We start from the raw sequence: 128,747 nt of genomic DNA on the forward strand, positions 1-128,747 counted from the left end.
AACCAGCCGCAGGCGTCCTGTCGGAGGGTCCTGCAGAACTCCCCGCTCCGTTCTCAGCCACGACAACATCATGCCGAGGGTCCCAGCAAGTCCCCTTCCCTCCCACGTCTCCCTGCCACCGACCCCCTCCTCCGACCCCTGCGGAGACCGCAGGGCGGAGAGCTGTGAGGCCAAAGAGGTACCGGAGACGAGCATCCCTCTGGTGAGCACGGCGACAGCAGAAGGGACGCTACGGACGCGCAGGAATCCCCTGAAGCCTGCGTGTCCGCGTGTTTTCATCTCCTCACAAACAGCTGTGGGACACTCACTGCGATATCGCGGGAGTGTAATTGAAACCATGACATTTAGCCCGGACTTTGGGAAGAGAAGCAGTGAGAGTGCCCAGGCGAAGCGCAGCTGGAGCCGGGATAACCAAGCTCAGGCACCTTCCCTGTCCCCCTGCTCCCATTAAAGCATTCTCGACCTCCGCTCGCAAAATAACAACTCCCTCCAAAACCACTCGGCAAAACCGCCCCCCTCCCGCTAAGTACCCCCGGCCCAGGGCAGTCACCGAGCTCCGCTACCGGACTGTCTCGAGGCGCCTTCTCCACCCCGAGCTCCGCACCCCTGGGGCCGCCCACAGGCCCCGCCAAGCCCCGTGTCCTCGCAGCAGTTCCCGCTCTCCGCCGCGGAGAGGGGCGCGGCGAGACCCCCCGATGCGGTCACCCGAGCCGAGGCCAGGCACGGAGGGGACCGCTAGCAAGGGGCGGTCGCGGGGCGGGGGGAAAGAAACAGTCGGAAGGGGGGTGGGGGTCGCTTTTTCCCCGGCCTCCGGTGCACCCGCGGCTGCCCGCTTGTCGTCCGGCAGAGTTGGGCTCCGAAAATAGTGAGAAACACGCAGCAATCTCCCGCACGCTGGGTTTGATCTTCCTACTCTCGTTTTATGAACTTCTGCTACACGCCGACAACCGCTGCAGGGAGGGCACAGTTCGGGCTGCCCCTGTATCCGCCGCGGTGTTTCCAGAGAGCAGAGCTATGTGCCCACGGAAGGGAGCTGTGTGACCACGATCTGACCCGCCGCCAGCCGCGCACCGACCCGCCGGACAGCGCAGAAAAAGGACCGACGAGCGAAAAAACCGACGTTGGTCCCATCCGGGCAACGGTCCGGCCGCAACCGGGCTTACCGAGTGCTCTGCGGTGGACAGGCCTGCCCCGTTCCCCCGTGGCACGGCTCTTCAGAGAGCCTCCATCAGGTGCTCGTTTTCTGAATGTCGCCCAGGATAGGCAACAGCTGCCATGGTGCGCCCTTGATAAGCACGACCGTGGAGATGCGCGCAGTAGAGGGAGTCCCGGTGGGCTCCGTGCTGGATGCGGCTCGGCGCCGAGCTCCCCGTTAGACGGAGACGCGCGCTCCCGCCGTCGCAGCCGGCGGAGCCGCGGCGGCACGGCCCGAGAGCCGACCGGTGGCACCCCCAGCGCAGTGGGGAGTGGGAACCCGGGGGCAACTCCGGTGGCCACCCCGGGGCGCAGCACCATCACCTCCCGGGGCGGGTGGTCGCGACGGGTCCATAGTCAGCGGGACCACCGCTCCGCGGGGCTGTCTCGGCCGCGCTCCGGCGAGGCCATCGAGGGAGTCGGCCCAGACCGCGCCGCGGGGACACTCGAAAACCCGCTCCGGGCCGGGAGAACAGAGGGACGGGGCGTCCCGGGGCAAGGGGTGTCCCGTGTCCACCCGCCACCGCTCGGTGCTCCGGTCCGCCCTGCCCGCCGAGCCATGCCGTGCTGGGGAGGGCTGTCGGCCGCGTTACCCTGAGCCTCGTCGCGGACAGAAAATAAACCAAACCACTACTTGCCTCACTGTGGCAGCGGCTGTCAAAGACGTGAGGACTACATCTAAGCCGTGTTGTGTCCAGGGTTAGATCTGTTTTAGCGCTGGACAAACGAGTGACTGAGGGCTTCTCGGCATTACCGGGGCTCGGTACCATCACTCGTTCTGTTACAGTCCTGCAGAATCAGGTCCTGGGATGGGAAACAGTGATCATAATTTTTAGGGGGTGAAGAATAAGGAGCTTCCTCGTACAGCTTCACAACAGCAACATTTTCTTTTGCCCAAACTCACGTACCAGAGCTGCTAAATGCAGGGGCGATTCTCTTGCTTTGCTTTACTCATAGAGTCTGCAACGCGGCTCGCAGCTATCGTCAGGCGGAGCTGAAACCAAGGGTGGGGGCAAGATGGGGACACAACGACAGGTTTAATTGCAAACACCTGCCCGTTAAATATGTGCAGAGGCGCAGGCGCCCCGTTATTCACCTCACCTGCGGTGGACAGGCTGTGGTTCTACTTTCCTGTTCTGAGCACCAGCAATATTTGGGTGGAGGGAACTCTGCAGGCAAGGTCAGTAACCGTGGAAGTGTGCCAGCAGTCTACGGGCCTCTCTGCTGAAAGAACCGTTCTGGCTTCTCGCGGGCTGCGACCAGCAGCTCCTCGCACCCGATGTCCACGGCGCCACCGAGACACCCGGGGTGATGAGCAGCGTCCGCGGTCTTTCGGGTTTGGTTTCAGAGTTGGACTAGCAGCACGGCCCTTGGACAGCTCAGATGCTCCTTTTTAAGCTTAAGGAGAAAGGTTTTATGGCGCGCTGGCGGCGGCGGGAGCTGAAGCCGCGGCGGGGCAGGGGAAACTGCTCAGGCTTTGAGGCTCAGCAGCGGGGAAAAACCTTTCCGGGCCACACGTTGCCTCGCTTTCCTCCCGTTTGCCTCCTCTGCTAAGGCAGAGATGTAACTCGAATCTTTGTTTAGACGGGAGCGGCGGGTGCACGCTGTGGTGAATTGTGAAGACAAACGGAGACGGGGGGGAGGATGGGGGGCTGGGAGGATGCGGGGGGGGGGGGAAACCTCTGGGTTTTTTCGTTGCTGTGTTTTTTTCTATTATTATTATTATTGTTGTTGTTATTGCTGGATTTCCCCCCCGCCCCGAGCCCGGCGCGGAGATAACGACCCCGCCATGCTCAGAAGGCGGGTTCAGCGCAGGAGGTGAGGCCAGCGAGGCAGGTCCACCCCCTCCAAAACAAAACTTTTTTCCTGCAGGCGCAGAGAGCAGAGACCCGGCGCGGGGTGCCCGCAGCCGCCGCCGCCCCGAGCCGCCCGCCGGGCGGGCATGCGGTAGGGCCGGGCCATGTATTGGAAGAGCGAGCCGATGTTCGTCTGCAGGCTGGAAGACAAGGACCTGCCCGCGCTCGGCGGCCCCGCGGAGAAGGTGCGCGCGGGGGGAGGGGGCGCGGTGCAGGTGCCCGGTGTTGGGCGGCGACCGCTCCGGTGGCCTTGTGATTCTGCCGCTTCCCGCTCGACTCCAGCGGCCCCGCGGAGAAACGACGGCTCCCGCCGCCGTCCTCGGTGGGGCCCCACAGGTGCCGGCGGAACCGGGCGCTGACCGTGCTCTGCCGTGCGCTCCCCGCAGGCCAGCCCCGCCGCGGCCGACGAGGACTCCTGCCCTTCCTCCGCCGCCCTCTCGCCCTCTTCCTCGCCGCGGTCCATGGCCTCGGGCTCCGGCTGCGCCCCCGGCAAGTGCGTGTGCAGCAGCTGCGGCCTGGAGATCGTGGATAAGTACCTCCTGAAGGTAAGAGCTGCCTTCGGGGTGGCTGAGAAGCTGTGAAGAGCTGGGTTGCGCGGCTCCGAGGTGACTCACCTCTTGCACCCTCACCTCCGGCGCCTCTCCTGCCGCGGACCCTCGCTGGCCGCAGAGCGGGAGCATGTGGTGGGGTGCAGGAGGTTGCTTCTGAGACCTGGGCCTTGGGGGAAACCCGAAACGCGCCTTCGGGTTCTGTCTGTGCTGGGATTTATTTTTGTTCCCTGCCCCGCTGGAGAGAGCAGGGAAGAAAACGGGTGGTCCGGAGTATGGGTAACGGCTGTGCCGTGCTTTGCACTCCCGGTGTGACCCGTTTGTTGTTGGCTAAAATACATCCGATAGTGTGATGTCGGGGGTCTCGAAGCAAAAGGTGCCTCCTGGGAAACAAGAAAATAAGCAATTTTTGTAAAAGGTGGGCTAGCAGCGGCTGTGGAGGGAGCGAGCTGTGGCTGCGGAGAGGGTTTGCTGGCCTTAGCCTGCAGGAAGCCGTGAGAGCATTCAAAAACAAACAAACCCGTGTGACTTCAAATAGGAAGCATTAGTGTGCTTGGAAGGGGGGCTATTTTCGTCCTGTATTTCAGCTGTTGAAATTCTCCCGGATCAGGCTTTTCTCCTCTCTCCTCCCAAAAGTGAGACTAGACAAGAGTGCTGGAAGTAGCTCACTTCCATTAGATGAGGCCTTAAAGGAAGCCCTTTTACGTCCTGCAAAGTGCAGGTCGGTAACGCTGCTGAGGACAGCTCGGTGCTGTAGTTGAATCGTTTGCTTAGAGCTCGTTTGGAGCGAGGAGCTCCAAGGAAGGCGTGAGCTTGGGTTGTCATTATTTAGAGTAGGTGCAGGTGTGGGGAACTGCTGCAGACCTTTTGTTCTGATGAGTCCCAAGGCACCTTTGCACCAGGGCTTGCACATGAACGGCACAGTCGGGCTGGGAGCAGAGCTTGCTCGAGCTCAGCTCCACTCCTGTTACCTCTCTTTGCATTTTGGTACCTGTCTCCTGTCTGAACAACTGAGATTACGTGGCTTGGAGCACAGACCTCAAAATGATTTAATCTTAAGCTTAAATTCTCTTCTACTTCTTTTTACACGAGCAAAGAGAATGTGAATTCCTGCTGGTGAACTGGAATCTGGCTGGTCAGCAATGGTTGTCTTCCAGCTTCAGCCCTGTAAATAAGTAAGAATGTAGGCAGGTGACATCAAATGGGATGACTGTCATTGGTGCCCTGTTGTGTGGAAGAGCGTTAGCCTTCCAAGGGAAGCAGAACTCTGTGTGGCTGGGACATCAGCTTATGCTGTGCAGAGCTGGGTGCCAGCAGCCTGGCTGGGTGCTGTCTCCTCTGGCCTTCACTGGGGCTCCCAGCCGGGCCCTGGCACGGGCTGGGACTGTGGAGCAGGCTTGGGCTGGCCCATGGGCCCCTGCCCTGCATCTGCTAGCAGCACAGTTTGGAGAAGTGCTTGGAAGGATCAGTTTGGTGACAGCTGCTATCAACAGTTTCACATTATATTGTGGTGTAAACGTGTCAGGGTAGAGGAGGATGGCTGCCAACAAGGGTGAGCGCTGGGAGAGTGTTGGGCAGCTGCAGACAGCAGCATTATAACCTGAAGAGTGACTGGAACGGGCAATTCCAGCAGGAGCATTGGATTCAATACCTTGCTTTCATCAGAACGCTGCCAGACAAGCCACGGAGCAAGCCACATCCTGGATTATCTCAAATCTGCTGCTTTGCCATCGGCAATGCATGAGCTCTTTTGGGGGGAGATGAGAAATGTGAAAAGCCAAACACCGAAGGAAAAAGAAACCCAAACAAACAACCCCGGAAAACCAACCAAACACCACCACCACCTCCAACGATAAAAAAAACCCCAAACAAAACCCCCAAAGGGGAATTTAAACTTAGTGATTGTTCATTTTACAGGATTCCTCCTATGCAGCATGAGATTATCCCAAAGGCTATCACTTAAATTTTTATGGTCACTTAGGAGTTTACAGATTAAGTTGTTTTTTTAGCTGGTGCACGATGTCTGCACAACCAAAAAAGCTCTAGGAAAGAAGCAATTACATTAATTGCACTCATTTTATTTGCCCCCAAAATCTGTGAGTTTCCAAGCTGGCCGGTTGCTGCTTTCCCTGACTGCAGTTTTCGTCATGGCAGCTTCAAGAGCCGATGAATTTCCTGTTAAAAGAGCTGCTGGTGTTTTGAAACTCCCAATCCCTTCGCTGACTTCGCTTGTGCAGAAACCTGGCCAGCTGAGGTGTGCTCCATGGTGTCCTCCTATCTAAAAGAGAAAATTTTTTTACATGGTTTTGTTGTTTTTTTTTTTTTCCCCCCTTCCAGTACTGGAGTTCTAAAATTTCAAATCACTTTGCAAAGTTTGTCCTTTGTTAGGCAGGGCTTTTTACAGACTAGGAAATAAGTCAGTGAGCTGCCTTCCAAGGTCATGCGAGGCCAAAACTCGCTCTGTTACTCTGAGGCTGTGAGAACGGAGCTGGGCACAAAATATCGACGCGGAACTTGAATCTCTTGCTTCCTCTTCTGGTGCTTTTAATTAGGAAACCATGAAAGCTTATTCTGAAGGCTTCCATCAAATTAACTAACCCTTGCTATGCATGCAGTTCTGCAGGAAAAAAAAAATGTTTTGCCTGGGAGGTAAACTTTCTGTGATTCGTGGTGCGTGTAGTTTTTAGCCTTGTCTGCGTGGATGGAAGGAAGAGGGACTGTGGATGTGGGGTAGAGGGCTGGTGGCACAGGTGTTGAAGGGGTATTTGCCCCCCTGTGCTCTGCAGGTGAATGACCTCTGCTGGCACGTGCGCTGCCTGTCCTGCAGCGTTTGCAGAACCTCTCTGGGAAGGCACACCAGCTGCTACATCAAAGACAAAGACATCTTCTGCAAACTGGATTATTTCAGGTATGCCATACAAGAATATCATTTCCCTGGATAACAAGTTACGCTTGTTTGTTACTTTTTCCGCTTAAGTTTAGATACTTGGGGTTTGATTTGCTAATGTCAGTAGTTACTCTGAGAGTCAGGTTGTAAAGCTGTTGTACCTGGAGAAGATAAATCCTTGGGTAACACTGAGTGGGAACACAAGGTGGAGTCGAGGCGATGCTCTGTTTGGACCGGTGCTCCACTGGTCTGAGACGGAAGGCGTCCCATGGAACTACAAAAGCAAACTCGGGACAAACCTGTCATCTTGGAGCCATGGCTTAGTTAGTTGTGAGGTGTTGGGTGATAGGTTGGACTTGATGATCTCTGAGGTATTTCCCAATCTTACTGATTTTATCATCTTTAAAAGACGTTTTCAGCTGTTGTACATTTCTGTGGCCAGTGTCATTGAGAACAGAAACTGTTCCTCAAGGTTAAGGTTTAATCCTGCGAGGAAGAACGTTGTTTCTTCATTTGTCACTGAAAGTACTCAGGATTTGGTAATCCTCAGCCCAGAAAGCAGAAACAAATTTTGGTGTTAATTTTGATGCAATTGTTCCTCCTTCCCCAGAGCAAACTATTGATGGGATTTAATTTTGACCCATGTAGCAAATGGGTTATGTTCAGCTGGCTTGTTTTGACACTGCAAGAGAGGAGGGAGGGAAGGGGCAGGCTGAGTACTGTGGATTTCTAGCAAAATTAAGTTTTGTGGGACTTAAAAATCTTAAGAGCCTACAAACCAAAAAGATTTTCAGGACAAATTCTTATCTAAATAATGGGCAGACCTTGCTGGCTTGTTTACTCTTCAAAGAGAAATATTCTGCTGTAGTAATTTAATTACTTGCAGATACTTGAATTTCTTTTAAACTCATAATGCAGTGGTAATTAAGGAAATGATGATGAAGTTACAGGTTTTCCCCCTTCTGCTGAAGGAGACTGAATGGTTAGTGAAGGATGATGTAGCTAAATATGAGAATTCATACTGCTACTGGCACAATGTAATCTATGTTTGAATAACTGCGAGACCTCTGAATGCCAAGTCAGCTGTTTCCAGCTCCCACTCACAGCTTTTTAAAGGGTAATGATCCTTAGAAAAGGAAAGAGGCAGAGTTGTGAATTCTTGCAGTGATTAAGATGCTTCAGTTTTACTCTTTGCCTTATGATAAATACTCACTTCTGTAGTTTAGTAGTTGTCTTGCCTTAAGCTCTCGGGTATATATAAACTTGCTGATTTATTTTCTTCAGTAAAAACCCAGTTACGCTGTCCCCTCATCCCTTATGCTCTTTCTGGGGGTCTCCACCGTGCTGCCACGTTCCAGTGGCCTCATCCTCCCAGAGTCCCCACCTGCCCAGAAGCTGGCTGGTGCCCTCACCCTTGTCTTGCTCTTGTTGCAGGCGGTACGGCACCCGCTGCGCCCGCTGCGGGAGGCACATCCACTCCACCGACTGGGTCCGGAGGGCGAAGGGAAACGTCTACCACTTGGCGTGTTTTGCATGCTTCTCCTGCAAAAGACAGCTTTCCACTGGAGAGGAGTTTGCCTTGGTTGAAGAGAAAGTCCTCTGCAGAGTACACTATGACTGCATGTTGGACAACCTGAAGAGAGAGGTTGAAAACGGTAACGCGCTCGTTTTAAGAGCTCCATTTGTGGGTTGCATTTAATTAAATTGTTGGGGTTTACTGCATCTTCCTTATTAAGAGGTAATTACTCAACTGTACTAAGGCTAGAGGCACTGGTTCTTGAATTAAAATGTGCAAATTATTTGCTGTTTTAATTTTTTCTTAAGTTTGTAAAACTTGTTTTCTGTCCTAAGGAAAAGCAAGCAAGAGCATTCCTCACTTGAACGGGAGTAATTTGGAGTGTCAAGGGTGATGGTGCCAGATTGGTTTAACACTGACACAATATGGCATATTTTTACAGTTGAAATGCAGCTGGCCAAGTACTGTTGGTGGTTGTTGCAGGACAGCCTGGCTTGCCAATAACATCCTTTTGAATGTCTAGCAGACAGTTGTTTTCTTTTTAACACCCCAGGTAATGGGATTAGCGTGGAAGGAGCGTTGCTAACAGAGCAAGATGTTAATCATCCAAAACCAGCAAAAAGAGCTCGGACCAGCTTCACAGCAGACCAACTCCAGGTAGTGGCTGTGTTAAAAGCTTGCCTAGTTCAGGTTTGTGAAGGACAGAGGTGCTGAACTGGGAGGAAATTGGATGCATACGGGGGGGAAAGAGTAAGCTTGCGTGCTCTGAAGTAGTTCATAAACTATCAAGACACAGCATGTTTCGTGAATTGCTTGTTAGCTCCAGCAGTTCAACATGAGATAGTTACTCTTGAAGCTTTTTACTTCCCTGGGGGCAGCCAGTAGTTCTGCAGAGTGGAAACAAAAAGGTGGTTCTGTTTTGATTGCTGGATGAAATTTATTTAATCAGGCATTTACATCACTGTGCCTGGTGCAGACAGAATATTTCTAGGATTGTGTAATGTGAAGGGCTGCACTGGAGATGGGTGCCATGGACATGGTACTGTCTGTGACTCCAGGACATTGACAGGATGTAAATTGGAAGTTCATTGCAATGCCTGCCTCTGCTCTGCTTTCAAGGCTTCTTGTCTGCTTGTTGCCTTGGCAAGAGTTAGCTCTGGACTGCCTTAAATGTGAATTATTCCACCCTCTGCATCACCACTTTGCTTAAATTAGCTGTCTGAGGGAAAACACCGTGCCTAGGGCCAGCTCCCTGTGAAAGGGTAGTGGTGAGACTGGATCCAGAGGTTTCAACCTGCAGTGGGAAGGAAGCTTCAGCTTCCTACCTAATCCTAGCTACATATCCCTGCTTTCAGTTTATAAAATGCCTTTGAACTTCTGGTCACACATGGCCACTGCACCATTAGTGTTCTACTGTCTCAGTCTTGAGTTCTGGTTTGTTGGCCTGTGCTCATTTGTGGCGAGGGCAGTTGAGAAACTCGAGTTGAGGTGTAACATGTGAGGCATTGAAGCAGTGCTGCCTAACACGGAGTGTGGATGTTAAGGTTTGGTTTGCTATCTCTGCCATGACTAGAGACTATGTTGTTAATGCAAAACAAGCACATTAGCAACACCTGACACTAGAAGGGGGCAGGGACTCTGGTCATCAAGCCTGAACTTCTGCAACAAAATGTTTTCCAGCAGTAGCTGAGTGGGAAGATAGGCTCAGACATGAGGGTGGGGACTGTATTCAAGGCTTCTTGGTGTTTTCTGTCATTGAAAGTTCCATGTTCCCCCCTCTTCTGTTTTAAATAGAATGTAGCCTACTTCAGTAGGTGTTTGAGATCTTAGGGCCTCTTGTTCTTTAATGACATTTGCTGTCTGCTCAACACCTCTGTATCTGTCCTTAATGCTGAGAGACTTTCCTTCCAGCAAGGGAGAAGGGAAAAGGTGACTGAGTGGCAGCAGGTAATAATGCTTCTCATGAAGTACTTGTACAAAAGGGTGTCCGTGCTTTTGGATGTCATTTTATGAAACAGCGGGAAAGTAAATAGCTTCAGTGTTTCTGAGCATGGAGAGGTGTAATCTGAATCTTTGAAGGTCAGGCCAGGCAAAATTTGCAGACCAGCAAGGGTCAAAATCCAGAAATGAGAAACTGCAGTTTACAAAATGTGCTGAAGGAACCTTGCAGAAATGCATGGGGTGTTACTGCCTTAAACAAGGTTAAACTCTTACAGGCTCTAGAACTGTTTGGAATGCAGGCCAAGTTGACACCTACTTCCTCCAAAAAGGAGTAATTCATATCCTAATGACAAGTGTTTGCTCCAATTTTCTGTAGAAAGGTGAGTGTGCCCAAACAGTTGCACGGTGCTCGTCAGCCTGGGTGAAGCCTCCGTGTTCCTTGGGCTGGTTAAAGGTAAATGAAGCACAAAGGCTGTCCAGCTGCCTGCATCCTCCACACAGCTGAGCAGGGCTCAGTTGCTCCGTATAAAGGGCTATAAATACATATAAATGGAGCAACTTACACAGCAGCTGTCAAGTTCAGAGGTGGCTCAGAGCTTATTCCTTCCTTATGCCGTGCTGTGGTCTGCTGCTATGGACATTTCCTTTATCAATCATCTTTGAATTGCTCTGCAGTGAATTTTCTCCCACGGCCCTTATAAGAGAGCTGTCACGGAACACCTCCATTGTTACTACAGCCAAGCAGAATTCATTTCTTTAATTTCTGGGGAAAAGTCTCAGTTGAGTTAAGCATAATAAAAGAGGGTTGTGTTTTGGCTTTGGGGGACTTAATTTTCTTCATATTTCCTAAAACCAGGCAAGCCTCAGGGTCAGTCCGAGAGGAGTCTCTAACGCTCTCGGATGCCGCTCTGGGGACTGCACACACAACACCTGCAATCACTTCCCTTGCCTTTGCAGGTTATGCAAGCACAGTTTGCTCAGGACAACAATCCAGATGCACAAACGCTTCAGAAGCTGGCAGAAAGGACGGGCCTGAGCAGGCGTGTTATACAGGTACCTGTGCTCAGTCACTTGGCTGAGAGTCTGGTAGTCATCCTTTGGAAATGCCTAATGACAGCTTCTCCATCATGTTAATCTGAGATGGAAAACAGATCTCATCTGGCAGTTCTAACACAACCTCAGACAACATCCTTAGTCAGGGATAAGTCTAGAACAAACATGTTTAATTGGAAAACCCACCGTATTCCTCTTGCACTTTGTGTGGAGGATGAATAATGTTCCAGGAAGAAGGTTCTCATCCTGAAGAGTAACAGGCACTAAGCTCTTCTGGAGTCAGAAAGTTGTGTTTGGTAGTCTGTTACTGAGACCTGCACCCTTGGAAAAGGGCTTGTGATAGGACACATTGGGAGCACACTGAGCATCTTGTGACTCGTTCTGAAGGGCAGGCTAAACATAGCCCTGTGCCATCCAGATCTGGAACACGAACGTGGAATCTTTGCTTGAAGATGCCTCTCAGCAAGCATATGCATAAAGTATCTAAACTGTATGTCTGTGCTTATTATTATTTAACACTTCATAAAGCTTGCCATTCCCTTGGCTTGTTGGAGCCTGGAAGATTGATGGAATGTTTCTATAGAAACGAGGTATCTGGTATCTATGATCAAGCTTTTTTCTTTTAAAAGGAAAAAAACAAAACAAGGCAGCTGGCAGACTTCAGTGTGCAAGGTGAGCATCCTGGGAGAAGCCTGAGTCACTGTCAGCTTTGTTCAGGCACAGAGCTGGCTGTGAGCTGTGCCAGGGCTGCAGGCACTGCGGTTCAGCCTGGCCCTGGAGCTGGGCAACCCCTCACCACGCCTGGCCTTTGTGAGCTGCTGGGCACTGCAGGAGCTTTCCTGGCCTGAGCATGCTTGTGTGAGGCACCATGCAGATTTAGAGTGGGCATTTCTTCATTTGGACTGTCAGGGCCCTGTTAATGGCTCAATTAACTGACTGCATGCAGCTGAAGGAATTCTGAGGGGGTTCATTATGCTAATGTGGAAGCAGAATGCAGTCTGTCAACATGATGTAAATGTTTCCCTCTTTCCAGGTGTGGTTTCAAAACTGCAGAGCACGCCATAAGAAACATGTTAGCCCTAATCACTCCTCTACTGCTCCTGTCACAGCAGTTCAACCCTCCAGGCTGTCTCCACCCATGCTAGAAGAAATGGCATACTCTGCATACGTACCCCAGGACGGGACTATGCTAACTGCTCTGCACAGCTACATGGACGGTAGGTAGAGCTGCTTTGCACAGCCAAGTAACATCACTGGCACCTGTTACAGAAGCTTTACACACTTTCTAATTTCTAGTGATGTCTGAATCATGTGCTTGCCTTCCACACCTCAGTAAGTGTGCCTCTTGAAGCAGTAGCCCTTTGCTGTAGCAGCATAGCTGAAGACCTGGGTTCAAGAGCACTTCTTGTGTTTTCTCCAGACTATCAATAGTAGTAATGAGAAATCCCTTTTTAGTAAGATGCCATTTTAATGAAAGCTGTTTACCACCCCCTCCCTGGCTCTTAACTGTAGGTGTACCCAGTCCAGCAGCTTCACCAAAAACTTCAGCTTCCTCCCAGTGTAGCCCTAAGGGGAAGAGCCTGGTAGTCAGAAATGTATGGTTCAGTAGTCACTGTGTCTCTCTCTGACCCAGCAAGCGGAAGCTCTGGCCCACGTTTGTGACTGGGAGGGACTGTGAAGGTTTTGTCAAGAAGTAGGCACTGGGACATGTGTGTGACCCGAGCAACTTCTTTCTCCCAAGCAGTGGTGTGAGGTGGGAGCGGGGCTGCTGGGCTGGGGAGGGCAGTGTGCTGTGGCAGCTGGGACCACAGGCACTTGTTACTACTCGGGGTGGGGGGGATTTTATAGCTTACAATCTGTTTCTGTCTCTGCTGAAGCTGACCACTAAATCTTTCTGGTTTTGTAGCTCATTCACCTACAGCTCTCGGACTCCAGCCTTTGCTACCCCATTCAATGACACAACTGCCACTAAGTCACACCTAATTCCTTTCTGTCAGGGATATAAGCTATTGAGGATGTAACCTTAAGTCATTTATTGTGTATTAAAAAAACCAACAAACCCACACCCTATCATTGGAAAGATATTAATGTTAACTTTTTATTTAACATCCAAAGCATTTCCAAGCTCATTTTTTTTGCTGCCCAGGTATGTAAGTATATTTAGCCTGCAAGACACTTTTATGGATTCTACATAAATAACTATTCTGTTGTTTACAAGCCTTACTTTTTTTTTTTGTTGGTTGTTTTTGTTTGGGTTGGTTTTAGTTGTGGTTTTTTTGTTTTGTATTGTCTGGAAGTAGTCCACTCTAGTTCTGTGTGTTAATTTATTTGTCATCAAAAGAGCACTTTGCCCAAAAGAAAGGACTGACAATTGTGCAAAATGTTTACAATTCTGTGTGGAAATTGTAGTTTATCATTAGTTTGTATCTGTAAGTTATTGCTGGAAGTATTCCCTGTATTTGAGTTGTACACAGCCTCTATGTTAAAGCTTATTTCTGTGAGTTTACACTAAAAAAAAAAAAAGAAAAGAGGAAAAAAAAAAAAAGTTTGGGTTGCAGATATTTTCAAAAGGAACTGAATAAAGTTTGTGCTGTAGCATGCCAAGCAAAACCCCTGCTGTTTGAGCTGTGGTCATTTTGTCGAGTGCTTGCCTTGAGTCTTCAAGGTTAAGAGGAGGAGGTTCCTGGCTTACCTAAGTGCCCCACACCAGACTTTCAGGACTGTTCTTACCTGTCTCACTGAAACACACCTTGAGTCCTGTGTCCAGTTCTGGGCCCCTCAGTTTAAGAAGGACATTGAGACACTTGGAACGTGTCCAGAGAAAGGCAACAAGGCTGGGGAGAGGCCTTGAGCACAAGCCCTACGAGGAGAGGCTGAGGGAGCTGGGGTGGTTTAGCCTGCAGAAGAGGAGGCTCAGGGGAGACCTTCTTGCTCTCTACAACTACCTGAAGGGAGGTTGTAGCCAGGAGGGAGTTGGTCTCTTCTCTCAAGCAACCAGCACCAGAACAAGAGGACACAGTCTCAAGCTGCACCAGGAGAAATTTAGGGTCAAGGTGAGGAGAAAGTTCTTCACTGAGAGAGTTGTTGGCCACTGGAATGTGCTGCCTGGGGAGGTGGTGGAGTCACCATCCCTGGAGGTGTTCAAGAGGGGATTGGATGTGGCACTTGGTGCCATGGTTTTGTCATGGGGTCTGTGGTGACAGGTTGGACTTGATGATCTTTGAGGTCTCTTCCAACCTTGGTGATTCTGTGAAATGCCCCAACCAAGCACTTCTTCAAAGTAAGCATACATGAAACAGTGCTGCTCCAGAGGCTGCACTGCTGGGGAAGGAAGGGAAGGAAGGAAGGAAGGGGTGGATGTATAGGATAGGTCTTATTTTTTATAAACTCTGATTGAAGTCAGCAATTGGAGAACCTGACTTCACATCTGCTTTAGCATTTCTGCTTTTTTACTACTTCAGCTTCTGTTTTCTTAGGTGGTTCTAGCTTGTGATTTTTGTTAAGCAGGGTGGTAACTAGAAATGGAGACTCTTAAGCATTGCATATTAAAGTGAAATCTGGCTCAATGTTTTAGCTGCTTTACTAAATGGCATGTGAAGAGAGACTGGAATTCAGTCAAATGCACAAGAGTCTACTGTGTTTTAGACTTAATTGCAAAGCATGTTTTGATACTCCAATTTGATGGACAAAAACTAGTGCGCGCTGCCAGCTCAACCTGTTCTGTCTTTACAGACTCATTTCCTTCAAAGATTTAAGATGCACACCTGAACTGTACTTGCATCAGAAGGAAATCTTCTGAAGGGATGTGTGTGTCCCTGTCCTCTTTGTTGGCTGGGGGCTTTTGTTAACCTCTTGACTAAGTGTCTCTGACGTTCTTAACTGTCCTGGTCTAACCATTTCACTGAGGCAGTGTTCACCTTGCCACCATGGGGAAGGTGGTGGCTTTTGAGACTATAACCTCACTGGCAAGCTCTGAATTATCCAGCTTCATGAATTAAACATTGGCACTGTTTCAAGTGCTACTCAGATGTCAGGGCTAATCCGAGCAGCATGAGCATGCTGTTGGCACTGCTGCAGTGGTTTCTCTGGGCTGCCACGTTCTATTTCACAAAGCACTCTGAAGCCATGGGGCATTGTGGGACTTGAATGACTTGACGTTTTATTCCAGCATACCTAGCTTCTTAGTCAAAGCAGCCAGGGTGGAGTGCTGAACTCAGCATCTCATTTTCAGTACCTAAGGTAGCTCCCTCTAACTGCAAGAAGGAAACCTGCACAGGGAGCAGGAAACAAACTGGGTTTTAGTCATTTGTTGGGTGTGATATGCGAGTTCCAGGACAACCTTACTGCTGAAGTGTTATGAGTTAAATGCTAAGTAAGGCTAATTTAGACCTTGACAGGACTTGGCAGCTTAAAATACTGGTCAGTTTGCCCATTTTAAAATGTAACTTGACTTACATCACATCCCTGTAAAGAAAAGTGGGTACTCATTTGAAGGACTGGCCAGCTTTGGGTTGCCTGAAACAAAGTAAGCTTAAGCTCATTTCTGAAACACCACCACCTCAGTTCCAAAGTCAGGGCAGGACTGAAGGAAAGGGGAAGCAGTTCTCCCACTTCTCTATAAACTCTCCTGCTCCATAGCTACTTCTGCCGCTTTATTTTTTGTGTTACTGTTGTTGCTTCTTTTTAACTCCTCCTCATTCTACTTTTAATGGTCGGTACAAATCGCTAACCAGGAGTTTTTGGAACAAATTAAAACGATTTGCCATTAGTTTAAATGAAGATGGGAAGGGAAAAAAAGCCTGCCTGGCTTGGTTAATTTCTGAAAGCTACAGCCTGGTGATGGGGATAAGCCTCGAGAATGGTGACCTCTAGGGACAGAGAAAGACAGTACAAGATTAATAAGGAAACACAAACTGCCTCCAAGTTGGTAAGAAATTGATTCGTACTGATGTGTGTATTTGTACATTTTAACCCTTCTGTTTCCTTGTAAAATAAAACAAACAGTGACTGAAAACCTTCCCGATCTGCTAGCTCTGTCTTTCACGTGTTCCTTGGCAGAACACAAGAGAACAATGTGCTGCAGTGGACCCCTGCTGGGCCTTTTCCCTTGCCTTTAACGCCCAGCAACGCAACACAATTCTAACGTTAATTGGAGAGTGACATGCTGTGGTCTTGTGTAACTTACCTGGTTTCAGGCAGAAAAGTTTTTCCTCTGGGTTACGAGAGGATGTCTTTGCAGGTAGAGGGAAGGTTTGACATAATGCTCGCCCTGTTATGAAGGCCAAGTTCAGAACATTTCTGAGTAAGGTGAGGGTTAAGCATCCTCTCTGGAGGGTAAAACAAACACGGTGTGCTTTCATCAACCCCTTTCATTTGCAAAAGCAGTGATGGCTGTGATTGTGTCGATCAGAAGAACAGCAGCCCCAAGCTCCAGAGGTCTTCACTCGCTGTGAAGACACCACTTTAAAGTTGTTTACAGGCTTTTTGCAGGAAGTCTGGTAGCAATAACTGTTATATAAATGTGTGTTTGCCCTCCTGTGAGGAAGGGGACAGTTGTGAATGGATGTGCTGTGTGAACTGAAGGACTCCCTTGAGTGGTTCTTAGTTCTTCCATCTACGTTAAAACACCCCCCCCAATCAAGTATTTTCTGCGTTCTGTTTCGAAGACATTGCACATCGTGAACAGTCCCCAAGAGAAAAATAAATCCTGATTCTTACCTGCATTCATCCTCTCTCCTGGCATCCATCATTATCCCCAGCTGGCTGAGCTCTTCCCCTGGACTATGTCAGTGAATTGTCTGGTCTGCCTTTCTAAAAGGCTTGGAGAACTCAGCAAGCAAACCTGTGCAGAGAGCCTTTGGAGAGCAAATCTTGAGCACGCAGCTCAGAACAAACCCCACAAGGAAACGATACTGCCAGAAAAAGAGCCAAAAATTAAACCCCACGTTAAATCTAACTCAGCCACTGAGCTATACAGAGGCACCTTCACCTCATCCTGTTCAGTTTCTCTCTCCTAGGAACGGCAGTGTGCAGAAGGTTTTGGTGAGGTGTGTGCAAAAAAAGCAACCCCTAGTAACACACTTTGGAAGCATCCAGTGGAATAAGGGCGAAGTCTTCACTTCTTTATGTCATACTTGTCATGATGTCAGCTCAGAAAGAGATGTCACCACTTAGCACCAAGAGCCACTGAAAGCAAAACACACGAGCTCTGCTGTTTCAAGCTCCAGTGACCCAGAGCTGCTCCAGCTGAATATTGTACTGATTTATTACACCATTTTGGACTGTTGCTAGTGTCAGAATAGAATAGAATAGACCAGGTTGGAAGAGACCTTCAAGATCATCACGTCCAACCTATTATCCAACACTACCTAATCAACTAAACCATGCAACCAAGCACCCTATCAAGTCTCCTCCTAAACACCTCCAATGATGGTGACTCCACCACCTCCCCAGGCAGCCCATTCCAATGGACAATCTCTCTGTGTAGAATTTCTTCCTAACCTCCAGCCTAAACTTCCCCTGGCATGGCTTGAGACTGTGGCCTCTTGTTCTGGTGCTGGTTGACTGGGAGAAGAGACCATCCCCCACCTGGCTATAACCTCCCTTCAGGGAGTTGGAGAGAGCAGTAAGGTCTCCCCTGAGCCTCCTCTTCTCCAGGCTAAGCAACCCCAGCTCCCTCAGCCTCTCCTCACAGGGCTGTGTTCCGAACCCCTCACCAACTTTGTTGCCCTTCTCTGGGCACGTTCCAGCAAGTCAACATCCTTCCAAAACTGAGGGGCCCAGAACTTCTCCCAAAGTTCTTGTGAGCTTAATTGTGCCAATATGATGCTGCTGCTTAAGTGCTCAGCATTTCTGTGAGAAACCAGAACTGCATCCACCAAATAACAAATAAATAAAAATGGGGGGAAATTAAACAAAACCCAAACCAAACACACAAATAAATAAACACAAAACACACACACACAACAATACAAGAAAATAACCCCAAACCCACTTCTGACATATAACTTAGAGCAAATTAAGCACACAACATTCTCCTGAGACTGCTTTGATTCTTTTGCACTCCTGAGTTCTTTCAGCCTCTGAAATGAAACCAGCTCGCTCACAGAGCCCAGCCAAAGCAACAGACATGAGAACTGTAGAGCTGATGAAAGGTGATTCTCGACAGGAAATTGAGTTGGTCAGACGTATTGAGGATGATGGCAACCAGAAACTGCATTAGGAAGCTCTGCATAAAACAGTCCCTTCTTTTCCCTCTGGCAGCCCTCTGCAGATGTGTATTTCTCAGGTAGCATGCCAGCTCTTAGAAGAATGTGCTCTACCAGCAGAATCAAACTGCGACAGCATCGCAGGTGATGCACATTGATCACAGCATCAGAATAGGCCAGCACCTAGCACAGGCCAAGCCCAAGAGCAGAACCATTCTCACTCTGTGTTTATGACCAAGGTCTGCTTCGTTAGATCTGTTTTGAAATCATTTCCTCCCTCAGTAGAAACTTCAGCCAGACCACACCAAGACCACTGCTCTGTCCCAGCATAATAACTACGGCACAAGTATGACTGATGGTGCCAGAGCAGAGGGCAAGGGGGCTGCTTCTCCCCCTGCCCTCTGTAGCAGTTGCTGACCATGGTGAGGAGTCTTCCTGAAGCCAGGGGCACAGCAACCAGGCACTTCCCAAACAGAGCTGTCCACTGCAAACAAGCGGCCATGCTGCATCCTTGCGTGGTGACAGGGATACACACAGGGTGTGACAGACCCCTCAGGGAACCAGAATGAGCAAACCTTGCAAAAGAAGCAGGACCCCAGAAGAGGCTGGAGCTCAGATTGCTGGTAGGAACCCTCAGGCTAGGGTCCAGATTCATCTGGAGGGGGATTAAGGTTTCTGTGGCTCGCAGCCAGCGCCGGATTTAAATGTAATAGGAACAACAAGAAAGCCATGTGAGATATAAACCACATTGGTCTGAAAGCACATGTAAGAGGAGGCAAGAAAGCAATTCTGTTAGCAAGCCTGACATTTTCTGAAGGACAAGAGCACTTAAAGCTGTAGTCAGGCCCAACAGACCCTGTGTGTTGTTAAAAGGAGATACTGAGGTGCTTTTAAAAACAAGTAATCCAGATTTCATTCAAATAACTGTGTATATAGGAGACACATAGTAAAGGCCCTCCATGCTCCAAAGCCCCCTTACAATAGATTTCATATTACAGAGTGTCTTCCAGCAGCTGGGCACACCAGCTAGAGGCTGCAGGGCTACACATGACCATCTGAATCTCAACAATGCCATTGTGCTTTAACACACACACACACTCACACACACGCACCCACACACATACACAGTGCTCTGCTGGTGGAGTTTGTGGCCATGGTCAGAACTGAGCTCTGCAGGGATGCTCCACAAAACACAGAGCACACAGGCTTTGTTTGCCAAATTTGCCTCTGATCAAACATTCAAAAGGAAAAATCAGAAAGATTCCTAATAGAGCCATAGAATTGCTTGGGCTGGAAAAGACTTCAAAGATCGAGTCCAGCCACCAGCCCAACACTACCACAGCCATTAAACCATGTCCCCAGGTGTCATATCCACACAGTTCTTGAACATACCCAGGGATGGTGACTCCACCACCTCCCTGGGCAGCCTGTTCCAATTCCTGACCACTCCTGCAGGAAAGAAACTGTTCCTAATCTCCAAACTGAACATCCCCTGGCACAATTTCAGGCCTTTTCCTCTCACTCTATCACCTGATACTAGGGAGGAGAGGCCAACACCTACCTCGCTCCAGCCTCCTCTCTGGGAGTTGTGGAGAACCAGAAGTTCTTCCCTCAGCCTCCTTTTCTCCAGGCTGAACAACCCCAGGTCCATCAGCTGCTCTTCACCAGATCTGTTCTCCAGACCCTTCACCATCTTCATTGCCCTTCTCTGGATATGCTCCAGTCCCTGAGTGTCCTTCCTGGGGTGCGGGGCCCAAAATGAAACTCAGGATTCGAGGTGTGGCCTCACCAGTGCCATCAGCCAGTTCTTAACCCAGCAAAGGGTCCACCCATCCAAGCCATGGGCATCCAGTTTCTCCAGAAGGATGCTGTGGAAACTGGTGTCAAAGACTTTATTGAAGTCCAGATAAACAGGATCCAAAACCTTTCCATCATCCACTGAGTGAGTCAACTTGTAGAAAGATTGGGTTAGTTGAGCAAGAACTGCCCTTCATGAGCCCATCCTGACTGGGCCTGATCACCCTGTTGTTGCTCTGCATGTGCTGCATAATGGCACTCAAGACGACCTTGTACCATGACCTTCCCTGCTACAGACTAATAGGCCTGGGGTTCACTGGGTCCTCCTTCTGGCCCTTCTTGTAGATGGGCATCACACTTGCCAATCTCCAGTCAATTAAATTCTCCCCACATAGCCAGGACTGCTGGTCAGTGATGGAAAGTGGCTGGGTGAACACTTCCAGCAGCTCCCTCAGCACCTTCGGCGGTTTGCCACCTGGCCCTATATGTGTCAGAGGTGCAGCAGGTTGCTGACCACCTCCTGTTGGACTATGGGCTCTTCATTCTGCTCCCCAGCCTTATCTTCCAGCTCAGGGGGCTGGGAATTCAGTGAACAACAGAGATGGATTTGGCATCTCTGGGGAGGAGAGTTCAAAGCAGGCTCACCCAAAGCCTGGTTTAGCATTTGTGGTTCAAAACACATAAAGCTGTAAGCCTCAAGCTTTGTGAATGACACCAGGAACTTCTGTGCCTCATGAAGCAGGATTTGGTCTGGTCCTGACCAGCAAGGTCCAGCCTGGTGTCTCTGGGGCTCCCCACACCCGCAGCCACCACCCTGGCAGAACCAGGCCCACATCCCCCGCCCGGCCCCAAGCCGCCCGCAGCCCACACACAGCTCTCTCCAGCATCTTGCAGCTGCCCAGGCCCGACCCAGCCCGCTCCCCGTCCCCAGCCAAACCAGAGCCACCCGCAGCACAGACAGCCACAGCCGTTCCGTATCTAAATCTTTATTAGAACAATCCCCAAGAGCTGCAAAACAGTGGAGTAACAACAAAATTAAATATTAAACGCTTTCGTTATCAAAGATATTGAAACAATACGTTCCCATTTCTGCATAGCAGAAGCAAACAAGGTTTAGAGCTCAAACTGTCGTGCTCGTGTTAATTTGGTTTTGGCAACACAATTACATGACCTTAATAACCACATTAATGAAACAGTAACCTCCTTTCCATCCCTCAAAGCTTAAAAGAGACCATTTTGCCTTTTTCTTTCTTCTTTTTCTCTTTCTTGCTTTTTCCTTTTTCTTTCTTCTTTTTCTTTCTTTTTTTTTTTTCCCCCTCCTTTCTTTGTTTTGTGACTTTACACCTCATTTATTTGGGACAAACACATGTGGACTTCTTGTAGCATAGAGTAACAGAGACAATCTTAATATTAGTAGCACTAGTGTTAATTAAACATGAAGAAACCGTTATCTTTCTGCCTCGATTACAGCGCAGTACAAATTACATCGTACCTCAGAAAAATGACCACCGGTATCAAAAAGAGTTGTTTTCTTTTGTTTCTTAAAAAAACAGGAGAAGCATTTATAAAACACCTCAGGACAGCAAATCATCAGTCTGGAAATGGAGAATGAACTTGATGTACCACAGCAACACGCTCAGTATGTGCCAGCTCCTTCCCTCCTGGATCCCGCAGCGGGAGCTCAGTTCTCCCCAGTTACAGCTGCACCACTGACAGGCACAGTAACCAAAAGCAGACAAGGCCCTACTTGGAAATTCACAATACCATAAATTAAAGCTATATATATATATAATTAAAGAAAAAAAAATTAATCTACCACTAAAAATGGAACAGTCTTGCATTGTTTTCATTATTGGCAACACCACAATTGTCATGTGTTTCCTCCCAGACCACACAGTCCACCTTCATGATCTGACAACAGCAACAGGGAGATGCTGTGTGCTGCACCACGCAGTTCAAATGCATCTGACTTCTCTTCTACAGTTCATTTTCTAGCAGTTAATTTGAAATAAAGAGAGTACTGCTATTCCTGTCTAGCTGTTTCTGTCTTGTACTCCACATGGCACGGGTAAACTCCAAACTAGAGCCAGGTAAAGCAACAGCCAGTAAGGCACTTGGTCAGTGAGGACACGGCTGTCCAGGCTGAGCCACTGCTCGAAGGGAGACATTCTACACTACTGACGCAGTCAGACTGTTCTTCATCGTCACTTCTGACAGCCCATTGCAAGAAGAACACTTACTGACTGCCCCAGAACCACCTTGACATTTCTTCTGCCAAGATCTTTTCCTTGCTCTAGAGCAGAACACACAACAGGGAAATACTGAATGCTAACGAGCAAAAAGCCTGTTCGGCATCCCTGTAACACCCAATGGGCTGCTGAGTGTTACTTGGGGGAAAAAACCTCTCAGCATAAGAAATGATCCCATCTTTCTTGTTTCTTTGTTTTGTTTCTTGGGTCTTTTTCTTCTCTTTATTTCCCCACCCCTTTTTACTTCTTTTTTTTTTTTTAATTTTTTAATTTTTTTTTGCAAAATTTGAAGGCTTCACATTAAAACTTTGGTATAAAACATAGAAATGAAAGCCATCCACTAATAGGGCATAGGGAGACACAAAGAGTTCAACCAGAACTGAACCAAATGTGATTGCATGGACAATGATAGTGGGCATTTTCTACTGCATCCTGGTTCCTTACTCTGCCTGGTGGAGCTCTCCAAGGCTCTCTCTCTGCATGTACAAGGGTCTCTCTGCAGAGTGCTCCTGCCTTCCCAAACCTTCTTCCCAGAGAGGTGGTGTCTGGCAGCAGGCTGGGCAGGACCACAACAGGCTCCCAACAGGCTGTCAGTGCAAAAATCACAGAATCATAGTATGGCCCAGGGCGGAAGGGACCTCCAAAGGTCATCTAGTCTGACACCCCTGCAGTCAGCAGGGACATCCTCAACTAGACCAGGTTGCCCAGGGCCTCGTCAAGTCTCACCTTGAATATCTCCAGGGAAGGGGCCTCAACCACCGCCCTGGGCAGCCTGTTCCAGTGTTCCACCACCCTCATAGTGAAGAACTTCTTTCTGATATCCAATCTAAATCTGCTCCACCACACTGTAGGCACAGGACAGCCACCAGCCTCCTGAAACCTGTGTCACAGGGCAGGCCGATGCCTTGTGGAATGGGGGGGGGGGGGGCCCTCTTGCCACTGACACCCACGGGCTTGGGAGCAAAGCGTGTATGTGACCACGTCACAGGCAGCCACATGTCCCACTCTGGAGGATGGGATTTCAAATCTTACCCTAACTCAAGCAGCAAGGTGAACATCCAAACCCGTCAACACCTCTGCTAGTGCCTCCTCTGCGGTCTAAGCCTGCAGACTCTGGCCCACAGGATTAATTAGGAGTCATCATACTCAGTTAGCCTTAAGATCTTTTAAGTGATCCATTCCCAAGTAAATCCTTGCATTAATTTCTACTGAATTCACTCACAGGAGTTCATGTCTGTCAAGCCAATCTTAATATTACACCATTGTGATTTGTTCATCCAGTTCAGGGATTACAAAATCTACATGGGTATTGCTTCGTATTTTCACAGTTCTCATCACATCAGTAAGAAAATGGCTTTAAAATGTCTTCCTCAGAAATGATGATCACTTAACATTCTAAATAATTTCACAAAACAGTGAGTGGAGCAAATTTATACACATAATTATATATAGATATAGATCATTTTTTTTTTGTCTTTTCCTGTATATAAATAATAATAATAATAATAATAATACCATTTTAAACTTTCACTTTTAGAAATTCCTTTAGTAAATGCATAGGTCTGTTACAAAAGTCTTCTACTCAAACAACTGTATACTACTTGTATTATGTTCTACCCCTAGTAAACTCTATGGTTACATTCATATGATTAAAAAAGCACGCTGTGTTCAGAAATACACTCTCTCTGTTGAGCTCCCAGTAAGACACTCAAGTCCAGCGGAAATATAGGTTACTTGATGCAGTTTCTTCAGCTGCAAACTGCTCACACAGTAGTATTGAACAAGAAGACTAATTTAAAACAAAATCAAAGCAAGAAGCTTTAGCACATGAACTGTAACCAAATCAGCAGCTTTTTAAATCACAGAATGGTGACACATACGCCAAAAAAAAAAGTTGCTGACTTCCTTCTCAGAGAGGATTTTAGAATGATGGGGAGGTTGTCTATTCAACTCCATGCCAGTGATGAGAAAGGAGCAATGATGATGATGATGAAAAATTTCATCAGTCAAGAGTCTGTTTGTTTCTGAAGGTAGGTTTCTCAGCCCTTTCTGAAAGTCAGGTTTACTCTAGGGAATCTCAAGAAGAGTTATCAGAAACTGAAGGTGCTCACAATCAGTAGTTACTGTAGGTCTTTACATCCTTTGAGTCCTAAACGGAATCCCTCTGCTCCGGGGGAAAGGGCTGCCATGCCCACTGGGTCACAGAGAACATACACAAGTACCCTGCCACTGGCAGCTGAGTTCACAGATTCCAACATCCTACCATGCCTATGACTGCAAGCATGTGGGTAGTAACCACTTGTGCAACAAAAAGACCCCAGAACTGTCGCACAAAGGACAGCTCTTCTGCCTTTGGAGTGATTCTGATCACCACAAACTGAAGTCATGAGTTAGAGCAAAATTGCTTTGGGAAGCGATCATCAATAAATGTTCCCCAGAAATTTGCATTCAAATCATCTGAAAAAACAATTATCTTTCTCTGGTGACACCAAGGGACTCCTGGGCCTATAAAAGTAATTTCCAGGTGCTGAGCTTCAGTAACAGCTCTGGCAGAGATATGGCACATGTCACTCCTGGAAAGTGCACAGTAATGGGATACCTTACTCAGCATGGTGGAAGCCAGGGAAGCTCAGGGCAGGCACAGTATGGTTGGACCATGGCAGTAACAGACTTTGGGAGTACTCCAGTGCAAGACTTCTTCCACGAGCAGAGCTGTAACTAACCTCAGTGACAGTTCCACTCACGGGAGGGTCTTAAAATGGAGCTGAATGTTAACGTGCTTTGTACCAACAGATAGTACTAATGGCCAGGCAAATTTAGTAATGAAAAAGCAAACTCAATCTTTTGGAGCATCATTTAATAGCTAAATAATTCATCCTGTATCATGAGAAGACTTGAGTTAATGCCTTACTGTGTGAGCCACTGAGAGCCTGGAGAGCTGCTGAAGGAGCACTCCTGCCCCTCAGCACCCACACGGTCACTGCAAGGTCTCATTACAAAGCCCTTCTGAGCCAGGCACAGGCAATGGAATTCCTTGTGCACATTTGCAGCCAAGACTTCCTTCCAAGGGAAAAAAAAGACTGCATTTGGTTTTCCTTTCAGTGAAGCTCAACTTCCTCGTGATGCAGAGCACAACTGGGCTCATCAGATAGGGGGATATCAGCACAAGTGCATCTCTCTTAGACATCAGCTAAAAACAATACATTCACCATCTTGTACCAGATGAAACCTCATTTGTGTGAACCACAAATTGCTTCAAGTGCAGTGGGACTTCCTCTCAGTTACATCATCTTTTAAGCTCACAGAACACTTCACTTTCAGCAGTAGTAGCAACTGTAGTCTTCTCTGACTACCTTCTTCGGGACCTGCAGGGTACCACCACCTCTTAAAAGACGCAGTTGTGAACGTGATTAAAATATCACTACAATTTTTTTCAGTGTAGGGAATCATCAATGCATGTATAATCACAGTTTAAATAGCTGTGAGCCAGCTTGTACAAAAAAATACAATCATAGCACCATATTTACAAATTTAGTACCATCTCCTGGTTAACCAGAGAGTCTTGAACTATCTTTTTTCTCTTTTTATGGCTAGTTAGGTTATATGTTAGTGCTTTCAAAAAGTTGCCTGAAATTTCTTTTACAAATATACACTTACAAAAAAAAGAAACATTATCAAAACTGCTGCCAGCGAAGGCAGCAACTCGTGTTACAAAAGTTATTAAAACATCATCAGAGACTTTAAAAAAGCTTCAAATTTACATTTTCCCTTTCCATAGGCACTCAAACTAAAACGTGGCCTTGTTTTCACAGCTGTTAGCCTAAGCATTTAAACTAGTTAAATGTTTCCAATGTTGCTCTCTTTCGTTTGTTTGTTTGTTGAGATATAAGCAAAAGGAAAAAAGAATCACCCATTAACCAGAAGCATCATTTACAGTTTTTACTTTTTCCTACTTTATACATGTTTTGCTTAAAAGTGAGACTGTTTTTGATGGTGAGGTCTACTGTATGTTATCCCACTGCCTTCTTAGGGCTTAGCTCCTTCTTCCCTAGAATTCGGTGAAGGCTAGCTGACATGAAGTAGGGTTTTGCTGTAGATCCATCATTTCTTTCCAGGTCTTCACCTGAGTTCACCCAGCAAAAGCAGCCCCCCACACACAGAGAGACAGAAGTTTGAAGAAAGGAGAGAGCAAAAGACCCAACATTAAAAACAAAGTCTTAAGGTGGTTTAGTTATCACAGTATCACAGTATCACTAAGGTTGGAAGAGACCTCGAGGATCATCGAGTCCAACCTGTCTCCACAGACCTCATGACTAGACCATGGCACCAAGTGCCACATCCAATCCCCTCTTGAACACCTCCAGGGATGGTGACTCCACCACATAGAATACATAGAATAAACCAGGTTGGAAGAGACCCTCAAGATCATCACGTCCAACCCATCAACCAATCCAACACCACCTAAACAACTAACCTGCTAAAGTTGATGAAGGGCATTATAAAATCTATTTTTTCTTCTAAACCTGGCAAACAGAATGCATTTTGTAACAAGTACATCCTCTTCTCATAATCATTTCCTAATCTGAGACCATGAGATTTCTTTTGTGATTTCAGTGTTCTCTGACTGCACACACTGAACAGCAGACCCTTGGAGAGTGCCCATGACTGCTTGCCATTCAGGGGTCCAAGGGACTTATTTTACACACATTTCAAGGTAATTCAGGAAAATACTTTGTCAAGGGCTATCAGGCTGAAAACAAAGCACTCTCTAAATGCCAAAGGCTAACTTTGTTATTAAGAAGTTTTGAGTGAATCATTACTGTACAGGGCTCTTCACAAAGCACCCAGAAGCTAAGTGTTAAGCAAAGTTAAGGAGCATCTGAAAACAAAAGCCAGATATCCCCTTGAGCCATACACCTAACTTCCATCACTTAAATTAATTCAGTCTGAACGCTGAAACACTTCTGCACTAAAGCATGCATCGAGAAGCCAGTCTGAAAAGCAGAAGCAGCTTGCTTTTCACACAGCCTGCTAGCACTTCAGAACTCCTTAAGGAAGGCAGAAGGTGGCTTTCTGCTCCTCCTGCTGTGGCTTGCAGGGATTGGTGAGAGAACAGGCAGTACTTACAGAAGCAGAGGAAGAGTGTGTCGACACACATTGCATAGACGCTGAAGAACCCGTGTGCAACCAGGTAGGAGCCAATAATGACTGTCTGCAAAAAACCCAAACACAACAAGACCCCAAATTCAGTTTGGCACCAATGCAGCAGCCTAGTTTGCTAAGCAAAATGTGGGAGGACTTCAAGGCTGCTCTGTAGTTCTACCAAAGGTTACTCCTGCTGTGGAAAAGAATCACAGGTTCGGGACCCTGTGTCCTAACATCCCATCTACTTCAACCCCCAAACAGAGTATGTGTCAACAATATCCTGAACTCTTTGAGGTTACTCTAAAGAATCACTCATCCTGGAGATGTTCTGGAGATACAAAGGGAATACAAAAAGAGAAAGAGATGCATCACAAGCACCCTCCTTAAGAAACCACTGTCATTGGTGCCTCACCATCTGCCTTTGCTGTCCAGGAAACCCGAGTGAAGCAGATATGAACCCTCATTTCTCTGAAGGTACAGAGCTGCTGCAGTGCCACTTCTGCCTGAAGGATCCAGAGGACCAGTAGCAGACCAGTCCCTCACTTCAGTGGACAGTTTGCCACTGAGAGGATGACAACAAGAGACCATGCCCTGAGCACCCCGAGCCCCTCAAGCTGCCCTCAGTGTTCAGAGGATCAGATGGTTGCCTTACCAACAACGGCACCCAGTAGTAATTTAACGCTGGTGCTTCCTGTGCAAAGACTGGTATCCTCTGTGTGAAGAAAAAGAATGCCAGCACACCTGCAAGAAGCACAACAGAATCATAGAATCACAGAATCAATAAGGCTGGAAAATACCTCAAAGATCACCAAGTCCAACCTGACACCCAAGACCTCATGACTACTAAACCATGGCACCAGTGCCATGTCCAGTCCCCTCTTGAACACCTCCAGGGATGGGGACTCCACCACCTCCCCGGGCAGCACATTCCAATGCCCAATCTCTCTTGCTGGGAAGAACTTTCTCCTCACCTCTAGCCTAAACCTCCCCTGGCACAGTTTCAGACTGTGTCCTCTTGTTCTGGTGCTGATTGCCTGGCAGAAGAGACCAACCCCCTCCTGGCTACAATCTCCCTTCAGGTAGTTGTAGACAGCAATAAGGTCTCCCCTGGGCTTATGCTAACACTGACTTCCTAGCATCCAAAGGATGGAGGAGACAAAACAAACAGAGAATATATCCAAGTTTGGTTTAACTAAGAGTTTGCAAACAATAAATTACTCAACACCAATTGTCTGCTGGATCTGCATTCTGGATCTTTAAATTAATCAATTGTCAAAAAGATATGGGCCCAGAAAGAGTTCTATAGGTTGTCTTGTTTCATCATTCTACTGGATTTTAAAAGCAAAATTGACAAATAATGATAAACAAGACAATGCCATGGGATAACAAAGACCAAAATAAAATAAGTGAGAAAAATTCTGCTTCTATTCTATTGCTTATTTTAGGCTGGATGTCAGGAAGAAATTCTTACCAGCAAGAGAGATTGGCCATTGGAACGTGATGCCCAGGGAGGTGGTGGAGTCACCATCCCTGGATGTGTTTAAAAAGAGCCTGGATGAGGCACTTGGTGCCATGGTTTAGTTGATTAGATGGTGCTGGGTGATAGGTTGGACTTGATGATCTCTAAGGTCTGGTTAATTCTGTATTCTGCTTGAAGAAACACTTCACTATTTCAGCTTAAAAGGAGAAAGGGCAATGCTAGTGATAAGCACAGCAATAACTTTAGAGCATCTATAACAGAAATCACCCAATGCTTTGTTCTCAAAGAGGACAAAGACATGAATTAATTCCAGTATTTCATGGCTTGCCTTTCAGAGACTGTTTCAAATCAAATTTGCTACCCTAATTTGAAAGTTACTCCAATGTAGTAACAAAACATTTTAGCTCTGTTCTTGCCACTAATTTTAAACATTTGATAAAAACACCATTCATTAGTAATCTTTTAAAGACTGCAGAACACAAAGCACAGATATTGGTAGACTAATGGTTTGAAAGTGCTGTGAAAGGATACTGACAACTTGAGTTTCTGAAAATGCTTCATTTAAAAACATTTGGTATTCACAGATAATTAAGAAACTCCTGGAAGGCTTCAGGAAATATTTTATTTCTTTTATTATAGCTTATAGCTACAATGGGCTTGAATACAGTGGTGCCTCAGGCCCCTCTCTTGCAGACCTCCACCACCTCCTCATGCTGTCTGCTCCCAGGTGCAATTCTGTTCAGTTCTTATGAAAGGAGAACTGATTGCAGCTGACTCGTTGGCTGTGAATTTGTTTTGATCCAGCTATGATACTTTGGCTGCAAAAGTTCTTGCACCAGCAACACACACAAGAGCAGTAAAAGCAAGTATGGGAAAGACGCTGCCAACAGCACACAGTGGAGTTTCAATCTTGCATATCCTAGAAACACAGGAACAGCTTCCCAGACAGTCAGGCCAGCGAGACCCTCCAGCTATCAGCTAAGCACATAAGAATGTGGCTGACATACCTACAGGTACCAGAAAACAGAACACACTGTTCTGCTTGATCAAAAGAGAGGAAAGCTTACCTACACCACCAGCAACCAGGATCTTCCCAAGGAATAAAAGAAAGTCTGTAACTTTGTCCAGAACTGCCACCCTGTTCAGCAAAGGACAGAGGATACATAATCATCACACCCCAGACATTTGTATTCTTGCTCCTTAAATCTACAGGTAATTGACAAAACAAGAAGCTGTCTTCTGCTTACAATACAGCAAGGCAGAAACACGGCCTTGAGATGGGCTTTGTTACAGCCTAACCTCACCAGGCAGAAGAGCACCTGGCCTCTTGTTGGGTTGCTACAGCACTTGGAGACTTTATTGCCACAGCTGGTTAAAACAAACACATGAACAAGCCCAAACAAACCCAAACAAACAAACAAGAAAAACCCCAGCCCCAAACAAAAACCCACACACAACCCAAAACATCTAAATATTTGTATTTCAGCCTTTCTTCTGGGGTCACAGCTGGGCCAGCCCAGAAGAGGCACACCAAAACAGAAAACAGTGTGTGTGTAGATTGCCAGAAGCTCCTCTTCTCACTTCACTCTAAATGGCCAAGTTTTATACCCCCATAACATGCCAAATCTGCTCTTGTAAGACATCGTGGTACAACACTGAAAGCAGAGGCCTCAAAAGCAGGGAGACAATCACAGGTGAATGAATGAAATCTGCAGCCCTCATTGAAAGCAGCAGCAGCAGGGAGTTTCTGCTGGAAATCCTGCCAGCCTGTCTTATCAGAAACTGCAGGTAAACAATGGCTTGGAAAACCAGCTTTGCATCACCAGCCTCTTGACAGTGCTGAAGGCTATGGAGATGAGAACAGCCAGCGCTGACTACCATGACAGATAAACGTTAAGAAATATCACAGAGAAGAAATCATCATTAACCTGTCAGAACTCACAATTAGCAAAATGCACAAGATTAAAACCCCTTCCATTTGAAACAATAAAATCACATGCCTGGATTTTAGCCTCTGCTCCTGCTAAAAGAGGGGAGTGATGTTCTGCAAGGAAACTTAAGACAGCTTCTCTTTCCTGCTGCACAAGCCCTGCAGGGCTGGACACCACTCCACTGGCAGGAACACAGGGTAACAGTGGATGCACTCCATTCTCCCACCTCAAATCTTTTATTCTTCTTTCTTAAGCATCTTTCAGCCTCCCCCTCCATTCCTCTCTTCCTCTCAGTCCTGCACTCAATAATTTAAATCACCAAACCGGTTTTGCTGTGTCTCCTGCTGGCAATTAGATGCCTGCTATTGTATCAACATGGCCTGCTCCTCAGTTATTCTCCCATTGTTTTTTGATCTCACAGTAGCAGAGGAAGAGCCAGGAGCAATGAAGAAAATACTGATGAGAACAGGGATTTTGGCAGAAAGTGGGGAAAAGGGCCAGGGGAGTTCCCAGCTCCAGGAGAGGTCTGGTTGTATTAAAGACACTGGCTTTGGAAGAAAAATACTCTCTCTTCTTCACTGCCACTCTCTACCACTCCATAAGCTTTCTAGACAAATCTGAAGACCAGGGCCTTCTGCTTTCCTTTCCACAGTGAGTGGACTAAAGCTCAAGAAACAGACATATGGCAGATGAGGAACACCCCATTCCTTTACATTGAATAGAATAGAATAGAATAGAATAGAATAAACCAGGTTGGAAGAGACCTTCGAGATCATCGTGTCCAACCTATCATCCAACACTACCCAATCAACTAAACCATACAACCAAGCACCCTGTCAAGCCTCGCCCTGAACACCCCCAGCGACGGCGACCCCACCACCTCCTCAGGCAGCCCATTCCAATGGGCAATCACTCTCTCTGTGTAAAACTTCCTCCTAACCTCCAGCCTAAACCTCCCCTGACGCAGCCTGAGACTGTGCCCTCTTGTTCTGGTACTGGCTGCCTGGGAGAAGAGACCAACCTCTGCCTCACTACAACCCCCCTTCAGGTAGTTGTAGAGAGCAATAAGGTCACCTCTGAGTCTCCTCCTCTCCAGGCTGAGCAACCCCAGCTCCCTCAATCTCTCCTCACAGGGCTGTGCTCCAAGCCCCTCACCAACCTTGTTGCCCTTTTCTGGACACACTCCAGCAAGTCAACCTCCTTCCTAAACTGAGGGGCCCAGAACTGGACACAGGACTCAAGGTGCGGCCTAACCAGTGCAGTGTACAGGGGCAGAATGACCTCCCTGCTCCTGCTGGCCACACTGTTCCTGATGCAGGCCAGGATGCCATTGGCCCTCCTGGCTGCCTGGGCACACTGCAGGCTCATGTTCAGACTACCATCAACCAGCACCCCCAGGTCCCTTTCCACCTGACTGCTCTCCAGCCACTCTGACCCCAGCCTGTAGCTCTGCATGGGGTTGTTGTGGCCAACGTGCAGAACCATACACAAACATCCACAGATCTCCTTTCAGGAACCCAGCTGGCTCCTCGGAGGCCCTATTATAACCTACGAATCACAACAAAACTGCAGATTGTATCAGCCCTGCATAGGTCACCGCGCTGGACAGCCTGCTGAGGACCACATCTGAGGGCAGAAGCAGTATTTGGAAGAGACATGGTAGAGGAAAGATTTGTGTCTTCAGAGTGCAGTGAGAGGAAACCCTGGCATTTCCAGGGACTGGGAGGTGGCCCTTACCTCACGACGTTCCGCATGAGCAGAAAGAACGCGTCCTTTGCAGAGGTGCAGAAGTTTTTACCATATATGGCAATCTGCAAAATGAGAGTAGCTGTTAAGCATTCCAATAATTAGGATACCTCCTTGCATGCCAGAATCTTACTGCACAGCTCTTTCTAATACATGGCCTTGAAAACCTAAAGCATGCTCCCAGTCACCTGCTACCTCTCAATGCTTTCCCCCTAGGTTGTGACAGAATGCTCTCCATCTTTCCCCTTCAGGCTGTCAGATGAGGAGCATGTCACCCCTTGGGATCTTGAAAGCAGTGGACTCAGTACTTAGTTTGCCAAGTAGAGAAAATAAGGTGCCTGCTGAGTAATTCTCACCTTGCTAGTGACCTAAACTAGATTTCTAGTCAATGGAAAGGAACAGTGTAGAGTAGAAGTGAGCTGACTCCTGTAGGCATCTTCTTGGACTTGATGCTGCTCTCACTTAACAAGAAACCAGCAGTACCAGTGTCAAAGTCAATGGAGTTACCTCAGCATAAAGTCAAGCTGCTATAGTTACTCAGGAACAAAACTTCCTGGAAAAGTGTCTACAATAGTATCACAGTATCACCAAGGTTGGAAGAGACCTCAAAGACCATCAAGTCCAACCTGTCACCACAGACCACATGACTAGACCATGGCACCAAGTGCCACATCCAATCCCCTCTTGAACCCCTCCAGGGTTGGTGACTCCACCACCTCCCTGGGCAGCCCATTCCAATGGTGAACAACTCTCTCACTGATGAACTTTCTCCTCACCTCAAGCCTAAACTTCCCCTGTGCAGTCAGTTTACCAACTGGAATCAAGATAGCAAAAAAAGACATTTTCCACTTCAAGAGGGCATTAATTTGAAACATCATCTGCATGAACATGGCTTATAATGAACCCCATACAGCCAGCTCCTTGGGGACAAGTCTGTGACTGTACCAATATCTGAAACTGCTTGGTTGAAATCTGTGTGTTTACTTGGGTGGATACCTAGAATTTCTCTTTGAGAACTCAGAAGGGTTATTTTAGAGAAATATTACTACAGCAGATAGTAGAAGCTGTGATTTTATCTTCCACAAAGAAACACAGGTACCACAGACCTTCTGTCCTCCTTACTGAAACACTGCCTCCAAACAGAAACGGCATCAACATGCAATGTGAATCAAGTTAATATTCCTGCTGAAAGCAGGATTTCAGTTGCTGATGAGAGGGGAAGTTAACCAGTTATGCCATCCTTTCCCAGTTTGGAAAGGTGAAGGGGGTGGACAAGGACAGACATGAAAATGAATTTAGAAGGGGGCAAAAAATACTACTTTTTCACAGCACAAGCCCTATGAGGAGAGGCTGAGAGAGCTACGGTTGCTTAGCCTGGAGAAGAGGGGCTCAGAGGAGACATTATTGCTGTCTACAACCTCAAAGGAGGTTGTAGACAGGTGAGGGTTGGTCTCTTCCCCCAGTTAACCAGCACCAGAACAAGAGGACACAGTCTCAAGCTGTGCCAGGGGAGGTTTAGGCTGGATGTTAGAAAGAAATTCTTCCCAGCAAGAGAGATTGGCCACTGGGATGTGCTGCCCAGGGAGGTGGTGGAGTCCCCATCCCTGGAAGTGTTTAGGAAGAGCCTGGATGAGGCACTTGGTGCCATGGTTGAGTTGCTTAGATGGTGTTGGGTGAGAGGTTGGACTTGATGATCTCTGAGGTCTTTTCCAACCTGCTTAATTCTATTCTATTCACGGTAGGACCACATGCACTCCCTGAAAACTCCCATAAACCCCATCACGTTTTTCCCAGCAGACTCTAGTCCTGCTGGCTGTTGACCAACGAGTTAGTGACTAGAGTATTTTAGTGTCTCAGAGAAGGAAGACCACATGCAGAGACAGCACATACCATGATGTAGGCATTTCTGTTTATAAATTTCAAGAATTTTTCCAAACACCAGAAACAGCATTTGAGGCAGCAGAGTAGAAATCTGGTGAAGGAGTTCTGTGTACCTGAAAAGAGAATACATCACAGGCAGAGCTTATGAACAGCCTTCAGAACCCAAAATGCTGTTCAGAAGAAAATTTGAGATTCTGACAAAAGCAGGAGCATTATTTCTTTTCTTCTAGGTATGGAGTCACTTTCTGAACCACATTTAGCTCACTGCTTTCAGCTAGATCAGATCATGAACTCCACACTAAGATCCGGAGGTTATAAATACAACTTGAGTAAACCAGCACAAATGCACTGGCTTCAAATGGAGCTACAAAGGCTAAAGCCAATGTGGAATGAATCTTTCTTCATTGCTGAAAAAAACATTGTGGAGGTCTTAACAACCTACACCAGACTCAGAAACCTCACCTTTCAGTTTGTGATCCAAGTACTCCAGTATCACTCGAATAAGCTGGACAATTGCAAGAATTAAGGCTCCAAATGCCAGCGAACCTGTATGATACCTAAAACAAAAGAGAGGATTCTTATGCTGTGCAGATGTGTGTGTGTACAGTTAGACATGTACCTGCATGTGTGTGTATAAAGGACACAATAACTGGAGGAAGGTCCATTAGTGGAAACTGCAAATACCAATAGACCTTCATTCTGATTTGCCAGAGAGAGGAACAAGATGAAGCCATTGGTGCTGGTGAGGGAGCTGTGTGTATCAGCTTGTGGCCAGCTGCCTATGCATGTGCTGTGTACAGCTACTCAGGTGTCTGTGCTTACAAGGAGGACCTGCTCAGCCTTGCCATGGGTTGGACCTTGCAGCATGGAGCAGCAGCAGCCTTGCTGCTATTGGGCTACAGGATTTGGCCTCCCTCCTGCTAATAACTGAATGTTCCTGGTTGTACTGGTTTGGGATGGAATAGTTTTCTTCATAACAGTTTGTACAGTGCTATGTCATGGATCTGTAATTACAACAGTGTTAACACAGAGATGCCTTAGCTATTGCTGAGCAGCATCAAGGGCTGGTCTGCTCTTCCAGCAAGCAGGCTGGAGGTGCACAAGAAACTGTGGGGGGACACAGCTAGGACAGCTGACCCTAACAGACCAAAGGGATATCCCAGACCATAGGATGTCATGCTCAGCAATAACAGCTGGGGGAAGGAGGAGGAAGAGCAGGACGCTTGGGGTTATGGTGTTTGCTTTCCCAAGTCACCACAACGCATGATGGAGCCCTGATGCCCTGGGCATGACTGAACACCTGCCTGCTGATGGGAAGTGGGAATTCCTTGTCCTGCTTTGCTTTCCCTGTTAAACTGCCTTTGTATCTCAGCCCACACGTTTTTGCACTGATTCTCTCCCCCCACCCCATCAAAGGGGTGAGACAGCAGCTGGGTGGGGCTTGGCTGCCTGCTGAGATAAAACCACAACACTGATTAATAACTTTCATTTGATTGTCTAAGTCTGGCTTCCCTAGATATGAAAGGAGAACTTGCTGGGTAGATGCCAAGGCTGACACCCAGCTCCAGCCTTACCGTATTGCTCGTCCAAAGGAGGAGAAGAGTGGCCACAGTGGGATATCAGCTGGCTTTCGAGAGGCCCAGTAGTAAGAGGCAAAGGCACCAGCAAGGGTACACTGACCCAGTGCAATTGCAAAGTTCACCAGCCAGAGAAAGACAAAGGCATTGGCTAACTGGAAGATGAAGATGTACTTGTGGTACAGGCTTTCTCCTCCATAAAAAGCGAAAGTACACTGAGCACCTGGACACAATTTAGTCACGTTTGTTGTGTTAAAAGTCTGCACAGAAAGAGAAACAAACAACACAATGATAAGCAATGAGTTCCGTGTCCAGTCTCTGAAGCTTAGCAGCTTGATACAAACAACAGCATACTGATGGATGCTTCATAGAATTATAGAATCAATAAGGTTGGAAAAGGCCTCAGAGAACATCAAGTCCAACCTATCACCCAACACCTCATGACTAAGTAAACCGTGGCTTCAAGTGCCATGTCCAATCCCCTCTGGAACACCTCCAGGGATGGTGACTCCACCACCTCCCTGGGCAGCACATTACTTCACTCAACACTGCACTCCAATACTATGGAGCCTGTTTACACATTTAAGGATTCATGTGAATGCCTTACACAGGTGCTTCATTTATGGGATTAGCAAACAGGGCTGCTCACCACATGCCTGAAAACTGCATAAATGGAATCTGAATTTCAGAAATCTACTTTTAAGATATATAAATGCTTCAGCTTTGATAAAGAAAAGCACTCAATTAAAAAACCAATTCTGGTAAACCACCACAGCTGAACTGAAACCAACTACACTATGCTATTTTATATATGCTGTGGATGGGGTCACAACTTCCCTTGCCTATCTCAGAGTATTGAAACAGGAGTAGTCTTTACTTTGAATTACTCCTCTGTGTTTCTATAGTTCATTTCATGTATTTGCTCAGTTTGGGCATGAAATAAACCAAGTCAGTTTCTAATCCCTGTCTTTTTTTAGTGTTCATGTATTTCTGTGTCTCCTTTTCTCACTCTGTAAATTGAATAGTTACTATCTGCCTGCCTCAGAAGACAGTTTAGCAGAGAAGAAAACCAAACAGTTTATGTTATGCATGTAAATTGCTTTGAACAAAGAAGCATTATCTGAACACTAAGCACTTCCTTAGATTTAATGTGAGGAATCATTATACAAAAGATGCACATGCTCTACCAGCACTGCAGTTAATAGTTATTAAGAAATGCAATTAGTGTAGGTCTCATTACAGGTGAATATTTGGTACACTTACCTCTGGGTCACAAGTCAGGTTTGCATACTTGCACAGTGTTTGGTTAGCCATTACTTTATACACAGGTTCTCCTGATGTAGCCAGAAAACTGAACAAAGTATTTTAAGGAGGAATCACAGAGCTGTAGGCTTGGAGTAATTTGGAATTCTACACCGGTTAACCACTAGCTCTCAAGAACTTGTGCAGATAATGGAAGAAACTGCTCTTGCTATGCAGAGATGTATATGGAGGGTTGATGGACCAAAAAAAGGAATATTCTCATTACTTGAAGAACTAAGGCAAACTCCATCCCAGAGCTTAATAACCCCTCACCAGAATGGGCAAGGGGAACAGCTTTGCAAGGTGACACAGTTTCTCCTGCACATCTACCTCTGGCAAGGCAGATTACACGGAAGTTCTTCGACAACTCATATTCTGATGGAAGTAGACACAGAGGCTAAGAATAAATTAACATTGTCCTGAACAGCAACCGTCCCTCTTCACATGTGAAATAAGAGCTTGTGCTCAAAAGGCAATCTTCCCCTTTATGATACCTTGTCAAGTCCTTGCTGTTCCAGAACCAGACAGTGGTTGCCCTTGTGCTGTTCAGAGAGGATCACTACCCTGCATGTGCTCACACTCCTTTCCTACACCTTTCTCAACCAAACACATCTGGAGCCCACCCCAGCTTAATAATAATAACAATAATAACAATAATAATAATAAACAACCACCAGGTTGGAAGAGACCTCCAGCCTGCAAGAGCAAGCAGCACATTAAAGGTCAAATTCACCCTTTGCCAAGGGCCCTTTTTCACCCTTTAAAATTCAAGCCTATCACACAAGGCCTTGCATGATCCTCCTTCTTGGCCATGAATTTTAGACCCATTCTTTTTAATGAAATTAAATTCAATGCCTGCTTTGTAGTTCATATGCAAACATGCAGTGAGGAAGAATGCATCAGCGCAGCAAAGTGCTAAGTGACCAAATAGCCCTCTTAAAGCTGGTTTGGTTAAGGTGAAATAGTAGAGAATGATCTTGTCTTGCAGACCAGAAGACTGTTGCTCCAGAGAGGTACACAGACAGAAGGATACACAGCTGTCACAGCCCAGTAGGAAATACAAATTGCAATGAGGATGAAGGTGACAATGGGGTAGAACAATGTAGACATTATATAGCCAATAGCCCTAGGAAAGAAACAAAATATATCAGTCAACTACAGTTGAAGAAACAAGCTTTTTATTAGTTCTCTTCTGCCACCATCCTCTTTACTCTGAGCTGTCTATTGATAGTGCTAGGACCTCAGAATACTGCTGGTTCTTCAAATATCTTCACTCTCCCCTTTTTACCACTCTACTTTCATTAGCAGCACTACAGTCACCTTTATCAATTTGCCATGCTTCAGCTTTCTCCTTCTCCATGTCTTCTACTTTCTACAGTAGAAATGTCATCTACTTTCTCCCTCTCCATTACTGCTTCACAGATCCAGCTCTTTCCAGGTCACAAACCCATTCCAATCACACCACCTTGTTGACTGCTGCAGACATCACCCTTTATTCCTTGTCCCACTCTGCTCAGCTTCTAGTCTCTTCCTCCAGCTCCTAAGCACCAGGAATGCATTTGTTGCTGCTTTGTATTTGAGGACTCTGTTTCCAGTCTGTTTCCTGCCTTAAGTACTAACTATTGTGGGGCAGGGACATTCAACTTGCCTTTGTAATGCCAGGACAAGCTAGTATTTCCTGGACTATGTGACCTCCCTTGCATGTACCATAAATGAGCGGTGTTTGCTTCTGGCTCTTGGCAAGCAGAAGAATAGCTTTTCACTGCTGACAGCTTGGAGAGCTCCTTTTAACATCAAGGCTGACGTTTGAGAGGCTGACATTCTACTGACACTTCTTGTGGCTAGAGGGCAACTGGTGAGCAGGAACTTGAGCATGTCAGCTCCTAGTTTGCCAGGGATGGCTCCTCTGTGTGTGTGAGCTGATGCAGACCCTCTGGATTAAACTGGCTGCAGCTATCACAGAGGTGGACACCTACACCTGGATATCTCTCTGGATATGATTTCAAAGAGTCCATTTTGTTCACTGAAGCCTGAAGGTTGATTTTCTTCACTCTCCTGTAATCTACCTCTTCCCATTACTCTAAATTCTCTTTCCAGTGACCCTGTAAAGCTTATCACAAGCCTTTTCACCTCTTAATATTTCCTTTAGTACTTCTCTTTGACTCATGGTACTTCTAAAGCTATTTGTTTTACAGAAGGCAGCTTCCAGAATGGAAAAGGGGACAAATTTACTCAGTCCCTGCTGGAGGGAATGCAAGGGAACTGCCATGTGCAGTCAGGAGGTTAAGAGCAGTACCTCAATTTCTGCCAGAGTATAATTATATATATTTTATATATATAAAGCAGTGTTCAGCAGTTAATGGTAGGCTTCTTAGTTACCACGAAGGCCATGGGCAGTTACTCCAACAAACCAAGTTAACAACTGCTAATTGTTTCTAACTACAGATTTCAAGTCCATTATTAGCATTATAATTGCAGTATTTTTCACAGAATCACAGAATGGCAGGGGTTGGAAAGGACTTCTGGAGAGCATCGAGTCCAACTCCCCCGCCAAGGCAGGATCACCTGCAGAAGGTCACGCAGGAACACGTCCAGGCAGGTTGTGAATGTCTCCAGAGATGGAGATTCCACCACACCTCTCTGAGCAGCCTGCTCCAAGGCTCTGTCACCCTTAAATTAAAGAAGTTCCTCCTCATGTTTGGATGGAACTTCTTATGCTCAAGTTTGCACTCATTACCCATTGCCTTGTCGCTGGGCACCACTGAAAAGAGACTGGTCATGTGCTCCTGACACCCACCCCTGAAGTATTCATAAGAACTTATGAGATCCTCCCTCAGTCTTCTCTTTTCCAGACTAAAGCCCAAATTCTCTCTGTCTTTCCTCATAAGAAACATGTTCCAGTCCCTTCAGCACCTTTGTAGCTCTTTGCTATACCCTCTCTATCAAGGTCCTGTCCTTCTTGAACTAGGGAACCCAGAACTGGACACAACACTCCAGATGTGGCCTTGCCAGGGCAGAGAAGAACCTCCCTTGACCTACTGGCCACACTCTTCTTGATGCACCCCATGATGCCATTTGCCTTCTTGGCCACAAGGCCACATTGCAGGCTCATGGTCATCCTGTTGTCCACCAGCACTTCTGCTGTAGTCATTAGCAGCTTCTTTTTCATCTTCCTGAACACGAGGCATGGTCTTTTAGGTCTGCAGTAAATGCACACAGGGTTTCCCCCTCATGCATCCTGCATGAGGGACAACAGCACCCTCCAGCGACCTTTCCACACAGCTGAAAACCAACAGAATGTTATTGTGCCTCAGCAAGAAGCTTGTGAACTTTCTGAAGTCCTTCTCAGCAAGAAGCTTGTGAACTTTCTGAAGTCCTTCCTACTGCCAAGGTTGTAGACAAAAGCATTGCAGAGCGTTACAAGCGCTGCTGGATTTTAATGATCAGGAATTAAAGAGTGTAATTTAGTGCTGCCAGAATTAATTGCCATGCTCTAACTGCACAGTAGCACGAGGCTGAAAGCAGAACTTGCAGTACTTCTTAATCCCATTACAAAAATCCCCAGTCCTGATTCCTGAGAATTACAATGTCAATAGAAATGGCAGGAAACTACAAGTGAGTGCACATAGATAAACTCAGAGCTAATTCTGCTTGCTTTAACAACAGAGCTCTTCTTCCAGGGCCTATGAGACCTTAGCTTGTTTGCAATGAACTCCTAGGGCCTGCTGTTTTAAGCCCAATTTTCTTTTGCTACAGTCCAACTACAGTTAAAAAAAAAAAAGAAAGAAGAAGAGAAGAGAAAGGAAAGGGAGAAGAAGAGAAAGGAAAGGGAGAAGAAGAGAAAGGAAAGGGAGAAGAAGAGAAAGGAAAGGGAGAAGAAGAGAAAGGAAAGGGAGAAGAAGAGAAAGGAAAGGGAGAAGAAGAGAAAGGAAAGGGAGAAGAAGAGAAAGGAAAGGGAGAAGAAGAGAAAGGAAAGGGAGAAGAAGAGAAAGGAAAGGGAGAAGAAGAGAAAGGAAAGGGAGAAGAAGAGAAAGGAAAGGGAGAAGAGAAAGGAAAGGGAGAAGAAGAGAAAGGAAAGGGAGAAGAAGAGAAAGGAAAGGGAGAAGAAGAGAAAGGAAAGGGAGAAGAAGAGAAAGGAAAGGGAGAAGAAGAGAAAGGAAAGGGAGAAGAAGAGAAAGGAAAGGGAGAAGAAGAGAAAGGAAAGGGAGAAGAAGAGAAGGAAAGGGAGAAGAAGAGAAAGGAAAGGGAGAAGAAGAGAAAGGAAAGGGAGAAGAAGAGAAAGGAAAGGGAGAAGAAGAGAAAGGAAAGGGAGAAGAAGAGAAAGGAAAGGAAGTTGGCATTATAAAATAGGAACCAGTACGAACAAAGCCTATGCAGATTTCAGGAGATACTAAATGAAGAGGTCTCCTAGGCCTTCAAATCTCATATTCTGCTCAGCTTTACTCAGAGCTGCAAAGTACCTTGGACTGCACCATGTAACAGTGTCTGGTCATGGAAGTCTCCTTGCTCTCTACACATTTATGCAAGTCCATGCAAAAGTTTGATTGCAGCCAGAAGAACCCAGTCTTTCCTAAATAAAAGCCACAGTCAAAACACCACAAGTCCTCTAGCACTGGTATTGTCACTCTGGAGACAATCCACTGAGAGAACAAAGTTGATGGCTACAGGCTCCTATTAACATGTACAACACTCAGCATTTCAGCTGATACACCTTCTTGCACTGAGGACACATGGTCCCACCAACAGTGGACGTGCTCGTAAAGCAGAGAGCTGAGAGATAAGAAATGTCTTACTGCAAAAGAGAAAGCTCTCAGAAGCACAACCTCCTTAACAGAGAACTGGCAATACTTACACTACCAGTTCAGTTCAACAAATCCAGGGCTGTCCTTTAACCCCTAACTTTTTGTCCCTGGTAGTGCAAGTTGAAGCTCAAGAATGTAGTCTGGAGATCATCTGATAACATTCAAAATGTACTAAAGTTAGACACAAACATACCTACTACCTTCCTTCAACAGTGCAATAGCGATTCGGATCCGATTCCTTAGGAAGATCAGCATCAGTATGATTATGACCTCAACCACACAAAGTGTTATCACTGTAAACAAACAAGCAAAAATTAGATTTAGCAAGAATCAAAGCAATATGCTGCCACTGTAAAATGTCTTTTTTTTTTCCCCTTCTCCCTTTGTATTTTACTCTATTATTCATGAACTCCACCAAAGTCTCTGCTACAGCAGTACTTGCATTCTCCCACCAGACCTGTCAATCTTCAATGCCATGTCAGAGTTTCCTAAGTTCCAATGCAGGGAAGTCATTGTGCCCCTGTACTCTGCACTGGTTAGGCCACACCTTGAGTACTGTGTCCAGTTCTGGGCCCCTCAGTTTAAGAAGGACATCGAGACGCTTGAGCGTGTCCAGAGAAAGGCAATGAGGCTGGGGAGAGGCCTTGAGCACAGCCCTGTGAGGAGAGGCTGAGGGAGCTGGGGTTGCTTAGCCTGCAGAAGAGGAGGCTCAGGGGAGACCTCATTGCTCTCTACAACTACCTGAAGGGTGGTTGTAGTCAGGAGGGGGTTGGTCTCTTCTCCCAGGCAACCAGCACCAGAACAAGAGCACACAGTCTCAAGCTGTGCCAGGGGAAGTTTAGGCTGGAGGTGAGCAGAAAGTTCTTCACCGAGTCATTCACCACCATTGGAATATGCTGCCCAGGGAGGTGGTGGAGTCATTCTCAGGCAATGATAGTAATTTAAATGTAAATGTAAGTCATATTTGGCCTTTAGATACAATCCATACTTCAGTTCTGCTTCTCATAAACAAGAATTTTGCATGCTCATACTCGAATGCTGCTCACTGGCAGTATTTAGATACAACAAATAAAGAGATGAAGAGTTAACTTTCTCATGAAGAGTGCATTTTTGTGATACATATTATTCTACCATTTACATGTACTTAATAGGTTTGTCTGAGTATTGGCCTGACATGACTTACCCACCTGATGTAAGAGGGGAAAAAAATCAGAAGAGGTTAAGACAGGACAGTTTTGGACAAATTATTTTCACTTCCCAGTTGTGCTGCTGGAATCATACCAACTTGCTCTGAGGTCAGAGAGCACTGTGTCCCAGGACACTTCCTCTCTGAGTTAAGAGCAGTGCTTGAAACATAACCCATATTTGGTTTAAAGAGTCTGCTTCTGTCTCTTTTCTATTTATGTCAGTTTAAAACCCACTTCTGCAGTAGAAAGTGAAAAAAAACCCTCTGGACTTCATTTAGAGAAGAGAGTCTTTAATGCCTGAAGGACAATCCTTCTGACTATGAGACATAATCATCAATTCTGGCTGCTTCAGATGGTTAGACAACATTTAAACCAGCCCAGCAGTTGGTGGTGGTTGCACACAGCAGGACCTGTCTCCTCCAGCTGAAACCAAGAAGTTTTATGGAGGGCAAGGAAGACAGGAGGGATAGTACCCCTAAACCTTGGCTTGTCTGGAGGTTTGCAAAGGGACATGGGCATTGCCATCAAGGGCCACAGCTTAGACACAGTCTTAGAATCCAGACCCAGATATTCACAGGTGCTGGTAAGTTGTGATCCCAAGCACCAGCAGTAGCTCAGCCAACAGAGCTGCAGATGGCAAGTGAGTGCTGTGGTGCTCAGAGCCACAGGCTTTGCTCAGGTCAAAGTTTTTGTTACATGCATTTCAGCACCTGTTTTAGATGTGGTTCAGCATGAAATCAGGTTCCTTTAAAGCTGGTTTCATTCCAGTTCAGCTCTGTTAATGTAGCTTATTCCAAACAGTGTGAATGCAGAAAGCAGTGTCAGGACTAAGAGGACCTATGCTTGCTCCAAGGATATTTAACTGCTTTGCTGGGTGACTTCAGAGAGAAAATTTAATCCTGAGTACCTCAGCCTGCTCATCTGAAAGTGACACTGTTCTCTAGATAAATTACACATAGAATCATAGAATTGTTTGGGTTAGAAGGGACCTCAAGGATCAGCCACTTCCAACCTCCCTGCCATGGGCAGGGACACCTCACACTACAGCAGGTTGCTCACAGCCACATCCAGCCTGGCTGCAAACACCTCCAGGCATGAGGCTTCCACCACCTCCCTGGGCAGCCTGTGCCAGTGTCTCACCTCCCTCATGGGGAAGAACTTCTTCCTAACATCCAATCTGAAGCTACCCATTTCTAGTTTTGCTCCATTTCCCCCAGTTCTATCACTCCCTGACACCCTCAAAAGTCCCTCCCCAGCTTTCTTGTAGCCTCCTTCAGATACTGTGAGGCCACAATTAGGTCTCCTTGGAGCCTTCTGTTCTCCAGACTGAACAGCCCCAACTCCCTCAGTCTGTCCTCATAGCAGAGCAGCTCCAGCCCTCTGCTCATCCTTGTGGCCCTTCTCTGGACACCTTCCAGCACCTCCAGATCCTTCCTGCAATAGGGGCTCCAAAATTGGACACAGTACTAATACATAGGCTGTGAAAAATCAGGCAAGGGAAGAGCTTGGATAGTTACAAGGAAAACCAAAATTAAGGCCTGACATTCTTTAGGGACAGCATACTAAAAATCTCTGCCTCAACAACATGTAAAATATACCTCATGAACTCAAGGATTCAACATAAACAAAGACACAAAGCAGAAAAAGGAAACTCAAGCAGTAAACTGATGCTCTGTTAACTTAGCTACCAACAGGAAAATGCAGTGCTTTAGGTTATGTCCCATTCATGATCAGTTAATGTCCATGTGCCTTCTAATAAAGCAGCAACAGCAGTGCAAATATTTGACAGGTATTTGCCCCCTCTTTTCCTGGGGAGGGATGAGTATGCTGCAGGCTGTCTTATTCCAGCAGGGTTGTATTTTAAACATCCTGCCCTTGCAGAGAAGACAATGAAGCCCTTTTGAAAACAAAAGGTGATACAACTTGCAGTGGTTCATTCCACAGGTGGAGATCAGCCTTCAAGAAAATTCAGGGACCTGAATGTAAAAGGTTCTATAGAGATGTGTGTAGTCCTTCATCTAATTTCTAGGGTGCTCAATGAGGGAGAATAAACAGAATGGGACAGAAAAATACCCCTCCTTATGCAACTTCATCAGGACAAACTTAGTTTCTGTCTTCTACTTCTGCACTACAAAGACTGAATGTGCAGAAAGAGGAATGTTAACAACACAAGCATGTTTCAGTCCCATCACTAGTGTGACTGCATTCTCTCTCCTTATAAATATTCTGGTCTCCTTGCAAAAAAACAACCCAAAAACCCAAAAGCAGATGTTTGCAGAATACAAATAAAGAGAGTTCTGCTTACTACTCTGAATGACACATGTAAAGGAGGAGAAGTAGCAAGGCAGAAACTGTAGTAAGACAGTTATTGATCTTTCATAGCATAGCATAGCATCACTAAGGTTGGAAAAGACCTCAAAGATCATCAAGTCCAACCTGTCTTTCTGAATATCCACTAACAGATACCAAGTTTAAAGGGCACTTACTAAATGCTAACCATGTTTGCCTCAGCTGCAGGTACACTCTGAAGTCTGTCTGAAATCCAATGTCATACACAGTGAGGTCAGATCCAGGTATTCCTTTCAGATGATCATATTCCCAGTAACAGTGCCAGATACCTTTTAAAAACAATCAGTATAGAATGAGTGTTTCAGAGCATCACATACAAGGAACAGAAATACCAGCCCAGGTGAATACAGACTAAGCATGCTGTGGGGAGATCATCCAGGTGACTACATCTGGTGCTAAGTATCAGCACAGCTGGATTCTTACTGAATTTCACTGCCTTTTAACCCCTTCCCACTTAGCTGTGCCTAAAACTACGCACTAATTCTCCCAACTGTACCATTTAATTGCTATAATTACCCATTTTCCTTGCCCATGCTTATGCAATAAGGGGGAGAAAAAGCCTCAAAGGCTAGAAGATTATACCTACCATAGCCTATAATTCCAATTACACCAAAGATGAAAATCCAGAAGAGAACCCCAGCTGTGAACCTCAGTAAGACAAGGAAGAGCAGACTCACAATCATTGCAATGAACAGACCACTAGAAGGACAAGAAAGAGAAACACAAGGAACACAAGTGTGGGAATCTTCTTCTTGCATGCCTGTTGCAGTGAGGGTCACTTCATCACACATGAGAGAATAATCACTAAAAATGCATTTCAAAATCTTCTTTATGAAATACATCCTCATGGCTATTATCTGTTATTAGACACAAATAGTTTATGTATGATGATCTCACAAGCCAGAACCAGAAATCTTTATGCACACTAGGCTTTCAAGCTGGCTGAATGGGACTAGTGATAGCAGCTGAACAACTCATTTGCTGCCTTCTTCAGGCCATGGTCTTGTCTGTTACACAGAAAGTTAAACTGGAGGAACGCCTGAATGTGGGGAGACTGCTGGTTTATGCCCTTCATTAAAAATTGGAAAAGACCTCAGAGATCATCAAGTCCAACCTATTACCTAATACCTAACACCTCCTGACAACTAAACCCTGGCTCCAAGTGCCACATCCAAGCCTTTTTTGAACGCCTCCAGGGATGGGGACTCCACCACCTCCCTGGGCAGCACATTCCAGTGGCCAATTCCTCTCTCTGTGAAGAACTTTCTCCTCACCTAGAGCCTAAACTTCCCCTGGCAGAGCTTGAGACTGTGTCCTCTTGTTCTGCTGCTGGTTGCCTGGGAGAAGAGACCAACCCCCACCTGGCTACAACCTCCCTTCAGGGAGCTGCAGAGAGCAAGAAGGTCTCCCCTGAGCCTCCTCTTCTCCAGGCTAAACAACCCCAGCTCCCTCAGCCTCTCTTCTGGCTGTGCTCCAGACCTCTCACCAGTCTCATTGCCCTTGAAAGTAACATTAAAGTAACATTACAGGAGCTTTTCTAGGGGGAAAAAAATAAATAGGAGAAAAACCAGTAATTCTTTCTACCCATCAGAAGAGGAAATTACCAGGGCACTGTGATGCATAGAAAGAAACTACTAATGGGGCCCCTAGGAGAGACATCTACAGTGTCTTCTCTTAACAAGTCTGTGGTAAGGAAATACTTGTTTTCACTTCACTGCCAGAAAGCAAGTCAGAAGGGAAAATAGGTACTGCAAAGGGCCCTTATACTGAGTGAGGCCTTGGAAAGCAAAGTGAATTAAAAAATGTGAATTCATAATCCCATGAAACAAACACCCAGCTCTGATGCCTCACAGAACATTAAATTTCTCAGAACTTTTACTGGGTGTTGTGTCAGACTTCCAACTGGATTCCAGAAGAAAACGTTTCCCTGTGAGAACAGTCAGACATTGGAATCATCTCCCAAGGGAAGTGGAGGATTCCATTACATTGGGCAGTTTTAAGACTCAGCTTCACAGGCTCCTGGGCCATTTAATTTCAACTGCACTATCATCTAGAAATGTTGGACCAGATGATCCTTGGGTTCCCTTCCAACCTGGCATTCTGTGAATTTAAAAATCATGTGGGGTGTGTGTGTATATCTTTTTATACACACACACAAACAACACTTAGCAACTGCAAATGGTTTGGAAGTCTCTTAATTAAGATTTTCTAGTCTTGGAATTACCACAGAGATGGATCCTGCAACAGAAGAGAGCACCTCCTGCTCTTCTACCTGGTAGGACATGAAAAAGCCACTGCAGATCAGCTGCCACTCTATGTATGTGTGCTGTGCAGAACCCTAACAAGATTATCAAGAGGACAGAGTCTCAAGCTGTGCCAGGGGAAGTTTAGGCTGGAGGTGAGGAAAAAGTTCTTCCCAGAGAGAGTTGTTAGTCATTGGAATGTGCTGCCCAGGGGTGTGGTGGAGTCACCATCCCTGGAGGTGTTCAAGAGGGGAGTGGATGTGGCACTCGGTGCCATGGTTTAGTTAGTCATAAGGTCTTGGGTGACAGGTTGGACTTGATGATCTTTGAGGTCTTTTCCAACCTTGCTGATTCTATGATCATCAAGCAATGTAAGAAGACTACAGCTGCTCCTTAAGTTTAAAAGTAGGATTAGTAACAAACATACACATGATCTATTTTTTAATTCCCCACCATGCTCCAAAGGGAGTTTGAAAGATTAGCAAAAAACAACAAACAAACAAAACACCAAAACATTAAAATCTTACATTAAAATCCAATACCAAGAAATGGCATAGTCTTCAAAAATTTTCATTCCAACTGATCTTGCATCCAGGACATTATTGATGCCACTGAGGAAAGACAAAACAGAAGGTTATTTTAGGTAGAAAAGCAGCATTCATCTCAACAACAGGCTCACTGAAAGAACTTAAAACATATTTGCCAGTGATAAGAGTCTATTACCATCCTCCAGCTCCACCAGTTCGGTAACCAAGCAACATCAATTGGTTATGCAGAAGAAAGATAATCTGTGTAAAAATGTGTGTACACCTCCTGATAAAAGTCTTATTGAAAAAGCTTTATGAGGACTAACTGCCACCAGATAGAATTGCTTTTTATTTCACATTAAAAAAGAAGTGTGTGTTATTATATCTGCAATGTCCCAAGAGCCAAACAATTGTGACCTCAGAAATGCTAATAGCAGAGAAGCAGGGAAGGGCTCAATGAAGCAAAAGGTTGACTTCATGGAACTGTTTTCCTATCCAGCAAAGTTCTTGCCCATTTGAATATTCATCTAAGAAGAAATGAAGCATTTTATTATCAAGGAAGAGATAATGAAAGTGTAGATGCTAAAAGAAGGGGACTTAATAAGGTGCAGGTGTTATCAGTGTTGTTACAGTACTAAAATGTGGTAGCCTTGGATCCAGAAGCATGAAAAGGTAACCCTCAGACAGGCTGAGGACCTTACAGCAGCTGGAAAAGCAAGGCCATGGCAGCAGTTTTCTCTCATCCTGGCTGATGCCCAGGACTGGAGATGCTTGCTGACCATATGCAAGGGAGACATTGACATACATCACAGCCCAGTGCATTGCTTTTTTTTGACCTTCAGATATGCACTGAAAAGAGGAGCACTCTGCTGAGATGAGATGCCCCAAGTACTAGGAGGGTCTATGTCAGTGGAAAAGCCATCATAGGAAAGAACAGCCAAGCCTATTACTGGCTGGCCCAAGTCCTGCAGCATGAGGATTTAATTTTGAACCTCCATAAGTTTTTAGCTAGAAAAAAAAAAACCAAATAGAACTATTTAAAAACTGATAGTCACTCTGAAGCAACCAGGTTAAAACTTTTGGCTCCTTGCTTATTTCTGCATACCACAGCACTGCTTTTCCCGACCTGAACTCTGCAAATGCCCAGGCACAGACTCTTTACTGTCAAGTCTTCCCTGGGTACCCTCAGCCATCTGCTATAACAGATTCTGATTGGGTTTTTTTTCAATTCCTACATTATTGTACAATCTCAGAATCCTACAACTGAGCACTAAAGAAGTGTAAAACCTACTTTGCAGCTTCCCTGAGATCAGTCACGTTCCTCGTTTTCCCTCTTCCATCTTTGAAAGTGGTCTGATTGGCCACGGTTAGGACACCATTCTTCGTGGAGAAGTCTGGGAAGCATCTCTTAAGAACTATTCAAAATATCAAAACAAAGCACACACACATTACATTGTGTACATCAGGCTCCACTGTTACAGCTTGTCTTTTGCAACACACTTAGATCATTTGGGAAATCACATTCAATTGTTTTTCATCTGGTTATCTGATGGTGTGTTGACTTAAACAAATCCTGGAAGAGCCATTATATTCCAGATAATGTTTGCAGTATTTTCCCTCCAGCTCAAGCTCTGGCATGATGGGATCACAGCTTTCAATGGTAGGTTCTTGATGCTACCAAAGGACAGCAGCTGTATCTGTTGCAGTCTAAGAATCTGTAGTAAATGTGGAGCTTACTCTATGTCAGTACCTAGGCAGCTCACAAAAACTGCAGCTGTACTTTCATGGTAACCATCAGACCAGCTCAACATGACTGGTCACAAATGGTATCAGCATCCAAACCCATACATGACAACAGCAAGTGTCAGCTCCTCACTTGCCAGATGAGCTCCAGTACCAGCCACTACAGCTAGGTATTCTTGGAGTGGAAGCAATGGAAAAAAGACTGAAACTATTGGTTAGACAGAAGGAGGAGCAGATTATGAAAGAGCAAAAATGGAGAGATGTTTACACACTCATTTGTGTTGCCCTGCTCTTTGCCACAAGAAGTCCTGACTTTCATTCCAAAGGGTAGGACAGCTCAGTCCTACACAGCTGTACTTTAGCTTTATGTAACAATTCTGTATCTTCCTTCAGGTTTCAATAAATACTGATGCCAGTGTTCAATACTCAGTCCAGAATATCTACCCCACCAATTACTCAGAGAAAATAATCCAGTTCCATGTCTCTTTTCCCCCCTCTGTAACCTTTGCCCCTTGCAGTCTATAGGAAGAGAATAGCTTCTTTGCAAATTACTTCCTGTCATTTCAGTCAGCACATCAGTTTTCATCCAGATTGTTAATATTTGTCCAAAATGTAATCCATATTTTCTGCTCTGATAACCTGTCCCTGATTTACATGATGACTTTTTTGACCATGGGAAAATAAACAGCAGTTTCTTACTTGCATGAGCTTCTGGGTCAGCAACAGATACCCTTTGTACTACATTTCTGCAGCTGAGATGAGCACTGAGACCTGTGTTTATCCACTCAGAAATAAGCTGGTGATCATAGTGACAAAACCATATTTTGGCCCCTTAATTCTTCTGCATACCAGCACTGCACATGAAAAGCAAGCTGCATTTGAACTTCCAGCAGCTGGCCATATGATCCTTCTCACATCTGTGGCATTTTCTGGATGTCAATGGGCTTGCTCGCTCGCCTGTTTTGGAAGGCACAATTTGACCTGTAAACTTTTGTTATCAGTGATGATTCAAGCACAAGAAAGAGCTCAGCTTGACCTGATCACACACTGCATGTTTATGGATGGCAGTTAGAAAAAGAAAATAATAACAGATCTTTATGCTTTCAAGATGTTTCAAACTGAATGGACACCGCTGTCAGACAACACAGCTCCTAGTGGCCTGGCAGCAAAGCACTTTGCAAACAGGAGTTGTGGATTTAATGTGAATGCTTATAATCTGCTAAGAGGTGTGTAAGAAGTAGAACCACTCACAAGGCCTGCTTGGAATGATCATCGAAGGACAATCTTCATCACGTAGGACTTGAGCAACAGACTAAAAAGGGGAAAAACAGGAATGCTGAATACAGAACAGAATAATTACATGGCTTTCGTTTCTTACCCAGTCTGAGAAAAGGCCCCAAACTGGGCTTTGTAGCCTCCTCCCCAAACTTGACTGGTGGAGCTGCAAGATACATTCATGATGTAAAGTGAGAATCCAAACTGGCATTGTGATTTGGGAAAAGACTATTCTTCTTTCCTTTTCTAGTGACAAAAAAGAAAAGACCTGTTCACTTTGGATCAGTTCTAAGCCAGAAGTGACTGGGCAATTGTTCCTTGCCTCCTCTTCACTCACTCTTATAGAAGAGTAAGAATTTAACACAATTAATACAGCTGAATTGCAAGGACTTGTTAAGGTGGGAGAAATAACACAGTACGTTTATTTGGGTGCAAAGTCAGTTATGTGAAGGATAGGTTAATTTTCCTACCTAAATTGCTAAGTAGATATAGATGACTCAGGAGCCTTAAGAACTGGTTTGAGATCATAGAATCAGAATGGTCTGGGTTGGAAGGGACCTTCAAAGGTCATCTAGACCAACTCCCTCTGCAGTAAGCACAGAGATCCTCAACTAGATCACATTGCCCCAAGTCCTGTCGAGCCTCACCTTGAACATCTCCATCCTCAACCACCTCCCCAGGCAACCTGTTCCACTGTTCCACCACCCTAATGGTAAAGAAATTGTTCCTAACATCCAACCTAAATCTACTCTTCTCTCATTTGAAGCCATTGCCCCTTGTCCTATCACTACAGGCCTTTGTAAACAGCCTCTTTCCATCCTTCTTGTAGGCCCCCTTCAGGTACTGGAAGGTCATTATTAGGTCTCCCCAAGCCTCTCTTCTGCAGGCTGAACACCCCCAGCTCCCTCAGCCTGTCTTCATAGCAGAGGTGTTCCAAGCCCCTGAATCATTTCAGCTCTACTGCTGTGGAGTACCTAAGTACTAAAAGATGCTGCTTGCCACACCACTACAACTACAAAGCCAGCTGCAAACATTCTTTTAAGACAAAAAGTAATCATTTAAAGAGTGGGGGAGTTGGTGGGCACACAAAACCTTTGTCCCCGATTAAATCACTGTCAAACCATACATATGGGACAAGTCCTTATATGGTAAAATCAGAATGATTCAAAGCTTTGATGTAGCTCAGTAAAATTATGCACAGGACATATGGCTTGAAGGACAAAATTGTATTCCATCAGCTGCTGATACAAACACACCTTGCGAGGATTATTAAAACCAGGTTTGCAGAACTGCTTGAAGTAATTCCACTGATCTGGTTTGTATCTGTAGGAAGCTTGAACATCAATGTAGGTTGCAAACCTGTCTGGGCACTTTGAGACACAAAGCTGCAAGAAAACAACAACAACAACAAAAGTACAATTTTACTGGGGGTAGAAAAGGTTAAGGCAAGTCAATGCAATTAAAAGGCAAGTAAAAGGCCACCTAGAGAAGTGTATTATCTTCTGGAGTTATCTTCAGTACTGTTTACTGCAGTCTTCAGAAAGAGACATAGGTTCTCCTTCTGATTCCCTAGATGAATAGTTTTTAATTCTTTGCTAGAATACACTGTCAAAGTCTCTTCTCCTATTTGGCACATCAAGCAACTCTCTGTTTCTTCTTAGGTTCTACACGTTCCAGTAGGCAAGCAGAGCTTTCAGTCTCATGTGGAAAAGAAAACCTCCACAACACCACAAAAAAGATGAGGAGGATAATTTTAACCCAAACAAGTTCAATGAGTGGGTCTATTTCACAGCTTCACAGCTAAGGGAGTACAAATTGTGCCACAAGACAAGAACAGGCCTTCAGGATCTTCACTTTGGAAAGTGATTCTAACCACACCCAGATACTCCTGTTACTGGGGATATGTACATTACCTTGAATGTGTCTAGTCTGGAAAAGCCTAGAGGTCAGTTATTTGCTGCATGCACTGATTACTGCTGCATAGCTGCAGTAACACAGTCACAGAATATTAGGGGTTGGCAGGGACCTCCAGAGATCATTGATCCAACACCCCTGCCAAAGTAGGATCAGTAGTCATAGAATCAATAAGGTTGGAAAAGACCTCAGAGATCATCAAGTCCAACCTTTCACCCAGCACCTCGTGACTAACTAAACCATGGCTTCAAGTGCCACATCCAATCCCCTCTTGAAGACCTCCAGGGACGGTGACTCCACCACCTCCCTGGGCAGCACATTCCAGTGGCCAATTACCCCTTCTGGGAAGAACTTTCTCCTCACCTCTAACCTAAATTTCCCCTGGCACAGCTTGAGACTGTGTTCTTGTTCTGGTGCTGCTTGCTTGGGAGAAGAGACCAACCTCCAGCTGGCTACAACCTCCCTTCAGGCAGTTGGAGAGAGCAAAACTAAAAATGCTCCTTTTTGTCAGCTCGTTCCCAAATTACACCAACTTGGGCCTTTCTATTTACTTCCTCTGACCATCAAAAGCTACAGAGACTGTGTGTTACACCTCATCCAAAAAACCCAATCATACTATATTTTCAAGGGTCTGAGCAGCAGTATTTAAATCCAAACAAATGTATATCTAGCTCTTAAACATCATGAGTAAGAGGCAGGGAAAATATTTTATCTCTGTGTTTCACTCACCTGTGTTGTAGGGCACTGTAGGTTTATTAACACTATGGGGCTGGCACATTTCAGAATGTTAAAGTAAAATAAAATGGTCTTGTTCCTGTGGGAGTGGATATAAGACAATTAATGTTATAAATATAGGTGCTTACTTATCCTACCATTCCAAAATTTATAGCATACATTGCTATTGAAAATTCTATTGTTGTGAATGGTCAGAGCACAAACATGAGACAGGAAAAGAGAAAACAAACAGATTTCAAGCAGATCCTGAATGTATCATACCAAAAAAAAATCTCTGCAACTAGATGTACTTGTTCTAAATGTGTTTTCCACAGCAAAGTTTTAAGCTGAAAAAGCCCTGCCTCTGAGCAGTGCTATCTACAACCCCCACTGCAAACACACTGTGGTTCTTCGGGACCGTCAGCCCGTGCCACACGGTGACAGCTGCTTGGTTTCTGTGGACCAGAAGGTGGCACCAGAATCAACCAAAAGCTCTTCACGTTTGGAACCCGAAAGCAGCTGGCCAGCAGAGTGCATGGTAACAGCACCTGCTACTAAGGCTGATAAACCGCCTTTGGTATCGGCAAGGGACAATCGGAGATGTTTGCCCCCCAGAATCCCACACTTGACAGCTTCTGGAGCTTGGGATCTTGGGAGCTGGGTGGCAGCAGTAACCATGAAGTGTGTTTGAGCAAACAAGGCTGCTCCTTCTCTGCCTGTGGACTTGACACTCCTGTTCCCACCCCTCTCCATTGCACCCCCAGCGCACAGCTCCCACCAATTGCTGAACTTGGCTTTGCCTTCAAGGTTTACACCTCCTCAGCCTCCCACAAGAACTCCAAGCAGACAGAGACTTGAAACCTCACGTCTTATTCACAGGTATGTGAATGGATTTAGTACTCACTCATTGGGGGTATCTTTCTGACCACAGAACTGCCCATAGCTGTCAGTTGGATAAATCACTTTTCTGGGGTCGCCGTGCACCCAAGCTGCAAACAAACACAGTGCTTTGAACATTTCAGTCTAGTGCACACAGTTCACAGTTGAAATCAAGTACCATGAAAATGTTATCACTTCTAATGCACCACTGCAATCTGTGTTGATCACCACTGAAGGGTATTGATTTGTGCATGTCCTAATGGAAAAAGAAAATATGAAACCAAGTAAACTGAAGTAAGATATGGCTGGATCAGTAAGAAAGCAAACCAGTTCCCTTTTTACCTTCAGGGTACATATATCTGGATTGCATCCAAACCATGATGTAATGGACTTAAAAATAACAGTGATTAAAAGGGGCAAGAAGAGGAGCTAACTATGCAGAGAAATCCGAGCACAATGAAATGAATGGGTAGCGTGTGACAGAAATACACAGGGTGTGACTGATCTAATGGACTCCATTTGCAGTAAGAATAGAAACAAACCCACTTTGTAAATTAAAACCTTTCCTGACCCCTCACTTGGCAGTTGTCCCATTTTTTAGTTATTAGGTCTGCATCTGGCATCTCATGTACGATATGCTAGCATGATCCATTGTAACAAACAGGAAAAGAGATTTAACTTTAAGACTTCTTGTCTCCACTTGGAAGAAGGATTTCTTCTCCCTGTCATATTCACCTGTACCATTATTTCCCTTTGAGAATGAAGTACACATCAGCTATCACCATTAGTATCAACTATGTCTAAGCCATAGTGTGCAGACTTGAGTAGGCTTCCTTCACGACTAGTCAGTGACCAGCCTTTGAACTCTTGTGGCTACTAGCTGCTTGGCTGACCCTGAAGAATCAGCCTTTCATTCACTTTTAAGTATCACCTGAAAGTATGATACAAGGCAGGAATATAATCCCATATCACTACCCTGAGCTGGGCCCCTAAAATCAGGTTGCTAGAGAACTGCAGAAAAGACCATTGATCTCCCAAACATTTCCTGGTGCTTGTATTACATGTAACAGACCACAAGTATTACAAAGAGTCTAGTCCTAACCTTCCCCCTCTTGCACTATGAACTCATTGCCTGTCAGGAGCCCACTTAGCATACACTTCAGGCTTTGATCTTTGATCCATGTAACCCACTCAGAACTTCCTTCTCTGTAATTATCCCACTTTCCCTCAACTTTGTGACATTGTATTTAGTAATGTGTGGAAACTGTCATTTTCCTCAAGGTCACTCTGGCAAGAATAACAACACTGAACGCTAAGGATACATGCAGTAGTGACAGAGCCTAGGTAGGATCTCAGAGCAGCAAAATGACTGAAATGAAATGAAATGAAATGAAATGAAATGAAATGAAATGAAATGAAATGAAATGAAATGAAATGAAATGAAATGAAATGAATAGAATAGAATAGAATAGAATAGAATAGAATAGACCAGACCAGGTTGGAAAAGACCTTCAAGATCATCAAGTCTAACCTATCATCCAACACCATCTAATCAACTGAACCATGGCACTAAGTGCCCCATCCAGGCTCTTCTTAAACACTTCCAGTGATGGGGACTCCACCACCTCCTTGGGCAGCACATTCCAATGGCCAATCTCTCTTTCTGGGAAGAACTTCTCCCTAACATCCAGCCTAAACCTCCCTGGCGCAGCTTCGGACTGTGTCCTCTTGTTCTGAATGTTTGGGACAGACGCACAACAGACCCTCAATGACTTGAAAACAGTTACAGAGAGTCTGTAATGCTGCTTTTCACCTGGAATGAGTTTAGATTACCAAACTGAATCTGCTAGTTCTTTTCTTATCTATGCTAGTTTTCCCTTAGTGTTTGTAAATCAACGTGCTGCTTGGTATCAGCACATTCTGAACGTTCAGAGTAACTGCAGTGTTCTGATACTCAGAGAAAGCTAAAGTGCTTCAACAGTGTTAAACCTCAGTTTTTCATTTGTCAGCTCTCACACATTTCAGTAGCATTACTTAATAGGGACGTTTAGGAAGCACCAGCTTTCTTAGGAATTGCTACAGTCAGTTGCTAACTCCCACGTGTGCACAACATCAGGAAGCAAACAGCTCTCTGGGGATCACAATGAGTCCGAAGCTTACACCATCTACACTTTCTGCTATCATGAATCTGGCAAGAGGGAATTTTTCTTTCTATTTCAGTATGACTTTGCTTTTCATACAGGTAAAAGCCTGGCCCCAAATGACTGAGCTCCTTTACAGCCCTGAAAGACCTCTCAAGCCTTATTTGTGCGATGTTAGGCAATTCTAACACATCAGTTCGCTCCGACCCCAAATGAGTTTGTTTGGGTTTTCTTTTTATTAGGTTGGCAACACTATTAAAGTGCATTTTCATTTTTTGCAGGTGACTGTATTTTCCTTTAACACCAGCAAAACAGGAAGCCATAGAGATAAGCCCCACCATGCCAGATCCAAAGTACTGACAAGAAAGCTGGGGAGGGACTTCTTAGGGTGTCAGGGAGGGATAGCACTGGGGGGAATGGAACAAAACTAGAAATGGGTAGATTCAGATTGGATGTGAGGAAGAAGTTGTTCCCCGTGAGGGTGGTGAGAGACTGGCACAGGTTGCCCAGGGAGGTGGTGGAAGCCTCATCCCTGGAGGTTTTTAAGGCCAGGCTGGATGTGGCTGTGGGCAGCCTGCTGTAGTGTGAGGTGTCCCTGCCCATAGCAGGAGGGTTGGAACTGGGTGATTCTTGAGGTCCCTTCAACCCTAACAATTCCATGGTTCTATGATTCCATCATTCTTCATACTGATAATTTGGAAGTAGTTGCCACTGCCAGCAACATCCCTTTGCTAAGTAGCACGTGAAGCCTGGAATTATTTTTCACTCCTCAGACAAACTTGGGTGAAAGGAGATAAACAGAATCTTGGTTGGGTTGTTCTGTGGGGTTGTTATTTTTCACTATCTCAGAGCTATTAAGGATCTTTCCTTAAGAAAAGCCAATGTGATGGAAGCTTCCATCCTTCAGCCTGTTTAGTTGGACTAAACACAGCCAACAAGAATGAAATACAGCTCATCAAATGGGGCAGAGCAGTGTGTTTTCCTCACATTTTTTTAGTTCTAATGCAAAGTGTGCTGAAATATTTCAAAAAGCTCCTTTGGTTTTGCTGGGTTTGTATCAGTCCTTGGCTTCAAATTTAATCACTCATCTTTTGCAGTGAGTTTCTCAATTAGTAGAAAGTAGCAGAGTCCAGGCAACAGAACACTGCTCCCTTCCAGTCAGAATGTCTGCTCAGACTGCACTTGCTTTGCCACTACTGAATTGTCTAAAACCACTCCTGCTTGGCAGTAGCAGAACAAGAGGACACAGTCCCAAGCTGTGCCAGGGGAGGTTTAGGCTGGATGTTAGGAAGAAGTTCTTCATAGAAAGAGTGGTTGGCCATTGGAATGTGCTGCCCAGGGAGGTGGTGGAGTCACCATCACTGGTGGTATTTAGGAAGAACCTGGATGGGGAACTTGGTGCCATGGTTTAGTTGCTTAGATGGTGTTGGGTGATAGGTTGGACTCGATGGTCTCAAAGGTCTCTTCCAACCTGGTTAATTCTATTCTATTCTATTCTATTCTATTCTATGTTATTCTCCTTTCCTAAATCAAGTGTAATGTATAGTCCTGTCAATCCTGTAATGTTAGCAGTCCCGGGTGCCTAAGGCTTCACTCACATTTTTAATAAAACAATATCTTAAAAATAAATAAATAAAGTAGATTGAGCAGACTGTGAAATTCCATCAGTGGGATCAGCTGCTGGGTGGATGGAGGAAGAAGTCTCTCAGCTAAATTCCAAACTGAAACAAGAAATAATTTGATTTACAACATATACATTTAATTAACTCTGCAGCAAAGGGGAAAAAAAGAGAGAGAGAGAGAAGGGAAATTATCAAGAGAAAATATGCAGTTTCTTTCATTGCCTGTGCCAGGACCAACCAAATAAACTTAACCTTCTGTCACCTTCTTTGCAAATGTAAGAGCAATGACAGTGAAAGGATCCACGTGGTAAATACACTGTTTTTCTGGACTGGCTAGTGAAGAGTAAGTACCTAATTCAACTGAGTGAAGAAGCTTGTTGGTAAGACCAACCCTGACAGGGCAGCAACGTGTTTTGCATGCTGTGCTGCACTACTGGCAACTCACTGTATCAAGCACTACATTAAAAGAAATGCAGTCACATAAAATATTTATTCCAGCATACCCTGATGCTCATGAGGCTGTAGTCTGAATGGTGGCACAAATAACTGGACTAAAAATGAGAAGTAAAGAACAGCTGAACCATATTCCATATCACCACACAGTTGACTCAGCCCTCAGAGCAGCAATGTGACATCCTAAGACACCAGTGCAGCATTTTCAGGAGGCCTGCAGTTATGTCAGTCCTTTTATTGATGTGGATCCAACACACATGGACAGTATCGAAAATAGCTAACATCTGCCACTAAATGTCTATCAGATGCACTGCCTTTGCTTTTTTTTTCCTGTGGTCTATGGGCTGTATCAGTGGTTGTAAAGGCTGGAATGCTCCCTGTCAAGGAGAAAATGTGATGAGAACAATGTCATCCAGTGATGCTTTATTAAGAACTGCAAATCTCTCTGTACTATCTGCCCCATTCCCTTTCCTGGGTATTTCTGAAAGAGTAGTCTTTCTTACCATCATTTAGCTTCCCTTTAAAGGTATATTTTTTAAGTGTTAATATCTAGAAAAACTGATCTGCCAGATTGTTCCTGTGGCTTTGTAACACAAGCAATTTACTGACCTACTGAAACAGGAAATCAAACACATGACACGGAATTTGTAACCCCGTGACGGTGACACGGGTATTGTGTATGCCTCCTTTGCAAGAGTTATTACTTGGAATTAACCTGTCCCTTGGAATGTGAGGCTCTTTGCCCAGATAACTTATCTGCTGGTTTTAACAGGCACTTTTCTAAATTGAAATTGTCTTAAATTAAGAGGCTAAACAGTTGTGAAGTGCCACCCAGAGGAGCCCGGCGTATCTGAAACAACCATGCAGAGTTAAGTCAGTTCAACAGGAAGGAAAGCTACACACAATGTTAAATTATCATTATTATCATCTATAAAGTTGAAAGAATGATAAGAAAGTAAATCAGAGATTAATTCTTTTCAGTATAGTCACTCAACCAAAGCTGTCACTGAAGCAGAACTAAGGCTAATATCTAAAAGCATTTGGCTTCATCTTTCAAGAAGAATTGATTACCTTTTACTCACTACATTTCTACCCCATTGTTACACACACACACACACACACACTCACATAGCTGAAGCCTATGTGAGCTGTTCATACAATACTGGGGGCAAAATTTGACTCAGATTTTCAATCATAGACATTCTGGGATGAACCTGCATTTATTGATTACTTCTCCAGCCAAATTAAACAGAGAACTAAAAGTGTATTCACACATATTCAAGAAACAGCAGAAATCCACTTTACTTCTTCTATAATAAGGCAGAATTCACAACTATAAAGTGATTTATAATTTATTTGCTCTTAGCATGAACTTCTTTGACTCTCACGTATTTTGTACAGGGCTGGCCCCTGGAACTCTACCAAAGCTGATCTCATCTTGCACTTAGAAATAAATTAGAGTAAAAAGAATAGCTGAAGCACAGTGCAAGGAATGATGAAAAACAGGGTCCACATGGATCTGGATTTGGAGCTGAACTAATGTTTCCAGATTGAAAATTCAAAGGTGGAAAAAGTCACCAGCTACAAGTTTGGTATCTGGTTCCGGGAACAGGCTCTAGTTCTAACCAATATTTCATAAGGTTTGAAAAAGAAGGTTGTTCAGATCATTTGTGCCCAGTAGAAAACCACTGCATGTACAGAGCAGGGAACATGACCAATTCACTGTCTCACATCCCAGCAATGACACTGTCTGAGATGACAGGCATGAAGAAGTGAGGAACTGGCCAGTCCTCTTCTGCTGTCATCTACTTCTGCAGCTTCTAGCATATGGGGTTCCTTGGAAACTGCACATACAAAGTTGACAAAGTTCTAGCCAAAAATTAAGGGCATTTATACAGTGCTGGAAAGAGCCAAGATCTGGAAGCACAAGATCACTGCACAGCTAGGAACTGTGAATAGCTTTCACTTTGTCCAGGTAGCTGCACTTCAGAATACTGCTTGTCTGCACAGGTCACCAGTCACCAGGGCGTTTATATGCTCAAGAAAACCACAAACATTCCTCTTGTCTGATCCAGCTTCTTCAGATCTGGCTTAGCATTTAAGCAGTGACAGAAGGAAAGAGTAGAACATCAATGAAGAACCAGTTAATGAAGCATGAAGAGAAGGACAACAGCACAGACTTAGAGGGTGTCCTTCAGGTATGGCAAACGCCCAGCACCAAATGGGAGGCATGGCAGGACTGCAACAGCTCTGCACAGTCCAGCAGCTACCGCTGCTTCTTCAAACCAACAATTCACCTCCTCTTCTTCAGTCTTTCCAGAGCAGGTAACAGACACATAGTGCTTGAACATTCTAGTAATCCCCCTCCAATCTCCTGTGACTAGGAGTCTCATTACTCTTTCTGAGCCAAACCCTTTCACAAGTCAAATTAACATTAGTGTTGATTTGGAATCGAGCAAAGTGGGAACAATTCAGTTAGGCCATGAGGGAAAGAAGGTGCTTCATTCCGTAAGGAAAGGGCCAACAGGATCCAAACAGCAGCCAGAACTGTGATGAGAGAGTAAATCCACAATTTTGCACACACAGAATCCAGTAGCAGCTACAAAACAAAGAGAGCCCAGATTTCTCTCTACACAGATGCCACTAATGTTAGGACTGTGTTTCAAGTCAGTCTGAAGCTGAGTGTACAATCATGCCATGCATACAGAAAGGGACACTCTTCCTGGATCCAGTCCCAAAGTGAATCCTATTGCTGCTGTAACCTCTAGAAGTATGACATCAAGTCAAGTTGTACTTGACCAGCTTCTGAATTCACTTTTTGCTCTGCCCACATTTCTTACATCTGCAGACCTCAAGTTGCCATTCATTTTTGGGAAACAGATGCTCAAAGAGATTAGACAAGGCAAAAAACACCAAAGCCTTCTGAAAAGTAATTATTTCTTCCACCTGCAGGCATCAGCAACCATCTGCTACTCTTGTGTTCACTTCCTAGCATGGAGTTTGCACTAACTTGCAAAGGTCTTCCATGCCTCTCTCACTTCCTAGTGGGTATCATTCCCTTCCTCACTTCTCTGTCTTCCTGAGGACATAAAGGTTCATGACAGGGCAGTAAGTGCAGGTGAATAAGGGAAGAAAGAATACACAGAGAATTCCCAGAGCTTGAGAGAGAACATCTTCAGTGTCTACCTACTACACACAAAATGAGAGGAGGCAGCTCAGCATTATGGCTTGGAGGACATTATGCTACCATACCATTTGGCAGGAGGATGGAGTATTCTCTCAGTAACTGGAATCACCTAGGTTAAATCAATCTTGCTTACAGTCATCTGTTCATGCTACAGACAGAATGAAATAATGGTGGGGCTGGAAGTGACCTCTGGAGGGCATCTTGTTCAAAAATCCCTGCTCAGGCAGGGTCACCTAGAACAGGCTGCCCAGGACCATGTCCAGACAGCTTTTGAATAACCTTGAGGGCAGAGGTTGCACAACCTTTTCTCTTTACAGAACATAAACCAGCATCACAGAATTAAGAAGAAAACGAATGGCTTTTCTCCTGTGTAAGGCAGGGCCAAAACAGACTCTTACAAACAAACTGAAAGAGCTCAGACAGACAGTAAATGCACTTTTACAGCATCACTTGTTCTTTCACACACAGCCATTCAAACAATTCTTTCATACAAATAAAAGAAAGTGGCTCTTATTGATGAAGATCCTGATGTGTGAGCAACTCTGGACCCCACAAATAAATGAAGTAATTTCTCTTAAATCTCCTCACTGCTCATACGAGTTCTTTCAGTAGTATTTTCCAGAGCAAAAAGCCTCTTCAAACCAAAGTGCCTACCTCTTAACTTCTGCTGTCAGACAAATCATAAATCAAAGTGAATTTTTTCCTCCACAGAAAATTTAGGCTAGTAAAATTATTTAAATGAATAAATAACCAAACCATGTCATGTGTACTCGGACACACTCAGTTTTGAGTCTGCCATCAGTAAACTCATGGTTTTCAACTTCTCCCTAATTACAGCAGCCATTCACATTAACTCATTTGCTTCCAGGCAAGGCATTGACTATTGACTGGAAGGCTTTATGCAGATCTGAGCAAAAAGGACATCCCTGTTAAAAAAGAGTTGCCCCACCACATATCACAAAGCACCTCTACGACCACATTTACTCACCCACGATTCCCAATGCGATGTAGCCCAGGATGACGACTATGAAGATCACACAGCAAACAACATCTGTACAGTGCCTAGGAACAAAAAGAAACACTTTAAAAAATAAGGTGTCTAATATGGCTTGTGGGGGGGGAGGTGCTGGTGGATGAGAAGCTCAATATGAGCCCCCCGTGGGCACTTGCAGCCCAGAAATCCAATCACATCCTGGGCTGCATCAAAAGAAGCAGAGCCAGCAGGGCGAGGGAGGTGATTCTCCCCCTGTACTCTGCTCTGGTGAGACCACACCTGGAGTCCTGTGTCCAGTTTTGGAGCCTCTATTACAGGAAGAATCTGGAGGTGCTGGAAGGTGTCCAGAGAAGGGCCACAAGGATGAGCAGAGGGCTGGAGCTGCTCTGCTATGAGGACAGACTGAGGGAGTTGGGGCTGTTCAGTCTGAAGAAAGCTCCAAGGAGACCTAATTGTGGCCTTCTAGTATCTTAAGGGGGCCTACTAGAAAGCTGGGGAGGGACTTTTTGGGGTGTCAGGGGTGACTTTTTAGGAATGGGGGGAATGGAACAAAAATAGAAATGGGTAGATTCAGATTGGATGTTCTTCCCTGTGAGGGTGGTGAGACACTGGCACAGGTTGCCCAGGGAGGTGGTGGAAGCCTTATCCCTGGAGGTGTTTGCAGCCAGGCTGGATGTGGCTGTGAGCAACCTGCTGTAGTGTGAGGTGTCCCTGCCCATGGCAGAGGGGCTGGAACTAGATGATCCTTGAGGTCCCTTCCAACCCTAATAATTCTATGATTCTATGACCCTTTGAAAACACCAAGCAGCAATAGGGTACTCTAACACCTGAGTAAGAGGTCTGCATCTGCACTTGGGAGAAATCTTGCTGACAAAATCATCTTTGAGGTGTAAGGCCCTGCTTCTGCAGCAAGACCACCAAATAAACATGCATGCCTTTTGCATTGCTGACAGCAACAAAACCAGGTTTAAATATTCATAGAACAAGTCATTCCTTACAAGAATGAATCCATGAGATCACTTACGGTATAAGCTACTACAGGACATCTGTCTCAGCATGTCCCTAAAGCTGGTAACAAATATTGCAAACAATGTGATGAAAGACAGATTCAGCACAACTTAACCTGTGTTATAAATAGCTCATGAATGGAGAAATAACAGTGTGAAATGAAAAAAAGAGCCTTCATGCAGCTCCCTCAACCTCTGTGCAACATTCTCACTCAGCTGTTTGACCTCATTTAATGAAACCAAAATATACTCTGCCGAGAGGATAGAACACCCTAACATACTGTGGAGAGCCATACCTTTCACAGACAAGCAATCAAAAGGCACTCCCCAGCCAGAAAACTGAGCCAGCAGATTAACTGAATGTTCAATTAAATTACTGTCTTCTACTTATTGGTCTGCATATTAAGTTCATGCAGGCAGAGGACTGATGTGGACCACTGGACTAATTTTTCTCCAGTGTCCGACTATGATGAGAGCAGTTCCAGGAGTGTAATTAACATGAAGTATGACATTCCCACACGAGCAGGAGAAGGTCAGTAGACACTTCTGGAGGCCATCCACTCCAAGGGCCCTAGCTGGGGTGAGCAGCTCTCTCACAAGCCGACTTCCCAAGCCTTCATTTCTAAAGATGCATGGAAGTGAAACAGTTACCCCCTCACTGGCCTTTGGAGGCCTCACAAAGAAACTGCTGCAGCTAATGGTCTCACCAGAATCTAATTAACAAAGGAGTGAGTTACTCATAAAGGGTGTGCTGCTTAGCACCTCCTGATCTGAAGGATTTCAATCCCCGTTGTTATTTACCGTGCCCTACTTATCTGACACAGTTTTGTTGAAGAATGGGGTTGTACAACCTAAAGGTGAACGAACTGTAACTGGGCAGGGTTCATGTCCACGGAGCCTGGCAGCTTTGCTCTGAGCTGTCCCAACAGCTGTATTAACAAACTGCTGCTGTTCTGACTTGATCCTGCCCCACTTCTCTGTGACATATGAGTGAACAATCATCATCCTGGGACAGCTAAAAGCAGGCTCCCAGTGAAAGGACCCCTTCACATCAAATGAGCTGCATTAACCTCTGCTTGCAAGTCCATGCAAGAAGCCAAGTGGATGTAAACTGAACATCTCCAATTAAAGACATCTTAGAACCCAACGCCAGCTGGCACACAGTCACTTTCAGCATCTGCCATTCTCTGCCTTTGCCAGCCTGTGTTTCCTCTTACAGAGAACCACTGGCTCTTCACCATAAAGAACATAAAGATGACAGATCTCTTAAACAGATGAAGAACTTGCAGTGTGTTTCCAGGTGTGGAAAAGGAATGAAAAAATCCTTCTTTAGAGAGACACAGTTTTAGTATCTCACTGAAGTAAATTGTTAGTGAGACTAGGCTGGTACAGAATGCAAAGTCAATATGACAGTAATCTAAGGAAGGACAACTGCTCAAAGGAGAAGCAACAATGCTGCTCATTTTCCCAGCCTCCATTCAGAAGTTCTGAAACTGCTCAAGCTTGGCTCTCGCCACATCAGTCGTTTTTAAGAGGTACAATATTTAATTCAAACTGTCTCAGGAGAAATACAGCACCATAAATACTTTAATTACAACTCCTACAGTCTTAAAATCCTCTTGCAGTCCAATTCTCACAGGTCTCATTTTATGATACCCTAAATGCAATTAAAGGTTACACTCATTTGTGCCAAAGCTTCCTTGTAAAGTTTTGCAGAGCCACCACGGACAAGTACCCACAAATACTTTACCAGAATGCAGGGGCTTCTGTTCCTTGTAATACACAATCTTCATTCTCTACAGTACCTAGTAAAATTCACTGTTGCCAAATATTGCTGTAAAAGTATAAATATTTAAAAAACAGGTAAGAAGTACATAAATCCTCTTTTGTGTCACTTCAGAGCGTTTGGAAACAGTTGATGCACGCTAATTGCTGTTCATACAAAATAACTGCTTGTCTTACAAGGTACTCCAGGTGAAACCCTGGCTCCATTTAATAGCTCAAGTAGCTCACTGTGAGAGAGGCCTTATTACCTCATAAATACCAGGCTCCACAGGAGAGGGGAAAATGTAAAACATCTTAAATGAATGCACTGAAATAATAACACTGTAAAGGTAGAAGGTTATACTATGAAGATCCTGGACATTTCCAAGGTTGCAGGGACTGGAATGCTGGGCACTGCTTCTTGGGAGCCCATGCTTATGCCTGAGACCGAATCAGAAATTATCCAGCCATGCTTTGATTGAAAATGGATTTGATATAATATTTTTTCAAATTAAGAAGGAGATCTGCTAAGGCAAATCTGCCTTTTCAGTTTGTTTCAGGATAATGAGTCTGAATTGTTAAATGGAACCCTAAGGAAGGATTAATGACCAAAAAAAAAGATGGTGGAAACAGGAGCTGAGGATGCTGCTTATCACAGGGCTCTGTAGGCTTTCTTACAGCCAGGGCTATCATACCTGTGTATAATAATCTTGTCTGACCAATCAAGGGTCAATGAGAGAAGTCATTTTACATTTCTTATGGCACAGATGATACAAACATTCAAAATGCTTTTGCTAATAGCCAGTATTGGAAATTTTGATGTGTTTTGGTACTTTCAAGATAACCAAGTTCCATAACCCAAACCAAAAGAGTCTGGAGTATTTGAACACAGCAGTTTCCATAGAGATAAACTGCTGATAAAACAGATTCATCACTTTCAGGTGACGTAACAAAAGACCTTCATTTGGTTAAGTGCACAGTTCAGACTCCCACATCACATTTTACTGCTTGCTGCTCCCATTTAGCTGAATTTATGAAGCCTGATTTGCTTTTCACCACCTCTCTGGAACACAGTGGCTTCTTGGCTTCTCCTGCTGTGTTCCACATGGCAGTGCATGCAAACAATACTTTTTGCATGGGTAATGGCATCCTGGCAAATGAATGCAAAGATAAAATCATCTGCACAGAGTATTAGTGCATAAAAGCTATTTAGTCACTGACAGTTCATGCACTTAATTGTTAATGACTGACTGGACCTCTCTGGCAGCTAAATGCCCAATCTGCTACAAGGGCAATTTTGCTCAAGGTGCTGCCCTAGCAAGAAGCTGCAACGTGCGTTAGCTACGCAGCACTCACTACATCAGCATCCACAAAGAGGCTTCAGCAGGGCTCCCTGCAACCACAGGGCAAAGCAAGGCTCAAGACCTTCACCGTGTGACTTTCAGGTTACTACTTTCAGTTTTGCTGACACATTAACATGACCATCACTGTACTTCTGAGTTCTTCCTCCCTGCCTGACTAACAGCTTGTGTTCTGAGCCTTCCCTAAGTCACGTTGTGTCAAGGTGATGTTATACTATGCCATACAATGCCATGAGCAGCTCCGAAGAACCCTTTCATGGCTGAGGCTGAACTGAGAAGCAAGATCTTCTGCTGTCTACCAAAACTCTGGATCCATCACTATACAACTCTTTATCCATGCTTTAACCTGTAAGCTTATTCACACAGTGGATACAATATAGAAAACCTCACAAGCAGTTTCTGGTAGTAATGTTCATAGATGAACAATAACATCCCAAAGTATCACTTCAATTAATTTCTATACAGAATGCACACAGCCTCACTAGCAGTACCATAAAGATACTTCTAAAACTAGGATTAACTCCCTGAAGAAACATTTCCATTTCATTCTAAAATTACTAGCTTTCAGAAAGGAAAAGAAGAAATACATCCTGCATAGATGAGAAGAGTATGTGTGTTCAAGGGAGAGTACCACAAGGCTGCAGTCATAAATGTTATGCTGAGAAAGACAAAACTGGATTGTCCGATTTCTTCTCCTCATTATGGATAGCAAATACTAGTTTAGAACTTATTCTCCATGTTACACTTACATCTGGAAAAACACTGACAAATGGCCCCTGATTTGTTAGATGCTTTCTGAGCAATTCCACTCTGCTTGTAAACTCCTGAACCGTCTAAGTGGTAACAGACGATGCTTTCATCTGCAGCACTGACAGTGAAGTCGAGTTAGGTTGTTCTGGCAGGAGGGTTTGTAACAAAGAAATGTGTTTCAGAACTACTTTTAGGTCAGATGCAACCCACTTTTACACTGCATATTTGCACTGTGCACTAATGTTTCTATGGACAAGAGAGGCAGACAGTCCTGAATGGTGTAGAATGAGAATAGAAAAGGACCTGGAAGGACTGCAGTATGTAGTCATACCAATAGGAGACATCATCTTGATTACATCACTTTGGATTTTCAAGAATTGGTTGGCTCAGGGTCAATCAATTAACACAGCAACTGCACTCTAATACCTTTTAACAAAAATGTCTGCATAAAATGCACCAAACTCCACACACAACCTCCTAGAGGATGTTGGTACTAGCACTGTGTGTGTACTATGCACATTAGTAGACATTTAACCAGGTTGGACATGAATACACTGCTATCAATTTCTGGCTTTCTCTTTTTCTTCTTTTTTTTCCAGGCTTTTAGTGGTTTGAGTGATAGCTTGGTGCTCAACAACTTCAAAGCACCATTTCTACTCTACAGCACCTCCAAAACCACATCAGCAGCCTTGCTGACAGGATGCGACCTTTTCCAGCTATCACTGCCCCATACAATGAAGTCATACCCGTAATGTTTAGGGAACTGATGTTTTTTCTCATGTCACCACACCCCTGAAGCATTACAGAATGCACTCTGTGTGTGGTTATGGAGCTCCTGTGGATGTACAACTAGAATAGCACATGTGTATGCCTGGAGCTGCAGAAGCTGCCACAGCACCTACGGAGATGGGACAGCAAGCCACAGTACAAAACCTCTTTCCACCAATCCTATGACACAGTAACAGTAAAATCAAGAGAAGTTCTACCAGCACATGAGGGAAAGGCACAGCAGCAGACTGTCCAGGCCATTAAGTTGGCCTCTTTTAGGGTACAGCCACAGCCCACAGCACCCCTGGTTTCTCACTCACTTCAGAGACATTTTCCAAAGAGGCTACAGCTGTTCACTCAAGTGAGGGTTTCAAGGCTGCCTCTCCAGCAGCAGACACATCACTGACAGCATGTCACTGATGTCACTGCTCAGGCACTACCCACGTTCTGCCTGGGACCTACCCTGCCAGCCACAGCACAGATGGCATGATGCACACCCAGGCATGCTCTGAGGAGGACTGATCAGGGCCATGAGAGCAGGAAACCAGCCACAGACTGAAGCACAGAGTGTGCCAGAGTTCCAGGCCTGTGCTGTATGGGAACAAGAGAGACTGCATCCCATGGCTGTGGCACCCCAGAATGTAACATCACCTCCTATGGTCCTTCTTGTATCAGTATGGCAGTAGGTATCAGGCTGAGGCATACAGAACTGGCTTTCAAACTGAAAGTACTTAAGAGTAGACAGCTAAATATTCCCCAGTAATCATACATCCTCAAGAGTGGTAAGGACTGGATTCTGGATTTCAAAGAGCTGCAGCATCAAATACACAAGATTTGTTAACAAAATTTTGTATCTTCTGTTCCCTGCAAAATCAAAAGAATTAAATAGAATAAGTTAAGGTATTTACCTGTTATGAATAGGTCCTCTGAACTTTGGGTCAAATTTCCTTGGTTCACCTGCATTCAAAATAAAACAGTATAAAAATGTGTCCTCATGTAAAATAAAATCTAAAGACAGGGGAGTGCTAACAGTAGTCTTGGAAGAACATCTTCCACATATTCCTGTTTAATTAGTTCTGCTAGAATCACTTCATGCAGGCATTATCAGTGTTTCACCAAAACAATTACCTAGTTTTTGTGGAAGAGATTAAAGCTGTTTTCTTCTAGCTTAAAAACTTGGGAGTGCCTCATGGTTACTACATGATAAATTACCTGCAGTGTCCATCTTATCACTACCCCTGTGCACAGTGTTCAGAGCAGAAAGCTGCTGTTGAGATATAAGGATTGTGTCTGACACTCACATGCTAAGTGTGTTTGGCAGCACTGAACCCACTTCTCTGGAGCAAAGTCCTTCTGATTTGTCTTTACAAGAACACTTTAGTTATGCCTGTACTTAACACTGTACTTACAGCCTGGCAGAGCAATTTGTACTTCACACTGCTTTGGTTAAAGGACTTTATAGACATTGAGCTGTGAGTTTGCCCTTCTTGCCTTAGGCTTTTCAGATGACAACACAGGGCTGGAGACTGCAGAAGTTCAGTGCTGAGCTTGCCCTACACTACCCTGCACAGGTAGTGTAACTGCACTAGCTTCTCCAAAGCCAGAGATAACATACAGCACCACAAAGCAGGCAGAAGAACCTTCTCCAACTCCCAAGTGGATGCACCCACCACACACTGTAGTGTCAGAAACAGAGCCGGTTTTAAAGTTACAACTGGTAATCCATACACCCTTGAACATGGTTGCTGCTTTATATGAATCTCAGAACAACTTGAAGGTCAAGTCATGGCCAAGCCATAGAAAGAGGCAGTAACATCTGGCCAGAGTGCAGAGATGGAAGGAGGCAAACATGACACACGTTTTCCACATGACTACCCTGGTTAGCATAGTTCTGGTTGATTCACTACACATAAGCAAACTACAGTAAGAAACCTCCAAATACCTAACCCACCAAGCTGTGCTTCAAATGTGGACTTGAGGAAGAGGAATTAAGAGTGTGATTCCAGTTGGAAACAAGTCAAACAAAAATTTACAGTAGAATCTCAGGTTTCAAGCTACTGTATGAAGAGCAAGAAGGAATCCTTCATCCAGCAGTTCACCAGGATTTGGGTTTTTCCTTTTGCAGTTAGCTATTCAGTTTTGTGGGGCTTTTATTTATTTATTTATTTTAGCTCAGTAATTATGGAGATTTACTGAACCAAACTCTGTGCAAGGAAAAATTACTTCTTCATTCACATGTCAATGCTACAAAACAAATTACTCGTTTAGAGTGCTTTCTCATCTTCTGAATATCCCCTGCATTAAAGGGTATTACCAGCCTAGGCTTTGCCCTGCCCACAGGAAAAAAAACCCCAAACCTCTTTTCTTCAATTAGAAAAGAATTCAGCAACTTCTCAAAAGCAGAATTTACTTCTTGACTAAATGCCAGATGTTGTTCCTGGTTTATACCAGGAAAACTTTATCAAAATACATACAGCCCAGTAAAATAAACACAGCAGATAATGAAACTTTATTTGCCCTTCATCCAAGGTTTTCAGGTCCACCATACCAAGCTTCTAAAACAATCACTGGAAAAGGAAGGGACAGAACCACACAGAATATTCATCACAGATAGAATCAGAGATTCATGGAATGATTTGGGTTGGAGGGGACCTTAAAGATCATTTAGTTCCAAACCCCCTGCCATGGGTAGGGACACCTCCCACTAGAAGAGGTTGCTCAAGGCCCCATCCAACCTGGCTGTGAACACCTTCAGGGAAGGGACATTCACAACCTTCCTGGGCAACCTGTTCCAGTGTGTTTTCCTACACATTAGGCACTGCTTACTTTCCAGATAGAAAGAAGAGATTGCTGATCTCCTTGGTATGGCAGAAACATGGCAGATTTTCAGGAGGGAAGCCATAGACTTCTGATTTGCAGATGTTTCTCAGTACAACACCTGTGCTGTACTGAGAAAGCCTGTGGAGATGGGTAATCTCCTGAGCTTCCTGAAGGTAATGGGCTGTCCTCCTGTCCATTAAAAGATCACTGTTACCAGAGTGTCCATCATAGTAAATAGCTCAAGTTATGTTATTTATGTTGTACCTGTGTACTTCTGAAATGGAACCAAGGAAAGGCACACCAAATCACAAAAGTGTAGTAGGTGAACTCCACAATTCTGTTACAATGAAGACTAATATACTCTAACTACTAGAGCAAGGAAATAAAACCAAAGCACTTCAGAAAATAAGCTCTGACTGAAATGGAGGCTTTCATCTCCATCAGGCAAGAGAAGGGACGCTGTGAGATAGTAACAGTCATTAACAGCTGTGAAATTATTGCAGTCCTGCAAACCTCTTCCAAGTGCTGCTCCTCACTGGCAGCCTTCAGGCTGCTTCCTGTGGCACTGTGCAGTGCCACGCTGCTCAGACCTTCACTCTGCTCAAGACATAAATCCATTACAGAGTATGGCAGTTTACCTAGGAAAAGGTTAACTCTAAGTTAAAAATACACTAAAAATCACTGACAGAAGTAGCCTTTAGCATCACTGGAATATTCCTTACCAGGTGTGATCATAGCTTCATGGAACAACAACCACCGCCAAAACAAAAACCCTGTTTGCTTCAGTCTCACTTTTCTAAATCAGGTATCAAATTCTCTATTGAATTACTACTCTTGTTTAAAAACTAAGACTCTTTGGAAGTGAAATGCAAAGTATTTATGTTATTAGTGTTTACACAGCCCCTGGTAAGAGCAAACCACTTCCTTAAATAGCCCAAACACATTTAGAAAGGAAGCTTTAGGAGTTTGATAGGCATAAGGAAGAAAGCAATGGTATAGGATATGGACTATCATTTTTATGCTAAAAGACTGAGATATTCACTCTTTGCAGATAAGAGTGCAAGATATTGCACAGGCTGCTTTAGAACAGAACACTTCAACTTTGCACGTTGAATTAGCACTGCAAGAAGCATTTCACAAGATATCTCATTTACCAATTCTGAGTCAAGAGAGCATATAAATTTAAGTATTGCACTTTATCACTGTAATAATTTTTAACAGCAAATCTAAATTACTTATCTAAAACAAAATAAAGTTTTATTTTAGACATGTATAAAGTTTACATTTGATCTTCAATTTACATAAACTCATAAATGTCAAGCTGGGGGAAAAAAAACCTAAGACACTGCTAACAGCTGAAGAAAAAAAAAAACATTTGGGGCTGGATCCAAGCCCATTAAAGTCACTGAAATAACACAGCTCAAGTAAATGAGATATTGATTAGGCTCCTAAGAATTTTCCTAAGCAAACAAGCAAGTAAATTACCATGTTTTCCATAGTAGTTTTCTTCATCTCTGTCCATGTCACTGTACCTGCATCACTTCAGCAAGCTGTCTGTGTGAGGTATTAACTGCAGACCTCTGTGTTGTTAGCACCTTTCCCCAGCAAGCACAGATATGCAAAACTACTACTTAAATAGATTTTTTTTTTTAAATACAGCTGAGTGTCAGGGACTTTGCCAATGAGAATGGAAATTCACAAAGGAGGCACCCTCTGTGCATGGGAAGTTATCAGGCAGTGCCTGGCCACCTACTGCAACCCAGGCTGATAAGAACCGTTTCTGCTATCAGCTCGCATTAACCTACAGTGGGTAAGCAGAAATGGAAATGTGTGCACCTGAATGTCACTTGATCTCATGGAATTCAATACAACCCCCAAAAATGGCCAATGATTTGCTAACTGAGAATAAGGTATCACACTGCCAGTAATTACTGTGCTTTTCCAGGCAGCGCTACTGTGAGAGGGAAGCCTTCGCATGTCACAGCTGGCCAACCCACACACATCACTAGCTCCCCAATATACAAGTCATCCAAGCACAAACCCCAAGATGTATTCTGACACATTTAAGTCTAAAATGTGAACTGTCTGCTAACACATTTTCATTCCAGCCAAGTGGAACATTTATCTAGAGTGGTCATCATTTACTAAATTATTTTCTTAATCACTTTGTATTTCTGCACTGCACAGAAGTGCAGAAGAGAGGAATTAGCACTAGGAAATTTGTTGTTAATTTAGATACTGCAATGTCTCTGTGGTGTAAGGAAGTACAAGGCATTATATTGAGTATGTGAACCAGAAGCCTGAAGGAAAGAAGCAAGCTAACAATCTCTCCTTTTAGCTATAAAGAAACAGATTCCCCTATGGTGATCCTGAGCAGTATGAAATTTCCATTCTCTGTGGAATGACTAAAACAACGATTGAATAATTTCTGTAATGAGGAACACATACACTTGTATATGCATTCCTATGGTAATCTTACAAGGGTTGAACTCCATGCAGGAACAACAACAGAAAAATCACATTTTTAAATGGCCTGTCACGGTGCAGTACACAATGACAAAGAAGAACAATCTCCCAGTTCACAAATGATGCCTGTGCTATGAAGTCACAGCCCATTTTCCCATTTTGTTATTACAGAACTTCACAGCAATGTTCAATGTTTACCCAAAGAGTTACTCAGTATAACCAGTAGATAATATAATGAGGATGCAGACTGATTTATTGCAGAAAATTAACCATTGCCTGAACTCTCACACTTAGCTGCCTCCCAAGATTTCCTGCTGTCCTTATGCAAATGCTAAGGAAAAGCAGAGAAGCAGAGAAGCCAAGTGACTGTAATCCTACTGTGCTCCTCCTCCAGTTTGCAGCTCTCTCAACGGCTGCCTGAGTAAATCTCAATATAGCATAGTAACAGAAGGCCCTGAACAGACACTGCTGAACACAGATGTACACCAGCTAGCATGGCATTTGGCCAGCAATTCACTACCCGACTCTAATCAAATGGCATTTCTACTTTAATAACTATTAGCTTATTCAGGTTTCTTCCTTGGTGTCTGGTCAGAAATTACATGTATCTGTGGCTAGAAAAAGCTGTGAGGTTTTATTTTTATTAGACAGGTGTTGGAGCTGTATGTGCATGTGTTGCTTCCCTCTACTAGAGCAAATAGGTGTGATCAAGAAATTCAAAGCCTTCCTATAATATACATAGAATACATAGAATACATAGAATAAACCAGGTTGGAAGAGACCTTCAAGATCATCGCGTCCAACCCATCAACCAATCCAACACCGCCCAAGCAACTAACCCACAGCACCAAGCACCCCATCAAGTCTTCTCCTAAAAATCTCCAGTGATAGCGACTCCACCACCTCCCCAGGCAGCCCATTCCAATGTGCAATCACTCTTTCTGTATAGAACTTTTTTCTAACATCCAGCCTGAATCTCCCCTGGCGCAGCCTGAGACTGTGTCCTCTTGTTCTGGTACTGCTTGCCTGGGAGAAGAGACCAACATCCGTCTGTCTACAACCTCCCTTCAGGTAGTTGTAGAGAGTAATAAGGTCACCCCTGAGTCTCCTCTTCTCCAGGCTAAGCAACCCCAGCTCCCTCAGCCTCTCCTCGTAGGGCTTATGTTCCAAACCCCTCACCAACTTTGTTGCTCTTCTCTGGACTTGTTCCAGCAAGTCAACATCCTTCCTCATATGCCTCAGCAACAGCAATGCCTCCTTTAGGGCATGTATATACAAGCTTCTCATTCAGTGCTCAAAGATACAAGCACAAAAGATGGTTGGACTCCATGACCTTAGACTTTTTCTCCAACCTAAACAATTCTATGAATCTAAGCCAATGAATCAGGCTGATAACGAATGGTCAGGGTGTATTAGGATCGAAGGAGATTCATCCCAATAGATGTTTCTAACGAAGACCATATGAATCACAGGATGTTAGGGGTTGGAAGAGACCTTCAAAGATCATCAAGCCCAACCCCCCTGCCAGAGCAGGACCATAGAATCCAGCACAGGTTGCACAGCAACACATCCAGATGGGTCTTGAAAGTCTTCAGAGAAGGAGATTCCACAACCGCCCTGGGGAGCCTGTTCCAGTGCTGTGTGACCCTCACAGTGAAGAGATTCTTCCTCATGTTGAGGTGGAACCTCCTGTGCTGCAGTTTCTATCCACTGCCCCTTGTCCTATCATAGGGTGCAACAGAGCAGAGTCTATCCCCTCCCTCTTGATACCCAGCCTTCAGATATTTATAGACATTTATTAAATCCCCTCTCAGTCTTCTCTTCTCCAGACTAAAAAAAAATCTCAGGGCTCTCAGCCTCTCTCCTCACAGGGCACGTGCTCCAGTCCCTGCCATTCTAGGTAGGGGTAGGAAAACACAAAAATAACACAAGTTCTTGCATAATCCCTTTCAGAAGCAGAAACTTCTTGAACACTTATGAAAGTCTAATCTTTGTAAATTCCACAGTTTAATTTTGCAAAGAATCCATATGGATGTTTGAAATGTAGAGCTGTTTATTAGCAGTCAACTGAATTTCACTCAAACATGATTCTTTTTTAGTCAGTCTTAAGCTGCATTGTAAGTCACATGCAGTGTTCTTTATACAGAAACAGCCTCATGATCCTGCTAATATAAGACATTACTGCAGGACACAAGCATGCAGAAGCGGTCTATTAAGTCAAGAGGTCGACAACAGTGAAAAAACAGCTCTGCCAGTAAGTCTTGTACCCACTTTACAGGCATACAGGGCTTTTATCCTCTTTGAAAGACTCAGATATAATTTTGTAATGAGATCATATACCAACACACAGTTATATTTCAGTTACAATAAAAGCACACTTATTATTCCTCTCTTGTGTAATAAATCATATTAAATGGCAGCCTTCTCTGAATTATCTTTTATTGTGACAGTAGGAGCCTTTCTGTTTGTTCTGTTTCAGCCAGAAGAGCTAATGAGGGGATGAAGACAACTTACCCTGCATTTCATTTTTAAATCCCAAATAAGCCAAACTTTCCTGACTCTGGGGTTTAGGTTGCTTTTTTCATTTCCTCTTCCTAATTAGTCACGTATCTGGAGAAGCATGATGTCCCCCACTGGCAAGGCCACAAGACACAGTGAATAACAACACTGCTCCTGTTTCAGTGTGTGTATTAGCTGTTCCCCCAAATTGTTCTTTAGAGATTAAATAGCGTCTGTTCCTTTGTCTCACGGCTTCCAGTTCTGATGCTTGGTCTGGGACTGTTGCAGCCACAAGTTCTGTGGAATTTCCAAGCAAAGACACAGCTACCAGGACACTTCTGAAAGGGAGCAAAGCATGTGGAAGAGATTGGACCCAGAGCACTGGGGTGAACTCCAGGGGAAAAAAGCAAGATGCTATCACACAGCTATGTTGGAAGGAACAGTTCTGTTAAATATCTACTTTTCCCAACATTTTTACTTATTAATCCAGCTAGGAAGGGTGCTTGGTCCTAAAACATGCTATCATTCTTTAGGAAAAAAAAACAACGGCATCTAAAGTACAGTCTTTGATAATGCTTTAACTGGACAAAAGTGATGTTCTGCAATAAGCAAATGCTCCCCAGCCAGGATGAGAAGCAGCCAGATGTTTCCATTCCTGTACTGCTTTACTCCAGTTGATCTAGCACAGATACTAGCCAATGATTTTTTTTCCTCCTAGATGAGTCTCTAGTCCCAAATATTATTACACAGCATTGCAACCTTTTCTGGTTTATCTTATGCTGTAAAATTGTGCGTGCAGAGACCATACCAGCTGAGACCTTTTCAATAAACCTCTGAAATGACATTAAAACAACACTTTCACGGCCTCAGAAGGAGGGTCTTATCTATCAGCATTTACCATTAATAATTAAACCACTGCATTGTTTCTACTGGGAAAGGAAGAATAATTATAGACACTTTTCAGACATAAAAATCTCAGGTGGAGGAAACAAAACCTGGATTATTCTGGGCTTTGTGTACAGCATTATTTACCACTGCTTTATTTGCTCACAGGCATTCAATGACTTCGCAAACAAGGGGAGAGTCAGACCCACAACCTTTTGAATAAACCAGTGTCTAATTCACAAAAGCCATCTTGCAACTGCAGTAATAAGAGCTTTAACAGCAAGGCATAGCTTTGAAATCTGTCCTCCTCTGTATACCAAGCCTTTTTCTAATAGCTACTGATTCAAACTTCAGAATGGCCAGTGGCTGCCGGGGTTTGGTTAGCTGAATTTGTCTAGTGAATTAACGTTCACTGTGAAAATTAAGACATCAAAAATCCTAATGTAGCATGCTTTAAAGTGACCAACACAAAAATGCACATAGTTTTCAAGTGCACATAGGTTTTTTTCCCCATAATTAAAGAATGTTTAGTTCTTCAGTCATGACAGTAAGATAAGGTTATATCCTTCCTTCTCTTTTATAAAATGCAACATTTTAAATGCAACTTGTGCCTTGAAAACATTTCAGGCATCCAGATTTTAAAGACAGCTACATCAGTCTCAATTCCCTTTTTTGGCTCTTCATGTCTTGCCCACTCTGTTTGTGGTGTGTACTACCCTGCTGCTGGCATAGGATGTGTGCTACTCTTCCACCTCAGCAGCCCTCTGGCAATATACCTCCTGTGCACATTTAGCAAACAGTGAGTTCACTTTGACAGCTAGGACCTCACTTTTAGGAGGGAAAGTATTCCTGTAGGTGAGCATAAGAATCTGAAATTAATCTTCTGGGGTTTGGGGGAACAACAAATAAAATCCCACCGCTATTATTACAGACTAAATGAGCCTCATACTGAAATCAAAAGGAAGGCATAAATTAAGCAAGATAACCTTCAGCTCTAGAACAAGATGCAATTTATTGTTAAGGAGAAATTGAACTATTAATACTCCTCTACAATACATTTTTAGGAGTAGCAATGCATTCCACTAAACATTTAGCATTCCAGTGGCCCTTCGATAATGACTATAATTTTCCTGTGAGTTGGAAGCTCTGTCCTATGCAATTAATTACTCCCAAATTGAGAAAATTCAGAGATTTTTCACAGATGTTCCCTTAAGAACTAAGATCAAATAGTAATTTAAATTTGGCTCTTATAGCCTATTTTTTTAATATATATCTATACTAACCAGTATCTACTAGAAAACAAGTATTACAGTTTATACAGTACCTTCAAGTTAAAACTCATTTTGCAAAGTCAGAATTTCTATTAGATGTAAATGGAGTGCTGGAATCCTGCAATGGTGGGGGTTGGAAGGGAAAAGTATTGAAGTTCCAAACCATGGAAATTACATGGGGCTAATCATTGGAGCAATCTGTTGACAGAAGTGTACCCATGGAGTTCTGCTTCTTCAAGTAACATTAAGAAATTACAGTAACTTAGAGAAATTGCAAGATTCACTCAAACTAATCTCTCTTTCTTATTTTTTCTTTAAAAGAATACACATACATATACATAGAATACATACATAGAATAAACCAGGTTGGAGGAGACCTTCAAGATCATCGCGTCCAACCCATCAACCAATCCAACACCACCTAAACAACTAACCCACGGCACCAAGCACCCCATCAAGTCTCCTCCTGAAAACCTCCAGTGATGGCGACTCCACCACCTCCCCAGGCAGCCCATTCCAATGTGCAATCACTCTTTCTGTATAGAACTTTTTCCTAACATCTAGCCTGAACCTCCCCTGGCGCAGCCTGAGACTATGTCCTCTTGTCCTGGTACAGGCTGCCTGGGAGAAGAGACCAACATCCATCTGTCTACAACCTCCCTTCAGGTAGTTGTAGAGAGTAATAAGGTCACCCCTGAGTCTCCTCTTCTCCAGGCTAAGCAACCCCAGCTCCCTCAGCCTCTCCTAGTAGGGCTTGTATTCCAAACCCCTCACCAACTTTGTTGCTCTTCTCTGGACTCGTTCCAGCAAGTCAACCTCCTTCCTAAACTGAGGGGCCCAGAACTGGACACAGGACTCGAGGTGCAGCCTAACCAGTGTAGTGTACAGGGGCAGAATGACCTCCCTGCTCCTGCTGGCCACACTGTTCCTGATGCAGGCCAGGATGCCATTGGCCCTCTTGGCTGCCTGGGCACACTGCAGGCTCATGTTCAGCCAGCTGTCAATCAGCACCCCCAGGTCCCTCTCTGCCTGGCTGCTCTCAGCCCCTCTGACCCCAGCCTGTAGCTCTGCATCGGGTTGCTGTGGCCAATGTGCAGAACCCGGCACTTGGATGTGTTAAATCTCATGCCGTTGGACTCTGCCCAGCTGTCCAGCCTATTGAGGTCCCTCTGCAGAGCCTCTCTACCCTCCAGCAGATCAACTCCTGCCCCCATCTTGATGTTGTCAGCTAATTTACTGATGATGGACTCAATGCCCTCATCCAGATCATCAATAAAGATGTTAAAGAGCATGGGGCCCAGTACTGATCCCTGGGGCACACCACTGGTGCCTGGCTGCCAGCTGGATGTGGCACCATTCACCACCACTCTCTGGGCTCGGCCCTCCAGCCAGTTCCTAACCCATCGCAGTGTGCTCCCATCCAAGCCATGGGCTGACAGCTTGGCCAGGAGTTTGCTATGGGGAACGGTGTCAAAGGCCTTGCTGAGGTCCAGGTAGACTACATTCACCCCTACAGCCCTTCATTCTGTAAGAAAAGGTGACCTATCTATAAAGCAGCTTCTTACAATGTAGCATAAAGTCTCTGAGAAAATTGTCTGTAGTAATTTAATGCATGACTTTTGGAGCCCTAGTCCTCCAGCCCACAGGAATCTGGCCTGTCAACTGCACCCAGTTATGATCAGCTGCTTGCACAGGTTGGAGAATCAGTAAGCTTTTACTCAGACTCCTTAACAAGTCTTTGGATGTCCTTAGTGATCTTTATTGGCAATGTTACTGTAACACATTTTCTGTGGTTCCCCCTACTGCCCTGCATTTTGTACTTGAAATAAACCCATTCTTTTTCGTTAACAGAGACTGAAAATAAAAATTTGGAAACAAAGCAAGATATTTTCTGCCCTAATTCAGGTCTATGCCTTAAGCACAGCTTTATGGACCACAAACAACCAAGAGCAGTGCAAGTGCCATGACCCAGCCTGGGCTCGGCAGCCTGGCCTTGGCAGCCTGGCCTCGGCAGCCTGGCGCAGCTGCAGGCCATCCTCCATTCCTTGCCTCTGGAGAGAGGCTCCATGCAGTGCTGCAGAGGCCTGTCCCTGCAAGCTGCACTACAAGCATGCCTGTGCCAGGCACCCAGCTGCCTCAATGCTGCCCCAGCGAGCCAAGCCAGCGGCCATGACAGCCTTACCTCCTGCCCACCGGCTGGCTGAGGGCCTGGGCTCATTCCTTGTCCCCAGGCCATCTCTGCTGGCTCTGCCTGGGTGCCATGGATCAGGCCCCAGCCATGAGATCCCTGTCCTGCCCTGCCAGCCAAGTGGTGGGGTTTGCTGCCTGGCTCCCCAAGGCAAACCAGGTGCAAACAGCAGGATCAGTGTATGAGGAGTGACTATTTCATTTCTCCCAAAGAACAACACATCAGAAACTCAAGCACATCGTAAATTAGTAAAACTTTTCTCTTGGAAGAACATCCTCCACAATGACTTGAAGGGCTGCTTCACACAAACGTAGCTGAAATACCAATAGGTAGTGCATGCAGAGCAATATCTGCCAAATCACACCACATTAGTCTGGACAATTTAACATATCACAGCTATGTTGATGCTTTCAAGCACTTCCAAAAGCCAGAAAATGTTTTCTTTTCCCTTTACAAAGGGCGTATTTTAAACCACGCACGCTGTCGCGTGTGAAAGTCCAAATTGTCTAATTGCATGACCAATTTTTTTTTTTGCACGTGGTTGCTAGTTGCTGGTATGGTATTTGAATACAAAAATAACTGGTTGTCTTGGTTTCAGCTGATTACAATGTTAGGCAAATGATAAATCTGACGAGAAAATAAATGACTCACTGATAACATTAAAAAGCCTTTTCACGAGACACTCACTAATTCACTGGCTATTCTCTGTACAGATGAACACACCTTGTAGAGTAGTCTTCTTTGTGGTTTTATCTTAAGCAAAAAAAAAAAAGAATGCTATAAAGAAAACTATTCAGATAAAGATTTGGTGACTCATGGCTATTGCTGTTTCAACAGAGGTTAAAATTTATAACGCTGTACATAAGATGCATTGTTATGAATGCGCGCCTTTGTGAAAGCAGTCCATGTGCAGTGCGCTGGCTGTTCTAATGAACAAAGAACTGGCTCTCCATGGCTGTTTTTGAACCATTAGATATGCAGTTACAAGTGCAGTTTGTAAGATTATGTTAATTAGATCTAGGATTTCAATAGGCAGCCACATTTTCATTTCATTTGGCCTTCCTTTCTGAGACTACTGCTATTTACTGTAGGATGTGCTCCGCAGTCTCACCGGCGTTAACAATGCCTCTGTATATCTGGAACACTGAATATATTCACAAAACAATAACAAGGGCAGATTTAATTTAAGGATTTCTTTGAGCAAGTAAATCCCTTATAGTTGCTTAGAAATGGTCAAAAGTGACCCTCTGTTCCAAGGTTTTTTCCTACTTACTGATAAAAACCGAATGTTCACTATATTCTCTATTTTGTCTTCATAAAAAAGAAAACAACCCTCTGTTATCAAAAGCCTGAGTCTAAACAAAGCCAAATGTGTTGTTCTTAGACAAAAGATGGGGACTGTGACCACTGATATTTTCAGTCTCCATAGACCCCACATTATTCCAAGTTGGTCTGCATCCATTGAGCCAGGTTCTATTCCCAGTTAATAAGATTGTTAATAATGAAGCAATCCAACACGAGTTAAATGTTTTCATTCCTTATAAAGGGACTTGTCAGCATTTCCAACATAAACCATTAATGAGGTTTTGTTACACTGACACACAAAATAATGTCTCCATACATCTAATTATTCACTTACAATTAAAAAAAAAAAAAACAAACCAAAACCAAACCCAAACCAAACAACAATTTGAATGGTGATCTGAAAATTGTTTGAAGGATTCTGAGTGTTAGAGGATGGAGTCTGAAAAACTTCACATTAGATAGATACTGCACCTCGAGTCCTGTGTCCAGCTCTGGGCCCCTCAGTTTAGGAAGGAGGTTGACTTGCTGGAACGAGTCCAGAGAAGAGCAACAAAGATGGTGAGGGGTTTGGAACACAAGCCCTACGAGGAGAGGCTGAGGGAGCTGGGGTTGCTTAGCCTGGAGGAGACTCAGGGGTGACCTTATTGCTCTTTACAACTACCTGAAGGGAGGTTGTAGACAGACAGATGTTGGTCTCTTCTCCCAGGCAGCCAGTACCAGAACAAGAGGACACAGTCTCAGGCTGCGCCAGGGGAGGTTTAGGTTGGATGTTAGGAAGAAGTTCTATACAGAGAGAGTGATTGCCCATTGGAATGGGCTGCCTGGGGAGGTGGTGGAGTTGCCATCACTGAAGGTGTTCAGGAGGAGACTTGATGGGGTGTTTGGTGCCATGGGTTAGTTGATTAGGTCGTGTTGGATTGGTTGATGGGTTGGATGCGATGATCTTGAAGGTCTCTTCCAACTTGGTTTATTCTATGTAAAAATGACTTCTATGTAAATTATGTTCAGATACCTGTAGGTAAACTAACTTGAAATTATGTTCTGCAGATATGCATTCCCAATCCTCTATACAGAGCACTGTGCATGATGAGAAACAACCTGTTCACACGGAAGCAGGTGTCAAGTGACCTTCCAAAGCACAAAGAGCTGGCTCAGATTACCCCATCCATTTCAGTGGCAAAACACACAATGTGCTCACTGCACAGTGCTCATTTTATTCTGACTGGTTTGCAGATTTCCCAGTTTGTGAGGTAATTTTGTATTGCTGTTAGAATATCAATCTAGAACCAAAACAGCTGAAGAATGTAGTCCTGGATGTAAATTCAAAAACACATATGTCATAAACAACAGTCCTGAATCATAAAATGCTCAGTTTAGACCAAAATGATCAGAGGAATAAAACCCATATCTAAGAATCACTAGATGTGGATCAGCCAATGTGGAATTAGTGAAGAGGTGAACACAGAAGATAAAAACCTGTAGGCTCATTTCTACAGTGCTTCCTACAGTCTAAACAAACACACTGTTCACAAGAAAGGTTACTCAATGTTATTCCAGCCCAATGTCTGTTTCCAGCATGGGAATGTTTAGGCTGGATGTGAGGAAGAAATTCTTCCCAGCAAGAGAGATTGGCCATTGGAATGTGCTGCCCAGGGAGGTGGTGGAGTCACCATCACTGGAGGTGTTTAGGGGGAGCCTGGATGAGGCACTCAGTGCTGTGGTTTTAGTTGATTAGATGGTGTTGGGTGATGGTTTGGACCTGGTGATCTCTGAGGTCTTTTCCAACCTGGCTAATTCTGTATTCTGTTAGCATGGGCCCTTGTAGCAACTTATGAGAATGCTCAGGATCCAAAAGCTGGACATTGTGTCAAATAAGGGCTGGTTCGGATCCTCACTGTTATCTAAAAGAGAAGAGGTACTCTTCGAGGCTTTGTAGCAACGCCAAAGTACTACTCACACTTTATACACAAACTACATTAGAAGTATATTCCAGCTTCTAGGGAAAAACAACAAAATCAAATCACAGCCCACAGTGGATGCGAATATTTAACACATGAATATTCAACGCACTGACAAGTAACTTCTGCAAAAGAAACATCTCACAGACGAATAAAAACATGACCCAAGTAGGAGGTAAAATGTGATTCGGGGAGATTCTCAGAACAGATTCATCTCAGCAACACTGTAAAGTTCAAGATTGCTGCAAAAACGTAAAAGAAGATAGAAGCCATAAAAGATAAGGATTCATTTTACTCTGCTCAAAGGTCAGAATATTCCCTTCCAGCCCCAGAAGTGAAACATGACATGCCTCTGTACAAAAAGTTAAAAAGGGGCAGGGGGGAAAAGGGGAGGGGGGGGGAGGGGGAAGAGTATTTTGCATCCCAGATTCAGCTTTATACACTTCAGACATCCCTTAACATTTTAAAGAACAAGAAGCAAGAAAATCTTAAAGGATGGGGTTGCTTAGGCTGGAGAAGAGGAGGCTCAGGGGAGACCTTCTTGCTCTCTACAACTACCTGAAGGGAGGCTGTAGCCAGGTGGAGGTTGGTCTCTTCTCCCAGGCAAGCAGCACCAGAACAAGAGGACACAGTCTCAAGTTGCACCAAGGGAGGTTCAGGCTGGATGCGAGAAAGAAATTCTTCATAGACAGAGTGATTGGCCATTGGAATGTGCTGCCCAGGGAGGTGGTGGAGTCACCATCACTGGAGGTAGACTTGATTGGGGTGCTTGGTGCCATAATTTAGTTGATTACATGGTGTTGGATGATGGGTTGGACACGATGATCTCAAAGGTCTCTTCCAACCTGGTTTCTATTCTATGAAGTCAGTTTCTAGCACACAGATACCAAAGAGATGCACTGAAGGCCTTTGGCCCTTACCAAATGCTGCAAAGTACACAAGCCCAACAGTCAGCCACAAAGGTGCTGCCACCGTGCTTTGCTACACTGAAGGTTACAGCAGTCAAACAGGTTTCTGTGGCCAGCAACTGTTACCAGTGGCAGGAAGAACTCTACCACCCTGTACTTTGCAATGGGCTGCTGACAGAATGTGCTTGCAGACAGGGCGGGGCCCAGCACTCCTTTCATGGCCTTTAAAACCATGCACAAATTGGAATGGAACTTAACAGAATGCATTACCCTAGTACATTAATGTAACCTCTGGAGACCTTGAGCGAATTGCATATCAACACAAATTTCATGGCCTGCAGTCTGAATTTGCCTTCTACAGTGAACCACCACACCGTACCACTCATTCTGATGAGCCTCTGGTTGATAGGAACAAAGGGTATTGTAAAACTAAACTGTCAGTGTATGAAGGGAAGATTTCAGAGGCTGGGTTTATAGCCTACACTTTTTCCTTACCTTTCTGTTAATCCACTAACTTCTTTTAAAAAGGAAAGTGAGGAGGAAGACACTCTGTGCTATGCCACATAGAGATGTGAAATATGTGCATCAATTAGCAGCATTCACTAAATATTCTAAATCTCTAGAGAAGCTAGAAAAATTGCAATTGAACCATCAACCTTGCAATGATTGCATTTTACTGGCTTTGTTTCTGTGTGTGTCCATGAGTACATACACGTAGGCAGACTTAAAACGACAGTTGGATGGATTTTCTTCACTGTGACACTGAAATGCAAGATTTTAATACTCCAGGGTGACATGCTCCATGTGTTAGCGCATGATAACAGCCACCTGTACCTTCCTATCAGAGAACACACTCCTTTCCTAGTTCAGCAGAAGAGGCTGTTCTGTTAAGACAGCAATCCCTTTGTAACAGGCAGATCTCCATGGAATTCCTCTGGCTAAAGTATAAGCAGAACATATGCAAGAATTCGTAATTTATATTCCAGTAATCTATGACCTTCAATGTTCCAGACCCTATAATCCTTTTCCTTTTATACCACGATGTCCTTCTCAATCCTTGCTTTCCTAATCCACATATCCTTAAGTAATCCTCCATCCTGTATCCCAAATTCTTCTCCCTTCTCTTCCTAAACACGTTTTTATTGTCATTCTACTGTACCATAAGCAAACAAGAAAAATACAGTGCTGGTGGTATTGATTAAAATACCATTTACTGGTGCTAGGGTTGGAAGAAGAAGAGAACAATACAACAATCCTGCAGATGCTGGACACAGACCTCAATCAGAGCATTGCATGCTAGCACCTCTGGAGAAGTTTATCAGCACTTTGCTCAGGAGAGCTCTTACAGAATGTTCTCATAAGGAAACAACTCTATTATCACTTCTAGTGTCAAACAAATGGATGTCCACAGGAGAACATGCTGCTTCACTTCAAGATAAAGCCAAGGCCATGCAGCGGTGTCAAGGTGGCCATGGCTGGTGCCAAGTGGGAGCTGCCTGCAGGACCCTTCATTACAATTAATTAGCCATCAGAGATTATCCTGCAGTCAAAGGATATATGCAGCACATCAGAGGCTGCAGAAGAAGCTCTCCCTGCAGCACAGCACAGGGCCTTTGCAGGTTAATTGCTACGTGAATTGCTAACTCCTTGAAGTGCAGCGGTCTTCCAGCAAGGATCACCACAGCTGCCAAGACTAAATAACATAAACACATTTTTGTACTCAGATGCTTACATGACTTCTCATAGTTTCATAACCAGCACTTCTTAAAAATCATGAAGGGAACTTAAGGATCAAAACCTTATGGTTATCCATCGAACAGGAGCAATGGAACAGCTCCAACGCAGACAGCGTCTTCCATTGAGGCACTGGGTGGCAACCACAAGGTGAGAGCCAACTGCAGGGTTACTGTTTCAAGCGTTAAGCCTCTCTGAAGCATCAGTGCCTCAGCTCATCAGCTGGCTAGAATGAGGTGAGCTCCACACTTTCAACAATGGATACTAGCATACTTCACCAGAGCATTTGGACTCTAAAAGGGTACAGACAGTAGTCTATGACTATATTCCCTAACACTTTTCATTAATGTGAACACCAATCATGTGTGCATTTACTAAGTACTCTACACTCACATTTCAAACCTTTTGTAACTTGCTCAGTTAAAAGGAGAGATTTCTTTATGGGTTCAAAGGAAAGGACCCATGTTAAGCTTTCCTGTAAGCTGAATGAGGCCTGAACTAGTCTAAAACAACGCTTCAGAAACTTAATCCCTCTCTAGTGCTTCTAAATTTTATCTTCTGGTTTTTTGGTTCTTTTTTTTTTTTCCAAAAAGACAGATGGAGTTTCTGAAGAGCAACTTGAATTTGTATTGCACTCACTACACATAGCAGCAACTCCAAGAAAAGCTACAAACATTTCCACTGAAGACCACAGAAGCCTTGAGTTTATCTAACATTTTAAGGAGCAGGCCTTATGCTAGAGAATAAGATGCTGCAGATAAGAATCTGAAGCATTCTGACTGGCCTTTTGCATGTTTGCTGAAAGGTTTTCTCCACTCTAGTAATCCAGCATAGACTAGCCTAAGGGGAAGGCACAGGTCTATAAACTGAATTAGGGGCCTAAAGAAAGGAACTAGGTAGGCTTGAGGGATCCTGTTTCAAGCAGAGCACTACACACCACTACCTTCCCAGGGATGTAAAACCTGGGAGATCACAGTCAATAAGCCAAAGGAAAACAGGACTGGTAGACAGGGAGACTTGCTTGCTGGGGGAAGCACGATTTCCAATCTGTGCAAGTAATGACTTTATTTTGAACAGCTTGCAGCCAAAAAAGTAATAACAATAGTAACAATTCTACTGCGGAGACAAACTCAGGTCTCTCCTCACTCCAATAACTTTCCTTCCCTGGTCTTTTTCATGCTTCTATGAGTTTATATTGCCATGATTGCCATTGTCTTTGACAACAATACATTATCATTGGATGAGTTTTTCACTATTTCATGTTCTTTCCCTGTTCCATATAATCTGAACTTTCTCTTTTCTTGCCAGACAGACCTCAGATGTTCACAACATTCTGACAGCGTAAGAACCCTGGTAAACCTGTGCATCTTATCAAAGTGTTCTCTTTATTTGTGGAAACAGGACAGGCAGTTCTGAAAGGAGAGTGATGGGAGAGACACTGGTTATGCTTAATCCACATCTAGGTTACCAGCCTTTGAGGACACATTTACCAATCCACTTTAGTCTGCAAAAGAGAAGGCTCTGAGAAGACCTTATTGTGGCCTTCCAGTATCTTAAGGGGGCCTACAGGAAAGCTGGGGAGGCTCTTTTTAGGGTATCAGGTAATGGTAGGACTATGGGGAATGGAAAAAAAATAGAAATGGGTAGATTCAGATTGGAAGTTAGGAAGAAGTTCTTCCTCGTGAGAGTGGTGAGACACTGGAGCAGGTTGCCCAGGGAGCTGGTGGAAGCCTCATTCCTGGAGGTTTTGAAGGCCAGGCTGAATGTGGCTGCGAGTGACCTGATCTAGTGTCAGGTGTCCCTGGCCATGTCAGGGGGGTTGGGAACTAGATGATCCTTGAGGTCCCTTCCAACCCCAACAATTCCATGATTCTATGATAAAAGTTTCTTTTAATCTTTCCTTTCTTTCCCTTCCTTCTTCATACTGCAGTGCCTTATCTTGGATCACTAAAACATAACCTAGAAATATTCTGCTAGAAATCTCTTCCCCACACTTAGAGGGACCAGATGAGACGAAACATTTCTTCAACAGCAGCAAAACTTATTGGAAATAACCATTTGCTAAGGTGCCACATAGAGAAAAAAAACACCAAATAAACAAACATGCAAAGAACAAGCTAAACCCAGCTTGTCTGGAGGACCTGTTCTCTTTCCAAGAAAGAGGAAAAACACACACCCTCCTTGGAAGTAGTCCTGAAAATGCAGCAAATTACATAGAATACATAGAATAAACCAGGTTGGAAGAGATCATCGTGTCCAACCCATCAACCAATCCAATCCACCTAATCAACTAAACCATGGCACCAAGCACCCCATCAAGTCTCCTCCTGAACACCTTCAGTGATGGTGACTCCACCACCTCCCCAGGCAGCCCATTCCAATGGGCAATCACTCTCTCTGTGTAGAACTTCTTCCTAACATCCAACCTAAACCTCCCCTGGTGCAGCCTGAGACTGTGTCCTTTTGTTCTGGAGCTGGCTGCCTGGGAGAAGAGACCAACCTGCGCCTGTCTACGACCTCCCTTCAGGTAGTTGTAGAGAGTAATAAGGTCACCCCTGAGTCTCCTCTTCTCCAGGCTAAGCAACCCCAATTAGTTATCACCTAGCTCTTCTTGTCCTCCAGCCCAGAGCATGCTCTTCTATCACTCTGACCTTCTATTCATAGCAGAAAGAAAAATTTTGAGGTATCAGCAATTTGTAATGTTTGTCTAGAAATGCAATTTGCCTAAGTAATTTTGAGGGAGAAAGTAAGTTCATACACATCTCAGTTTTCTATTGTAATCTCATGCAGTCATTACTCTTACAATGAACAACTATTAAACTGCAGTTAACATTATCAAAAAGTTAATAAAATTCTGCTAAATTAACATGGAGACTGGCACGAGACTTCAGAGGAAGGCAGAGTACAGTTCTTTGCTAAATAGCCCATAAAGCAGGTAATGCTATTGGAAGGAGGAAATGCAATTTAATCTGAGGAAACCACAATTATTCTAATTGCAGAAAGGTTACAGCCTTTGAGTAAGCTTCTTGCAAAGTCATTATGATGTAGAAGAAACTACTTTAGAGAAGGAAGTAATCGGGGTATTACCAGGCTGCAACACTGTGCTTGCTGACTGTGTGCAATTTCCATTTTATTCCACCTGGGAAAAGCAACACTGATCTTTAGAATAGATTAGAATAAACCAGGCTGGAAGAGACCTTTGAGATCATCGAGTCCAACCTATCATCCAGCACCATCTAATCAACTAACCCATGGCACCAAGCACCCCATCAATCCACCCATCAGACCAACATCCGTCTGTCTACAACCTCCCTTCAGGTAGTTGTAATAAGGTCACCCCTGAGTCTCCTCTTCTCCAGGCTGAGCAACCCCAGCTCCCTCAGCCTCTCCTCACAGGGCTGTGTTCCAAACCCCTCACCAACTTCGTTGCTCTTCTCTGGACTCATTCCAGCAAGTCAACCTCCTTCCTAAACTGAGGGGCCCAGAACTGGACACGGGACTCGAGGTGCAGCCTAACCAGTGTAGTGTACAGGGGCAGAATGACCTCCCTGCTCCTGCTGGCCACACTGTTCCTGATGCAGGCCAGGATGCCATTGGCCCTCTTGACTGCCTGGGCACACTGCAGGCTCATGTTCAGCCTACTGTTGACCAGCACCCCCAGGTCCCTCTCTGCCTGGCTGCTCTCAGCCACTCTGACCCCAGCCTGTAGCTCTGCATGGGGTTGTTGTGGCCAATGTGCAGAACCCGGCACTTGGATGTGTTAGTGGTAGAGAGCAAGAAGGTCTCCCCTGAGCCTCCTCTTCTCCAGGCTAAGCAACCCCAGCTCCCTCAGCCTCTCCTCAAAGGGCCCAGTTTGACAGGCTCCCAGGCCTGTCAATAGATCAATAGATTACAACACTCACAAATTTTCACATCTGAAATATTTCATTTCACAAGCATTCATGGTAGTCTTTAACATCAGTGTTTGTGTGAACCATGAACATTTCAAATCCCAGAGTAAAAAAAATAATAAAATAAAGCAGTTGTTACATAATCTGTGCCTCAATAATGAGAGCATGACACCCCTCCACTGCTTCCTGGACGATCCACATCAGAAAATTGGCTCAAACACACCACAGTTTTTCCCAGCCAGACAAACAGGCTCCTCCATGGAAGATGGGGAGCTGTGAGAAAAGAGAAATTATGTGCTGCACTACATGGATCAAGTCCAGTACCTCCAGGTTGTGTAACAACTGTAGGTCTGACACTTCCTGGAAACACAGACTGACAACACATGGACTAAACAGAATGGGCAGAAATGCAAAGCAAGCCTGTGCCTCCAAGAATGCCAGCCCTCCTACACCCACGTACATACAGCATAGCACAGCACTTGTGGTTGTTCTGCCAGTGCTGGCCTTATGTTTAGGGTATCTGAAATTGAGCATGAAGGGCAGAAATGTTCAACTATAAGCAGTCTAGAAGTTTTGGACAATACCTGTAGCCCTCAAATGCCACAGAAGCAGAACTTTTCAGTGCAAACCCAGACTTAGCCTGAGAACACTAGATCCACAGAATCATGAGGAGAGGCTGAGGGAGCTGGGATTGTTTGGCCTGGAAAAGAGGAGGCTCAGGGGTGTCCTCATTGCTCTCTACAACTACCTGAAAGGTGGTTGTAGCCAGGAAGGGGTTGGTCTCTTCTCCCAGGCAACCAGCACCAGAACAAGGGGACACAGTCTCAAGCTGCACCAGGGGAAGTTTAAGCTCGAGGTGAGGAAAAAGTTCTTCACCAAGAGTCATTCATCATTGGGATGTGCTGCCCAGGGAGGTGGTGGAGTCACCGTCCCTGGAGGTGTTCAGAGGGGATTGGACATGGCACTTGGTGCCATGGTCTAGTCATGAGGTCTGTGGTGACAGGTTGGACTCAATGATCTTGGAGGTCTCTTCAACCCTAGTGATACTGTGATAGAGTCAACCAGGTTGGAAGAGACCTCCAAGATCATCCAGTCCAACCTATCCCCCAGCGGCAGCACTCAGGAAAGGTGTCATTCATGCTGCAAGTTGTAGATATTGTACACTGGAAAACAAAGTGCTTGTCCACTCAGATTGCCCTGATCACCTAAACAAGCTCAATGTTATTGCAAAAAAGAAAGGAAAAAATAACTAACTCTGTGGTCTATGCAATAGCAATATTTGTCCTTTTGTGAATGCTACCCTCCAGGATGGCAGGGGTTTGGTTGGTTAGTTGTTGGGGGGGTGGGGGGTGGTTTGTTTTTAAAATCTTATTCAGCTTAAAATAGGACTAATAGATGGTTCTCTCACTGTAAAGAATTTCTTCGTAATCCCCAGTCTAAATCTACCATACTCAAGCTTAAAGCCATCCCCTCTCATCCTGTCTCTCCAAGCCTTTGTTAAAAGCCCTTTTCCAGCTTGTTTGTAGGCCCCAGTAGAAGGCTGCTGTAAGGTCTCCCCAGAGCCTTTGTTTCTACAGGTTGAACAACCCCATCTCCCTCAGCCTGTCCTCATACAGGATCATCTTCATGGCCCTCCTCTGAGCCCTTTCCAGCAGTCTGATGTCCCTCTGATGCTGGGGGCACCAGAATTGGACACACACTCCAGGTGGCATCTCCTAAGAACAGACTAGAAGGGCAGAATCATCTCCCTCATCCTGCTGGTCACGCTTGTTTTGATGCATCCCTGGACATAGCCTTCTGGGTGGCAAGAACATGTTGCCACTTGGCCTTGTTGAACCTCATGAGATTGGCTTGGACTCAAGCCTGTCCAAGTCCCTCTGGATAGCATCCCCTCCCTCCAGCATGTTAACCAGACCACACAGCTTGGTGTCATCTGCAACCTTTTTGCGGGTGCCTCAGTCCCACTCTCCATGTCACTGACAAAGATGTTAAATAGCACTGGTCCCAGTACTGACCCCTCAGGGACACCACTTGTGACTGGTCTCCATTTGGACATTGAGTGCAGCCACCCAGCCAATTCCTTATCCAGCAAGTGGTTGACCCCTCAAGTCCTTTTCCAGTTTTGTGATCAAGATGTCATGCAGGACAGTGTCAAATGCTTTATACTAGTCCAGGCAGACAACATCAGTTGCTCTTCCCTTATCCAGTTATACCAGATCTCCATCTAAACTGCAGTTAATGGAGCTTGATCAATTGGAATAAAAATTACTCTGGAGGAGGGGGGGAAAAAAACAAGAACCAACCAAATAAAAGATAGGTGAACTTCAAAGCAAGTGGAAATGGAAATGCCTGATCAAGTAGGCAGGGGAGAAATGATGCAGATGATGCAGTAGGATACACAGAAGGACAAACTGCAAAGCCAATGTAGAAGAGTTCACAAGACTGAGCAGGTGTCCAAGAACAACAGCAGACTTCTCCATATGTCCTTCACTAAAAAATAGTCTACCATAAGTTATTTTCAGAAGGCCTAAAGGCATTAAGTTAAAATCAGACTTGAGTTATCTGGACAGCTGAAAGATAGATGGAATAAACCACAGCAAAAATCAACTTTTTGAGTATCATAGTATCAGTCAGGGTTGGAAGGGACCACAAGGATCATCTAGCTCCAACCCCCCTGCCATGGGCAGGGACACCCCACACTAGATCAGGCTGGCCAGAGCCTCATCCAGCCTGGTCTTAAACACCTCCAGGGACAGGGCCTCAACCACCTCCCTGGACAACCCATTCCAGGGCTTCACCACTCTCATGGGGAAGAACTTCCTCCTCACCTCCAGCCTGAATCTCCCCACCTCCAGCTTCATTCCATTCCCCCTAGTCCTATCACTACCTGAGATCCTGAGCAGTCCCTCCCCAGCCTTCTTGTAGGCCCCCTTCAGATACTGGAAGGCCACAATAAGGTCACCTCGGAGCTTTCTCTTCTCCAGACTGAACAGCCCCAACTCCTTCAGTCTGTCCTCATAGGAGAGGTGCTCCAGCCCTCTGATCATCCTCATGGCCCTTCTCTGGACACCTTCCAGCACCTCCAGATCCCTCTTGTAATAGGGGTTCCAGAACTGGACGCAATCCTCCAGGTGGGGTCTCACCAGAGCTGAGCAGAGGGGGAGAATCACCTCCCTTGCCCTGCTGGCCACACTTCTCTTGATGCAGCCCAGGATCTGGTTGGCTTTCTGGGCTGCAAGTGCACACCGAGAGCTCATGTTGAGCTTCTCCTCCACCAGCACCCCCAAGTCTCTCTCCTCAGGGCTGCTTTCCAGCCAGTCCCTGCCCAGCCTGGATGTGTGCCTGGGATTGCCTCAACCCAGATGCAGGACCCTGCCCTTGGTCTTGTTGAACCTCATATATATTTTTTAATCTAAGCAGCCAGTTTTGTAATTAAGAACTGTACAAAGGAAGATCAAACCCAAGGACGTCTTCAAGGAGCAATTCTTTGCAAGCCATGACCTGGTCTTAACCATCACCAATAATTTCTACTAATGTACCTAAGCATTTTCCAACTTAACACTACGTTCCCATAAACTGAATCCAAGTAACTCAAAGCATTAAATAAGAACTTGATAGCTATAATATGCTGCTACTTGGTTTTGACTTCTGTATAGTATACTAATGAAACGATTCCTGAATGCTGACAAAGAAACACAGTAAGCCCCACACGATTTCTTGACAGAATCATATAGATAATGAGTATGTACTGACAAAATGCAGTTTAAAGTGACAATACATGTAAATTCTGAATGCTTTAGGAAATGCAGTAATGAATTTGCTTGGAGAAAAAAACAACATCAATTACCTGAAGCATAAGCATACATTTTCCTGTTGCTAACAGGAAAAAAAAAAAAGGAAGGGTAACAAACAGTTTTCCCCTGTGAGTACCTTCTATGTGAATCTATCTCAATCACTAAACCAAACCAAAGCTTCTGTAAAATTTGAGAAGATTAATATAGATGAAATGTGACAACTTGGGAAAACAGAAGACTCTTCTAACATCACATGCCAAAAGGCTGTCACACATTACTGTTCTAGTCTGGATGGATTCTTCTAGAAGCAGGCCCAATGCTTTTTAATCCCAGGCTTTTTAAGACGTATCAATAATTGTCCTCAGTCTCTCTGCTTCACTGTAGACTTTAAAAAGCAAACTACTGTTACAGTTGTGGGTTACTGCACTCAGAAGTCTGGAAATATTAAGTGAAGCCTGTTTGCCAGTGACCTCTATAGTCTTGCACCACATTTTTAGTATGTTTGGTGATTATTTTATGTCAAGACATGTTCCTCATCTCCCACACTATGATTTTGGTATCCACCCTGCTAAGTCCTAATCTAATTGTTCTCCAACTCGTGCTGAAACACAAAAGCAACTATGTGTTTTCACAAAAAAGCCACTATTAAGACTTAAAGTTGGAGGGGGGAGGAGGGAAAGGCATTTTCTTTATGTTCATGCTTGGATTTTCAACCTCTCTTCAAATACTTCCCACTCACCAGATGATTCAAGCAAAAATCTGCCCCACAGTTCACATTCCATCCTACTCATATTCCAAGTGTTTGAAGCATTTCAGTTGTTTCGCACAAGGGATCACCAGAAAGCAGCACATCAATCCAGAGCCTGATGTAATTGGATCATGAGATATCAAGACCTCTTATTTCTGGGATACTCTGATGCTCTGACAGGGTTGTATCCATACAATTCTGTGTTTACACTTGCTTTGAGTGTATTACCTGAACAAGAAAAGTGACTGGAAAAATGTCCTTCAAGTGTGAGCTTCTTAACACATATTCTGCAAGTTTCCTGTAACACTCAAGGTGTGCAGAGCTGATGGCAACAGGAGGCTTCCTTTACCCATTAGGTATTTTGTGACCTTTTTCTAACGTGATAGTCCATGACAACATCCACTGTACTCAGTGCTTTCAGAGGAAAATTTTCCTCACAGACAAAATACTTACTTTATTACAGATTCAGCCTTTTACCTTACCAGAAGATTTGCAGCTAACCTTCAGCTGTACAGAAACTCTGCTGTGACTTTTTTTTCCTACCTAGTCCTATGAAAATCACCAAACAAACGTACAAAATCACCTCCAACAACTTGCTGATCAATGTTTATCACTACTGAGGTTTTGCCAAAAGAGAATGGCGGTTTTCCCTACAGTGAAAAATTATGCCTTTCAGAGAATTCACAACTGGAAGTCAAGTACAAATTCAGCCTGATAGGTATCTTGTGCTCTAAATATGATGACACTTTAGCCACCTGCAATTACCTTGGGGGAAGGAAAAAAAATAGAATTACTTGAGATGGTGACACAATGCAAATGTAACACAGAAGGAAACATCAGATTCCCTGCCTTTCACTCACTTTGTTTTTGCTATAGGTCACATCCGTGGTGTTGACACCAGTACAGTGAAGGTGGGGGAAAAAAATTCACCAAATTCCTTTAAAACAGAGGGAAGCAGCAAAGCAGCAGGTGATAACCTAAAACATCCTTCCAAGCAGAACCATTCTTTTGTGACAAAAATACACACAGAAGACAGACAGACACCAAGGTAAGGCAAAGCACATACTCCTGATTCAAGGTGCACAGTGGTCACACACCGATGATGTCAAAACAGATGCCTGTAACAACATCAGCTATCAGACAAGAACTTACCATCCACACTAATCATTAGCATATTTACTTTTTATCCTTGCAGGCATGGAACCTCAGAATTACTTAGAAGCATCCACACCAGTAAAATGAGCAGTATGTGTCTGAGAGAGCGGGTCTCAAAGGGTCAGGAGGAAGTTGCCAGTAACCACAACCTAACTTGCAGCTGCTTTGGTAACACAACTAAAGCAGCACAGAAAGACAATGTGTAATTGTCATTAAATGTAAACATAGCACACAAAAGTACATAATATTTATCTTCTAATTCAATATTTATCTGTTGTCCATCTTTGACAAAGGAAAGGTGAGGTCACAGGTGAAAAGCAAACTAATCCCATTAAAAGGAAATAGTGTACAAAACAGCATGCTCCAATGACAGCAAGGGAGAGCAGAGAGACACAGGACTGTGCCCTGCATTGCACTATGACAGGCAGCCAGGTTAAACTGCACTAACATCAGAAAACACACTGTAAAATACTGCCCAGCTACACCAAGGTTCTGCTCATCATGTGTGTGTGAGTATAGACAGGACAGCACAATGCAAACATGCTTGAAATGGCCAAAAAGTGCAGTGCCATAGACTACAATCCTATCCTTTCCTCCAGTGCTCCAGAAAAGCTCAAACCATCTGCTTTCATGTACTGCAAGATAGACAAGAAAGGCAGGAGAGGCCACAAACTAGCTCCAGCACATGTGCAAGGCCTTATCCTAGGTCAGTTCCAGTGTACCTTAGATTGTTCACTGAGTCTATTCAGATTTCTTAACACTCATGTTTATACTTTCATATTATACCATGTGTCAGAATGTTGAAGTGCTGTCAGAGAGAACATGTGAACTCCTTTTTGATACCTGCAAGGACCCAAGCTCCCATCCTGACTAGCAAATACAGATATGTCACAAATAGCTGCTAGGATCCATGAATGGATTCTGTGGGGAGAGAAGAAATATTTCCCCAAATTGCTCCTTTAACATGTTACCTTTTCTTGCTCTATTTTCCTTACACCTCTGAGTGAGACAGAGCAGATATAAACAACATTCATAGACTTTCTCATCAATCTTTTCCTGGCAGTGGTTACAGCACAGAAGTCTTGGAAAAGTGCTCTTGGCAGCTGAGGGGTTGCTTCCTTCTGCTTGCAAAGCCACACTTCCAGGTGTACTACCCAACTTCACTGACAGTTTATAGCTCAGAATTCTAGAGGCTTTATTTTGTCACTATTCCCAGTAACAGACTCACTTGTTTAGCAGTTAGCTTTGGTTTGTTTTGTTAAGAAACTGATAGACTTCTCTTCCTGTATTGTTTTTCAGTATCCCTGCAGTGGCAGGAGGGTTGGACTCGATGACCTCTTTGGGTCCCTTCCAACCCCTGACATCCTGTGATCTTGTGATCCCAAACCACTCCTTCACTACCTACAGATTGTTTGATTCCCTTTGCTGAAAGCTTCAAGACAGCTGCTGAGATGGATGTTATCCCTCAGACTGGAGTCCCCAAATGGTGGCTAGCCTCAAGTTTACAGCAAGATGCTGGACCAGTGCTAGATACCTCTTGCCACAACACTCCATCGCTTGTGAAGAGCCTATCAGCATAAATTAGCAAAGGTCTACTCAGCATGAACTACATAAATAGAAATACAATGTATGCAGGTACTATGGTACTAGCTCTCTAAATTAAGTGATGCATTCCTGGCCATAATCATCATGATATTGATGTTTTGTTTAAGTGCAGTAGGAACCTGGACAGGTGCCAGAAAAAATGATAGCAAGGAAATAAATGTGTGTATATATATATTTGGGGAAAATATGCATATAGATGTGTGTACACATATGTATAAGCACTTTATTATCTCACAAATTCCACCCTAGCCTTTAAGTTACTGATGGGGGTTAACACTACAAGAGTTCAAGAGCACTGGTCGCAGGCACATAGCACTTATTATCATTTTCATGTTTATAGCACTTGTCCAAATGTAGCACAGACCTCACATTGTACCAAAACCAACAAAAAGGCACATTCACAGATACAGCTCATTGCCTTTTGTCAGACAGAGCAAAGCAACAGCAGAGGAGCTATTTATCATTCTGCTGGGGGGGGGGGGTGTGTGGAAATAAATCTAAAAATAAATACTGTATTTTGCCACACTGTTAGTCAGCTGGTTTTTCACAGCCTGATCACGTCCAAGAAATCCTAATTCTTGTAGAGAAATAAAAGTGATGGGGAAAAAATAAAAATCAACAATTATTTTACTGTAACATCCAGTACAAATGATCTTAAATAATAAGTACCAGAGCTATTATTCAGCATATTCATTTATTTGAAAGTGCACTGATTATGAAGGACACTAATTCAGCTACCAGATTTCATGGCACATCAGCTTGTACAAGTCTAAATGCTTGGCATGCAACTGGCCCAGCAGGACTTTGTTAACCTGAAAAAGAAGATATAAGAGATAATTAAGCAGAATCCAGCTCGTGTGTTAGAGCTCCCCTACCCTCATCACATCAGAAGCACATGCTAAACCATGTGTTTTAACAGATTATCTCCTGGTTTAAGAAACAGATACAAGCATGAAGCTTCTTGTTGGAGGCATAACCCACCAAACACCTTTTGAGAACCTCATTGGTCTACTTGAAGGAGAGGATCTCTTCAGGCCAAACTTCCCTGTCCTGACAACTGCCAAAGGCCAATCAGTTGCAGTTTCAGATTTTAGTACAATAAAAGAGCTTTGACTTCAAAGTGACTACTCAGAGTATGTTCAAGTAGTATGGGCACTTGCTGCAGCTCTCTTCAGCACAACCTAGGAAGGAAACCATAAATTCACTTACATGGATCAAGGTTGGCAACATACAATTATTGTGTGGCCTGCATCAGAAACAGTGTGGCCAGCAGGAGCAGGGAAGTCATTGGGCCCTCTACTCAACACTGGTTAGGCCACACCTTGAGTCTTGTGTCCAGTTCTGGGCTCCTCAATTTAAGAAGGATACCGAGACACTTATTGTAGAATAAAATCATAGAATCAATAAAGTTGGAAAAGACCTCAAAGATCATCAAGTCCAACCTGTCACCACAGACCTCATACCTACTAGACCATGGCACCAAGTGCCACGTCTAATCCCCTGTTGAACACCTCCAGGGACGGTGACTCCACCACCTCCCTGGGCAGCTCATTCCAATGACTAACAACTCTCTCTGGGAAGAACTTTTTCTTCACCTCAAGCTTAAACTTCCCCTGGCGCAGTTTGAACGTGTCCAGAGAAGGGCAGCAAGGCTGGGGAGAGGTCTCAAGCACAAGCCCTGTGAGGAGAGGCTGAGGGAGCTGGGGTTGCTTAGCCTGGAGGCTCAGGGGAGACCTTCTTGCTCTCTGCAACTGCCTGAAGGGAGGTTGTAGCCAGGTGAGGGTTGGTCTCTTCTCTCAGGCAACCAGCACCAGAACAAGACGACACAGTCTCAAGTTGTGCCAGGGGAAGTTTAGGCTGGAGGTGAGAAGAAAGTTCTTCCCAGAAAGAGGAACTGGCCATTGGAATGTGCTGCCCAGGGAGGTGGTGGAGTTACCGTCCCTGGAGGTGTTCAAGAGGGGATGGGATGTGGCACTTGGTGCCATAGTTTAGTCAGTCGTGAGGTGTTGGGTGACAGGTTGGACTTGATGATCTCTGAGGTCTTTTCCAACCTTACTGATTCTATGATTATGAATTTCTGCATCAGCAGCAGGCTGTGTGGAGTCACGGCACAAGCTGGAGAGATTTCCTCCTGGCTGCTTTTATTAACGGGTGCTCATAGCAGCCCAGCTGCTGTGAAATGCCACAGCAGATTAATGTGAGATGAAAAAACCACTCCTGATGTTTCACACGGATTGCAGCACTACCATTCAGAATGACAGGTATAAAGGTATTTATATCTATGCCTGGATAGAAGTAAATCCCAGAGACTGGAATTCCAGGATCATAAAAGTTTGGTAGCAAGACATTCAGCCTGAACTACATGGAGAGGGAAAAAAGGCAAAAAAACATTAAAACAAAGTTGAAGTGGCACAGATCTTTCACCCAGAGCAACAACAATGGATTCCTAAGCAGAAAGATTCACCAACTGACAAAACTACCACGTTATGGTAAGTGTAGTAATTCTAACTCCCCAGTGGTTATGCTTCACGTTTCCCTGCAATGGCTCATTTGCCAGAAAATACAGCCCAGGGAAACAATAACACTGACAGCTTTAAAAACTCCATACAGGTATGTAAAGCCTTGTTTTGATAACACAGAGAATTACACTAAAAGCAGCAGGTTCGAGCTTTACCTCCTCCTGCATGACAACTCCATCACACACACTTTCCTGGAGTTTGTACCATGTAGAATCTGCTCCAGTTCATCCAGCAGAGGACTGGGCAAAGGTCAGAGTTACTTTTGTCACATCATTGTTAAATTGTATGGTAGCAGAGAGAATTTATCCTCAACTACTTATTAATATCCTGCTTGTTAAAAGGCAAAGTTAATTTCATCATAAAGAGGCCTTTCTTATTAAACTATGTTTTTTTCTGGGTAGTGTTCAGTGACAAGCATAATGCTTGGCAATAAATAACCAACTGAATAGTGTAAAATATTCCCAACAGTTAAGCTGACCTCTTACTTAAAAGATGCTCTGATTGCATCATCCTTGTTCACGGCTGAGCAACAACCTTATCCCCCAAATGGCTCACCTTCAGGCAATATACTAAAAGACATACAATATTCAAGCTCTAAGGGATGATAAATCGGAGTCTGGATGCTTTCACATACTCTGGAATCTTAATTGGACAGGAAAGTGTAGTAATTAATTTGGTTCAGGAAATACAAAGTACTAGCCCACTAGATGAGCATTTTGTATTGACTAAAACTTGCTGGGTTTATTGCCTATTCACTTACTGACCTAGCCATTGCTGGTAGGCAGTACCTTTCATATTTCAAGAAGATACAATGATTTCAACTCAGCTACTTATATTAACAAGGTAAGCACTTATCCTTGTATCAAGGGAGATGTTTGTCAATTCAACTGCAGCGCTGTTTGCGTGTTGCCAGTAATCTGCTGAAGACTGAATACTGAATACTGAATACCACTCCAAAAACCTAGAATGTGCCTAGTTTTACCAATCCAACTGATCCCATAGAAGTCTCCATGATAATCCAAATGAGGAAGGGATGTTTAAGCTGTTTCTGAGATCAGCACAAGGGAGGAATCCCGTGACAGTATTGCTATCACCAGAGTACCAAAGTACAGACACTTCTGAGATATCACAAATGCCCAAGACACTAAGAACACCCAGTTACCTTTGTCATCAGGGTTTTACCACAGAACACAATAAACCACACTGCTGTTCAGAAAGCCACTATTCTACTGGGTAAATACTCTGCATTTTTTTAAATACCCAGAGTCCAATAACAATCACACATGTCTTTAACACTGCCTAGATATTTATACCATACCCTACTGCAGTCAATCATGTACATTTAAAGCTTTCAGAGTATAGATTATGAAAATATGTATACAGGCCTGAAATCACAGAATCACAGAATATATGTGGTTGGAAGAGATCTTCAAGATCATCTAGTCCAACCTTTGGCCCAGTACTGAAGGATCAACATTAAACCGTGTCCCCAAGCGCCAGGTCTACATGCTGCTTGAACACCCCCAGGGATGGTGACACCACCGCTGCCTGCCCTGGGCAGATCATTCTGATGTTTGATAGCCCCTTTGGTGAAAAAATATTTCCCAATATCCAGCCTGAACCTCCCTGGCACAGCTTGTATCCAGTTCCTCCAGTCCTGTCACTTGCCACCGAGGAGAAGAGGCTGTCCTTCTCCTCATTCCAACCTGCCTTGAGGTAGTTGTTGAGAACCAGAATGTCTCCCCTCAGCCTCCTCTTCCTCAGACTGAACAACTCCAGCTCCCTCGGATGCTCCTCATAGGACATGTGCTGTAGGCCCTTCATGAGCCTCACTGCCCTTCTCTGGACACACTCCAGCACCTCAGTGTCCTTATAGTGAGGGGCTCAAGTACATATTTACATAACTGACTGGAAAGCTAATGCAAACCTTTGTATTCACTCTTACACAGTTCTATAGCGACATTTCCCACTGTAATATGGTAATTTAATATACATAAGAAGTTTGGATCACAGTATCACACAGTATCACAGTAACTAAGGTTGGAAGAGACCCCAAGGATCATCAAGTCCAACCTGTTCCAACAGACCTCACAACTAGATCATGGCACCAAGTGCCACGTCCAATCTCCCCTTGAACACCTCCAGGGACGGCGACTCCACCACCTCCCTGGGCAGCCCATTCCAATGACGAACGACTCGCTCAGTGAAGAACTTTCTCCTCACCTCGAGTCTAAACCTCCCCTGGCACAACTTGAGACTGTGTCCCCTTGTTCTGGTGCTGGTTGCCTGGGAGAAGAGACCAAAATCAGCCCTGTGGATTATCAGCCCTGTGCTTCCAAAAGTTTTAGAGCACAACTTTCTGTTGATTTCTTTCAGGGAAAATTTTGAGTTAAACTTTTGTAATGACAAAAAAGTAAAATGAAACAAGTTTGTAGCATGCTTCTAATTCTTTCTTGACAGCATACTGATTGTTCAGTGGGTTATGGTATCTGCTTGATATTTTATCTATTCCAAGACAACAACATCATTGTAAGAATATTCAAGGTGATCATTAACTTTCCAACTGCAAGTAATAAATATATCAGACAGCTCAGAGTATGCAGACACATCTTCACATTAGAAACCTGCTTTAGGCCCCAACTCTGCTCTGGGAAGAAACTATTCTTGTACTTGGAGATATTAGAAAGCTCAATCACATACGGGATGTGATGGCCTTGTATGTAGTCAAGAAAGAAAGAACAAGTCACTTTCACCTCAAAGTACACAGGGCAGGATTTGCAGCAAACCATCTTTTTGCAAGTATTGCTTGAGGGAGGGGGTTTAAACTATTTCCCAATAACTTTATAATGTGATTGCATAAACCTTCTCTGTGCCTTTTGTTTATACTTCCCAGGAACTTATGATTCCCCCATCAACTCCCATTAAGTCTGCTGGAAGAGTGGACATGTGTTAAGGTAATTTGACATTCTAAGAAAATCAGCAGGAGGTAGGCAAAGACTCCCCTGTATGTGCCTTGAGGCGTGAAAGGTTAAGCAAACACTATATTAAACTGCAGAGAATCAAAGATGGGATGAAAGGAAGTTATTGTCTAAATGCCCCACAAAACTTGATTGACTGACAACAAAGTCAACCAGTCACAAGACAAGAGTATAGGGAAACTGGCTTCCTCAGTTCTGGTACTCATGGAATTCTCTTTAGCTCAATTTACTTATCTACTGTCCAGAATTTCACCACAATTTAAAGCTTTCTCCTTCATGCAATTACTAGCCATGCAAATTAGAGGCATAGGGTATGAATTGTAGTCATCTAGACAACCTGGGACAATAGCTGCTTAATACAAATACAAAGCAGTGTACAGACCATAGAATGCTTTGGATCAGAAGGGATCTTTCAACATCACCTAGTTCAACCCCACCCTGACACAGGCAGGCACATCTTTCACTAGATCAGTTTGTCCTAAGACATATCCAACATGACCTTGAAATACTTGCAGGGATGGGGCATTTATAGATTCCCTGGGAAACTTGTTCCAGCACCTCACCAATACAGGTTGTGGCAAAATAAATGATTCTCCTCCTTTCTTGTAAGCCCCTTTAAGCACTGAAAGGCCAGCAGAAAGACTCCCTGGAACCTTCTCTTCTGCACGCAGAACAACCCCAACTCTTTCAGCCTGGCCTCACAGTAAACAGCTTCTAGCTCTCCCATTATTGCTGTGGCCTCATCTGGCCCTACTCCAACATGCCCATGTCTCTCCAGTACTGAAAACTTCAGAGTAGGTCTCAGCAGAGCAGAGGGCCAGAACTCCCTGCCTCCACCTGCTGCGGATCAGCTCAGGACACAGCTGGAGCTGGGAGTGCATGGTGCCAGATCATGTCCAGTCTACCACCCACCAACACCCACAAGTCCTTCTCCACAGGGCTGCTCTCAAAACATGAGGACTGCCCTGACTCAGATGCAGCTCCTTGCACTTGGCCTTCTTTGAACCTCATGAGGTTCACACCAGTCCACTCCTCAAGCCTGTCAAGGCCTCTCTGGGTGGCATCTCTTCCCTCTAGCAAATCAACTGCACCACTCAACCTGGTGTCATCTGCAAACTTGGTAAGAATACAATCAACCCTGCTCTGTTGTTGAACATACTAAACAGCGTCAGTCCCAGTACAGACACCACCCACTACTGGTTTCCACTTGGGTACTAAGCCACTGGGATAAGGACCTTTTGGAGGCCATTACCACAGGACCAGGGTAAAAAAAGAAGCAACATGTTAAAAAATAAAGTTCTCAGTCAGAGACCTATCTGCAGTACCAAGTAACAGGAAACCTATTATGATGTGCTGCTTTTAAAATTCTCTCTGGTTTTGTCCCCAGCCCCCTGTGTTTATTTCAGTTAACTGTTTTATCCAAAACTAGGATGTTAGCAAAATCAGACATTACTGGAGTTCTGTATCTAAATTCAGCAGATATGCTCAAAGAGTAAATTATTTATCCCACCTGGAACACGCACTACAAAGCCTAGTTAAAGTGGACCAAACTTCTGCCAGATGAAGAAATGTTTAAACCATCTGAAGGGGGTGGGGGAGAAAGTGTTAAATCAAGTTTCAGCCTTAATATGTACGCATGCCACTGGCACAGTATTTGAACCCAGAAGTACATGGAACAATACACCAGGGTTTACATAGAATACATAGAATACATAGAATAAACCAGGTTGGAAGAGACCTTCAAGATCATCACGTCCAACCCATCAACCAATCCAACACCGCCCAAGCAACTAACCCACAGCACCAAGTACCCCGTCAAGTCTCCTCCTAAAAACCTCCAGTGATGGCGACTCCACCACCTCCCCAGGCAGCCCATTCCAATGTGCAATCACTCTTTCTGTATAGAACTTTTTTCTAACATCCAGCCTGAATCTCCCCTGGCGCAGCCTGAGACTGTGTCCTCTTGTTCTGGTACTGCTTGCCTGGGAGAAGAGACCAACATCCGTCTGTCTACAACCTCCCTTCAAGTAGTTGTAGAGAGTAATAAGGTCACCCCTGAGTCTCCTCTTCTCCAGGCTAAGCAACCCCAGCTCCCTCAGCCTCTCCTCGGAGGGCTTATGTTCCAAACCCCTCACCAACTTTGTTGCTCTTCTCTGGACTCGTTCCAGCAAGTCAACATCCTTCCTAAACTGAGGGGCCCAGAACTGGACACAGTACTCGAGGTGCGGCCTAACCAGTGCAGTGTACAGGGGTAGAATGACCTCCCTGCTCCTGCTGGCCACACTGTTCCTGATGCAGCAGGAACCAGCAGGGGCTAAGGAGGGTTTCTTTGCAGCAGTGTCAGAGCCGATGGCTTCTGCATCATACAACACTGCCATGACTAAAAAGCTCGTTTTCCTTAGGAGGAAGATGCTCTTCTTGCATGGCACATACATGTAACTGGATGAAATTGGGAAGGGCAAATGCAGACCAAGCTGCAAGAAATAATGTATCTTTATAGAATGTTTCATAGTCCATCAAAAGCTCTTCCACAGAAACAGAAGAACCTCCCTTGAAGTAGCAGTAACAGCAGTAACTAGGAAGCCCACTTACAGACTCAATTACAGGGTTTTGATTGCACCCACTACTAGCAAAAGAAACCATATGAAAGTAGTTCTTACTAGAGAGAACCTAAATATGCAGATATAAAAAAAGTAAGCTAAATTTCAGTAGAAAGTAATAAAATTTGGCACTTCATGTACTCCTTAAAATAGCAATTAACATGTTATTTAAAGACATCCTCATCCATTTGGAATTCAGTGATTTGTAATCAAACAACTGCAGTACACTTCACTACTATAAGAAATTGCTTATGTTACTATCAAGGCTAAGGGCCTGATTCCACACTGAAGTAAAAAAAAAGGGGTTTTTTACTATTGATTTCATGGTTCCATGGCAACCCTTAATATTGCAATTGCATGAAAGAAACTACTACTTTGGTTAAAAAAAGAAAAACCAAACCCATAACTCCAAATATCAGTCACGAGAAAAGGAAATAATGCATAATTTGCCTCCCTAACTTCAGTGGAAACCTTCCTGTGGGAAAGAACTTTGGTTTCTCTCATTTGGAAGTCCTCTGCTGGAGAGAGAGACCTCAATAAAATCAATGTCCTTGTTCCTGACAAAACCTTCCTATTTAACCCATTTTAAGGAAGAAGTTGACGCAGTTCCTGGAGCCAGCTTACAGCCGTCCCAGTGAGGATTAAACCTGAGGAGCAACCAAGAAGCTCGGTTTTAAAGCTGAGTTTACTGCTCCTCTCACATATGCACACAGACAAAGCAGTGAAAAGAGAGAGCTTAAGAGGAACAATGCCTATGGGCTTCTCAAAGCATTTTACAAAGCCATATTCCACTAGCAGTCAACCATTCCGCCCAATACCTGAGGCTTTCAGCAGCTGGTTTAATTCACAAGAACCAGTTCCCTGAGAGGACATTTGTTAACTCAAAGAGAAATCTGAGATACTTACAGAACTGTTCCAGGAGCCAACCATCAGCTGTTGACTATAGCCTTAACTCGTCTATTCTACAGAATCAGACTGATGTGACAAGTTACAAGACCAAAACTTTTGAGAATCTGCCTTTGCCATTTATAAATTAGAAAGTCTCAAGGTTCCAAAGAGAGAAGTTTAAGATACTCTGGAAAAATATACCTGTGGGATAATAAATAATGACATAGCCAACGAAGTCAAGAAACTAACTATTACAGCAGCCTGATTTGAAAAGGAAAACCATGTTGTGTATGCTGAATTTGGAAAACTTTCAGTCTTTAACATTATGTGATCCAAGAGGTGAAACAAATCTGAATTCCAATCTTGCTTCCCAATACGACCAGAGCACTTACTCAACACTCCTGCAAATGTGGGACACAATACACATCACCACTAATACAACCCACGTATGCAAATGTAAGGAAGTAAACACCCTAATGACAGCTAAAAGAGCAAATATTCTAGCCAGAGTAATTCTTGAGAACCACAAGTTGGTTATAGAGACATTGCCCTCCTCCCTCAAGCTGGGTAAACTGAAGGATCACGCCCTCTTACCGGAGAAAGATGTTCTGGAAAAGTAAGTTTAAGAAATGATTGCACTGTGGCAAACACAACGCTTCGTACTTTGTCATGCCTTTCTTACCAGTGTTCTTGGCTCATCAACAGCAAGTGAGGAGGCTTATCAACAGGAAGAGAGGGTTCAGCACCTGCTGAAGCCTATTCAAATGGGTTTTTTCCCTTTCTAAAGGCTGCATTCCTGCTTTTCTTTCAGACAAATATTTCCGTGCCTATCTTTCTACCATCAGCACTGGTATCTGTGGTCTTAGGCCTACTCCCTCTGCAGTAACTAGCAAAACCATTCGAATTCCATAGGAGTAGGCACTGATACCCTCAGAAGTTAACTAACTATTGAGTCACCTATTTAGATCTCACCTCAGGCACACTCTCATTTCTTTTTCGTTTGTTGTCCCCTTGCTAAAGGCTGTTTTCTCCATCTCAGGAGGCAGACAAAGCTGTGAAATTCCCTTCAGCCCGATCAAGGTTCAGAGCACAGAGACGAGCCGCAGAGCGGAGTTTTCCGAGCTGTCACACGCAGCACAGCGCGCTGGCGATGTCGCGGCCAGGCCGCTGCACGGAGCGCGGGCAACCCCTGTGTGTAACCGGCAGTGTCCGGCCGCGCCGGCACGCAGCCCCCTTCCCGGGGCTCTGCTCACCCTGCGGATCGGCTCTGCCATGGAAATCTCGCGCACGCCGAGAGGAAATCGGATTTGTGGCAACACCTCCAAACAGGCTAAGCAGCTTTGCGAGCCCCGTGTCCTCTGTCGCAAACATATTTGCTTCCAAGGAGCAATTAACGCAGAGCTCAAGCACAGAGATGAGTCCTGCCCCCGGTGACCTTCCCGTCGCGCTGGGTACCCCGGTGCGCCGGCGGAGCCCCCAGCCCATACTCCTCAAACACCAGCACCACACAAGTACCACCGGCGCGGCGGGCTCTTGCCTCGCGGCCCGCGTACCCACGGCCCCGGTACCGCGCTCCGCGGTACGCAGCCTCCAGCGCCGCACACCAGTCCCCTGCGCCCAGCGGCCGGCGCGGCCTGGCCCTGCTCGGCCCCCGCACCCAGCGGCCTTCCCTCCCGCCGCCCCGGGGGATCGCACCGCAGCCCCGACCACCCCGGAGCGCCTACGAAGCAGCCACCACGCACCTGCTCCCGAGGAGTGCGGGGTGGCAGAGGCTCTCGCCCTGCCCGCCCCCATCTCTGCACCCGCCGGCTCGGCTCCCCTCCCCGGAGCCGGCCGTCCCGCCTCCTGCGGCCGGGGAGCCGCAGCGGAGCCGCCAGCAGCCCAGCGCCTGCGGGGCCCCTCCTCCGCGGGGGCCCTACGCCCACCCCGCCCCCAGCATCCGCCGAGGGAAACAAACTCCGGTGCTGCTGCACGCCGACTAGGTCCGCAGCATCAACAGGCCAGAGGCAGGCATGGGCATCGGCTGCCTCCGGCTCGCCTTGCCCCCGTGCCCGGGAGCTCACCGTAGAGAGGCGTGGAGGCTTCTCCCTTCCTCGCCATCGTCTCCCGGTGCCCTTCGCGCCGGCACAGCCAGGGGCCCGGTGCCTCCGCCCGCCGCTCAGCGCTCTCTTTGTTGCCGTGAAGGCATGAGAGGCGGCAGCGGCCGGACAGCCTCCTGCTCCGCTCGTCGCAGCCGTTCCGAGCACCACCCGTACCCCACGCTGACCCTCCTGTCCCGTCGGCTTCACCGGCCGACGCCTGCGCCGAGGCCGCGGGGGCGGTGCCCAAGCCGCGCGGGGGGGCGGTGGGCGGAGGGGCGCGCCGAGGGCTGGCGGAGGGGCGGCGGGACGGCCCGCGGAGGGCTGGCGGGATGGCAGCTGGACTGATGTCCCTGTCTCGGGACGCGCGTCGCGAAGTTCGCCTGGGCCCGACGCCAACTTCGGCAGCTGGTGGCAGCGAGCAGCGTACCTGGTGGGGAGCGCGGCGGGGAGGGCTCCATTCTGCTTTTCCCGCCGAGCGCAGGTCGTCCCCTGCCAAACGTGGCTGCTAGCTCGGCTGGGGCGACGGGCCCCCCTACTGCTGTCAGGGCGTGGGGGCTTCCCCGTTCCGTGATCTGACCCTAGAGGTCTTACCTCCGCGGGGGAACGGACAGCCGGTCACGAAGCCGCTTACTGTCCGCCCGGGCTCCGCCGGCCCCACGAGCCACCCTGGAAAGCGCCTCCCGCCTCGGCCGCCGGCGGAGCTGTCCGGGCGGCCGTGCTGAGCTCGCCCAGGCCACCCGCGGGTCGTAGAATCATTAAGGCTGGAAAAGTCCAACCATAACCCCGCTACCATGAGCACTAAACTATATCCTTAAGTGCCATGTCCACTCGTTTCTTGAACAACTCCAGGGACGATGACTCCGCCACCTCCCCGGGCAGCCTGTTCCAATGCCGTTGGTCTCTTCAACCGAGCAACAAGTGACAGAACAAGAGGAAATGGCCTCAAGTTGCACGAAGGGGAGTTTAGGTTGAATATTAGAATTTCTTCAGAGAAAGGATTCTCAGACAATGGAATGGCTTGCCTAGGGAGATGGTGGAGTCCATATCCCTGGAGGTTTTTAAGAGTTGTGTAGATGTAGTGCTTAGGGATACGGTTTACTCAAGGACTTGTCAGTGTTAGGCAGATGATTGGACTTATGATCATAAAAGTCTTTTTTTTCTAGGCAATTCTGTGACTCTGTTTGGTCCTAGGAGGTAGAGGAAGCTAAGCTTTTTAGCTTCCTGAAGAGGCCCAGGAAATGGTGATTTGGGTTGCTCTGAAAAGACTCTTGTCTCTTCTTTTCTTATAGTCTAACAAATTAAAAGGTAATAAAGAAGTGTGGGGGGAATTGTTTGGGTTTGGGGGTGGGGGGGTTGGTTGGTTGGATATTTTTTTGATAGAACTTACTGATGAACAGAAAGAGTTTCGAGCTACTGCTTATAAATTTGCTGTGGAGGAAATTTTTCCTGTTGCTGCACAATATGACATAACTGGAGAGGTAATTCTACCATAGTCTAAGTGGAAAAGTAGACTTTTATCTTAACTTGCACAAAATTTAAAAAGTTGATTGTGATGAATCAGAAGGTGATTTTGCCCTAATTCAGTATCCTCTTCTGCTTAGAAAATGGGCTTGGGAACTTGGTCTCATGAATTCACACATACCAGAAAGCTGTGGGAAGTAAACGTTCTTTTCAGTCTGTAAAATGAAACAAAGAAAAAAGGCATTAGATGAGATTTATATGTGTAATTATAAACTAAACAGTTGCATACTTGAATAATCTAATCAGTAGGCAGGTTGATGCATACAAGTCTTACTAAGTGTGCACGTAATCAGGAGAGAAGTTAGGCAGATTATGATTTAGTAATTTATGACCAGATTTTCCTGCCATGATTACAACTGCCTAATGTTCCCCTGGTGCACTGTCTCAGCTGATTAGGCAGAGAAATTAGAAGGTCATATTTTGTTGTCGCCTCTGACACAGACTGGAGCGAGTTAAGAGTTTATTCTAAAGGACAGCTGGTCCCCTGGGAGTCTTCAGGTAACCATGTAACCGCAGGAATAACCATACATTATGATTTTCTTTTTGCATTTATATTACCTGAAGAAGAAGTTAAGGAAGTGTCCATAGCAGATACTTTTTTGAAGACTAGCCTGAGAGTATGTGTTATATCAAAAATCTACTAGATGACGTTAAGGAAGAAAGAGACAAAAGGAGCAATTTTGAGGACTAGATTTATTCAGCCACACATTTCAGAAAAGCTACAGGTTGAAATAGCTGAGCTACTGGAGTAGATACAATAATCCATTGTTTATTAAATGAAAAATTACAAGTGGCAACTGGGACACCATTGCTTTAAAAGGTCTTCAAGCAAGGTCTGGCAAAATACATCCTGGTAAGCCTGATACACCATGTGTATTAAGTAAGAGCAAGTAAGATGGCATACAGTGAACACAGATAAACATGATATGCTAGAGAAGGGGTTTTGTGAAAGGAAGTCATGCCTCATAAAATCATTGGAGTCTTCTTAAGTAGCTAATATGTATTTGAACAACAGATGGCTGGGTAATATAGAAAGCTTGAACTTCCAAAGTGAGTTTCCAAAATCATCAGGTTGCATAGTGGAAGAATTAGCAGCACAGCCTTGCTGGGTCGAGTCTTGTGCTATTTGGAATAGCTATAAATAAACTGGGAAAAGAGGTCAGTGCTAAGGTGATAGAGTTTACTGATAACACCAAGTTATTCAGTGTGGAAAAGATGAGGATGGTGCAGAGACCTGCAGGAGATGGTCATGAAACTGAGTGTTAAAATGGCAAATGCAGTTCAAAGGAGGAAAAGTGATTCACACGTGAAGGGAAGGAGGCAATCTGAGCTTCACAGAGAAATGGTATCTTCTGATCTAGTTTTTACCTCTCAAAATAAATTTTTTTTTTACTTTATAATATATAATTCTATATAATTTTATGGTCAAAACCATAAAATTTAAGGCCAGAAGGGACCTTTGAGAGAATAAAGATAAAAGAAGAAAGCATAATTATGCTGCTGCCTGAATCCAAATTGCACATGCCTCCCAATTTATTAGGTAGTCAGATCTCTCCATCTCCAAAGAGTATTGTGGAAATGGAAAAAGTTCCTAAAAGGATGACAAAGATTATGAGTTCTCTGTCTGAGGTGTAGCTTCTGTATGAGAAATGACAAAAATGTCAGTGTCAGGGAGAGTGTGAAAGGGGATTGATAGTTCACTGTCCCTTTCAATATAACTAGAAGGCATCAAGTTAAATCAGCAGATGGCAGGTTCGAAATAAATGGAAGGAAGATGGTTCTACACCCCGTGTGTAGTTCATTTGTGGAATTCATTGCCCTTGGATGAAATCAGTGCTAAAATTATAGATAGATTCAAAAAGAGAGCGAGACAATTCATGCAGGAAGTTCCTGACAAGGGTTAACACAACAAAGATACCGAAGAGAGGTAGGTGTCTTTGGCTGAGGAAGTCATGTGAAGGCTCTGAAAAATATTTTTGAGGAAGTTACTGCTTCTGTATGTAGTCCCCAAAGTGCTGACCTCTGTCAGAAGTCAGGAGCCCTTTCTCTACTTCCTAAGAACTCTTAAAACACTGCAAGTGGTGCACTCCTGCCACTTCATGCAGCTTGTCCTGCATGGTAACCCTGGAGCTGGGATTTTCAAATCACCTGCTACGACGATGACAAAACTTCAGTTAGAAAGTTTGCATGAGCACATCTAATCAAACATGGTAGACAATGAAATGTAAGTGGGGAGGATACATTTTGTTAATTAATTTGTGTTAATCACTTATGTGTTGCAATTGAAGACTATTTTAGTAAATGGATCATTTCAGCTGTAGGAGGTCTAGGCCTGGGCTGTTTTGAAAGGTGCCTTATCAGGGAAGAGTTGGCTTATGGATGTACAGGGGTTCAAACTACCACTGAAGAAAATTCTATAGGGGCAAGCTCTGTCTTTTCTTGCATCCCTTTTTTTTGGAATCTGTCCTATTTAAAACTATGGATTAATGGTCTAAATATTTTCTTTCAGCAAATGCCAGTAATCATTGCAGGAAATGTGCATCAGCAGAAAAAGTACTTAGGAAGAATGACAGAGGAACTGACGATGTGTGCAAGTACAGTTGCTACACTGGAGCATATTAATAGTATTACTATTTTCTCTCTTTTAATTTATTTCTTCTTCCCCCCCCCAACTTAGCCCATTTTGGTTTGTAAAAAAACAGCAGCATTTACTGAAGGACAGGGAATAGCTAATGAGATACACTCAGTAAGAAAATAGAAGATACCACTTGGAAAACTGTCCCTATCCTAAGTCACTTTAATGACCCCTTTCAGGTGGAATTTCCTTCAGAATTACAAGAGGCTGTTTTTTCAAGTCCAGCATATTTTAACCTAATATTCCTTTCCATCAGTGTAGACACTTAATTATGTCTTCAGTAGTAATAGCTGAGAAAGTATCATTGTGAGATTTCTTTTAATGTAAACTTTGCATAAAGCCTTGGCAGTGCTGCCAGAATGGACATTCCTGGGATTTCTGGAACTAGGCACTGGTGGAGCCACACCTGCAGTACTATGTCCAGTTTTAGCCTTCCAAGTACAAGAAAGATAGGGATTAATTGCAGCAAGTGCAGCACAGGGCCACAAAGGTAATTTAGGGAGTGGAACATTTCTTGTGGCGAGAGGCTAAGGCTCTGATCCTGAACAAGGGAGGCTCAGGAGTACTCTTATGTATGTGCATGAATACTGGATGGGATGCAGTGGAGAGAGCCAGCCTCTCGCTAGTGGCCATGGACAGGACAGGATGCAATGGGCACAGACCAAAACACATAAAATACCACTGGAACACAAGGAAAAAAAAAATTAAAAGTATTTCTTTTCTCTTGTGAGGGATATTGTACACTGGCAGAGGTTGTGGACTTTCCATTCACAGATTCAAAACTCAGCATGGTCCTTGACAGCCTGCCCTGGCTGACCTTGCTTGGGCCAGTGGGTTGCACTCAATCTCAAGAGGTCCTTTCAAACCTTGATGTGCCTGTGGATTCAATTTCTAAACAAGATGTCCTTGCCTTGGTGTGGTCTCTTTCATCCATTATCTGAAATGAATGCTGGATGGCACAGTTACTGTTATCAGGCCTCAGTTTTGCAATGCTTATTTCTCAGATAGGCCACCTGGGAAATTAGTTCTTCAAATGTTTAATCACTATAAATTACCAGCTTCCCTGCAGGAAGAGCAATAATGCAACACCCCTGGTAAGTATTTGACATATGTAAAAAACATTTATTTAGGATATTTATACTTGGGTGTTCTGTGCAAGCCACCATACATCTCTAATACAGAAACAAAATGGTGTTCCTGCCTGGTATGGGTCTGTGGTGAACATGTGCCAACATCAAGTGTTGGTAAGCAACAAAATAATCATCCTTAGACATTTTTTAAATAGGAAGCAGTGGAAGGGTCTCTTTTTTTTAACAATGGGAGTTACCCTTTCCTCTTCTGTGACTAAATTCTTGGATCTGCTTTTTCAAAGGGCTGAGGTAACAGAAAAACTGAAGCTCTTACCTTGAGGCTGCATTTCAAACTGCAAAACCTGAAGAGTTTTAACTGAGTCAGTGTGTAACTACATAGTGTCTTTGTCCATTGCATAATGCCTTGAGAATGTTTTTAATGTTTGCCTAGGGAGTTAATTAAAAAGCTTTTAATCTTGAAAGATGAGAGGCCAGTCAAGTGGCTCATCAACTTGAAGACCATCTGTGTGCAGTAGCAGAAAGAGTTATGATTGTGACAGGAACATCCTTATCTTGATGAAGAAGTTGGCAGAGTTGGATACACATTCCAACGCCCTTAATAGCACAAAAAGCTAACGTGAGGAGGGGGATTCACCGCCAGCAGATGACTCCTGCAACCGCACAGGTGTTTTGCTGAATCACACCTTATGAATATATAACAGGCAGAAGGAGTAAGTGCATTAGATAGTTGTGATTTTGGGGAAACTCCTCTGTAAACAGCCACGGGCAATGTTGGGCGGCGTGCCTGGTTTGGGGAGCGATCCCCGCGCACCCGGCGTCGCAGTAACCAAATGCCTGCTTCTCAATGCCGCGTCAGTGCCCAGGAGCTCGATGCCCGGTTGCGTTAACAGCGCTGTTTCTGGAAGCTGCACTGTTCGCTGTGACTCCAGAAAGCGCACTACGGGCGTTAGCAGACTTCAGATTTATCCCCTCACCTGTTTTACAGTAACCTTTACTGTAGAAAGCCTGCACGCCTTCATGCGCACACAGGTTCCAGAGCGGCCCTGCCGCGGGCCCACCGAGGGGCTGCTGGACGCTCCACGGTACCGGCCGCGCAAGGCGCCTTCGCCTCAGGTCCTGGGTCTGACGGGCACTCCCCGACCTAGAAGGGCTGCGCCTCCTCCACGCAGCTCTGCCGCCCTAGGAGCGACCCGCCGTTCTCCTCGGGGCCGACAGCGGCCGGGCTGCACCGGCAACCGTAGCCGGCCGAAGGTCCTCGCATACGGTACATCAGGACGCTGACAGACGATGCTGGGCTGTCTCAATCGTGCCCCGGTGGCTAACCCGAGCCGCAGCGGGCGACTACGGGGCAGCTATAGCGAGGCCCTGCCAAGAGCTACTTCCTGCTCCGCCCAGCAGCGCGACGCTCTTTCCGGTGCAGGCGGCGAACATGGTAGGTACCGCTCGCTGCGGCGGGGAGAGGGCGCCGCCCGGGCCGGTGGAGCTCGCGCCCTTGCCTGCGGGGAGACGCGACGGCAGGCAGCCAGCCTCCCTCATAGGCCTACTCGGCGGGCCGGGACCTGTGGCGGGCTGAGTGCTGACGCTGTGGTCATCGCCACTGCGTTTGCGGAGCGGATATGGGAGTGCCGCTACCGCCCGCCCGGGGCGGTCCGGCGACGGCAGGACGCGGAGTGCACCGCGCGGTAGCGCCGGCCCCTGCCCCGGTCCATGAGGCCTCGTGGTCCGAACCCGGCTGGGGCCTTCGCGGCTAGGAATGAGGCCTCCTCCGGTGTGCGGAGGGCTCTTCCGGGTGCTCGGTTTGCTTCCGGAAAACGGGGTGGGTGGGTTTCAGCTTCTGTAGAAGGTTTTGTTCGCATCCTTCGTGCGAAGGATTTAACCGGATCCGTGAGTGGCGACAGGAGATAACGATATCGGCCCCGCGTTGGAGATGGCCAAAACAATGTTTCCGCAGCTACTGTTGACTAAATGGTCCCTAGGCGCTAGAGCCTCTCGAGTGGACGGTACAGATGACGTTTTGGTAATTTTTCACAGGGGACACCGCAAAAGGATGTTGTAATAAAACCCGATGCCCCAAGCACACTGCTTTCGGAGAAACACGCGGAGTATATAGCTTCCTATGGGACAAAGAAAGATGATTATGTAGGTACCAGTTTGTTTCTCTACAACTCGTGTTTAGTTAAGAGTAATAATCACCCCTATTTAATGCCTTAGGGCTAGGGGTTAGATGTATGTTCACAAACTAATCGTTTCTTGCTCTGCACTCCAAGGTGTAAAAGAAAGGTGTCTTTGTTAATTTCTCTGGGTCCATGATGACTTTCGGCATGTATTACCCGAGTATAAATTTGAAGATAATAATTTAGCTCTGAGACCTGAGAAATTAACTGCTGTTGCTTCTTCATCCACTAGAATGCACAAGGAATAGAGCTGCATTTATGCGTTGCTCTTTGATGGGGCAGCAACTGAATCTCATTACAGCACCGTTCTGTGCTTTCTAGGCTTTATAAACACTTTAATGAGCTTCAGTGTCATAGTCACAGGTCACCAGATGCTGCCCACAATGGTACTCCAGCTCTAGCAGATATAAAATGTCAATAACTGCTTATGTCTGAAGTGGTAGTTGCCTTTACCATCCATAAAAGCACAATTGCTAATGATAGTTGTGCTTAAGAAGTGCTGCATACAGAAAATCATGTTTATGGGTAGTGTAGGTGATTTAACCACTTTAAGAGAATTCAATATGAAGTGTCACTTCCTCGTGCAACTTCAGATTATGGCAGTCTTGCCACTTGGAAGTAAGTGTCATTAAACATAAGGCTTGTTTCTGTACTTGTGGGTGGTAATTTGGATGCCAAGATAACGTGATCTGAAGTAAATTGCTGCCTAACTGGTTGGATGTGTTTAATTTGACATGGAGCTTGATATTTTGAACTAGGAAACAGAGGGGGAGAAGGGAATGGAGTACATGTGGATGTACATACGTGTACCTACAAGCACTCGTGTATTACAGACATGGTTTGTAGAGTATTTGTGAATGCCTGATACCTAAGTTGTTGGTGGAGTGGAAGGTGGCTGACATACTGCAAGCTGCTTGTAGATGTTAACTGTGGTTTTGTTGCTCTGTGTTGCCAATGTGCTGATCTGATTAAGAACTAAAGCATGCCCTCCCTAGGAATACTGCATGTCGGAGTATTTGAGGATGAGTGGTATCTACTGGGGGCTGACAGCAATGGACCTCATGGGCCAGCTGCACCGAATGAACAAAGAGGAAATTCTAGCATTCATCAAATCCTGTCAGCATGAATGTGGTGGGATAAGTGCCAGCACAGGTCATGATCCTCATCTCCTGTATACCCTCAGTGCTGTCCAGGTAAATACAACAGGGTCATTTCATTTTGATGATTGCAGATTTATGAACCAGGCAAGGTCAGATGAACCCTAATGAACAAAACTTTAGGATTTAGCTGCATCATTTCCTAAAAAATGGTCTGCTTTCAGTGATCCTTTAGTGGTGACTTTATTCTTGATAAATTTTGTGATGGTCACCTTGAAACACTTACTCAGTTTCGTGGCTCCAGTAAAACCTGTAACTTAGTTTCTTTAGGCTGGGAGCTTATCCAAACTGCCCAGTCAAGCTCCTTCCATAAATTCTAATCCAGTGTAAAGACAAGGGGGTGCAGTTTGAGGTTAGTTACTTTTGCATCTTACAGATGTTAGTTCTTAAATAAATGCTTGATGATGCTGGGAGATGTTTTCATGTTAACTGCCTGCAGCTTTGGATGTGCAAAGCTGAAAAGTGCTAGCAAGTGCTGATGTAAAGTTTTTGTGGTAAGTGTAAACAGCATGTCATAGTGAACAAACACCATTTAGTCCTGTCTTCATACCCAGAGTATTTTAGGGCTCATGTTACATTTTCCTTTGATCACAATTAACAATAATTTCTGCAGATTTGCTTTTTAAGAAGCATGCCATGGTTGTATATTTTTCTCTTGCAGCTGCACATGCTTTTATGCACTTCCTCTAGACCAAAATTCAATCTAACAGTTGAAAGGTTCCAGCTAGGTGTTCCAAGCCATAGCTGGTATTTTTCAGAATTGGCACTATAACATTGCATAGTTTCAACTTAAGTGCTTGCTTTATAGGTTATGCAACTTAGGAGTAAAACTACAATGCCAGCTGGGGCTCAAAAGGAGCATTGTTGTTTTCACATGATATTTTGTCATATGGGTATATTGGTTTAAATTGGTGCTGGCTCAGAAAACTGTATTCCCTACTGTGACCTTTATTTTTCTTTAGAATTTATTGACTGTACAGTTTGTGTCTAATCATTTATACTTCCATTATTGCAACTTACCTCTACTCATTATATTTACAAATTGAATGTAAATAATGTTATCCTTTCAAACCAATCACTGGCAGCAGGCTTGGACTGTAAGTGGTATTTGTAACCAGCTGCTTAACTTACATTTGCACATATCCAATTAGCAGCAGTGCACAAGCTACATGTCTAGGATGTCATTATCCCATTACAAAATTAACCATAATCAAATCTCTGTTGTACATAATACCAATGTCAACCCAGATAAACCTGATTATGCTTTTGAAAAGAGAGCTGGAAGTTGGAAAGCACCAAGGCATGAAAGGGTTCAGCTTGAATTGTGAATCTGAGAATCTGAATTGCCCACTTGAGCATTTCTTAAAGTTTGTAGACACAGGTGAGCTGCAGCAAATGCAATTTGATTTTAATAAACTTTACCAAATAGTATTTATGGTCAATTAAACAAAATCTTTTATAAATCCAGGATTATTTTTGGTTTAGCAAATAAATGCTGTCTACAACTACCTGAAGGGTGGTTGTAGCCCGGTGGGGGTTGGCCTTCTCTCCCAGGCAACTAGCACTAGAGCCTAAACCAGTGGAGGTTTAGGCTTGAGGTGAGAAGAAAGCTCTTCACAGAGTGTTGTTAGCCATTGTAATGGGCTGCCCAGGGAGGTGGTAGAGTCGCCTTCCCTGGAGGTGTTCAAGAGGGGATTGGAGGTGGCACTTGGTGCCATGGTTTAGTAGTCGTGAGGTCTTGGGTGACAGGTTGGACTTGATGAGCTTTGAGGTCTTTTCCAACCTTATTGATTCTATGAAATCCTAACATTTTTCTCCTCTTTGATTGTGACTGTTTGTTTGTTTGTTTCTCCACAGATTCTTACCCTGTATGATAGTCTACATGTTGTTGATGTAAACAAAATTGTTGAATATATACAGAATTTGCAAAAAGAAGATGGATCCTTTGCTGGAGACAAATGGGGTAATTGTGAGACTTGAAATTTAGTGAGTAGGTTGACATGTGTGAGTCTGTAAACTTGTTTGCTTGGATGTTTGATTTTTTTTGCTTACATATTTATGTGAACACTTTTTTTATGAGGTATGAAAAAGGAGGTTTTGTGAAGGACAGATTTGTTTCATTCTTTTCATAAATATTCTAAACTTCAGTTCCATACTTGTATTGAAAGTAAATAGTCTGGTTCTTAAAAGAAGAAAACTTTGGGGCATTTGTAACTTGACTGTGCTTTGACATACTGGATATGCTGTTCCATAAGGAATATTTGCTGCTTGGTATTTAATAGCAGTCAGCTACAATCTTTATCCATTTCAGCTGGGAAAAGATCTTTCACTATATGGAATTAAGAAAAAGTGATTTTGCACTCCTCAACTTCTATTACTGACTTTGTTTCTGCACATACATTCTTTACATGAACAAAGAAGCGTTTTTTTGAGTGACTAAATATTTATGTACATTTCCACAGAACACTTGAATTTGAATAAAATCTATTGCATATCCCTTGTTCTGGTAAAATTCAGCATCAGGATCGTGGCAGTATATGCTGTATGCTGTATATACAGTATGCTGCTGTAAAGGGAGCTATTATGCTATGGGTTAAAACAGTTCATAGTTCACTGCATCCTTTTTGTTCCAAGTATTGAGACAAATGGAAACAAATGTACTAAATGTACAGCTGATTTAGGTGATTTCTGAAAGGTGGTAACAGCACAGTGGAAGGAGTGTGATAGCTGATATGGTACAGAACACCTCTTTTGGTTTATACAGCTCAGCTTGTGGATTTCTTAAGAAGAAAAGTCTTGCATCAGTTTGACCAAAAAGCGAATGCTTGTGGCCATTTTCATTCTGCTCCAGGTGTGTGTCTGGAAGCTTTAGCTTCCAGGTGTGAATGTGCAAAATAAAATTTTTATCATTATTCCTCTAAAAACAGAAATTATTTTTACTTCTTCTGGGGCAGATGAAGAGTTGTATCAGAGTATTTTTGAGTCCACTGCTCTGAAATTATCTAGTAGAGCATTAGAAATCAACTGTAATATTAAAGTTACCACTACTGGAATTAATGTGCATATGGGTCTGACTGCACCTGCTCAAAATGAGTTGCTCACTTGCATGTACAGTAAAAATGCAGATCACTTGAGCTGTAATGTACACTTTCTAGTGACTGAGGAGAAAAATCATGTGCTGGAAATGGAACAGTACCGAGAGGCAGGGTACATGACAACAGTTTTTGGCTGATTTATGTTTTTCAATGTAAAACCAAGTATTTAAATGTTTTGTTCCATATTTTCACTAGTGATTTTAATGTGTTTTTGTTGTTGTTAATAAAAATACTTCTGTTTTGTCCCCCCACATTCTAGGAGAAATAGATACAAGGTTCTCCTTCTGTGCTGCAGCAGCTCTTGCACTTCTGGTAAGTCCTAAACCGTTGCTTGGCACAAGTACAGAATCTTCTCTTGCTACTGCTATATTACTGTTGCCACTGAGCTTGGTAGAATCTAAAGAGCATTTGTTTTTCTGACTTGCAGGGGAGGCTGGATGCCATTGATGTGGAGAAAGCAGTAGAATTTGTTTTGTCCTGTATGAACTTCGATGGAGGATTTGGTTGTAGACCAGGTTCTGAATCACATGCAGGACAGGTGAGATTCTCTTTATATGGAAATGTTTTACATTTGCAAGCATCACATACTGCCTATAAATACTTCTTTACAACATCTATCAGTGATGTCAGTTGATGTACCTTTCTCCTTTCCCAAATGCCTGACTTCACCTTAGTTAAATGATACTGTCACTTGATACTGGGGAGAAGAGGCCAACCCCCACCTAGCTCCAGTCTCCTTCCAAGAAGTTGTGGAGAGTCAGAAGGTGTGCCCTCAGCTACCTCTTCCCCAGACTAAAAAAGCCCAGTTCCCTCAGCTATTCTTCACCAGACCCTTCACCAGCTTTGTTCCCCTTCTCTAGACATGATGCAGCAAATTGATGCCTTTCTTGTGGGGGGCGGGACAAAACCAAACCCAGGACTTGAGGTGCAGTCTACTTTACACAGCATAGTGAAAGTAGGCCTGACGTGACTAGATGTATGTGGGACTGCCAGGATGGTTAATCATCAGAGTTAATGTGTTTCTGCTAGAGAATTCATTTGGTCTTTAGTTTGCCTTCCACAAGCCCTAGGGCACAGGAACAAACTAGAGGCTGGATGCAAAAGTTTTGTAAAGGCCATATCCAACATGCAGAAAAAAATCTGAGTAGTCTGGCTTGGGAATCTCTATTTTTCTAAGGAAACTATATGGCTCTGCCTAATCTTTTAGGATCTTTTTCCAAACCTTGCATTAATGTCTTGTGTTAGTAAAATCTGACAGTTCTGTAGTTGCATTGTCCAGCTGGCAGCTTTATACACAACCAACTGTAACAGTTACAAACTTTTCTAATGGAAAAGCTAAACTAACTTACTGAAACTTACTGAGTTAAAAGTTGCGCTTATTGCATTGTTTGCATGACCATATTCCCACTTCTAGATCTTCCTGCATATAGTCTGCTGAACTGTATGTAGTTTTTAAATACACAAAAATGTTATGTCTGTAATTTTAGATCTATTGTTGCACAGGATTTCTGGCTATAACAGACCAGTTGCACCAAATAAACGTTGACTTGCTGGGTTGGTGGCTTTGCGAACGTCAGTTACCTTCTGGAGGTCTCAACGGACGACCAGAGAAGGTATTTGATGGCTTCTTTTCTTTGTTCAAACCATAATAAAGACTTTTTTTGCTAAAGCTGAAGTGCTTCCAGAAAATGCCATGACTTCTATGAAATACTCAACAAACTTTTCAGGGAGTCAGGCCTTAAGTTTGCTTCTTCTCTTTCTTGCTATCACTTGTCACGCGGTCCTTACCTGTGCTTGGTTTGAGCCCTCAGTTAAGGATGTGGATGTGCTGAGGTTTGGCTTGCTGACCCCTGGAGCCAGTATCCTGTTAATCAGGGCCTGAGTTTTCTGACATGAGGAATTAACTCTTCTGTAGGAGGTGTACGAAAGTCATTGGTTTTACTGAATGAACACCCTGAGTGTAGTAGTGTTCCATATCATACTAGGAAACTGTGTAACCTGCAATAATTTCCACTGGCAAATAGGTAACCAAGCAACAGATTTTTTTTATTATTATTATTTTTTAATTAAATGAGTTGATATGAAGTTCTTTGTAGATACTCCTGAACAAGGCACTGTGGGTTCTTAGTCTCTCCCACAAAAAGTGAAGGCTGTTTCAAAATCATACGGTTGTGGTTTTGTTTCTTGGAGAAGTGAAAAGGCTTGAGAAAAAGAGGCTTTCACTTGCTGCAAAAGGAAGTCTGAAAAGAAACTGCATCCAGGAACTTCTCTTTCATTCCAAAGAAGTTCAAAGTGTTGTTTCTCTGCAACATTATTAGACAGCACACCTAGTACTTCACAGAATTGGCAGTATAAATTGAAATAGCATGTTTAAAACAAAATGGAGTAATAATCTACTTCTCTGCTTGCCAGTTGCCTGATGTATGTTATTCCTGGTGGGTGCTAGCATCTTTGAAGATGATTGGTAGGTTACATTGGATTGACAGAGAGAAACTGCGCTGCTTTATTTTGGCTTGCCAGGATGAGGAGACTGGAGGATTTGCTGACAGACCAGGAGATATGGTAAATAATTCTGCACTAAGTTTAACATACCTATATAACAGAAGTATAAAATTTCAACTGAAAAGGTAAATTTTCTCATTTGAGTGTAATTTGATTCATGATCCAGGTATGAGCATTTTGCAGAGCTTGCAGTTTATGTTGAAGGACAGAACTGGGTGGAATTGCTTTTTCAGGATTACTTGAGAGGCACTTTTCACTGTCATGTCCCCCACTGTGGTCAATTGCCATTCCCTACATATTCTGATTTGGTTACCCTAAGATGTACAACACAAATCATTTCTCACAAGGCCATGTGAAAGGTCTCTGTGAAAAGTCTGTGTTTGCTGGGCTTTCGTGGATATGTGGGTTTTGGGGGGGTTGCAAGCCAGAGTTAGCCAGTGCAGGTTAAATAGTTTCAATTCTGGGTGGTTTTGCCTCATCTAAATGAGTCCTGAGTTTTTACTAAGAATGCTTACATGCCACCTTTTGTTCTGTACCATCCCAGCTTCTAAATAAATTATCTCAATGGCATTTTTCTAAATGAGGGAGGAATAAGCTTTTGTGATCACATTATGAAGAGGCTGGTGGTATGGATTTTCTGCTTGGTTGAAAGAGCAATTACAGTTTAGTTGGTCTGTTCTCTCTGGTTGCAGGCAGAAATAATTGAGATTGTCCAAGTAAAATAGTCAATACGGTTTTTATCTTTCAAGGGTGCTGGGCAGATAAAAGGTACTAGGAGATCTCAGTGCAATTCCTGTAGAACACTTGGCTATTTATTTGTCAGTGGTCAGGGGCTAGTCTTTGCTGGTTTTATTGCAGCTGACCACGTTTTCTGCTTTCTCCATAAATGCATTAAGAACTCAAGGTGTTTTCTGTTTCTTTGCAAGCTGATTTATTGTTGCCACTTGGGGGAGGGAGAAAAATCCTTTTACTCTGGCCTATTATTTGGGATATGTTTTGGTGTTCTTAAAATGGGAAGATTTTTGTGTTTCTAAGGAGCTCACAGAAAGACTTTTCCCTTTGTGGAGTTCTCAAAGAAAAGCCTCCAAGTCTTAATGCTTTTCTGCCTTTGAGATTAGGCTTGAGCTATTGAACTATTTTTGTCTTGCTTAGAAGAGCAACTTTGAAAGGCTTTCCTCTACACCTAATGCAGGCATCCTTGGATTTTTGCATATGGAGTAGTGGTTATTTCATATCATGTTTGCCTGACATCCATTGCTGAAGTGGGCACTGCCTTAGAAATGCTGATGGCTACAGATTTTGACTTTGTTCTTGCAGAAATTAATTCCTAATAGTTTCTGTTGCTTTGGGTTTTTTCCTTGTTGGTTTTGGGTTTTTGGGAGGGGTGGATTATGGATTTGGAAGGGTTGGGGTTTTTATCATTACTATTAGGTTCTAGTCTTTTGATTTGACATTGTATTTCAGCTTTTGAGCTGCTTAACCAGTAAGACAACTCTGCCATCTTTTAAGTTCCAAGCAGCTGCTTCTTGATCACTTAATTTTGTAGCTGTGCTTATTAGCTGCCAGTTGTAATTCAGCAGGTTTATGTGCTTTAAAGAAAAGTGTGGAAAGGAGCACACAACATAGCAGCAGATACATCTAGGAAACTGGGTTTCCTGAACATATATACAGAGATTCAAGAGGTTGAGTCCCATTTCTTCTGGGTTTCCAGTTTGCTCACACAGTAGGTTGCTTCTATCCTCTCAAGATTACACAGCACAGCTCTGTACTCAGACTGTTAAAGAACCTCATAACAGTGCTGAAGAGCAAATGGGAAGTGGTACTTGTAGGTGATCAAATTTACTTCTAGAATGTTTATTATCTTTGCTTCTGCTGCCCTATGACTCCATTGCATGCTAATGGAGACAGGGAGCTTCCTGCCAAAATCAAAGAGTTGAAAATCATCTTAGCAGCAGGCAATCATCAAGCACCTCCAAGTAAATCATAGTAAGTGCATTCTGTAGAAGTTATCCTGCTTGTCAGCACAAAGGAAAGTTTGTTCAGTTGCATCATCTTCTCTAGCCATGGAGATTTGCAGTTCTCCTTCTAGCAGACTTCAGGAAATGACCACAAGCTTGCTTTCTTCTCACAGGTGGATCCATTTCACACCTTGTTCGGAATTGCTGGACTATCTTTATTAGGAGAAGAACAAGTTAAGGCTGTCAATCCTGTCTTCTGCATGCCAGAAGAAGTCCTTCAAAGAATAAACGTACAGCCTGAGCTGGTGAGCTAAGCCTTGGAGAGACAAAAGGTCAAGGTGCCTAGTTGCTTTGGTCTTGCTGAGTGAAGTCATCTCATCTCTGGAACGGTTAGATGTGTTTGCACCACGAGAGTAAAGCAACAGCTGTACTGTGGGCTTTGCCGCTTCCTAATCTATATGGGAACAGGCTGGCTCTAATAACCGAGTGTAACGTGTTCTTTGGTTGTATATAAGAGATGTAGAAACATTTCTAATCTGTATTTAAATATATGGGCCTCTGCTGCTTTTGGGTTTTATTTTAATACACAAATCAATGCAATAGTGTGGATGCTTTGGTTTTTTGTGTTCCTGTGATACCAACCATGCCAGTGTCTGTCTTTTCACAAGCACGTTTTGATGGTAGATCACACAAAGCACTTTAAAAGAATATTGGGGGGGGGCGGGGGAGGGGAAGAAATCCCAAACCAACAAACAAAATCCATCTTAAGCCATGCACTTCATGCCACACACTTGTGAACAGGAAGAATTAAACAGACATTTGCCATTACTTTTATATAGTGAGAAACAGCTTTTTCTTCTGATAGTAATTGATACCAATGAGAACAAACATTACAATTCTATTAAGTGTATACATGTCTTTATTAACAAGTTCCTTAGGCAAAATTTGCTGATATTTGAAATGGAGCATACCTAGAGTACGTATAGTGAAACTTGCTAACTTGAAGCATCTTAGAGAACGACAGTGACTTACAGAGTTGATACTAAATTAGTTGCTGGGTTGAAATGTTGCTTTTGAAGACAGTAATTGCCAGCACTTGTTTATGGTGCAACTGAGAATAAAGACTAGCTCTGAAAGTACTTGCTGTCTGAAGGGTGAAGTCCTCATTGTCTTCACAGAAGCTGTAAAATTGCCTCTCAATTTACATGCCACACACCCTGGCTGAGAATGAAGGATGTTCCAGTTGAAATACAAAGTAAAGGGTGATGAAGGGGAGGAAGCATTGCATAATCTCTGTATTTAAGGTTAAGAAAGATCTAAAATTGTTTTAAGCAGTTTTAAAAGCCTGCTGGTTAGTCTTATCCAGCCTATTTGCATTACATTAGCTAGAACTGGACAAGGTAACTTTCTTGTTAGACTTTTACTTGTAGAGACTGTCAAAGAGAGGGTATGTACTTGGATGCTCAAGTACTTACAGTGAATTTTTTTTTTAAGCCTTCTCTACAGGCTTTTAGGTAACCTAAAAAGAACTTACTCTTAGCTTTCTAGTTGCCTGTTGAATTCTTTGGTCAAAGCCTGGAATTAAATCGGTTTACAAGGGCTGTAGGCTGTATGTTGAACACAAATGAGTGAGAGCCACTGATTAGGTTTTGTCTAACTGTGAAGTTTAACAGAACATTTTAAAACAAATCTTTCCTCATTCCAGGTTATCTTTGCAAGTGCCACTTCTTTTCATCCAAGGAAACACTGTTCAGTACATAGAAGTTTGCCATTTTTTCCATGCTGTGTAGACAAAGTTGAACCCTCTTCATAATTTCTAGTCTAGCATAAACTGAAACACCCTGGGAAATACGTGGGTGATACAGCATGGCAGTGTAGACTGAAATTCTGTTAACATAATGTTCTCTGAAGGAGGTCTGGTCAGTTTGATTTTCTAAGTCAGCTGTGATTTGTAAAGACACACAAACTAAAAACTTGAGAACATTCTTCCATTCTTTAAATCATGTATTTAAAATACTGTAGTTGGAGGGAGACAGAGAGTCATCACAACCTTTCTTAGGCAAACAAAATCACACTTTCTGTTAAGTACACTGTGAAAAGAGTTAATTGCCCCTGGTGTCTCTATGTTAAGACATAATTTTGGTGCTGAATACATTGTTACTGTCTACCTCTATTTTGTTAAAAGTACTGATTACTTTTTTTTTAAATGATTTTTAGCTCATGTAGTTAGAAGCTTTGCAGCAATTGATCTACTGTTCCCAGTCTTCAGTTACAGGTCCTTCATTAAAAGCTTTCAAAAATTTGTACTTTCCTTTTTGTTTTTTTCCCCATGGAAATCCTTATATGGAAAGATCTTGACATTGTCTTGGTCCTTGATCTTAGGTACTGTAGTGTAGCCAACAGTCCCAGCAATAAATTTTGCAAGGTGCTGTATGGTGATTTGTGAAAGAACAATGAATAATTCAGGCACATAAAATTGTGTGTTTGTAGATATGTTTATTAAAAGAAAAGGGGGGGGGAGAAATCAATAGCCATTCTGTTAGCTTCTAAGAGCATGGTCAAGTCCAGAGGTACGTGCTTTATTCCAAAGATGCTTCCTTGTTGTAACAGCTTGGTTAGGTGAATTCAGCCTCATGATTTGTGACTATAGGAGTATGAACATTCCTTTTGTTTCTGCTTTTCTTGCCATGCACTTGGATTTTGTCAGAGGAAACGGAGAAAGTCTCACACTAGCTTCATGATCCTGAATGCACATTGAAAGTTTCATGTGGGATTTGAAGTTCAGGACTGGCAGTAACAGGAATCTGCACATGCTGTCTTCCATGATTTGGTCTGAAGTCACTGAAATGTCTGATACCCAAATTTCTCAACCTAAGTGATGATGATACAGGATGCTGAGGGAGCACATGCCTGTTCTGAACTAGGAGGCAGGGGCAGTGCCTTTCAGAGGTCAGCTGAGGAGTTGCAACTAACGGCATTTCTATGGTGATGCCAGCAACAGCTATGGATAGATGGTATCAGTGACAGCCAAACCAGTTCTAGAAATTCTGTGCCATTCCCTGCTCAGGCATGGATGCCAAGAGCAGAAAGGTCATCCCTACCTGGATTCACAGTTCTTCCCAAGTAAATCACTAAAGTAGGACAAAGAAAGATTACTGCTCATGGGCAGGAAACAAGCAAACACATGCTATACCTTCCAAGAACAGTAACCTTGCAACTCATTAGCCTGCAGACCTTTTGTTCAGCAGAAGTAGCTCAAACTAAGTTGTTTAAATGTTGCAAACCCCAGTGGATTGTCCCACAGGAGAACAAAAGTTTTGTTGTCTTACTA

General features: G+C 44.4%; 3 protein-coding genes across 4 annotated transcripts; 2 read left to right on the forward strand and 1 right to left on the reverse strand.

The window, feature by feature from the left end:
- Nucleotides 1-3,134: 3,134 nt before the first annotated feature.
- Nucleotides 3,135-13,045, forward strand: LHX8 (LIM homeobox 8). Its single transcript, XM_054165389.1, has 8 exons — nucleotides 3,135-3,235; nucleotides 3,437-3,595; nucleotides 6,385-6,506; nucleotides 7,920-8,140; nucleotides 8,555-8,658; nucleotides 10,900-10,995; nucleotides 12,029-12,212; nucleotides 12,902-13,045. Exons 1-8 carry the CDS (start codon nucleotides 3,155-3,157, stop codon nucleotides 12,976-12,978), a joined length of 1,044 nt encoding a protein of 347 aa, XP_054021364.1. The 5' UTR covers nucleotides 3,135-3,154; the 3' UTR covers nucleotides 12,979-13,045.
- An 11,627-nt stretch (nucleotides 13,046-24,672) lies between these two features.
- On the reverse strand, nucleotides 24,673-109,484 carry SLC44A5 (solute carrier family 44 member 5). Of its 2 annotated transcripts, none has more exons than XM_054165381.1 (22): nucleotides 109,266-109,484; nucleotides 69,900-69,948; nucleotides 63,336-63,409; nucleotides 54,970-55,054; nucleotides 54,081-54,165; nucleotides 52,694-52,822; nucleotides 51,414-51,474; nucleotides 49,711-49,834; nucleotides 48,420-48,503; nucleotides 46,236-46,348; nucleotides 45,787-45,918; nucleotides 42,307-42,406; nucleotides 38,345-38,437; nucleotides 37,273-37,360; nucleotides 36,007-36,269; nucleotides 34,895-34,989; nucleotides 34,442-34,545; nucleotides 32,543-32,616; nucleotides 29,942-30,012; nucleotides 28,047-28,135; nucleotides 27,377-27,461; nucleotides 24,673-26,372 (listed from the first exon to the last, which is right to left on the reverse strand). In XM_054165381.1, exons 1-22 carry the CDS (start codon nucleotides 109,300-109,302, stop codon nucleotides 26,260-26,262), a joined length of 2,148 nt encoding a protein of 715 aa, XP_054021356.1. In that variant the 5' UTR covers nucleotides 109,303-109,484; the 3' UTR covers nucleotides 24,673-26,259. The 2 variants fall into 2 exon arrangements, with proteins under 2 accessions (XP_054021356.1, XP_054021355.1); XM_054165380.1 differs by lacking the exon at nucleotides 109,266-109,484 and adding an exon at nucleotides 108,945-109,096.
- A 6,427-nt stretch (nucleotides 109,485-115,911) lies between these two features.
- Nucleotides 115,912-126,137, forward strand: RABGGTB (Rab geranylgeranyltransferase subunit beta). Its single transcript, XM_054165441.1, has 9 exons — nucleotides 115,912-115,962; nucleotides 116,562-116,669; nucleotides 117,700-117,897; nucleotides 119,719-119,824; nucleotides 121,216-121,268; nucleotides 121,384-121,494; nucleotides 122,444-122,569; nucleotides 123,369-123,518; nucleotides 125,590-126,137. Exons 1-9 carry the CDS (start codon nucleotides 115,960-115,962, stop codon nucleotides 125,728-125,730), a joined length of 996 nt encoding a protein of 331 aa, XP_054021416.1. The 5' UTR covers nucleotides 115,912-115,959; the 3' UTR covers nucleotides 125,731-126,137.
- Nucleotides 126,138-128,747: the final 2,610 nt, after the last annotated feature.

This window comes from Dryobates pubescens, chromosome 11 (assembly GCF_014839835.1).
Source record: "Dryobates pubescens isolate bDryPub1 chromosome 11, bDryPub1.pri, whole genome shotgun sequence".
Lineage (NCBI taxonomy): Eukaryota > Metazoa > Chordata > Aves > Piciformes > Picidae > Dryobates > Dryobates pubescens.

Excerpts from the sequence above, each read along its gene's own strand:
- LHX8 (XM_054165389.1), top strand. The coding sequence starts at position 3,155 with ATGTATTGGAAGAGCGAGCCGATGTTCGTCTGCAGGCTGGAAGACAAG. Across the intron at positions 3,596-6,384 it reads TGGATAAGTACCTCCTGAAG|GTGAATGACCTCTGCTGGCA; the intron begins GTAAGAGCTGCC and ends TGTGCTCTGCAG. Across the intron at positions 10,996-12,028 it reads TGAGCAGGCGTGTTATACAG|GTGTGGTTTCAAAACTGCAG; the intron begins GTACCTGTGCTC and ends CCCTCTTTCCAG.
- SLC44A5 (XM_054165380.1), bottom strand. The coding sequence starts at position 108,996 with ATGGGGGCGGGCAGGGCGAGAGCCTCTGCCACCCCGCACTCCTCGGGA. Across the intron at positions 63,410-69,899 it reads AGAGGACCTATTCATAACAG|GCACTGTACAGATGTTGTTT; the intron begins GTAAATACCTTA and ends TTTTGTTCCTAG. Across the intron at positions 55,055-63,335 it reads CATCGCATTGGGAATCGTGG|CTTGGGTGCACGGCGACCCC; the intron begins GTGAGTAAATGT and ends GTTTGTTTGCAG.
- RABGGTB (XM_054165441.1), top strand. Across the intron at positions 116,670-117,699 it reads GGACAAAGAAAGATGATTAT|GAATACTGCATGTCGGAGTA; the intron begins GTAGGTACCAGT and ends TGCCCTCCCTAG. Across the intron at positions 121,495-122,443 it reads CTGAATCACATGCAGGACAG|ATCTATTGTTGCACAGGATT; the intron begins GTGAGATTCTCT and ends CTGTAATTTTAG.